Here is a 144,179-nt window from a genome sequence, read left to right on the forward strand (position 1 = left end):
ACAGCCAATTTGAGTTAGAAAAGTCACCAACTATGCCAAATTAATGGGCCGCATTAAAGGCCCAAATCATGGTGAACCATAGATTATGCAATCTTATGGGCCTGACCCATTAAAATATTATAAGAGTAATATTAAGTACCAACTTTTTTTTTTCAGTTATACTTGAACAAAAAATAGGAGGAGACATCGGACTCGGGCGGCAGTGAGCGCATCTTGGCGTCGGTAGGAAGATGTTGTTGGCCACCATCGTGAGGGCGGCTTGAGGTATGCTGTTCATCGGACGAGGAGATCCGAGCTCCTCCTCCATAGCTTCAATGGCAGCCTCAGGTACTGGGTCTAGCTTCCAAATATTAAATTATAAACCTAAACATTAAAATTAATTATGGTCTATATTATATATACACTAAATTCAGATACTAAAATCAGTTATTAATAAAAAATACATATTAAAATATAAATATACATTAAAAATAAATTAAATTATATATATTTGTGATTAATTTTAGTGACTAATTTTAATATATAAATAATATTTTTTGAATTAATTAATATTCATTAACTAAAAATTAGTTACTTATATTTGTTTTATTAAAATGTTTATGTGACAACTATGAATAAAGTGACATGTAAGGCTCGCAATGGGTAAGGTAATGTAGGGTTTGGACTCTACCATAATCTTATTCATAGGTTAAAAACTTTTCTCTCCTATCCTATTTGTGGGTTGAGAATTTTTCAGCCCTAACTCTATCCACATCCTAAATTTCTAAATCATATCCTACTCGACTCTACCCACAGAGAAATAAAATAATTTCAAACAAATATAAAATTCAACCATTTCAAATTTCATACATATTAATAAAATAAAAAATAAAAAACTAAGTTCAAATTAAAATTAAAAATAATAAAATTTTAAAAAATCTAACATAAAATTACAAATAATATAATCATCAACTAATTTTGTGGTTATTTCAAAATTTTATAAAAGAAAGATTATGGGTTCAATACTCACTTTCTTCACTACATACAAAATTTTTACATATATATTATATAATATATTAAAGGTGCAGATAGGATAAGGTAGGGTATACCCTGAACCCATACCCTACCCTATCCGCAGACATATTCGCATTGTATCCTATTCTATATTAAAAATTCTACCCGAATGGATTAGTCTGTATTAAATATCTGCAAATACGGTATATATTGCCAGCCTTAGTGACATGAGACAATTTGCCATCTTAATCATCACTTTTAATAACAGAAATGAGTTTACTTCACAAATATTCACTTAATAGCGTTATTTTTTTTTTGTCATATTTTTAATTTTAAGAAAAAAAAATTTTGAAGGAAGAAAAAGCTCAACATACCAAGGTGGAGCACCTGAAAGTCAAGTAACAAAAATCTCAAAGAACAACACGTCAATCAACAACTCAAAAGTAAAGGAACCTCTAGTCATCTTCAGCACTGCCGTCAACAACTAAAAGGTTCGCCACCACTCCATTCGTCGGAAAGTACAAAGGATCTGTTTATAATTTCCACCACACCTGAGCCTTGATTATTGAAAATTCTGTCATTTCGTTCTAGCCAAATTGCCCAGATAACAGCAAAGAACTCAATCAACCACCGATTTCTCTCATTCTTTCTTTGTGAAGCATCCATCCAACTCTCAAAGTGTTGCTTTAGGTTACCTGGCATAGTCCATGTCCTTTTAAGAGCAAAAAGCCAAGCACACCACACCTGTCAAGTGAGCTCACAACCAATAAGCAGATGAAAAGCAGACTCAACAGACTTATAACATAAAACACACAGATTATCTTGCAAGTCAATAACACCTAATCTGCAAAGCCTTTCTTTAGTGTTTACCCTCTCAACCAATACAAACCAAGTAAATAACTCGACCCTTGACGGGACAAAACCCCTCCAAATAGCACTCGTAAAGCTATAGCTTATTATTTCTTCCGGGAGAACAGCTTCCTGCACCACCTGCACAAAGGAGTTAGTCGAATAAATGCCAGTTTTATCATATTTCTAGACCATTGTGTCCTCTCTCTCATTTGTTAGCCTTACTGCCTGTAAGACTTTATGAAGTTGGTGCAAGAGCTCTAACTCCCAAAACCCGCAGTCCCTATAACAGGTCCTTTAAGGTTTGATATCGAGAAAAGTCTTAGGAACATATCTTTTAAGATACCACTAGGTAGCCAGACATTCTCCCAAAATTGGACTGTTCTACCATTTCCTTCTTCCATGGACAAGCCTCTGATAATCTTCTGACTTATTTGTGGTTCTCGAATTTGACGCTTACAAATATCCTTCCAAAAACCCCCTCTTGTAGGAACAGGCTGGCTACACAGCATCTTATAAGAATTTATGCTATTACAAGAGCACACAACTCATTTTCATAACGAGCAGTCCTCTTTTAAAAATCTCCATCACCACTTAAATAGAAAAAATTTATTATTATCTTTTATAATTATTTTTTTTCAACACTTAAATTTATTTAGGCCAATTTTATTACTTTACTATATATATACATATAATGGTAAGAATTAGTTTAGCTGACCCTATTTTACTTAAGTTAAATTTGATTTAATTTTCTATTACTATTTTCGAACCCAAATAAGTGTTTAATACTAATTCCACCAATATGGATCAAAAGAAATGATTGAAAACATCTTGAAAGTTGTATACTTGTATTAAGCCTTTTTAACTTTCTTTTATAAACTTTCTTAATTAATATAGTTGTTGTTTGAAAGTTGTATACTTGTATTAAGCCTTTTTATGATTTAAAGAAGACTTTTTGAAGAAAATCAATGGTGTAGCCTATAAAATAAGATTTTGTATTAGCTACATATACATTAGTTATATCTTTTCTATTTTATTCATTAATTAAAGGTCTACCAAAAAAGAAAAATTTTTTACTAACAATTTTTAATATTTTTTATTATTATTTGATCAGCATGAATATTAAATTGTTATTTTATTAATTTATGTGTATAAATTTTAAAAAATATGAGTAAAAACTATATTAATTCACGTGTATAAAGTTTTAATAAATATATGTGTAAATTATATATTTTTTGAATATAAATCATCTATAAATGTAAATACAAATTATTGCTGGCCATGTAACATTGTTCTCAAAAAAATATTTTTTCGAAATATGATGAGATTCTTTAATCTAGACAAGCATGCATCGAAATAAGATAAGGATAACTTAATATGGTTTTAGGATGATGTAGATGAGTCTAAACGAAGAGTTAAGCTCTAAATTAAAGTAGTCTTTGAGATTATTAAAAGTGCATTATATTATTAGTTTTTGACCCAATTTTTTGTTAACAGCCTTTATTAATGTACTGTTAATGAAGTATGTCACTTTATAATTTGGACACGTGTAATAATAAGATGAAGATTGCTTAGTGACATAGATGGTATGTTAACGTGAATGATTGTACCATGTATTACAATACTATTTGACCACGTATCATTTTGTGTCATGTGTCACAACATTATTCGTCCACATATCATCTGCTTTGTCATTATTGTAAATGTACTCAATTGGTCCCTGACTTTATATTAAGTGACTCATTTTAATCCATGAAATTAAATGTCGTGTATCAAATTAATTCCTTCACCAAGTTTTTTATTTTTATTTTTTGTAAATTCAAAATTCTCAATATCTTTATACACTAATTAAATTTTATTTCCTCTATCCCAATTCTCATATAAACTAACTTAAACTTTTATTGATTTAGGCATCAGAGCCTTTTGTAAGTAATTTCGAACACGGTCTTGGAGTACGCACGTAAAATCAGTTCAAATATTCTCCAATGTGTTATCTTTGATTTCTTTCGTCTAGTCTATTTATACACAATTAATTTTAAGTATGTCTGGTAATAATGATCATGTTATTCAATAAAAGAATTATATGATTGATTAAAAAAACATATTGTTTAAGTCTAAAAAATATATATTTCATAAGAACCTAAAAAATTAAAAAATGTGTATTTTGATTATGATTTCTTCTTAAAACATACATATTTTTTGACAAAAATAAGAATAATATGTTTAATCAATCATATAATTTTTTTTTAAAATAACATATTTATATATTACAACATTTATTAATATTAAATTATTATAAAAAATTATATAATTAAAATTAAAATCTTAAAAAATATTTTGTATAAACACTTGTATTTAGATAACATGTAAAAAAAATAGAATTATAATTAGTGTATCTAAATATATTGAGAATTTTGAATTTGCAAAAAAAAACTAGTGAATGAATTAATTTAATGTACAACTTTTAATTTCTGGAATTAAAATGAATCACTTAATATAAAATTAATGACCAATTTAGTGCATTTACAATAATAATATAACAAATGACACGTTAACAAATAATATTGTGATATGTGACACAAAATGACAAGTAGCTAAATAGTATTATAACACGTGACACAATCATTCACACCAGCATGTCACGTGTTACTAGACAATTTGTCATTATACTATTACACATATTTAAATTATGAAGTAACACTTATCACAAATAGTCCATGTTAATGTTTCATTAATAAAAAAATGGGTTAAAAACTAACATATTGGACGTTTTTCAATTTCAAAAATATGATTGATGCAATTAAAATATCAGAAACGATTTTAACTTATGACACAATATTAGAAAAGTAGCTTAAATACTTAACTCTAAATAAATTATACATATATAATATAATATTACTCTCTCTCTCATACACATTGACATCACATTGTTAACAAACATTAATTCAAAGGTGGAAATTAATTGTGACACAATCATTAATTCTTAACTTATGACACAATCATTCACGTGAAATTGATAATTAAGAGCGGTTAGATGATTTAATTGATTTGACTAAATTTTCATCTAACAGCTTTCAACTATCAACTTCACATGAAGTCGACTACACCTGAATTTTTACCTAATTTAAATTGATACAAACAAGCTTTTTGGATTTTATATTAGAATAATAAAAAAAACAATAACATAAATAAATTAAGTATTTTATGTTGATTTGAGGAACTACAGTCTTTTTCTTCACCTGAATTCAATCTTGTTACTACATCATTTTTATACTATCATATTGTAATCTTTTTTACTGTTATCATATAGTGGTCATCAAGTTTGTTCTATTTTAGAAAAAGATCAGATATATTAAAAAAAAAGTGTGCTTATTATTATATAATTATTGTGCAGTAAAACGCAAACCCTAGCAGAGCATTATTGTTGACCACTAGCTAGAACACATAAAAAGGGTTCCTAGAATTAAAAAAAAAAAAGAAAGAAAACATTAGAAGGGCTTCATTATTTGTCATCCATTTCTGAAGTAGGAGTAGCATTTCACTTGTTCTTTCTTTCACTTGTTCTTCACTGTAATAGGAACCTGCACACTCCCAAATGCTACATACACAACTTAACCCTTTCGCTTATAAATTTGGATTTTCTAAAATTTAAATTTTACTTTAGAAGATAAAATATGATCTATTATTATTTATTTTAGAAGTGGAACAAAAAAAATATAAAAGACAAAATATTTAATAATAAAAAATCTTACTTTATCTTTTAAAGTAAAAATCTAAAATTTAAAATATCTAAATTCTTAGCTTATTATTTAGCCATTCTACACATTCTTCCCTCTTGAATTGTCCAATGTCATAATAATAATAATCTTGCTTGTCCAAAAGCATAGATGGGATAGAGGGACTTGTCATTCTAAATTTCGGTGAAATTTTTGTTTTTCAATCAAACTAATTCTAAGTCAAAATATTGAAATTGTTAGATAGAAGTACATAAATATTTATATATTTTTAATATGTCAACAAATTAAAATTTATTTGGGACAACAACAATAAAATTCTAAATTTTTTATTTACAAAACTTTTTAATATTAAATCATAAAACTATTTATTTTAAAGTTTAAACTATTAAATAGAGACTAGTGATACTTTAATTTATTTTATCTTTACTTCTTTTTCCGGCTACAAAAAGTAATACGAACAATCCAATCATCTTTTTCAATGTTAAAGAATTGAACCACGAAAAAATCAAGAAAAATTGATTCAATCCTATCATAGTTAAATTAAAAACAGCACTAACTATACCAAAAGATGGCCCAAGTCATGAATGAATGGTAAAAAGGCAATAACCTAAAATACACTAAGCTTCTAAACGAGATTAGAAAGACTTTTTAATTTGGACCAACTTGCAAAAATTGATTCAAATAGACACTAAATTTTTGTGACTCTCGAAATCTTCTTAGATGAGAAAATTCTGGAAATGAAATGGGGTGAAAACCGTTTGTATTGTATTGAGTAAACTCTGATTTATATACAAGAGTTAAGGGCTTGTCTTGCTTAATTAGTCAGCAAGTTAAACTAACTTAATCAACTATGACTAAGACTAACTATTAAGTAATTCGCTAAATCAGTTAAATACATCAGGTGCTAACACCCTCTCTTCAAGTTGGAGCATACAAGTTGTATGTTCTCAACTTGAATATGAGAAAATGAAATTGAATATTGGCAAGTTGGTGTTTTGTAGTATCATGAATGAACTTGATTAACCTTATTTCAACCTTCTCTGATAGATCTCCATCTAACTCAAATAATATTGGGCCATCAGAACCAAGCCTAGAGGAAAATTCAGCAAATGATGAGGAACAAGGGGCTGGGCTAGCAAAGGAAAAAGAGCCCAGAATGAGTAGGAATAGGAGAGCTCCCACTTGGATGGGGGACTATGTGTCTAAGTGAGAGTGTGAACCAGAGAATTATTCCCCTGCTGAGGTGGAGAAGTTAGTTAGAGAGTATGAAAGAGTATATAGTGGAGAGAGTCTTTCTCACATGTTACGTAGAAAAGAATTAAGACGTGAGTCTTGGAGGAGTTTTTCCTTACTCGAAAATGGGCTACACCTGAACATCTGTTACCATTCAATAACAAACTCTCTTCTTCTTCTATTTCTATCCTGTGCATTCTTCTACTGTTTCATTATATGCAATTCAGGTGTAACAAATGGTGCTCTCGTTGAGAGAGGATGGTGAATCCCGATGAACTCCGTCACCAACATGAATTGGCCGCATTACAGAGAAGCCATGTGGAGATCGCTAGTCAAGTTTCCTCCACAAACGATCGCATGGACGGTCTAGAAGGGTCTTTGCGTGAGATCCGTGGGATGCTAAAGGACGCTCTGAAATTAAAGAAGGTAGCGGGTGACTCCGAGGACGAGGAGTTGCAACACTCTTCATTCAGCCGCACCGCTCAACCGATTTTCCAAGGGAGACGAGGAACGAAGGTAGAGCTCGCAAGCTTTGACGGTGAGAAAGTGGAAGAGTGGGTGTTCAAGGCGCGAGAATACTTTGAGTGGTTTGATGTGCCTGTAGATATGAGGATCCGAATGATCTCCTTCCATCTCATTGGAGCAGCTTATTCGTGGTACCGCTGGGGGTCAACAACCACATTTCGTACACTTGGGAGGGTTTTTTGGATGCGCTGCTAGAGCGATTTGGACAGCACCAGTTTTACGATCCCAAAGCCGCTCTTAAAGAACTGAAACAAACCAGCACCGTTGCAGAGTATCAAAGCCAATTCGAAGAGCTCACAAACCAGGTAACCGGGTTAAGCGAAGAATGGTTAATTTTCTTGTTTGTAGCTGGTCTCCAGGATTATTTGAAATGTGAATTGTTGTTAGCCAAACCCACTTCTTATGTTACTACAGTCTCATTAGCAAAACTACATGAGCAAAACATGCTGCTATCTCATTTCACAAACCCCTTGCTAATATCCCAAAACCAAGTCACCCAATCACTCATTCCCTTTCTACTAACAACCTAACCTTCCGCTCAAACCCAGCCCTTCCCCTATGCCTCTGCAATCCTCTCATATCACCCATTCTAATCAGAAAATAACCACGACCAACCCACCTTTTAAGAAACTATCGACAGCAGAAATTAAAGCAAAGCGGGACAAAGGTTTATGCTATTATTGTGAAGACAAATGGGCACCTGGCCATAGGTGTAAAACCTCTTGCTACCTGTTAATTGGAGACGAAGAAATGCAAGAAATACTTAAAGAACCGGAGTCAGCAGTGGTGCAAACACCCGATGAGGCAAATTCGGTGGAGGTAACTACAGTGCAGCCTGAGATCAGTTTTAATGCCATGGTGGGACAATACCAACCCACAACCTTTCGCTTGAAAGGGACATACCAAGGGAATGCTGTGATGGTGCTAATTGATGGGGGAAGTTCTCACAATTTTGTGAAAACAAGCGTGGCCGAGAAGTTGAAGTTCCCAATTAAACGAACTAATCCATTGCAAGTGCTGGTGGGTAATGGAGATGTTATTGGGTGTAAAGCTTCATGCGAAAATCTTCCTCTTGTGATGCAAGGCTATCAATTCAATATCAGTACATTTGTGTTGGATTTACAGGGTGCAGACATTGTTTTAAGGGTGCAGTGACTGATGTGTTTAGGCTTTGTGACCACTCACTATGGGTTATTGACCATGGAGTTTGAAGTTGATGGGCGACAGATTAAGTTGCAAGGGGATCGCTAACTCCAAAACGAGGCCATCAGCAACCGCATGCTGCAGAAAATGATGAGTGCAGCAGCAGTAACGACCCTTTATCATCTCAAGCTAGTAGAACCTGAAAAGGAAGCTCCAACACCTATTGTGGTTGAAGTACAAGAGATCCTTGAGGAGTATGCTCAGGTGTTTGATGAACCAACTCAACTACCTCCTCACCGCACCATTGATCACACAATTAACTTGGCGCCGGGTTCCCAGCCGGTTAGTGTAAGACCTTACCGCTACCCTCACTTTCAAAAGGAAGAGATTGAGCGTTTGGTGACCGAGATGTTAGACTCCGGAGTAATTAGAGAGAGCCAGAGTGCATTCTCTAGCCCAGTTCTATTAGTGAAGAAGAAAGATGGCAGCTGGCGCTTTTGCGTTGACTATCGTGCCCTAAACTCCATAACCATCCGCGACAATTTTCCTATCCCCACTATTGACGAGATATTAGATGAATTGTTCGGAGCAGAGTATTTCTCCAAGATCGACTTACGATCGGGATACCACCAGATCCGGATGAGTGAATCCTCCATTCCCATGACAGCTTTTTGCATGCATCAAGGACACTATGAGTTTGTAGTGATGCCTTTTGGCCTCACCAATGCCCCATCTACATTTCAGGCCGCCATGAACAAAGTCTTTCAACCCTATCTCCGAAAGTTTATTGCTGTTTTTTTCGATGATATCCTCATCTACAGCAAAACCCGTGAGGAGCACCTAGACCACCTTCGACTCACATTGGCCCTTTTGGCTAAACACCAACTATTTGCTAAGCGCTCTAAGTGTCTTTTTGGCCAAAATCAGGTGGATTACTTGGGACATATTGTGTGTGTGGAAGGGGTCAAGGTGGACCCATCTAAGATTGAGGCAATCCAAACATGGCCGAGACCTTCAACGTTGAAATAGCTGAGGGGGTTTTTAGGACTTACGGGATACTACCGTCGATTTGTTGCTATGTATGCCCAAGTTGATCACCCCTTGACTGAGCTTCTCAAAAAGAAGAATTTTCATTGGGGGATAGAAGCGGAGCAAGCCTTTCATCACCTCAAGTCTGCAATGATGCAAACACCTATCTTGGCGCTACCAGATTTTTCGCAACAATTCACGGTAGAGACCAATGCATCTCATCGAGGTATTGGGGCGGTGCTGTCCCAAAAGGGCCACCCAATTGCCTATTTTAGTAAGAAGATAACCATAAAGATGACTCTTGCGTCTGTGTACATCCGAGAACTCTATGCAATCACCCAAGCTGTAGCTAAATGGCGCCACTATCTTTTGGGTAGGAAGTTCATTATTAAAACAGACCATCAAGGGCTGCATGAGCTATTGACCCAGGTGGTGCTAACCCCTGACCAGCAACACTACCTTGCCAAATTATTAGGATACGAGTTCGAGATTGAGTACCGAGCGGGCCGCCTTAACCAGGCAGCGGATGCTCTTTCTAGGCATCCTGTTATACAGTCTCAGGGGGTACTCCAAAGCTTCTCAACGGTCCAATCCTCCCTCTTACAGTCTCTTAAGGAGGCTAATGAAACTTGTGACAAGATGCAGGAACTTCACAAGCAATTCAGGGATGGCAAACTCAGCTCAGATTATACAGAGATAGATTGCGTAATGATGTATCGCGGGAAAGTATGGGTTCCCGATTTCGGGGGGTTGCGAGAGCTACTCTTACAGGAACTTCATGCTTCGGTTCGAGGAGGTCATGGTGGTATCCTTAAGACCTACAAATCCTTAGCGGATCTCTTCTTTTGGCCAGGGATGAGAAATGATGTCCAACGCTTTGTTGAACAATGTACAGATTGTCAACTCACTAAGTATGTAACTGCCAAACCCCAAGGGCTGCTACAGCCTCTTCCGATACCGGAGAGACCGTGGGTAGAAATCTCTCTTGATTTCATTGTTCAGCTTCTCAAATCTGCCGGATTCACTGCGATTTTGGTGGTGGTAGACCGTTTCAGTAAAGTGGGACATTTCTCGGCCCTAAAACCAGGATTTACAGTAAGAGAGGCTGCTCGGGTTTTTATTAATTTAGTGGTTAAACTTCATGGCTTCCCTATGACAATGGTATCCGACTGCGATCCTATTTTCCTTAGTAAATTCTGGAAGAGCTTGTTTGAATTTAGTGGCACTAAACTGCATTATAGCACGGCCTACCATCCTCAGAGTGATGGCCAAACTGAGGGGGTGAACAGGACTTTGGAACAGTACTTTCGTGTTTTCACCCATTCCTACCCACAAAATTGGTCTTGTTATTTGTCCTGGGCAGAGCTATGTTACAATAGTTCCTATCATTCCTCCCTGGAAATGTCACCTCATGAGGCTCTCTATGGGTTTCCGATGCGTACCCTACCTGGTTATCAACCCGGGATGACTACGGTTATTGCTGTGGATGAATTTTTGCGGGTCAGAGAGGCTTTGGATAGAGAGTTGCATTTTTCACTGCAACAAGCTCAGGAGAAGATGAAAAAACAAGCAGAATTGCATCGCCGTGAACGGCAGTTTCAGGTGGGGGATTGGGTCCTTCTTAAGATACACCCTTACCGGCAGCGTTCCCTCACACACAACTCATACAACAAACTGCAGAAGCGTTTTTATGGGCCCTATCAGGTTACTCAGAGAGTGGGAGAAGTGGCATACCGTTTGCGTTTGCCCCCTTCATGTGCCTTACATCCCGTCTTTCATGTTTCTGTGCTAAAGCCATTCCATGGGGAGCCACCCCTCACCATTCCTGCATCTCCCGAGCTACCTCCGTCCTTGCAGCCACGGCCATTGGCAATCTTAGGTCGCCGCTCTATTTCAGCTCCGGAGGGGAATCGAATTCAAGTATTGGTAGATTGGGAAGGAGCCACTAGAGATGAGACAACTTGGGAGTTTCTCGATGACTTGTTGAAGTTGTTCCCTGAAATTGACCTTGAGGACAAGGTCGTGTTGGAGGGAGGGATAGTTGATAGATCTCCATCTAACTCAGACAATATTGGGCCATCAGAACCAAGCCTAGAGGAGAATTCAGCAAATGATGAGGAACAAAGGGCTGGGCTAGCAAGGGAAAAAGAGCCCAGAATGAGTAGGAATAGGAGAGCTCCCACTTGGATGGGGGACTATGTGTCTAAGTGAGAGTGTGAACCAGAGAATTATTCCCCTGCTGAGGTGGAGAAGTTAGTTAGAGAGTGTGAAAGAGTATATAGTGGAGAGAGTCTTTCTCACATGTTACGTAGAAAAGAATTAAGACGTGAGTCTTGGAGGAGTTTTTCCTTACTCGAAAAGGGGCTACACCTGAACATCTGTTACCATTCAATAACAAACTCTCTTCTTCTTCTATTTCTATCCTGTGCATTCTTCTACTGTTTCATTATATGAAAATTCAGGTGTAATATTCTCCCAAATGAAGCTTATCTCCACGTGTTTGGATCTCTCGTAGAATGTTGGGTTAGGGTTTAATTAGTTCAATGGAGTTGCAAGACACTATGGATTTCTTCTTGCTCTTCCACGAGATCAGGGAGTCACCGAAAAAAGCGGCGAGTATCTAGACAACGACTCCAATCTGCATCAGTATAGATGGAGAGATTAAATTTCAAAGCTGATGAGAAGAGAATCCCTTGGCCAGGGATGCTTTCAAGTATCTTAAAACTTGATGAGCGGCATTCAAGTGAGGAGTTCTGGGGTTTGACATGAATTGAGCTAATTTCGTGACAACAAAGGTTATGTTTGTCCTAGAGATAGTGAGGTACATTACATTAACCTCCCAATCAGTCTTCTGCAGGTAGAAGCATCCTTAACAAGATCACCATCTTTAGCTCGGAATTTGATATTGGCATCTATTGGTACAGTGTAGGTTTGCAATATAGAAAATTAGCATCTTAAAGTAAAGACATGGTGTATTTTTAAATTAGCATCTTTAAGTAAAGACATAGTGTGTTTTTGCTGAGTTAGAGAGATGCCCTCTGATGATTTTGCAAGTTCTAGGCCTAAGAATAATTTTAAATCGCCTAAGACTTTGAGTTTGAAGATTGACTGTAATTGCTGTTGCATTTTGTGAACCATTACATTATCTGCTCCTGCAATGAGGATATCATCTACAAACATATATTTAGTTGGGTTTAAACTCCAAAAGTTTGTTTGATATATGTGTTTTTTATATAGGCTCATATTAAAATTAATATTGATAATAGTGGACTAAGCACTCTCAGCAAATTTGTTTAGGACTTTGAAATGAACAAGAGCTACTGCAACTTTGGCCCAACAAAGACATTCATGAAAGGTTTATTGCTGCTGATTTTTTGGAAAAAGAAATTAAAACTAGAGCTTCACCATTTCAGACCCAAGTTAATCTTTGTTAGAGGAGTTCAAATGCTAACAAGTCCAGTAACATGGTTCATTTTTGTAGAAAAGCTTCTTGGTGCTGCTGCTGAAGCTTTATCCGAAAGGAAAAGTCTAGGGGCCGGCAACTTTATTAAATTCTGGCTAGTATGTAACCAGCAAAACAAAAATGAGTAAACTCACACCATCGGATGAAATCTCACACCATTAAAAACATCATTGATGGTTACTTGATGACTACAAATCACAAAAGTTGCTGACCCTTAACACTCCTCTATCCGAAAATGATAAAATAAAAATTAAAGAAAAAGTGATTCACTTTTGATTAAGCATCAAAGAGGAAAAGAAGAAAAAGTGAAATAATTGAGGCAAAGTTAAATCAATAGAGCCATGAATCAAATCAAAGAACTGATCTAATTCAAAAGAAAAAGGTTGCATTGTTACTACTCTTGTGCAGGTCAAATGACTTGATGAAACTACATCTTCTCTACAATCACAATTTAGATAAGAAGAAGAAAATGGAGGTTTCTTTTTCTGATTCACATCCAAGGGTTGAGAATAAAATTTGGGGACAAATTTTAAGATTAAGAGTATTGATTTGGCAAACACATTGAAGGCTTCATGACATTGCGACATTGCTACTATTCCTGTTCATTTTTTCGGTGACTCTGTGTCATTTTACTCTTATATTCTACCCTGATTTTCTGCTTAAATTTCTTGGGAGAAGAAGAAGAACTGAGCTGGTTCAATGCTCAAGGAATTGACTCTTTTCACAAGCTCAAGTTTCAGAGGCATTTTCCATACAAAAGGGAGTAATTAGCCAAGGATTAAGGTAAGGAGAGAGAACCTAAAATTCTGAGTTAACCTAACATCCTCACCACTCAAGTCTGAAGTTTTGGAAGCAGTAATGCACCTACAATAAAGGGAGCATTCTGCCAAGATAGAAGGTAACATTTAAGAGTTCTAAAATTGGGTTATACTTATAGCTTTTAATTAAGTTATTTTATTTCTTCTCCTTTATAGTTCTTTATTGAATATTTTGGTTCTTCATGTTTATCTTTCTTTATTTCATTCAATAAAAAAAAGGCATGAATATGAGAATTTAGAAAAAAGTCATTGAGAAAAAAAAAACAAAGAGAGTTAGCTTGAAAAAAGTCAAAATTATGTCAATCTCTTTTGTAATCTTTTTTTTCCTTTTTTGCACCTGTGAGATTTTCTTTGCTAAGTTGGGTGAGCACTTAATGTTGAGAATCTAAGGAGTGAACCTAGCCAAATCAAGCTTGGTTAAAAGTTTGATTTGTTCTTGATAGGTTAGTAAGAATCCTTGAAAATTGGTGAACGTAGTCTTTGAAAAGATAGTGAAAATTCTACCATAATTGTGATGGAGACTAGATGTAGAGCACATTGCACAAGGTGATTGAAATAGGATACATGGTTGTGTATTTCTTTCTTCTCCACTTTGTTTTTGTTTGTTACGTTATGAGACAAAATTAAATTGTCTCTTGCATAATCCATATTGCAGACACAGCAAAATCTGTTTTACTGTTCAAGTTTAAAGGCAAAAAAGATGGCATAGATTCAACCATTTTCTCTAAACTATTGAAAACCTTCAAGTATAATTTATTAAACCACTGCCTCGAGGCTTGTCTTAAGCCATCAAAAGTAGGGGTGTTCATAAAAAAATTAAAACGTGGTTAACCGGTTAAAAAATCATAATCACATTTTGGTTAACCAGTTTAATAAAACAATTTTAAAAATCATATCCATATTTTTTAGAATTAGTTAACCAAAACCAAATTAAAAAAATCAATTTTCAACCGGTTAACCAAAACCAAAACCAAATTAAATTCCCCCTTCTCTCTCTCCCCTTCTCTATCTTTTTCCTCTTTCTCTCCTCTCCCTTTCCCTCTCCTCTCTCTCTTTTCTTTTATTTCTCTTCTCTCCTCACTTTTCTATCTTCTCTCCCCTTCTCTCTCTCCTTTCCCTCTCTCTCCGCTCTTCCCTTCTCTTTCTCTCCCTCCCTTCCCTCTTTTCTCTCTTCTTCTCTCTCTCCTTTCCCTCTTTCTCTCCTCCTCTCTCTCCCCTATCTCTCTCTTTCCCCTTCTCCCTTTCTTTCTTTCTCTTTTCCCTCTCCCTCCTCACTCTCTCCCCTCCCCTTTTTTTTTTCTCTATCTCTCTCTCCCTTTTCCCTTTTTCTCCACCTCCCCTTTCTTTCTCTCCCTTGTCTCTCTATCGTTTTCTCCCTCTCTCTTTCCTTCCCTCTTTCTCCCTCTCCTTCTCTCCTTCTTTCTCCTTTGCTCTCCCCCTCTCTCTTTCTCTCCCCTCTCTCTTTCTCTCTCCTCTCTCTCTCTCTTTCTCTCCCCTCTGTTTCTTCCTCTCTCTCTCTCTCTCTCCTTGCCCTCTTTCTTTTCCTCTCTTCTCTCTCCTTTCTCTTTTCTTTCCCCTTTTCTCTCTCTTTCTCTCTCTATCACCTCTCCCTCCTCTCTCTCTCCTCTCCCCTCTTTTTCTCTCTCTCCTTTTTTTCTTTTTCTCTCGTTTCTCTCTCGCTTCTCTCTCTTTCCTTTCCTTCTTTTCCCTCTATCCCCTTCCCTCTCTTCCTTCTCTCTTCTTCTCCTCTTTCTTCTCCTACTCTCTCTTTTCTCTTTCTCTCTCAGCCTTCTCTCACTCTCTATCCCTCTCCTCTCTCTTTCCTCCTCTTCTCTCTAAAGCGAGAGGGAGGAAGAGGAGAGAGAGGAGGAGGAGATAGAGAAGGAGAGAAAGAAAAAAAGGAGAGATGAGAAGAGAGAAGAAGAGAAAGAAAGATGGCAAAGAGAGAGAGGAAGAGAGAGGGGAGAGAGAGAGACAAAAAGAGAGAAAGAGAGAGAGAGAGAAAGAGAGGAAGGGAGAGGGAGAGGAGCGGAGAGAGAAAGAGGGAAGGGGAGAGAGAGAGAGAGAGAGCATGAGGAGAGAGAGGGAGAGAAGGATAGAGAGAAAAAATGGGAAGGGAGAAAGGGGGAAGGGGAGAGAGAGAGAGATAGAGAGGAGGGGGAGAGTGAGAAAAGGAAGAGAGAGGAGGAAAGAGAGGAGGGGAAGAGAGAAAAATGGGAGAGAGAGAGAGAGAGAGAGAGTGAGAGAAGAAGACAAAAAGAAGGGAGAGGGAGAAAGAGGAGGAGGGGAGAGAGAGAGAGAGTAGGAAAAAAGGAGAGGAAGGGGAGAGAAAAGGAGAGAGATGGAGAGAAGGAGATAAGAAAAAGTTACTCATATCATTTAAAAAGAAAATTATTTACATTAGAAAAAATTATTTATAAAAAATATTGAAAAAAAAAGAAAAAAAGGAACGAAACAATGGAAGGAATTTCATTATTTACAAATGTTACTCATATCATTTAGAAAGAAAAAAAATAATTTTTAGATTAAAAAAACTCAATTTAAAAAAATGTTAAAATTTTAGATTTTTGTATGTAAAAAAATTAATTTTTGTATAAAAATTATTTTTAGGTGTAAAAACTAATTTTTATATCAAAAAATTAATGTAAAAACCGATTTTTTAATATAAAAACTAAATTTTTTATAATATAAAAACTAAATTTTTTATATCAAAATTGGTTTTATTTTAATAACGATTAAAAATTGATTTTAAAATTTACTAACCGATTTTATCATGTACAACCAATTTGGTTAATTAACCAAGACTATATCTTTAATTAACCAAAAAATTAGTTTGATTTTTGAATTAAACAAACTATGAACACCCCTAAAGAGATCTGATAAGCTTGCAAACAAGTTCTTGTTTTCATTGTGGATGTCCTAAGGGGAGGTCCATGTATACTTCCTCATCTAACTCACCATTAAAAAAAACATTGTTTATGTCTAGCTGCACCAATTTTCATTGCTTAATTGCTGCAACCGATAGTAGAGCTCTCATTGTGGTGACTTTGGCAACTGAGCTAAATGTGTCTTTGAAGTCGATGCCAACTTGTTGTGTGTAGCCTTTCATAACAAGCTTAGCCTTGTACCTTTCTGAGCTACCATTTGCCTTTAACTTTGCCTTATAGACCCATCTACAGCCTATGGCAGTTTTATGAGCAGGTAAAGTAACTATCTCCCAAGTGTAATTAGCTTCTAAAGCATAAAGTTCCTCTTTCGTGACCTGTCTCCATTCAGCATGTCTCACCACTTGATGATAAAATTGAGGTTTAGAAATAGTGTTTGTAAGATTAATAGATGCATGGTAAGTATGGTTCAGCCTTTGGTTGCTAATGTAGTTGGTAATAGAGTATGAAAATTTTGTGGTGTAGATATAGTCATTAAGGTATCTAAGAGGTTGAGATTGTCTAGTTGATCGCGTAAGATGAGGAGGAGTTACTGGTGTATTGGGATTTGGAGCTGTGAGATTGTGATGGTGCTATTTGAGAAGGTGGTGGGGTTATTGGTTCATGTATGCTGGTTGGGAGAACAAAATCAGTAAAAAAATCAATGTTAAGGTGGCTATGAGGACTTTGGGTAAATGGCATGGTTTCTTCATGAAGTATAATATCTTGGCATATGAAAAACTGCTTTGTCTTCAAATTGTAGAGTCTATATCCCTTGTAGCCAATGAGATATCCTACAAAAATTGTGGGATCAGTCCTTAGGTGAAATTTGGGTCTAGATTGAGAGTTTGTGGTAGCATAGGCGAGATAGCCAAAGACTCGCAAGGATTTATAGTTGGGCATCTTTTTGAAAAGGATCTCAAATGTAGATTTCATATTTAGTAGTAGGGAGGGAGTTCAATTGATAAAAAATGTGGCAGTTGTGACACATTCCCCCCAAAGTACTTAGGAACTTGAGATTGAAAGTATAGAACTCTAGCGACATTGAGTAGATGCTAATATTTCCATTCGACCACAACATTTTATTCTGATGTGTAAGGACAAGAAAATTGATGTGTGACTCCTCTTTCTTGTGAAAAGTCTGTAATTGCTAGTTCCTTTGCATTATCTTACCTGAAACACTTTGTCTTGCTACTGAATCGAGTCTCTATTAAGTAATAAATTGTTTCAAATAATCTGCAGCTTCAGATTTATTAGATAGCAAGTATAATAATGTAAAGCGAGTTGCATTATCAACTATGCTAAAAAAAATATTGTTTGCCATTATATGTTGAGATACGATATAGTCCTCATACATCACAGTGAACAAGATCAAAATGGTGCAATGACAGATTATTATTATTGGATTCAAAAGACTTTTTTTTTTTTAAATTTTGCAGCAAGTGGACAAACAGGGCATTTATTGTGGTCTAAATCAGTTAAAGATGAATTGTTTGAGACATTTATTTGAGGAATTAAAGACTTCAAGATTTTAATTAATATGTGGCTTAAACATGCATGCCACAACTGTGAACTAGTGCACAAATTGATGCTGTTTTGCAACTTTATTTGTATTTGATTGGAGGAGGCTTAAGCTTTTAGGACATACAACCCTTCATACAGGTTACCTTTGCCAATCCTCTTCAAAGACTTGTTGTCCTGAATTATAAAATTATGAGAACCAATAGTTATAGTATAATAGATGTGCATGAAAGAAAGGAAGAAACTGACAAGATATTAACATGGAACTCTGAGACATATAGGATTAGGGTAATAGTGGGACTAACTAGGACAATGCCAATGAACTGATCTTGAAACTTATCACCATTGGGAAGAGAAACAGAATAGTTTTGAGAAGTGTGAATAGACTCAAAAATTGACAAATCACAAGCAATGTGAATTGTTGCACCGCTATCTAGAATCCAATCATTTTTGGACATTCTTGATCTTGAAAGTGAGGTATTAAGGACGATACCTGATGGCGTGGCCACATCAGTATCTGTATTTGATGGAATTTTCTGAAGTTGTTGATTATTCAGCAGATTCATCAATTGTTGCATTTGTGATGCACTAAGTGTGATTGTGGACTTCTCTTCCTAAACCTGCTGCACTGTCTTGGAGATGACATTGTGAGTAGCTTGTTTCGCAACTCTCCCTCATACATTGTTTGGAGGAAATCCGTGTAGCTTGTAGCATTTTTCAGTGGTATGGCCAAGAAGACCGCACTAAGAGCACTGAGGCTTGTCTTTCTTCACAAATCCTCTGCCTCTTCCAATTAGTGGTGACAAAGCTGAGTTTCTTGGCAAAAAGGCAACTAGACTTGGATCTGAGAGTGCTCCAATGGATTTGTGCTTTTCCTCTTCAACTATTAAAGACACAACTTTGTTGATAGCAGGCAGAGATTTCATGAGTAGAATTTGCCCTCATATCTGAGCAAAAAAATCATCTAGTCCCATTAGAAAGCAATAATGAACATACTCAACTTGTAATAAATCTTGAAAAGTCCTAGCATCCATTTAATTGCAATAGACAGGGCAGTATGAATTCAGTTCTTCCCAAAGTACTTTGATCTTCGTGAAGTACTACTGTGACACAATCATTGTTTCTTGTCTCAAGTTCATCAATTCTTGCTTGAGTTCGAAATTTCTTGAACCATTCTCATATTGAAATCTTTCTTTAAGATCATTCCACAATTCCTGGTCTGAGTCTGAATCAATGTATGTAAACCAAGGAGGTAACAATCTATTTTGAATGGAATTAAGGATCCATGTGTGCTTACAACATCATTAACACTGTCAACTTTCAAATAGTTCTGGTTCAGTAGTGTCCAGATCAATTGCGGAACCATGCTAGCAATGAATCCAAGTTTGTGCTTGGCATTGAGCTCTTTCTTCATATTATTAATTAAAAAAATATCTTCTAATACCATCTTAGATAAAAAAATATTTAATTTATATATAAGAGTTAATAACTTGTCTTGCTTAGTCAGCAAGCTGAACTAACTTGACCAACTGTAATTAAGATTAACTATTAGGTAACTAACTTGCTACATCGGTTAAATACATCAGCCATAAGGTGCTAACAACCCTGCCCGGGTCAAAGCCATCTGAAATTAATTGTCTCAAGTGAAATTAAAGGTGGTAAGTTGTTATTCTTCGGAAATAGATCCTCTCAATTTTTTTTTATATTTAAAAGAATAAAATGTAATCTCTCACCATTAATTCTATCAGTGGAACCAAAAATAAATACGAGAAAGAACAATGAAGAGTTAGATTAAACAATTGACACCATCTGTTTTTTTTTTCACTGTCAAGTTCTTGGAGTAGACAATGGTGGTTGGTGGTGGCAAAAATGTTACTCTAACACCTTTATGATGTTGCAACAAACTGTTGCCGATTTGAAAGCATTAATGAGGCCTTTATGGTGACACTACTCACTACTCAGTACTCACTTTCTTGTTTGTGTTGGTATTTGTGGGGCTTCAATTTTGAAAGAATTTTTAAGAATTTGTGCACATAAGTTAATTATTGGGACAACTTGCAGATAAATCAAAGTTAATTAATTAATCAGAACCATGTGATCATCATATTATTAATTAATTGAACAACATACTATTTTATGGGATCATACTAATATGTGTTGTTCTAACTCCTAATAAAGTTATCTATAAGAAAAAAATATTTCAATAAATTACATTACAAAAACATTGAAAAGTTTTAAATTTTTATTTTTCGATAAAAATTTTCTACATAAATTGTTTTAATTAACTACTTAATTCACAAGTCGCAAAACTCTATTTTATTTCTACTAGTGCTCAATAATTTTTTCACTCTTTTTCATTAATGATTTATATTACGGCCAACTTGATTAGATTATTGGAAGAATATAATGGTGACTATAAAAGATTTAAGGACGCTCCATATGTAGGTCATGTGATCTATGCACCTTACTTTCATTCTTTGAATATAGTTGATTTTAAACACAATGATACAATCAATTGATCAAAACATTCTTTGAATATAGTTGATTTTAAACACAATGATACAATCAAATGATCAAAGTGTGATGTATGATGAACCAACGCAATAGTCAAGATTAAACAATAATGATGTGCACTACTAATAATGATGTAAGCGAAAACACAATGAGTTTGTTGAATATGTTGTAAGTTTGAGAACCTACAACTATGTGCTTTTGATCCACCTATTGTTGGTCGTTCAAATTTAATAAACCTATTTTTTAGGATTTAAATGACAATCAGTTTGTTCGTTCCAAACTTTGTAGTGTCAGTGAACTGACTATTCGACCAATCTAAATTGGTTGATTACATACTTCTCTAATTCATCCTATAACCTTTACTCCCTACTCCAGCGCAGCTAGCTAGCAGCTCATTCAAAAATTCCACAATTGACATCTTATTTGAATTTCCATTTATATCACAAACCCACCTTATTAAATATCTCACTATAAGGCACAATGGAAAATGAGTTAACTAAGAAACATTAAAGGAAGTGCAAATTGAAAGACATGGTGCTTGTCTGTTATGTTTATTATTCGCTGTCCATGCAACAATTCCAAAAAAAATTTATTTAAATATGTTTTTTTTACAATATTTTCTAATATGGTAAGACTAATTTACAATGAATCTAAATTTTATTTAAGGATTTATCTTCCTGGTTAATGGATTACTATTTGCATAAGGTGAGATTTAAACTTTCCATACTTATTTAAGCGGATTAGTGATGATTAACCACTATACCACCAAAGTTATTTTTTAAATCTCTATTATTTCCTTTATATTCTATAGATTAAATTACACAGTTGGTCCCTACACTTTCAGTGAAATTGTAAATTAGTCCCTAGACTTTAAAAGTTTGTAATTAGGTCCTTAAAGAAAATTAAAATTTGTAATTTAGTCCCCATCGTTCAAAAAGTATTTGATTTTAGAATATTCTCAGCATATTCTCTATTTTAACATAATATTCTCAGTAATATTCTATTAAATCAACACTTTTTAAACAGTAAGGATTAAATTACAAATTTTAATTCTCTTTAGGAACCCAATTACAAACTTTTAAAGTGTAGAGACCAATTTGCAATTTCACTAAAAGTGTAGAGACTAACTGTGTAATTTAACCAATTCTATACATTATACTTAGGGTTTTAAATTAGAGATGCGGTGGTTGTAATGTTGGTTACGAGATGATTTTTTCTTTTAGAAATTTACACAATTTTTTTTAAAAAATATATCATTGAAAACGTTTTTAGAAGAAATATATTGCATTATTGATGACTGGAAATAGTAGTTGCTTTGAAAGAAAAAAAACCCTAAAATGGATAAAATGGATGTTTTTGTTTATTGTTGTTGATGCGGCTGTAATGTCGTTTTAATATGGCCCCAACGTCATTTTAACGCGCCACAATCCTATAAATTTTTAAATTCTTCGCAATTAAAGTGTAAGGCCGTTGCAATAACAACTACAATGGAATGATTGGATGAGCCGCATACATTGATCACTTGGTGTATGTAATTTATTTGGAAGAATAGACAAAAGTATATATAAACTTTTATACTATGGATAAAGTTATGTATATTTTAATATTTTAATGAGTTATAGATACACATTAATATTAAGTTTTGTTATAATTTTTACTCTTTTTATTGTTTGAGTAATTTTTTTTATAATAATGACTATCAAGTGATATTTTATTATGTGACATGCTTGTTTTGATGACACAACAAAAAATAAGAGTTAAATTATTAAATTTGTTAAAATAAAAAAAAAAAAAACAAAAACTTTACAAGTTTTAACGTCTCTTCATGTTCTACCTTTTTTAAAAATTATTTTGAATAATAAAGTCTTAACATAGAATGAATAACAAAAGTAAATTGTATGTTGAAGTCTTTGTATTTGAGTTTGTTGTAGTTTATAGTTTTCATTCTATTCTAAAGACAAACATGATAGGGCGAAAAGGGTAGAAGTCCACAGGCAAAGTAGTAGACAAACAAGAAGAGTTCAGTAGTAGATGTGAGCAAAGATAATGCTTCCTCTCTTTGTTAATTGTTGACTTTAGTTTATGGTTTACGAAAAAATGTTATTCATTAGTGATTGATGTTAATTTAAATTTTGGTTGTTCTATAGTTTGATTGAGGAGTTTTTGATAAACAGATGACAAATTATATTTTTGTGTATCATCATAAGAGACGATTTGAGAGAAACACGAATGAAGTTCTGAAAATATGTTGAAGAGGAGGTTTTCCGATTCCAATGGTGAATGTCAAAACTCTTAATACATTTTTTTATGGTGGGGTTATTTAAAAATTTGGGATATGTTTCTTTCAAAAAATTTTACTAGGCCGAGAATGAAATATCCAATGCATTTAGTTAGGCTTGACGCTAATGTAGTCCGAATGTATGAAGTTGTTGTTGAGAATGGGTTATTATGTTATGTTTATTGGGATTATACTATTGATTTACCTGAAGAGGTTAAAGTGGTAGATGATGTAGATGATGATAAGCCAAATTTTAGAAAAGAAAAAAAAAGAAAAGAAGTTGCTATTTGTAAATTTTTTTTATTCAAATTTAATAAATTCAATAATTTATCACTTATTTTTTACTATGTCATCAAAAGGACCATGTCACATCTACTTAATATATTAAAATTGGGTTTTCCCCCAACTAATGAAGGTGAGGTGTCGATTCCTCGTGATTCCGTTTTTCCTCCAAAATAACTTTCTTATTCTCTATTCTAAATTATTTTATAAAAATATCTTTATTATAATTATATTATAATTAATATTTAATGAATAATACATAATTATACTAATTTAGGAACATATCTTTATTCTAATTATATCAAATCAATATTTAATGCATTATTAAACTACTTATCAATTATCAATTGAAAATACTTTTAATAATAATAAGAATATTTGAATCTAATCATAAAATGATCAAATTTTATGATATTAATAACGTACATTAATTTTAAATATTTTTAATCATTTTAATTATATTAATTTTAAAAATATTGATATAATTCTAATTCTTATTCATTATCCAATAATAATAATAATAATAATAATAATAATAATAATAATAATAAAACTTAAAAAACCCGTATATAAACTATTTTAATTACTCGTGTATTATTATTAAAATTATATTACTTAATATACTAAAACTATATTTTTCTCCCGACTAATAGAAGTGAGGTGTCGATTTCTCATGAATCTATTTTTCCGTCAGAATGAATGCACTATTTTCGCTTCTAAATTTATTTTATAAAAATATCTTTATTATAATTATACTATAATTAGCATTTAAGTAATAATACATAATTATACTAATTTAAAAAATATCTTTATTATATATAGTTATATAAAATCAATATTTAATGTATTATTAAACTACTTATCAATTATCAATCAAAAATATTTTTAATCATTTTAATAATATTGATAATAATAATAATAATATATAATAATAATATAATATGATAATTATATGATAATGGCACCAGTTATTAATAACCAATTTATATTTCTCTAAATAAATTTATTTTAGAAAAATATTTTTATTATAATTATATTACAATATTATAATTAATATTTAATGAATAATGCACAACTATACTAATTTAAGAAAATATCTTTATTATCTATTTATTTTATTATATAAAAATTATATTTTTGCACTTAATAACAGAATTGATGCGACATGCTCTTAAGGTGTTTCCTAATTTATTTCATTTAATTCGTTATAGCAAATCAATTATAATTAATTAATTATATCAATTAATTAATTTGATTAGACATTCAAATCTCATCATTTATTATAATTTATATGAATTTATTAATTATTTGATTTGATTGGAGTAAATATCGAATTATTTAATAGATAATAAATATGATAAAGAAATATATGAATTAATTTAATTAGTTTATTTTTTTCAATACCATCTATTTATACCAGATCAAATATTTTTTACTCATTCGTTTTTTTTTTCTCTCTCTCCCTCCCTCCCTCCCTCCCCTCTCTCTCGTGTTTAGGTACAATTTTTATAATTTATTAAATTTTTGTTTCTTTTATCTTTATTTATACATTTTATTTTTTTATATTTTTTAAAAATTTTTATTTATTTTAATTGCTTATTATTAGGCGCACACTTTTTTTTTAACTTTTGATTAACAAAAAAAATGTCATTTTTATGTTATTTTTAAATAATCTTACAATAATTTTATTTTGTAATATTCTATTTTGTCATGTGTACTTCAATTCATATATATATTGTCTTTTTTTTGTGATTCACAATTAATTTATATATTGTTCGTGTATGTGGTTTATATGTTAATGTTTTTATTGATTCTCTTTATTTTATTTTATTTTATTTGTGTGTCTCTTTGTTGCTCTTTATTTTAGTTATATATATTCATTGATTTTTCTGTATTGATGCTCTTTTTATTTAAAATATTGTGACAATTTAGAGTGTATGTTGTGACCCATGTGATATTCGTTAATTTGGTGTATCTTTTTAAATGGTTTATGTTATAATGTGTTTAAGGAATTGACTTAAAATTATAATATGATATATAAATTTATAATATGATTTAAAGTATGTTAAAATATTAGAACATTATCACATAGATATTTTTTATTGTGCGTTAGATTCAACTATTTAGAATCTTAAAAATTATGCAATTATGTAATTAATTATTTTTTTATATAATTATTGTATTGATCATATTAGTGAGACTATTTTCAATATTAATATTTATAAATATGCTATTATTTATACAATTGATTGAATCATCTTACTTCTTTAAATTTAATTCTATTGAATTAATTATTCAAGGTGCCATCACTATTTTTATTTTGAAATTTTTTTTAATATTATTTAACAATTTTAATAACATAATAACAATTAAAAAAGTAAGACAGTACAAAATTGCAATGACGATAAGATTGACATACCAGTGATAAAATTATGTTGATAATATACACTTGGGTATTACTAACAAGTATGTTAGTAATTACTTAAAATAAATAATAAAATAAGTTATAAGGTATTATTTTATTTAAATTATTAATAATTAAAAAAATAAAATATCAGTAATTATTTTTAAAATAGACATTAAATTTAATTTTAGGGTACTAATTTATTTGAATTGTTAATAAAATTTATAATTTTTAAATTTATATCTACTCAATTTATATATTTTATTTTATTTTACTTTAACAAAAAATTGAGACGTACATTTTTAATTATTTATTTAAAAAGTATAACGAAATGAGTTATATCAATTATAATCAATTATCAATAATTGATATCAATTAATTGATTCTATTAATTTGTAAGCTGAATAACGTATAATAAATGTTGTGAAATTAATTATAATAAATTAATAATTAATAAATAAAAAATTAAAAGGGACTTTTTTTTATTGCTTTTTAATGACTACACGTTTTTATAATCACTTTCTCTTTATCTCTTCCTTTCACATTTATTTTTCTTTTAATTTATTGAACTAAATCAATTATACTAATTATTTGTATTAACTAATTAAGTACTTTTTAATGGGTTATTATAATTGTATCTTTAGACCATATGTTAAAAATATTATAAAAAATATTTTATAAAAATTGTTGAAAAATAAATATTTTTAAAATGTGTCCTTAAAATACAAATTAACTAAATTATTTTTTAATTTAATGTGTTTGATTCATTCAATTGTATTAATTATAACTAATCAATTGTGTAATTTGATTTTGATTAGGATAAATATTTCATCATTTAATATTTTATTTGATTCATTAAATTACATTAATCATAACTTCAAATATTTAATTTAATTAGAGTAAATATCAAATTATTTTAATTTTTTTATTCATTAAACCAAATTAATTATAACTAATTTATTATTTAATTTGATTGAGATAAACATTAAATTATTTAATAAATAATATATAAAGCAATGAAATAAATGAACTCAATTAATTTAATTTATCTTTATTTTATATATCCCTTTTCTCCTTCTCTATTTTGTATTTTATGTAAAATATTTATAATTTATAATTTTTATTTTTTATTTTAATTTTGCTAATATTTTTCTATAATTTTATTTTATATTAATTCTTTTTTATTTATTTTGATTAATAATTCTTATGGGTATTATTATTATTTTATTTAAATATAATTTAAATTTTTTGTAATATTTTTATAAAAGTTGATTAACAGGTTTTTTTTTTAAATATTTTATTGAAATCTTTTTAATAAGATTATATTTTGATTTTTCTCTTTCATCCTTTGTATTAATTAATTATATTAATCTTCTATTACAATACATTTTTTATTTACTCCACACATTATCTTTTTTATCTTCTTTTATTTTTTTAATTTCTATTTTTTACTTTATTTTTAATTATTTATTTTACTTTTACTCCTCATATATAGATTTATTATAACTCATCATAGGTTATTTTTTAATTTAAGTGATTTTTAGGTTATATTTTACCATTGATACTTTTATTTTGTTTAGTGTATTTTTTTAGTCTATATTTAATATAATAATCTGTAAATATCTATTCTATTATATAAAAATTAAATTTCTGCACTTAATTATAAAAATGTCGTGACATGTTTCTGATGGTATTTTTTATTTATTTCTTTTAAATCATTAAATTTAATTTATTATAATAAATTAATTATACCAACTAATTGATTTGGTTAATTATTTAAATATCATACAATTTATTATAATTTCTATCAATCAATTAATTGTAATTGTAATTCAAATTGAATTAAAACATTACCATTAGAAAAAAAACTATTAATATGCGTATGAATGGAGTCGAAATTGAGAAATATATATACATATGAAAAATAAAAAATTATTGCACGATTGTTGAATAAAAAATAATCATATATATAAAATAAAATAATTATAACAAAAAAATAATTAACACATGTGATTTAAACGTTTTTAATAACCGATAAGATAGAGTTTAACAAAATATAGTTCATATATTTTATTTATTTATGTATATGTAAATAATTATATATATATATATATATAATTATTTAACAAAATTAATATATCCATATACATAAATAAAAAAGTTATTATAATTTTTGGAAATTACACATGAACTCTTTTTTTCTCTCAAATAAATTGATTCTAATTATATTACAATTAGCTCATGAATAATGCATGATTATATTAATTTAAGAAAATATTTTCATTATAATTATATCAAATCAATATTTAATGCATTATTAAATTACTTATCAATCATCGATATTTTTAATCATTCTAATTATATCAACTGATATAGTTCTAATTCTCATTTAAGTGCAATAATTTTATTAGGAGATAATTAATGCACACATTAATAGTGACCCATTTAATTTGATAATAATAATAATAATAATAATAATAATAAAGGTCTACACGGTATATGTATTATATTTTAAAAAGGTAAAATATATTTAAAAAAAAATTAGGGTATCAATAATCAATTGTGATTAATATCAATATCAATAATTAATTTTTATAATTATTTTTGTACTACTAAAGGCTACATATAGTATTTTTTTTATAGAATAAAAAAGGTTATGATTCATAACATTTTCGTAAAGTTATATTGTATGGACACAAAATTAATTAGATAACAAATTGAATTTTGATTAATATGTTTTATTTTCTGCTCATATTTTTTTATTAATTATTTTACTTTTTATAATTACAGTAAATATTGAATGTAAAAAAGAAAAAAATATTGAATGTTATCTATTTTATTTATTTAGAGTCATAATTAAATTTGATATAATTATAGCAAGTATCTAGAATTAATAATAACATGATACTATAATTTTAAATTGTATAATATAATAAAAAAATGTAGCAATTTATATATGCTTCCTATATAGCAATAATATTATATATATTTATATCTCCTCTTTTAGCTCTTTCCTAAACATATTGGCATATAATTAATGTCGATAACATATATATTGAGTAACTATCTCTATTGAATTAATCATAAAGGTTAATAAAATATAATGGCATAAATTTCATCTAATTGTAGCAAGTATCTCCATTGAAAATATTTCCTATATATATATATATATATATATATATATATATATATAAGGATTAATAGTGAATTGTTACAATTATTTATCATCTAGAAAATTCGTATCCAAATATAGATCTTCTTTTGTTTATTATTTCTCATACCTAAGGGCTACTAACTACGATTCTATCAACAGTATTGCCTATAGTAGATTGTGTAATGAAAAAGTTTGAAAAATAAAAGCAAGAATTATAAGGTTATGGAAAGTCCCATCCAAATTTGACAAGAATAAGACGAATTACATATAAATGATTCTCATGGATGATAAGGTAAGTTGATTATTTTTTATGATTCTTTCAAGTAATGCTAGGTCCATTTTATAAATATTTTTTTCATATTTTAAGTTTATTTGATAAGTAAACCCTTGCACGAATCAAAGACAGTGCAATTTTATAGATTTATAAGTGCTAATAGCCTTTATATTTAATTTTTTTTATATTGTGATAATAGCTAATATATTTGTTGGTGAATTTAACTATTACTATATTATATTTATGATCACATTCAGTATATATGTTTGATTTATTGAAGAAAGTAGATTATTAAAATCGATTAATAACTATTTTAGAGTTAATCTAATTAACACTAGATTAAAAAAAATCAAACAATGCATAACATATTATTTTTTATTAATTAAATTATTGTAATTCAAATTAATTTTAAAATTATAATTTCAATCTTATCACGTGCATGGCACGGCTAATTAAACTTGTAATATACAAAGTTACCTGGTAGTCATATTGTCAAAAAAGTTACTCAAGCAACAAAAGAAGAAAAATGATAACGAAATTTTATATTAGTGTGTACAGATTGACTCATTAAAAAATTAGAGTATACGTCTGTTCACCATAAAAAAATTATGTATACTTTTATTTATTTTTTCTAAATTTTTAGTACAAATAATTGAGCAATAATGATACATTTATGAACAAAATTTAATTTTTTTTATCAATATTTGTTAATATTTTAAATTCTAATTAAGTATTAAATTCTAAATTTTAAAGTTTAAATTTTCATCTTAATAGTATATAAATAAAGTGTTGGTCAAAAGTGTTAACTAATATTGATAAAAAGTATTAATTAATCCCTAACATTTTTTTGAATAATTTTAATATATGATATCAAAATTTTATATGATCAAAATATCAAGAATTCTATCCGTTTTTAAGTGAAAAATATACTAATTAAAAATATAATCATTCATATATTATTAGGGTTTTTTTTTAAATAAGTAATTTCATAACAAATTAAACTTAACCAATTGAAAAAAAAAAGGATTGATGTTGATAAAAGGTTTTTCGGAAATTTTCATCAAAAGCAAGTAAAGGTAACCATGTTCCATGAGAGAAGGAAAACCACTTGGAGTTTGTTAGATTGACAAGATCTAAGTCCTATATAACAAAAAAAATAGAAAATGATTGAAATAATTAAAACATTAGATTACAATAGAGTGAGATCGACATGAGGGTAATTCTCAATATTATATTTATATATGCCTATACATCCTAGTTGTTTGAGAAGTTTATACACATACATAATGCAAATGCAGTAGTATTTGACATTTTGAAATTAATTAATAATACTATACTTCTGGGATGATGTAATGTTCTATAATTTAATGTGTCTTTGACCAAGTCTAATTAAGAAATGTCACTTGCACTGATGAAATCCACACGTATATATAACTCTACACCGTTAATAATAGGGTAATGCTAGAAACACAACCAAAAAAAACAGTCAAAATTTATCTTATTTAATATTTATTAATTATCGTAATAATTAATAAATATTAAATAAAATAAATTATAATTATTTTTGGCTGATTTTCTTTGATTTGTTGGGTAGAAACTGTTGTTTATACTCACATAAATATTGGAGTGAATAGCTTAAACAATATAATACTACAATTGGATTTAATATATATATATATATATATATATATAGATGTCCGTATGTAGATGTTGTCTATTCATTATTATTAAAATGTTTTGACAAAAAAAGAAATTGTCAAGTATTTTGACGAATAAAATATATGAACACTTCAAAATATATGTAAATTATATTTTTGTTAGTTAATTCGTTTCCCAAAATTTAATCCTTCCTTTTAATATTTAACAAAAAAATCAATAGTATAAAATTTTTTTCATGACACTATTTTTTTTAAATTTAATCTGATAATAAAAAATATATGAATATTTATATTTCTAACATATTATCAAATTAAAATTTTGTTTTAGATTTATTTAAATTTTTATATAATTTTTTATCATTTTATTTAGGTAAATCACACGTATAAATCAAATGGAACTCAAAATTACACAATTCTATAAAAAAAAGTTACAAGGATCTACCAGAAAGATAATTTTATATAATTCGAATGAGTTTCATTCGAATTACTCATTTTAACACTAATTCGAATCAGACCAATTCGAATTACTAGAAATACACACAAATTGAATTGGTCAAATTTATGTAATTCAAAACCGCCTGAGTCGATTTATGCATGCATGTGAAGTCCCTACTAATTCGAAACAAGCTGTTTCGATTTACTTCCTGGGTTTGTTCTTATATAATTCGAATGGGGTTTATTCGAATTACTTTGCATCAGCTATTACAAATTTTTACAGTACTCCTAACAGTTTTTAAGGTATTTTTTAAAATTATTTTGCATGGAATAAAATCTTTTTTTGGTATAATTTAAATAAATTTATTAAAAATTATATTTACTCAAATTTCAAATATAATACCATTTTATATAATTAATAATTTAAAAATTAAAAAATATATTTTATTTTATGGGAAGCAATTAAAAAAGATTAAATTTAAATGCAAATATTCATGTATGTACTCAAATTTTAAATAAAATATTCTATATAATCAATAATAATTTAAAATTTTAAAAGAATTATTTTATTTCATACAAAACTGTTTAAAAAGAAAAAATGAACTAACAAATTATTTAATTATGAGATTTTTTCAAAATATTTATGGGCTATCAAGAATGGACAGAAGAGCATTGTATAGAATTCTAAAATGGCTTAAAATGGCTTAAAATGCCCTATATTCTATGCAAAATAATTTTAAAAAAGTTGCTTAAAAATGTTAGGAATACTATAAAAGTTTGTAATATTCTAATAATTTAGGTAAATACATGATAAAAAATATATTTTTTAATTTTTAAATTATTATTGACTATGTAGAGTATTTCTTTAATGTCCTAAGTCATTAGGACATTACAAATTTTTATAGTATTCCTAACATCTTTTAAGTCATTTTTTAATTATTTTGTATAGAATAAAATATATTTTTGTGGTATAATTTAAAAAAATTTATTAAAAAATATTCATGAGCTATTAAAAATGGGTAAAAGAATATTGTGTGAAATTCGAATTGATAGTTCATTAATATTTTAAAAAAATCTCGTAATTAAATATTTTGTTAGCTTTTTTAATGCATGAAATAAAATATATTTTTTAATTTTTTAATTATTAATTTTTTAATAAAAAAATGGGCAGAATTAAATCATGAGTAATTTGAATCTGAATCTGACCAATTCAAATTACTATGTGCAGCGTGTGTAATTCGAATCACCCTGATTCGAATTACTTACTGTGTGTAATTCGAATCAGGCTGATTCGAATTAGTGGGTGTGTGCATGTGTGTAGTTCGAATCAGTGTGATTCAAATTATATAAAAATAAAGTTCGAATTAGATTGATTCGAACTATATAGAAATATCTCTTAATTGATGTGTGAACCAATTTTTGATTTGGCTTATTCATTTAAATTTTTCCTCCCCTTAGCTTAGTATATATCAGTGATTTGTCCAAATAATTATATCTCTAACAAATTTAACAAATTACAAACATGAACTCGTGAATGGCATGTCGAAAATCTAAAAAGAAATTAAATGGATTTTGCATATTAATAAAGACCATTAGTCCATTACAGATAGATAACAGATGTGTGGCACAGTAATTCTCTCTTGCTTATGATTTATGAAGATGGCTTTAGCGAATTCCTAATATTTTTAAAAGAGTTGCTATTGCAATCTAACTCTACAAACTAATGGATGGTTACTATTTACAATCAATTAAATTATTATAATTGTCTTCATAACAGATTAAAACAGCTTACTAAAGTGCTAAAAGTTCATACAAAGAGTTGGGATTTTCATGGAGGTAATTTTTCTTTTTAATGTTATCATCAGGAGGTATTCAGTAGTGCAATATGAATTCTTTTCTCTCTAATAACAAATCCTCCTGATCTCTTGATCCAACTAGAAACTCCTCATTAAAAGGTTTATTAACAGAGAATTTTAGTTACTTTTCCAAATTCAAATCTAAATCATCTTTTTATAAAAATTTTACGCTCCACTATGTGATGGACGACATATCATGAAATTATTTTTTATAATAATTTAAATCGAAAGAATAAAACACATAAATAATTATATATTAATACATTTTAACGTAAGACTCTCTTTTTTATTTGTATAAATTTTTTGTATAAATATTTTTTTTATTTGAATTTATAAATTCTTTTTTTTTAATTAACAACAATTAAAATCTAAATGTTTAGATGATAGAAACTTTGATATTATTTTATAAGACTACTTCTACAAATTGAAGTTAAAAAAAGAGGCATATTAATAGTAACATGACTAACAAGATATTTAGCAGCAGAGTTTATAACTGCCGCTAAATGATTCTTCGGTTCATTCTTTAGTATGCAGCACTCTTTTACATCCTGATAAAGGTTCATTAGCTAGTGAAACTATATTATAAGATTATCAACAAAGTAATAAAGGGTCAAGTGTGTATTGCATTATTTTCAGGAGGGAAGAAGTTTAGAAGAACTTAGAACAAAAATAAATCAAGTTTCGTTACATTATTATTACTAGTTATAATGGAATTAAGATATCCATGTGAAGTATAATAGTTCCTGAATTGGGATATGATACACAACAAATGAAAAGGCTTAGAAAAAGTACCTGAAAAAAAAAACACTACCTCTTTCCTAATTTTAAATTTAATTAGTTAACGAAATAATTAGGCGGCAATCGATGTATTACAATTAGTCTTTCAACTATTTAGGATATTATCTTTATTGGATTCATAAATATGAAATAATTAAATCCTCATCCCTTAAATTAATCTCACTTAAATTTTAATATGTATATTACCTTATTATTATTTACTTTTCTGTCTTATTCCGACTCTATGGGAACAAACCCTAATTGTAGTCTGAGAATCCAAACTTGATGCTTGCATGCAATAATATATATATATATATATATATATATATATATATATATATATATATATAATAATTAACACTTTATTGATGAACATTTAGCACTAGAAATTAGAATGTTTAACGCGTTAAAATTAAATAAATAAAATGTTAAATTTTTTGCCCCTACTTCTAGTAACATAATTAACCGGTGTCCTAAGAGTAGACACTTGTTAATTAGCAAAGTCTTAGAATAATATCCATGTCTTAAAAGTACCATTTTTTTTCTCTAATTACTTGATATAAATAGAACCAAACTTTATAGTTCCTATCCTCAATTATCAGCTACTAGCCACTCAACACATCATGCTCATATACATTTCATTCAGAAACCACTTTGGAAATATAATAATGAAGAAGAAAATTAATGTATGCTGCCAAGTTGATGAGAGAAAATAGAACAATTCTACTTTATTTATAACACATGCATGATAAAAGATATTATATGCAGAAAATTAATGATCATGATTCATTATTTCTAATGGTGGAATCACTTAGTACCATCAATAACATACATTTTACAAAGTAAAACGCTTATGAATCCAAATATTGAATTATAAGTAAGTAAATGTTGATAATTTGTGAATGAAATATAAACAATTTAATCATTCTCATTTTATAGTAAAGCAAATTTTTATAGATACAAGCTATTATATATGAACTGTTAATTTATTAATGATGATTAAGAAAATCTAAAAATACTATTCAATGGTATAAGAAGAATCTTAACCTAGATATATAGCATGAATGCTTAGAGTATATGTTAATTTCTAGTTTCTAGTTAAAAAGTGTTTGACTCATAAAAAGATGAGAAACAAATAATACATCAAAGATCTTGTACTAATCTCAAAACTAAAACTTGATGATCACACATTTTTATTCACCCGAATATTATTGAAACTAAATCTTTACCTATTAAAGCATATATTAGAAGGGAGAAAAACAAAAGGAAAAGATGGGAGCAAGTATTTTAAAGCTACAACATTTTATGCTTTTAAGACACATGCTATGAATAAACATGCCTTTGGTAGGTATGAGGAATCTAAAATACATTGAATCCTACATTTAGGAATCTGTGTTTTCGTGTCGAAACAAATAGATGTATGCACTCATCAATAACCTAGCAATAATCAAGGTTAGCTTATCTAATGTATAGTATGTAGTACCATATGACAAGCTTAAAAAAAAAAAAAAACTAGTTTTGTAAAGTAAGTGCTGCACAGATTTTGTCTCTTTGAGTAATTAAATACACACATTAATATTGAAGAATTTATTGGACTTCTAACAATGTTTATGTATGCGTTTTGATTTGGTTTTAACATCATATATAATAACCAAATAATAGTACTAAAACATTTCAAAAATTATTGTAACATACATATAACTACTTAGGGCCTCATCACCACTTGGTTGAAATCTTGAATTGAGATTATAGTATGAAGTGTTGCTCCAATTTGAAAAAATTTTTAGATTCGTAATAAGTGATTAATAATTAAGTTTGTTACACGCACGACTTTCACAACAACATACATATTGAATTAATGAATGAGAAACAAAAACCAAGAAATATGATTAGTTTTTTCTTCCCACTTGTTCATGGTGGGAGTTACTTAATTATATGAGAGAGAGATGTTCAACTTCCCTTGGTCAAACGCAATAATGTAAGGCTTCTTTTAATTAATTATTCTCTACAATACCAAACAAACAAGACAAGTGATCAATTTGTCTTGATTACTTAGCTTGAGCAATTTGGTTTCACATGTTGGAGAGAAAAATTACCCACCCAAATATATAAGACACTAATAAACCATGGAATAAACAAAGAAATTACATATTTAATCCAAAAAGATAGATTTGTGTTATTGATTATACTAACTACGATTTATTATTCCACAATTAAGGTTAATGCACAATAACAATCTAGTCTCTAACAACTCCAGCAACCAAACAGAAATGTTTTACAATTGTCCCTAGGAATTTAGAATTATATTAAAACCAAGTCCTTACACAACATCACCTAGCCAATGGAAAATGAGACACTTGGACATACAAAATCAGCACTTGTTCACAACACAACTCGAAGAAAGTCTCATAAAATTAATTAAAAACCAATATATTATACCTTTGATGGAGGTTCAACTTCTCACCTTTTGTGCCCTCTCAAAAATTAAGAAGCTCCTCATCATCAAAAAGATTGTCTTCCACCACTAGAGTTCCCACCGGCCCAACCATCAACGGCCAAATTAGGCATGTTTAGAGGTAGATTGAAGAACGGTAACCCTGAAGAAGGATCTGGAAAAGAGTTATTAACACCGCTACCACTGACACCGCCACCACCACCAGAAGGTTGCCCTTGTTCTATCTGAAGAGTCTCGTCTTCGTCTAGGGGCAACCTTTCATACGCTACATTAGTAAACGACGAGGCAATAACAATAACAGGCCCAGAAGCCACTAAAGGCCCAATAACATTTCCTCCTACCACTTGTCCCTGGCCTCCACCAAGAAACACAGTTAAACTTGTGGCCCCTGGTGGAGCAGGAGGTGGTAGAAAGGATCCTGATAGAGAAAGTATCTCAAATCTTCCATGAAGCGTCACGACTGCTCCGGCAGCTGCTGGTTGTCGGAGCGTGACGTTGGTAACAGTTCCGCTGCCGCTAAGAACACAGATTCCCCGTTGACGCTTTCTTGCATAAGTGGCCACAGAGTCAAACACATCGCAACCACTACTAACTTCAAGGATGTGTGCCCTAAGAGTGTTTGCACTCTCCCTTGTGATGATCACCGGTGGCTTAGGCTTGTTCTTGGAACCCGGAGGTCTCCCTCTTGGCCTACGAGCAACAACATCACCAGGGCCTTGATTTGGCGAAACTAGGTCAAGACCCTCGTGATGGTTGTTGCTCGGGTCTTGGTCTTGGTTATTATCATCATCTTCAAGGTCAGGGCGTTGAAGGTGATGAACAAAGTGTGATGCTGAACCCAAGTCTATGCCGGCCATACACACACAAAAGAGTTTTTCTAAAGAAAGTGTAAAACACAAAAGGGGAACAGCACAAAATTATATAAAAATGAAAAAACTATATAGTAGTAATTAAAATAAGAGAGAAATTACAAGAATAGTAGTATGAACAATATAAATTATGGGGAGTGGGTTTATATTAAAAAGAAAAAGAGAGAGAAGTATTAGGAGTGCCCAATGATTCAAACCTCAGTTTGCGAATAGAAAAACAAAGGGATCAATTGAGTACTGCAGAGGAAATGGAATGAGATGAGGTTGGAAGGGAAAGAGAGAGGCAAAGAAATTAAAGAAACAAAAAAAATAAAGCGTGTGGAACCTGCGGCCATTCTCACAACTAGGAAAAGCATATGGTTCAATAAAATAATCATGGGATTAAACAATATTAATTTCTTTGTAAATCACATTTAATTTATTATTATATATACATTATTTTAAGAAAATATAATATAAAATATTTTATATAATTTTATAATCATACCTATTTTTTTAAATAATTATTTATATCGTTAATATAAAAAGTAATTATTTTTATTAATATAATATTATATAATTAAATATACGTATAAAATTATTTTATGTTATAAATAAATTAAAATTAAAATTTTTTTTTAGGGTGAAGTTAAAATGTTATGTCTCTGAGTCTATGTGATATGTCTTTGGAGAGAGAGAGAGAGAGATTAGACAGGTAGGTTGGATCATTATTTAGGAAACCTAGGTCACCTTTCGATAAAGAGAAAACTAAAATATTATAAACCCTTAGCTAATAAGTAATTGGGGCACATGCTCAACATATACAATATATACTCCTATACTTTACTTTACAAATTAAAAACAAATTAATTAAATAATTTGTGGTCTAATTTTTCTTAATTTTCAATAAACAAAGACCTGCCTGCACTTGTACGAGGCTTCTTGTTGACCCAATGCAAGTAGTTAGTGCCCTCAATTCCTAAAACTATTAAAACATAGTATATATGAATCAGTTAACGAGACAAGTCATCTTATTAAGTTATTATGACTCCTTTCAAGAGCTCTTGGACCCCAAGTAATTAATTGAAGCACTTCTTATTTATTTATATAAATCTTGAAATTTGGGCAACCTATATAAATTAAAATTGATCTATCTTATGTTTTTAGAATACATATTAAAATTATTAAATTAAATTTTTTTATTAAGAATATAAAAAATTTAAATTTTTAATATATTTATTTTATATTTATTAAATAAAGATATTTAAAATTTTTTGCATTAATACAGGTTTAATTTAATAATAAACAAATTTAAACACACTTTATAATTAAAATGAATTTTAATAACTTTATTTAAATTAAATTCACTTGATTTTAATTTTATTATCTTTTGTTTAATGAATTTGTGATTTAAGGTTTATTCTCTGTTAGATAAAAATGTTATTGGATTCATCTAATCCAAACAATTTTCTTATTCAAAAATGTGTTTAGATGAAGAAATTTTAAAAGGGAAAGCAATATTTTGGATAATTACATTTTTTGTTAAAATAATTTGTTTGGATATTTATAAAAGTAATTTTAAAAAATTTTGAGAACAAATATATCTTTTTTTTTTAATTTTAGCATTTAATTATGTATCTGAACTAAATTTTAAAATAATGCAACTACATCGGTTTAATTTAATCACATTATATTTAAAATTTGCAAAAATTCTAACAAATCAGCATCAAACACGCTCTAAATGTTTTGTCGTTTAGTTTGAACTTGCCAGCTGGCAAAAACATGTACATATATTATAAACTAAAAAAGGATAAGGTTATACAATTTATTTAATATCATCATTCTTACGAAATTTAAGTGCACTTGTATCTTCACCCGATTAATTTATTTATGAAATTCAAAAGTTTAATGTCTGTCGTAGGCACAAGACACAATCTGTTCAAAACTTATTCATAGTATATTGGGTAGTTGCCCTACATGACGCTTAATACTTAAAAAAGAGTGAAAAAGAGGAAATATCAATAATATAAGTTGCTGCATGTTTGCATATATATATATATATATATATATATATATATATATATATGGTAAATTCATCATGAAATCTCTCAATAGATCTTAATGTCTATGAGAAATTAGGAATTTGTCATGTATAGTAGAAAGATTATGGTATGTGTATATTAAAATTAATTATTAAAGTTAGTTATTAATATAAATATATATTAAAAATAAAATAAATTATATTTATATTTATATTTATACATAAATATATTGATATTTAATTTTTATATTTAATTTTAATATATAAATAATATTTTTGATAATAAAAATTATTACGTTTATGACTTTTAAATTGAATCTAAAATAGTGGTCGATTCAAGAATATTTTTTATAGAGATATATCAGTTTATAAAAAAACATAATCTGGATCATATTTAAATATTTTGTGTATATTTTACATGGATTTATCTATTTTTTTCTATTTTTTTCTAAAATTATAAATAAAAAACTTAATTAACACGCATTTAAAGTTTGTTATCTACTTCTAATTCTAATACCCGTTAATAGTTAGACTTTTTACTGATTTGAGAACAGTCTCGTATCCTAATTATATAAATCTATGTTCCACAACTATGAACAATAATTCTAACCTCACCTCTAAAATACTAAGGAGAAATTAAATATTATTAAGTGAGATTGTATAAGTTTATTGTGATAGTGAAAAGACTGAATAATTATTTGATTTTATATATATATAGTTTAAATTAGTGACATTTGGAAACACAAAAGGCAACTTAATTTAAGCGTTTTATTACCATTTAATAACATAAATACATAACTTTATATAATATGATAACTATCAACATGTGAGATCTAATGATTAGATTTGTTTCTGTTAATTAATCTCAACACAAACAAATTTTATTAATTACAATATCCGTGATTTAAGTAGTCATAAAATAACCTCAGCTCTTAATATAAAATTACTTGACTTTTCAATAGACACATGCTCATCAATAATCTAGAACTAAATTTCATTTCACTAAATTTTCGGGTAGAATTACTATTCCCATGTACAACACTAACGGTCTAATAAGTGTAGATTTATCATATCCTAATTTAAAAATAAGAGAGAAACTTTGACTTGTATATATTAATATATAATTATATATATTTTCATCGGAGCTAATTGGACTATGTAGAATCCTAGGCAGAAAGAAACTAAATGTTACATCAAGTACTTTTAATTTCCTTGCTGGCTTGAACCAACGAAGATTAACATATGAACAATGAAAAATATTGCTTTTTTAATTCACTTTACCGCTTAATAATAAGTCATAATTATATTTTTTTATATTTTCAAACCCTTCTTTGTCACTTTGCGTTTATTACTTTAATTTAGTCATAGGCTATATAGAGCTATTAACCACTTTAAGAAAAAATAAAATAAAATAAAATGAATTCAATCATTATTAGTTATCCACAAATTGTTCCGTCCACTCTATATGATATAGACTATTTTTTAGGATTATTATGTGTCAAAAAAATTAAAAATCATAAAAAAAATAAATTTTGACACTATTTTAATTATAAAAATATGTTAATAAAAATTTTGTAAAAAATAGTATTTTTAACATATAAGTAATTATAAAAAAAGTTTAAAATTTATTTTGATAAATATTGGCCGTAAAAAAAATTGTTAAAAAAAATTTGAGAATATATTTTTTTTGATACTTATTAACCGTAAAAAATACTATTTATTTTTACATTTATTAACCATAAAAAATTTTCAACAAAAATTTTTAACAAAGAATGAAATGAGATCTTGAAACTAAAGAATAAATTGAGATTTTGAAGATGAAGAATGAGTAGTATGATTCCAAACTGAAAGCAGTGTGATGTCAAAATTGACGGAGCTTAACAAAAAAAAGAATAATGGAATAAGTTGAAAATAAATGAATGTCAAAATTGAGGAGTAATTTTCTACCATCAAATTATTCATCATAAAAATATAGAGAATTTGATATTTATAATATTTGTTAAAAATATATATTAATTTTTATACTTAACTATAGTTGTTAAAAAAAATCATGTTAAATAGTTCTTTTTTTTTGTAGTATAATAGATACCTTGTAAATAAATATATTAATCAATAATAACCATTTCAACACACTGAAAATAGGTATTGTTGAAGGTGCGTGACACGACATTGAAGAACAACCACCATGATTTTTTATTTCCCTCCCATATTATTATTCGCTATATTTTTTTTTTATTGGTTAGTGAAAATCAATTATCCTCTAAATGCTTGATCATTGCTCATAAAGGTTTGGTAATTTGATTTACATGAAGGGTGACCAATTATTGACTAGACCAACTAATTAGCTAAAGATTTCTCGTGGATTATGTCATATGATGTTTTCTTTCGAAACCAAACTAGATTCCTAGGTGTCATGCTCAACCAACTTTATGATTTGTAATATATCTTAACTTTCTTCTTAATTTCTTCCGAAAAGAATAAGTTATCCATAATTCCATATGTATTATTGAGAATATCTAATAGTATATTATTATTCTTGTTATTGTTAATGATTTCAAATTAGTAGCTATCAATCATGGGAGGGTTTTACTTATCAAAATAGTTTCTATGAAATTATATTAATATAGCTACATATGTTAAACATTTTATATGATAGATTTAAAAAAAATAAAAAATAAAAATATTGTTTTTGTACCATGATCGATATATATTGTTTTGAAAATTTTGAAAGTTGGAAGTCTGAGATTACTAAAGACGCAATTAAACAAATTAAAGGTATCATACATCTAAGCCTGATGATGCTGTAATAACTAATAAGCAATATCAAGTATGGGAAATATAAATACAACACCCTGCTATATACATATATAACCTTAGATATTTGCAAAAATCTAGTATATATAGTTCTCATACATTGGCACTACTGCTTCCTTGGGAAATATTCAAGTAATTTCTACTTTGCAAATCCTTTAATTTGGAGTGACTATTCACGTAAAATATTTTTATATAAAAATAATAATTAAATAATTTAATATATTAAATTAAATTATTTAATATAACATATATTATATCTATGTAAAAATATTTTCATGACCTAATTTAGATGTCATCTGCTTAATTATTAGTATTCCTCTAAAAGGTTATATAATTACAAGACGTTTTTTTTTATGGTATCCTCTAATTTGAGAAGTTAAGAACTAATTCGTCTCAATTCAAGAGATCAAGGACTAATTCAACAAGAATTCGAACTTCATTTAAGGATCTGTCGCTAGCCAATAAATTAATACATATACAAAACAAAATTTAAACTTTCGATACTTGTTTAAACATACGGATGAGCTGATCATTCGAGTTGATACTTTAACAACTATAATAATTAGCACTCTCAAAACATCCTAATATTAACTCATAAAGTCTATATTTTTTAAGTTTTAAACTAATAACTGAGATGCTTTCCCGAATGTAAGTACTAAATTATTAAGATATATTTATCTATTGAACTTTAATGTTTTAATGTTTTGTGATAGAAAGTTATCACTAAAAAAAATGGAAAAAGAAAAGATGCTTTCATCATATATATTTAATGCGCTCAAAGGGTAATTATGCTTTGAGTGATATATGTATCAAACTTGAGGAGCTAGTCCATTGAATTTGGGAATCAACCTTTTATTTATTATTGAGCAATAAAATTTTGTGACATTTTATTTATTGATAAAAATAACTTGGTTTTGGTGCCTTTCCTCAACATACTTCATTTTGCACACTGATTTTTTTGAAAACCAACTACTGAAAGGGCTTTTATCTTTCAATCATTTCATAGTGTGACTTATCTCTTGAGAATCATCAAAAGTTGAGGAATCTTGAGAACTTGATACTTGATGCTAAACATAAATTATGCTTAAGCTTCTTTATCTTAAAGGTTGTTTAAAAAAAATTATGTCAAAAATTTGATTTGAAATAAGAAGATGAAATGATTTCATTTGATGATTATGAATTAAACATATACAGTATACACTATGTTCATTAAACTACCAAAAAATATCTATTCATTTAGAAATTGATTATTTTGTTTTGAATATATTTCAACTAAAATTGATTTGATTTCATTTAATTTTAGAATTTTATGAGAAAAGAATAAATAGGTTCTTGACCTTTTGGTCTATAGACATTTAAGTCTTAACATTCTCAAAATCTAGACACATTGATTCTTACTGTTCACTTGAATTTGTTAGACCCAACCCAAAAATTAAACGTGACTCTTTTTGTACCAACCCGGCCAATATGGATACTCACGTGGGAAAGTTTTTAAAATAGGATAAATTAAACCTAAAAATCAATGTGTCTAAATTTTAAAGAGATCAAAGACTTAAATATATTTTTAAATGCTCAAAAACTTAAATATCTTTCAATTTGTCCTTTTTCTCGGATTTTACACTTTTACCCTCTCATTCTCTCTAGTTAATCTCTCTGCTCCTCAATCCTTATTTCCGTGCTTATCAAGTGCAAAATGATTGCATAATCAATAAAATAAAAACAATGACTCTAGTTTCTTTATTGTTTTTTTTTTTGAAAGCTTAGTTTCTTTATTGTTAGACCATCCATCATCCAACCATTTTCACTTTCTTTTTTCCTTTGGTTTGGACCATTTTTGGTTTATTTTATTAAAAAATTTCGACATATTAATCTATAACGAATGCAAATGCGCTTCCAAAAAAAATAGAATAATGTAACATTCTTTAGTAAATGACCTGCTATTAGAAATAAAAAAATATTAACTGATTTTAAGCTTTTATTTTTTATAATCTTATTAAAAAGAACCTAATTAATAAATTATCCTTGTAAATCTAAACAATTGATATAAAGCAGAAAAACAAACAACTAAAGCCATAAATTACAAGGTTAAATTAAACAATAAAACATACAAGGGAAGGCAATGTCAACAAAATTCTAACTGCACTGAATTGAATTGAATCTTTAAGAGTGCAATTAAAGCCATCCCAAAATGATAACTAGCTTTCTCCCCTCACCACCCCAGTGGAAAAATGAAAATATAAAGATCTAAGTTCTAAGGGGTCTCATTCTCATCACTAACATTTATTTTATATATATGCTGGACACAAGATATATGGACTCTCTTTAATTTTTAGGTGAGAAGATCTAAGAAATATATAAATCAATAAAAAATATGAGCATGAGCATGCCGGCTATGACATCAATTACCGGAATCTCGGCTGTAGAACTGGTTGAGGGTCTTGGCTGGTATACGGTGAAGAAGCTCCCGGGGAAAGATCCGAAGCAAGGTCCACGCAAGATCTAGTGACTGGAAGATGTTGCGGGTGTCATAAGCTCCTTGCGTCACAAACTTTCGCTCGAATTTGTCCAAAAATTCCAGATATAGCTGTTAATCAAAAATAAAAATTTTTAATACCACTTCAATGAAGATTTTTTCAGTGTCAAGTGAAAATATCTTGGGATAAAAAGATTACAGACCAAGTCCTCAGATGAAAGTGCTTCTTCTCCAACCACAGCTTTCATTGCCTGAACATCCTTTCCTATGGCATAATTTGCATAGAGCTGAAACACAAATAAATAAACAAAATAAAGACCTATAACATAGTTTATAGACAGATCTTTTTTAGTTTATTTCTTTTTGAAAAAGTAAACAAACAATATCAAACCTGGTTGGATACATCAGAATGATCCTTTCGAGTCATTCCCTCGCCGATGGCACTCTGAAGAGAAGCAAATGTTGCATCAATATAATTAATAGAAAGTGGAAGAAATCACTCATGCATTGAAACTTTTAACAGATAAAGAATCAACGCTACCTTCATCAATCGAGACAGTGACGGAAGGACATTGATTGGTGGATATATCTGCTCAATCCAGAAGAATACAAATGTTTAGTTTGAATCGAATATTAGAATCCTCATAACAACTCAATATTTGTGTAACCTATGTAAAAGATCACCTTAAGTTGATTGGATATAAGAGTAGATCATGGTTCACTTCAGGCATTAGTGCAAGAAAGAATATAGTAAAAGCCTATTTATAAACTAAATATCATGTAATATACATTTCGATGCATTCTATTCTTCATTTCATGAAAATATTCGAAGTAGCAAAGAGCTTCGACATAACGCACCTGCCTGTTATGCAGCTGTCTGTCAATGTATATCTGTCCCTCGGTAATGTATCCTGTAAGATCGGGAGTTGGATGCGTGATATCTGCAAAGAAGTTCGAGAAAGATGATTCGTCATAATTTAGAGTGCATAAATCCAACTGAGCTGATAAAGTTCAATAATATTTTATCACCATCATTTGGCATAGTTAGAATAGGGATCTGAGTAATAGAGCCTTTTCGTCCCTCAATTCTTCCAGCACGTTCGTATATTGTTGCAAGATCTGTGTACATGTAACCGGGATAGCCACGTCGTCCTGGCACTTCTTCTCGGGCAGCAGATACCTATAGGATCCAGAGTGAATGATCCAGCTCTCAATCGAATTGTTTGAGAAATACTCCAATATTTTTATGTTATTTGACTTATTTCTCATGCTTGAAAAATAAGAGAAAAGAAAAGAAGTAAGAAATGTCTCTAGCAAGTAGCAATTACGAAACAATCCTAAATTATTTCCTGTAGACATACAAAGAATCAAGATCATAAGAGAATGACAAAGGCTGCAAACGGGTTTATCATCTCCTTTCTTTACTTTAACTTCCACTTTTAAAATTAGAGTTGAAACATTTTAACATTACCTCACGAAGAGCATCGGCATATGAACTCATATCTGTGAGTATCACAAGAACATGCTTGCCACATTCATAAGCCAGATATTCAGCAGTAGTAAGAGCAATACGAGGGGTGATGATACGCTCGATTGTAGGATCATTGGCCTGTAACAAACAAAAGCAGTTCAAGCAAATCATAAATCAAAATTTGAAAAAATAATCATTGGATATTACCCCTACATATATAATTGCCAAGATATCAGATCTTAAATACATCAAAAAAGCATGGTAACTTTTTTCAGAATTACTGTGAAGGAAATTGAAAAGTAGAAAAATAAAAATTAAAAAATGAGGAACAATAACAGAACACTTGCATAACGGTTTTGAAGATTTACCAGATTCAGGAAAAGGGTCACTCTTTCCATTGAGCCATTCTCTTCAAAGTCACGTTTGAAAAATTGTGCAGTCTCCATGTTAACTCCCATAGCAGCAAACACGATGGCGAAATTGTCGTCTTCTCCGCCCTGTATATATTGATATATGTCAGAAACCACATTCATCATCTTACAATGCAAGTTTAAATAAATAAAGCAAAATCGACCATATGTAAGAAATCAAACAAGCTAAGGTCATATCAACTTAATTTATACCCTCTTCGAAATATAATTTTAAACAGAAATCATAAACCATCTCTCCCATTTGTTGTTAAAAATTAGATTAAATTCATTTTTATATTCAGCTATACCTCAAGAAGATTATCAGATTTCTCCAATCGCTTGACTAAGCCAGCCTGACGACATATCTGTGCAGCAATTTCATTATGGGGGAGACCAGCAGCCGAGAATAGAGGGATCTTTTGACCTCTAGCAATAGAATTCATGACATCAATTGTAGAAATTCCGGTTTGTATCATCTCCTCTGGATAGGTTCTCTCACTAGGATTGATGGAACTTCCTGAAATATTGGGAGAATATTAAGAACATCAGTAATAAACATACAGTTTTAGACCTCCCGAGGAGAAGTTATATACCTGATATGTCCAAGTAAGCCTCTGGTAATATGGGTGGACCATTATCAATGGGTTTTCCCGAGCCATTAAATATGCGGCCAAGCATGTCGAGCGAAACAGGAGTTTTCAATACCTAGGAATGTAACCAAACATGGAAAAGATGAAACTCAACAGCTGAACTGATTCAAAAGAATCAAAATCCAAAAGAATTCCATAATCAATAGTCATAGATAAATTGGTAGAACAGATAAGAAATTAAATGAACATTATCAGAATGCAAAAGGATTGTCAAATAGAATTGCCCCTCTATAACAAGTTTGATAAACAAACACAAATCTGAAGCCATACCTTATGAAGGACAGAACCTCAAAAGATCATAACTCATCCATTATTTCTTATTGAAGTTGGTTTTCCCAATTATCATGCATGTAGTACTCTACTATACAATAGATGTCTCCACATTATTTATCATGTTACCGTTCCAAAAACAAATACATAAAATCAAATATATGAACTAATCAAGTTAACTCAAAAGCAATGCAATCATAATGGAAATATAACCTCCTCCTCCCTAAGCACATGTTATTCTAGTTCGCTTATTTATTCACAATTATAATTTAGAAGATAACATATTTGAAAAACCAATTGATCCCGACCCTATACTAACTACAACCAAAATATAGCTCCCAAACTAACAATGAAGTCAAAACAGCAGAAATTTCATGAAAATTTTACAATGAATTTGCAAACTCAATTTCACATGAACATCAAGCTAAAGTAGAAAATAATAAAAACAAGTTATACCTCTCCAGTAAATTGCACAGTTGTAAACTTATTGTCAATCCCAGAGGTACCTTCGAAGACCTAATCAATGTAGCAAAACAGTGAATAAACTTCATCCCAGTTTTCATGATAGCAGCCCTAAATGACAATAGCATGCATATTGGAGTTAGGCAGTAACCACTCACCTGAACAACAGCTTTCTCACCATCAACTTCTAGAACTTGTCCACGCCGAGAAGTTCCATCCCCTAACCGAATATTAACAATCTCTTGAAATTTTGGTCCCTATTGCAGTTGATCAGTATAAAATTCAGTCACTCCGTGCAGAAAGTGATACATTTCATTGAGAAAAGTTCAAAATTCTAGAATATGCAATAAGCATAGCATCAAAACTAGTCATTACCTTAACTTTATCAAGAATAACCAACGGTCCAGCAACACCAGACACAGTTCTGTATTCTGCAACATCAAAAAACAATCTTATTCTTGCCAATGTGATAAACTGATCAACCCAATAACCATTCAAAAATACTTTTCTTCCCCACAATGACAAGCACAAAAAAGTAATGGTGATTTGCTAATTCATCAACCAATGAAACACATACTCAGAATCATAACATAAAAGTAAAAAATTAAAGGGTAAAAGAGGTGCCATACACTTACCCATTCCAATCTCCAAGGTTCCCTCCTCCTCCATGTCAGGAATGTTTTGAGCCACACCCATCCTTGGAACTTCAAATAATAACCGTTTCATTCAAAAAATAATTAGTGAAATTCAAATACCCACTAAGAATTAAGAGAAAGTAAAATCAACCAAACAGCTTAAAGATTAAAACTTTGCAGTGACCCTTTATTATTTCAGTGTGCAAGTGATCATGGTCTGTGTCGCTGGGTTGGAATAAAAAAATATATCTTTTTCTAATTAAAAAAAAAAGGAGAGGAATTATTAGAATTATTATTATGAAGGGAGTAAGAAACCAACCAGAGAGATCGAAGAAGAGAGAGGGAAGGTGTGTGAGTGTGTTTGATCTGTGAAGAAGAAGAAGAAGAGAGTGTGATGTTGATGGTGTTGTTGGGTCACGGATCTAAGATGGACCAAACAAATTCACGAACCATCATGGAAATAACAATTATTTTGTCACATACATGGAACTATGGAACATACCCAATAATTACTAATTACAATATCAGAATTTTAAATGTTGAAAAATAAATTTAGAATTTTATAAAGAAATAATTTTTTTGCGCTAATAAAATTCATACGTTTAAATAATTTTTTTTAAGTAATACATTTTAAATTTAGTTATTTTGCTAATATAATAATATACGATAAGTTGTTTATGTAAAATTGTTTTATACTACACTATATAAAAAATAAATTAAAAAATTGTTGTCTTTATATTTTCTTTGTACTATCTTTTGATATTATTCTTTTGTTTAATTAATTCCTTGCAAATTAGTTTGGAAGTTTTGCCTTTGATATTCAAGTCATTAAATATTTAAGTAAAGTATTATTTTTGTTATTAATGTTTGAGCCAAATTTTAATTTAATTTTTAATATTTTAAACATTTTATTTTAATTTTAAATATATTTAATATTTTTCTATCGTTAAATTTGACTCGAATAACTAACGAAAAAATTTTACATTAGTAATTATTAATAGGTCAATTTTATCAAACATTATATTGGCTCTTAAATACACTAATTATTCATGCTAAATTTAATTGTGGAATAACACCAATCCATTTAAAATTTTGTGAGATTGAAATATGATATTTAAAATATTAATGACCAAATTTAAATTTAGTCTAACGTTACATATCAAAATAATATTTTACTCTAAATATTTCTATATAATTTTTTTGGCAAGATTTTCATATATTTTTTTAAAAAAAATTATCAAGATATCTCCTCCCTAATAATAGAAAAAGAGGCCAATCTTTCTAAAATAGTTAAATTTGCCTTCCAAAATATGGTCCTCACTAGAAATCAAAAGAAAATATTACATATAGCTATCAGATATATTTATTGTTATTCCTCGTGATAAGATTGTTTTAAGGATGTAATGTGACTATTAAGAAAAGTAGAAAACATTAACAAATGAGAAGTGAAGGTTTCAATCACCTTTGAATTATTTAATGGAATACACACTAAGAAATTATATTTACTGCCGAATCTCAATTTTAAGTAATTTAAAACAAAAAGAAAAAAAAAGTGTTGATATTTGGATAATGTGGGGATAAGGGGGGAGAATCAATAAATGAATCTGATATTCTTTTTGTTCCAATTTCTATATAATTATATAAGGATTTCTATTATTTAAAAGTGAATGATATTGATAGTAGTTAAAACTATAGGCTATGATGATATGCAAAATATTAAATTTCACAAAAGAAAAATAATTGGTTGTATTTAACCATTTATGTTTCACCTAGGGAAAAAAATGCCAAATGGGATCATCATGGTTCTCAAAGGTAACCAATTTCCAACTAAATATTCAGTCAATTTTGTGTTATTATCTATACTTTTAAAAATTAATCAATAAAAATACAAGTTGATAGACAAGGTGGTAGTTACAGTAAAGGATATCATGATTAAAGGATGCATATGATGAAGGGTACTTTGTAAACCATCATAGTACTAAATTGAGGGCAGTATATTTCATGAACTGTGGCAATCTTTCCTCTATTGTTGTGTGGCCAAAAACCTCAATGATTGCAAGCTAAAACTGAGAGAGAACTGTTTTTTTAGGTGTACATGGTGAGTTAGTTGATTATTGGTACATTAGGTGGTTTTTAACCTTTGTTGCACCAATCTTATCCGGTGCTTTAAATGATCATTTTCCAACTTCAATCATGGGGAAGAGATTAGCCTATGTTAGGGGTGGAAGTGAGGCAGGCTACTCGACGGGAGTTCGTGGTTCGATTTATTTTTTGACTTGACTCGGTTCGGTTTATTTTATTAAATAGACTAGGTTTGGATTTTTTGTAAAATCTATTAGTTTGAATTTTTTGGTCGAGTGAACTCTTAAATTAAGTTCAGATTTGCGATAAATTAGTCCTTGACCTGGTTGGAAGATACCGTGGGTAACAAAAAAAAAAAATACAAAACTCGTTTAACCAGCTCGTCAAAATATTTTTTCTGTAAAAATAAATTATTCTTAGTTTAGATTTTTAACTATTCACTTATATTAAACACAAAACAAAACTAAAAAGAATCAATAGTCAATATTAATTAAGATCGTAGTTCTTTTCTTCAAAGAAAAAAGTTTATGAATTGTAAGTATGGTTATTATATGCGCTGAAGACAGATATATAAATAATTTTTTTTTACAAATTATGAATTATAAATTTTACAATTTATGTAATGTCAATTTAATTTTTTTTAAGTTTATTAAATTTTGAGTTCTAATTTACGAAACAGACTTTTTAAATAGGCTCGTGACTCGTGAGCTTATCGGACTTTAAACAGGCCGAGTTTAAACCTGAAAAAAAAACCTATAAGAAGTAACAGGTCTAGACTTGAACCGTCTATTACAATATGAGTCAGATTCGTCAAACACAAAACCCGACTCAACTTGGGCCATTTTCACCCTAGCCTAAGCTGGAGCTACACTGTTTCCCTTGATACCCATTGATTAATTCCTATATATATATATATAGCCAACTCTTAACTAGACTTTTCAAATAGGCTCGTGAGCTTATCGGACTTTAAACAGGCCGAGTTTAAACCTAAAAAAAAAAAACCTATAAAAAGTAACAGGTCTAGACTTGAACCGTCTATTATAACATGAGTCAGACTCGTCAAACACAAAACTCGACTCAACTTGGGCCATTTTCATCCTAACCTAAGGTGGAGCTACACTAATTCTCTTGATACTCATTGATTAATTCCTATATATATATATAGTTAACTCTTAACTAATCAATATTAAACAATTTTTTTAGAATAAATATCATTTTCAGTCTCTGATCATTTGCCTGAAGAATAAAACGTCATCCACAATTCAAAATTTTTTAATTAGTTCCTAACCATCTAAGTAAGTAGTCTAAACGACTCGTGTAAACGACGACTAGATAATGTGATATTGGCTGAAAAATAATTAATTAGTTCCTTGATATCAATCTAGATACAGATGACAAAGAACAAAGGAAGTATTAACACATTACTTCTCTCAAAATCTAAGCATTGAAAGTTGAAATAATGAAACATGTATGTATTCCCTGAAATGTCACTCATTTAATTTCTTTCACAACATGAACTCTCCATCTCCCACCTTCCATTGAATAGACTACAAAGCTCTATATACAGCTGGAAACAAAAAAAAAAAAAAAAAAAAAACTTCCCCAGAAATGGTTACATGCAAATGAACACTGAACAAGGTAAATGGTGCCAAGGCAACTCTTATAGATGGTCATCATATATGTATATATATACCTTTTCTGTTCTTTTGATTTGTGGGAAGGAACCTAAAACATGAGTATTATAATTCTACATGTTACAGTTTCACATTTAAAGAATTGCATGTGCTGCTCTCTTCTCATTGCTACTTGAAGATACCTGGTATTCACACAAGAAAATGAAAAAGACAAGGATAGGATGCAACTTAAATAATCAGGTGGCGCCGGCCTCTGTCGGGGTTGTACAAGGTGCCAGTGTGTTAGAAGGAAGGCTGACGCCGCCGCCTCTAAGAGAAATACAAGGGAACTTGACACAAGTTGCCCTGCTCACAAAAGTTGAGTCTATGAACACAACAATCACAGTGATATCGTCGTGGAAATGGCGACGAACCCCTCGGTCGATTTTCTTAAGGTCTGAATATCTCATTTCTCTTTTCTTTGCTGCTTCTTGCAGGGCAATTTTAACCAGCCTCCTTGCAATTCCCTAAAAAAAAGATCCAATCAGATGCTTGTATTTATTTGAGTTTTGAGATAGTAGATCATTGTAATGAAGATGTTACAATGCATGAGATTGAGAAGGAAAGTTAGTTGAAGTAAGGTTAAAGTTACTAATATGATTGGACTTGCAACATAATAAAGGATTATATGAAGAGAAGCAAATATTACAGTAACATTCAACACTATTCAGGACAAAAAGGATCAGTGAAATTCCACATTGAATTCTTTTAGTCTAAAATAATTTCCAGTCTAGAAGAGTATTTAAATATATAACTTACATTGCGGGGATTATGTTGAACTATATCCACTGCCTCTTGATTACTAAAGTGTTCCCAAAGTCCATCGGATGCGAATATAACAAACTGATCTTGTGGCTGCAACTGGTGCACTGATATAGATGGTTCTGAGCTCAATATAGGCTTCTTTATTGGTTCGCGAAGGCGAAACTTTGCATATAGAGGCTCTCGGTTGAACTCGGCCTTTTTAAGATATACATCGCCAATAGATCGAGAAACCTGCAGGATGAAGATGCATTATAAGTAGTGAAAGTAGAAAATGGAATGAAGAAAAAGCTCCAAGTCAAGCAATGCTGAAGCTCATAACACAAGAATGATAAAGAAATTGGTTTTATCTGAGTAGGTAAATTGGTAAAATAGATGCAGGACTAGAAATAATGTAGTTACTATGTCCAAAAAAACTTGATCTTCACAAAGCTGAAGAGAAGGATCAGATATGACAATCTCAAGGTCCTACTTTTCGGATGTAACTAACTTTTGCTAAATTATTGTCAACCAGGCTTATTGCAGACATGATATATGATAAGGCGCAATGACATCGTAAATCAAAAGAAGTTGCTAGAGCCGAATTGCACAAAGCCGAGGGAATTCGGAACATTTCAGGACTTAGATAGATTCAACTACATAGATCAAACAACGCTATCATATCCTATTCCTTATCTATAGATAATTCATTGAAATCAGAGTTCAACAGTTGTAAACCTCATTTTATGAGTTAGAATCAACTTACTTGGATAAGGCCCTTCACACGCCACACATTATGCTTCAGAACAACAATCTGTGAATCATCAGGGTGCATAGATTTCAGCTCCTGTCTTACAGATTCTATCGATGCATTGTGTTCTGCAGACAACTGGACAGCCAAAACTTCCCCAGTTGCCTTAACTGCTCTTCCCATAACAGCCCGCGAATCACCAACATTCGCCACATAAAGGCTTCCATTGCATATAACACCAACAAGACAGCATGATCCTACAGCTGCAATTTGTGGTTTCATCGACCATTGTGTGGCAACCAGGGATGTAAATCCTTCTTCTGTTGCTTGGAACGATTTGCGAATAACATCCACTGACATTGATTGTTGCTCTGCACTAAACCCTGAAATGAAAGCCATTCCACTAAACATCTCTAAGAAACAACAATAATTTGCTTTAACAAGGAAACATTTTTTTTTTCTTGGTGTTCAAGTCACTTACTCTTAAGATGGTGAACTAGATGGTCATTGATAAACCGCGACGTCTCTGGCCCTCCATGGCCATCATAGACACCAACAAAGGTGCCAAAAGGGCCAGACTCATTTGTGCTTAAACATCCTGATCTGATATAGCTCTGATCCTCCAGCAAGTTGTTGGCTTGGACAACAGCCATCGAAAACTCGCCGTGCAAATGCTGCCCGGAGTCTTTGTACCACAATAGTCCATCCTGTTTTCCTCCAGCATCCGAACCACCATGTCCATACCTATCCGAACCTGGCCGAAAGCAGGCCCTCAAAAAGTTCATCAACTCTGATAACATCCCTCATCTCACCACACAACCTTCAGGAATTTCCACATCTACCAACCATCCAAGAACAACTTCACCCCCAAAACAATTTTTCAGTCACAGTTGATTTTAGTCCTTCACTACACATCAGTCACCACAACAATAATGAAGATGATAAATTAATTCACTACAAACTTTAACAGAATGAACAAATTATGAAAGATTAAGTCAAATTATAAGTTCAACACAACCCAACACCCCCAAAACTCTTAATCTTTTGTTGCTTTTTCAATCACAAACAGTATAACAGCTCAATAGGGACAAGTAAAAATTGAACTCTTTTTGGTCAAAACAAACTTTTGGTCAGCCCTTTGGAAATGTAACCTAACATTTACATTGGAAGATGAAATCCCAACAACACTAATCTCTATAAAAGCCAAAAATGACAACAAAGATAGCCTATTAGTTTCATAGAAAAAAAACAACCTAGTAACTCAATAAAAGGACAAAGTAAAAGTCAGGAGAAAGATCTCACCCTCAAAAATTAAACCTTTGATTATCTAGAAGCTTAAGCTTATACTGAATTATGCCCCAATTGAAGAATATAGATATGGATGATCTGGGGAAAAAAATAATAAAACAGGTGAAGGGTCTAGAGAGTGTGTATGTATTATTGTGAAAGCATTTAGATCTCTGGATCCATCAAATCAAGCATGAAAGAAAGAAAGAAAGAAAGAAAGAAGAAGAAAGAACACAAGTGGGTTTGATCTTCCTTTTTTTTTTTCCTTTTCCTTTCAACTCTCTACCTTCTCATATGTAGCAGGCTACTGTGTATGAACTATGCATATGATGATGATGGAGAAAAAATTGAAAATTGTTGAAGATAGAAGAAGATGTGCATGGAATTGAAGAATTATAAAATTAAAAATGACAATAAAGTTTATTATTTTGGCTCCTTTTAAACATTTCTTGTTAGCTGAGCAGACAAGCCCCATAAAAGCCCAACAATGAAGAAGCTACAAGACAGCAAAGCTATGGGCTCCATACCTCTATCCTAGAGAGAGAAACTGCTTTTTGGAGAGAGAAAGTTCAGACATAACACCAGATATTAACTAGTACAGCAGCAGCATCTGTTTAAGAATAATATTCCTTTTTTAACTTTTTTTAATACATTAAAAAATTAATGTATATAGATTTATTTTGTGTATGAGCATATTAATTTTTCAATGTATTAAAAAGTCAAAGTAATAATTATTTTAAAAGGAAAAAGAATAAATCTTAATAAAATTTATATTTTATTAGATAATGACACAAACCAAGTAATAAAAGATTGATTAAGAAGATACATGTCGTAATTTATAAATCCAAATTCTTAAGTTTGTGTTTTAAAAAAACAAAAAGAAAAAGAAAGTTTTTTGTTAAAAGGTTATAATTTTATAAGAATTTTGTCAAATTAAATAAAATAATTATGATATATGTATATAAAAAATTAGTTATATATATAATATGATTGATTTAATAAACTTTTATATTATTATTATACTATTTTTGCAAATCAAATTAGTAAACAAAATTACTATATCTATCTATTAATGGTGCATTTTTAATATAAAATCAGCACATTAAAAAATTAATAATATACTAATTTATCAAAATGACAATTATTTGTGAGAGGAGATATTATCATATTATAATCAATGATGAGTCAACATCTATTAAATCAATAATATTATATTAACAAATATTGAAAAAGAGAAAAGTCAATGCCATTTGCATATCTTTAATCTTTTGTCAAGAGAGAGAGAGAGAGAAAGTAAATTGGAGCAATGATAAGTTGTTTGGTTAGTGATCATGGGGAAATTCAATGAAATGGGGTGTGAGATGATGACACGTGGAAATTGTGGTGTTTTTTACAGCTTGTGTGAAGTTAACTGGCTTATCAACAGTGTATGATACACGTGTCCCCTTATCAATCGGATCGTGTCAGAGTTATGTGTGACCAGGACATCTTAGAAAACTCAAGGAGTTTCCAACACCAAATCTAACAACTAAGAAGAGAAGAAAATCTTCTGTCAAACAAAAAAATAATCATTAAAAAAAGTTCCTTCAAATTCCACATAAATGAAACTCTATTTGTTAATTTCACTCGTTTTATTTCGGATTTTTCAGCACTCATAATTATACAAATATTTTTCATTATTTATTAATTATATATTGAATTATCGAAAGGCATAATATAATTGATACTGCTGTTATAAATTTGATGTCATAACTCGCCACTTTACGCTATAATTCGGCGTTATACCTTACGTCCTGGAATAAAAATGTCCAACCAGACATTATCACTTATTAAAACCTAATAACTACTCTTCAATTCAGATAATCAACGGTAATGTAAACGACCTTTTATACTCAACTTATAAAGGTATGATATCTTATCCTTAACGGACACACTAAATTTACAGTACTAACTTAAACATTAGAATCTCTTTTGCAGGTATATTTCCTTTTTGCTCATACTCTCCGTGAAGTGACATCCTTCTCGACTAGAAGCTTGGACTATTATCTCAACTTATAACTCGGCATTAAAGACTAAAGCTCGACATCAACTCCCTGTAACCGAAGTTACGTTCAGGTTGTTCATATAAGAACAATAATAATAATAATAATAATGTAATAAAATTAATAAATGAATCTTTCAGTTGAATATCACAACATGATTATTTTTTGAATAAATTATCTTTGCTAATTATGTGAATGAAAGTTGCTATTTGAATTCTTAATTTTATACTAATAGGTTAAGTTACTAATCAATGTTCCTTTTCTCTTATCAAAACACATGGTTATCAATATTTGAAATTGAATTAATTTTGATACTTTAATTTAACAATTATATTGATTGATTATAATACAATAGCTTGTTATTACTCATCATGATTTTAATTTTAATCACATATTATCAAATAATTGTACACCACTAATGTATACATTTTAGATTTTCTATAAACATTTAATTTACCTTATAAGGGAAAGCATTGACACAGGTTATAGATGCAATTATTATACCTCTATTGAAATATTTTGTTGTGTAAGGGGAAATACAATTCCAAAACCAGAGAATATTTGAGCATAAACTAGCCTTCTCATTTCTCAAGCTACAATATAATTAAGATTATTAAACACCTAATTAATGTGGGTTGCAATCATCATCATAAAGAGAGTAGAAAAGAATTATGTCAATGACCGAATTATGCACTGATAAAGAGTCATAAACGCCAAAAATAGAACCCTCTCCAATGCAATGTCCACTTTAATTTCGGTTGAATTTTGGGTCCATGATCAAAAGTGATCATTCACGTGCATTTATTTGTGGAAACCTGAAAATAAATAGTAATTAAAAACTATGAATTTTTCTTAATTACGGTTCCCATACCACACCCTATCAAACAAAGTTCAAACAATGAGGAAATTGCATTGTACATCAAAATATTATAACCAAGGTTTAGATTTTAGCGGGTTATCACATTCCCAGTTTGAATTGTGAATGTGTAATAATAGTTGGAGTGCCTTATGTGATTGAAACTTACTAATTTCATTTATTTTTTAAATTTAGGGGTTAAAATTAGCGATTGGTGTAACCGTTACTTGAATTTCATTAATTATAGTATTTAAACTTAAAAATTTGTTCAATTATTATTAGTTAGTTTTTTACCCTCTGTGTATAGTAGCTAAAGTTTGTTATATTTTAACTATAATCAGTTACTTAGATTAACTCTAATATAATTTAACCATAGTTAGATGTATTGTATATTAATCCATTTTGCTGTATTGAATATTTTTGAAATCAATCATTTTAACTTAGTACTGAAATTCTGTTTTTTTCAAATTTTCGTCTCTCTTCTTTTTATTTCTATTCTTTATTTTTGTTCCTTTGCACGCTCTCACCAATTCTTTTTTTCACATGGTGCGGTGAGTGTAGAGGTGACGAAATTTGCGTGCTCTTTACAGTGCGAAGAGATTCGAGTTTCAGTTCTGATTTTTGTGTTTGAGTAGGCATATGTCAATGGCTGCTCCACGGGATGAATTGATTAATCAAACGATCGGTGAAAATGAAATAAATCGAGACTTCTCACCGACAGACATAGAGAAATTTGCGCGGATGATGACACAATTCTCAGCATATCAGACACAGTTCACACGAACAGCAACAAATCCTGGTCAGAACCCATCAAACCCTTTCTTCCTGCATCATGCTGAAATTTTAGGTATATCTCTGGCTACTACACCTTTAACCACTCAGAACTATTACACTTGGGCTAGATTTGTGCTGATTTCTCTAAGAACAAAAAATAGAGTCAGAGTCTCACAAGGCAATTCTCTTTAACTATCTCCACACACATAAAACCAAGGACTTATGAGCAGGTTATTCTTTAAGATTGTTGGAAACAAGCCACTACTATTGAGTTGAAGGCTCTTGAGAAGAATAAGACATGGGCTCTTACTTCTCTCCCTCACAGAAAGAAAGCGATTGGGTGCAAGTGAATTTTCAAAATCAAGTATAACTCGGATGGTTCTATTGAGAGACATAAAGCTCGTTTGGTGGTGAAGGATTTCAATCAAACTACCAACTTTGATTATTTTGATACATTTAGTCCTGTCATCAAAATGACTACTTTACACATTCTCTTAGCCATTGCCGCAAAACAAAACTAGTTCTTTCACCAATTAAATATTAATATAGCTTTCTTATATGGTAATCTTGTTGAAGACGTTTATATAAAAGCTCCCCCTGGGTTAAAGGTAACTTCTAATATAGTATACAAGCTTTAAAAGAGTCTATATGGATTGAAACAGGCCAGTAGACAATGGAATAGCAAGCTCTTCTCCACACTCACTCAATCCGGTTATCATCAGTCACCACATGATCATTCTCTGTTCACCAAGTCTTCTAATGGCAATTTTACAGCCATTCTTATCTATGTGGACGACTTAGTTCTTTCTGGCAATGATTTTATTGAGATTGAGCAAGTTAAACAGCTACTTGATAATCATTTTAGCATTAAAGATCTTGAAAAATTGAAATTCTTCCTTGGGATGGAAGTGACCAAAAGCGCCACTGAAATTTCTTTGTATCAGCGTAAGTACACACTCGATTTACTTGAAGAGTTTGGTCTCTTAGATGCCAAAACAGCCTCTACTCCTATTGATTATTCGAAGTCACTTTCCAAACTCTCAAGTACTACACTATCCGATCTCACTCCCTATTGAAGGTTGATTGGTCGATTGATTTATTTGACCAACACAAGACATGACATTTGATTCGCCGTCAGCAAATTAAACTAGTACCTTGATTGTACCACAGATGTACATTTCACAATAGGACTTCATATGTTTCGCTACTTGAAGGGGTCTCCAGCTACTGGTCTTTTATTTAATTGCTCGAGTGATTTGAAATTGCATGGTTATTCTGATTTTGCGATTGGTTTTTGGATATTGTTTCTTCCTCGCCTCTTCTCTTATCAGTTGGAAAAGTAAGAAGTAGACAATGGTTGTTCGCTCCTCAGCCGAGGCTGAATATCGAGCTTTAGCCATCACAACTTATGAAGGTGTTTGGCTTCGATACATTTTTGGTGATTTTGATCTCAAATCTTAACTTTTTTTTACTCTCTTCTACGACAATCAATTTACCCTCCACATCACAGCAAATTCGGTGTTCCATGAATGGATAAAACACATTGAAATTGATTGTCATACGGTTCGGGATCAAACTCACAATGGAACTTTAAAGCTGCTCTCTATTTTCTCCTCACACCAAGTGACTGACGTGTTCACCAAAGCTTTAGTCCCTGCTTCATTCATTACATTCTATTCCAAGTTTGAGAGAGGGTGTCACTATTACTTGAATTTTATTAATTGTAGTATTCAAATTTAAAAATTTGTTAAATAACTATTAGTTAGTTTTTTATCCTTCGTTAGATAATTGACTATTTTCAATAAACTATTTTCACTTATTAAATTTAGAAATGGTAACATTAGCTGAATCTACGGCTAATTATCCCGTTTCTATTCACTCGGAGAAGGGTCTTGGATTGGATAGGGAACAAGATGGAATCGAGTTTAGGTAATATATATCCGTCTTGGTATATATATAATTTTAATATATAATATATGTAATATATATAAAATAGTTAATAATATTGTATTATATTTAAATTTGTACTTTAATCTATATGATGTATGTAATGATAGTTATATAAATTTTAAAATTTTATTTTATTTGTTAAATTTTAATAATTATAAATATGGATAAGGCAAGGCAGGTACTCGCAGAAGCAAGTTAAAATTCAACTTTTTATTACTCGTAAATAGAAGCATGACGAATTCTATATGAATATTGTAAAGTGAAACGGAGTCGAATAGAACAAAAATCTGCCTTTACTCATCCTACTAAAATTCCTAATTGAGTCGCTCATCATATTTTTCTTTGCACACATTTATGTACTGGAGTTCAAAGAACAACATAACATATTAACATTCACATTTTTCTTTATCATTACACTAAACTATAATTTTCTTTCCCTTCACGCAGATCACTAAATGGCAATTCCAAAAAACGGCAAAACTTTCTCTTTAATTAATTCTATGTTCATTTCTGTGATGATGGATAGGCGAAAAGGTGGATATAAAGGCAGAAAAAAAAAAGAGAGAGAGAGAAGAAATTTTACCTAACATATATAAATTGATGTGTATAAATCTTTGAGAGAATAAATAGCTAATTTAGTCTAAAATTAGATTAAAAAAAAATGTATGAGAGTGACAAGCCCATCTTATTCCTTGATAAAGAAAGAACCATGGTTACCACTTATCACCAGGGATCACAACAGATAGGAGAAAAAAAAGAATGAAGCTAAGAGTGGTTACGTACTTGGCATTATACATTGGCAATTTGGCATTGGTTAATTAAGTTCATCCAAGCTTTTTAAAACAATACATTTTTCTTTTGAAGTAAAATGTGATGCCGATGTAAAAGTGTTGTTTTGATTGCTTTGAAGCAACACCAAATTTAGTTAGAAGATTAATTTGGCATGGTAGCAATACAGTAAAATAAGCTTCAAACAATGTTTTTTTCTGCCATGTAATTTTTTTAATTGTTTTAATTTTATAATTGTAATTAAAAAATTAAACTACTTAAATAATCTTTTGAAAATGAAATTAACATTTTTTTGTATAGAATAGCAGCAAATAATATATTATGTCATAGTCAACACCGGCGGGGAATGATGGATGATCGACAATGTGGATAATGCACTTTAACTTAGATAGTAATGTCTCGAATGAGTGCAATGAATTTAGTCTAGATTGTGTTACTATTTTGTATGAAAATGGCCCACCTACATATACACTTTATAGTACTAAATACTAATTATTAATGCTCATCATACTGCCTCTTTATAAGACCATTTAATATCAATTATAATTTATAAACACAGTTCTATTTTTTACTTTTTTGAATATGCTACTGGAATATTTACAGTTAAATATAGTAATAATTAATTCTGAGCTTGTCGAGTTGAGAGTAACGTGAGAAATAACAAAAAATTAATCACTATATTTAACGGTGAATATTCCAATAATAAACTCAAAAAATAAAAATAAAACTAACTAATTTGTAGGCAGCTCGATGATGAATGAGACAGCTTACCCAAAAGTGAAAATCAAAGTCTCCACACTAAGTTAAGAGATGATAAATCTCTTCTGATCAATCTCTCTCTCTCTCACACCCACACGCAATATATATTGAAATTTTTGGTGAATACTTCTTATGGAGCTAAGTTATATCATTAGACATAACATTACAAGCTCAACTAGCTAAGCTATTTGAGAGATTTTCATATTTTGATGTTTGATTCTTATAGAATATTCAAGAAGAAAAATGCTCGTGGAGAAATCATAAGTGTCATCAACACTAAAATGTGCACCAATGGTTATAGGCTGAAATACTAATCTTGTATTTTGGAGATACTCTTCAATACAACTCGCCTCTCGCCCGATGCATGCAGCAATCCATTGCCCAATAACAGATTCTTAAATGGAGTTTAGATTCGCGATGAATTAGTTATTGACATATCAGGCCGAAGGATACTGTGAACAAAAAAAATAGTCATTTTCCCTTAGTAGTGGAAGACACTTGGTTGCACTTGCATCAAACAGGTAACCTGATTGAGGCAGTTCGAGTGTGGTTTATTAAAATATGTTATGATAGTTAATCAACATAATTAGTTAGATAATGTAATTAGTTAATCACAGTTAGTTTCAGTTAGTTACATCGGCTAGAGTCTATATAAAGATGATTATGTACTGAAATGAACCTGAATATACAATTTCTCATTCATTTCTCAAATCTCTAATATAGTTTAATTGAATTGGTATTTTATCATCTCATCATCATCTAATGGATGGTATTCAACTCTTCTAGTTGGTATCCTCAACTTATAATTTTCAACGCTATTTGATCTTTCATTAATGAGATCTTCAAACCAGGGGAATTAATCCTCTTCTATGAATTTTGGGTTGGTCATATTTTAAGTGGCTATTTCAATTATTGAATCTGCAGCTTTCAGAACTCACAAGAATATGTTATCGATACGTCATAACTCACTCTCTAACAAATTGACTTCAGAATAGAATCAATAGATCATTAAATTTTCAAATCTCAGATGTGCTGTGCAGATAGCAGATAGCAAAATGATAGACAAAAGCAACAATTCATATTGAACATTATACATTGAACATGAATTAAGTTTGCCAAAATAAGATTCAACTCCTAACAAACACTAAAATTATAATGGCCAAAACTGACAAAGATAACAGAAGCAGCTTCGTGCCAGATGTCAGCGATGAAATGGACGAAACCAGTTGTAGAAATGTTCATCACACAGTTGAAGTCAAACCAAATGACTTAACAATTGTGGAGACTCTTTCTGCGAAAGTTCTGGAGGTTATCTTTTTACCTGGCACATGAAATGGGTTTGACACTGCATCTACATAAGCAGCATGGAACCTCCTGAAAAACTGCACAGAACAAACCACCAGAAGTTGCCATGAAGAAATGACATTAAACAGTATAATTCTTCATAGAAGGGTCATACTCATATCCAGAGTGATATCAAAGAAGGAAAGAAGTGGTTAAATCCAAGAATTCATGTTTCTTATAAACCTTTCTCCTTATCATGATAAGAAAGGACACTTATATCTTTTCTGTAAAAGAATTTGTCTAAATGTTATTATCTTATCAAATATGTCCATGAATCCAGCACAATATCCTCATGTGTAAACAATAAAAACACATGAATCAAGCTTTCTTAATTTTTTTCATCAAAAAGAAATAACTAGAACGAAAAAAAAATGACAAAGACAAGATATGTTATACAAAAAGAATAACATAAAACAAAGCAAGAAAATGACACGCACACCATTAGCGAAAGAGCTTAGGAATCACTGTGTTCTTAACAAGGAAAACCCCTATGATATGGAGCGTATTACAGGTATGCAAATGCAATCAACCAAAAAATATGCTATTAGCATGCTAGTCTCTCACCCTAAGACATGGATTGGCGTATACATGATATGTACCAGTGTTGCTCACAAAACTCAACCTAATTTTCCCGTATAGTAAGTTAACAGGGTCCTGACTATGGAGCATTTCAGTTAAAAACTGATAGAGAACAGATACCAGAACTAGAAAATATAACTATGCCATTATTGATTCATGATAGATAGGAGCCCACGGGTCAGATTCATTTATTCTAGAACTAACTCCCATAAGTTACTAAATGAGGGAAATAGGGAGTAGTGATGAGCTGATGGACAGAAGGAATGAAGAGTGCGATTCTGTTTAGAGGGCAGATATCATATGTAACGGGGAAGGAGCTTGGGAATTGCGACTAGGCCCTTGGGAGAGATTGAGATGCTGGCATGCTGTAGTGCTCAGACCTCTGTTACATCTATTTCAGATCTTGTCATACACCTACCAGCTCCAGAAGTGACTATACAGTATACACAATCTCTTACTTGAACCTCTAGCACCTAGATACCAGGGTTTAATCAGTTCAGTATGGATATTTCTTGTTAGCTTTGAAGAGGTGGTAGGGAAGATGAAACCTGTAATATAGTAAATAATAAAAAGAAAAAGACAGAGAAGCACTTCAAGTGGCTAAAATCTCCATTGCCAAACCTCACCAAATCCTTCCTCAGCACTTCTCTCTCCCTGCCCTCCCTTTCTATTGTGCTTGATTCCCTCCAATTCATATCAAAACATGATCTCTCTTCAAATTTCTATTGTGCTTGCCTGGGTTACTAATCCAATCATGAGATAAGGATTACTACGCTGTCTAATTCTCATAGCATCAACCATTTTAACTGTGATATGCTAAACAATGATCAAAATTCTACATACAATAGCAAAAAGGGCAACAGACACTGCCCAATGTAAACATTGTGTCACCCTTCACTGCTTATGTGTAAAAGGCAGAAGCGTTTTCATTTGTGCACTAGATGGGTGCCCCACTATATTTCATAAAAATTAATTTGCATTAAGCAGTTAAATTATATGCCAAAATATTGCCAAGAGATATCCAATAATCACCCCCTATAATACTAGAAAATTAGCCATAGATCTTGGGATCAAGGTATATCTTAACATCATTGCTTAAAGAATTACTCACAAATTAAATACTTGGTTCTAAAAAGACAAGAAATTGTAACCATCAATGCTGTCATACTCACATTTCTAACATCTGCATCTTTAACATCCAGATCTGTCGTAACCAAGATAAACTTCACCTTTGTATTAGTCAGATATCCATACCTGCAAAACATCACGAAACCAACGTGTAAGATTCATGAAATTTATATGTTGGAACTAAAGAAAATCAAACAGAACACACCTAACAATCTACAAATGCACTCACACTTTGAAATTTTCAATAGGATAAAGCAAGCCCAGAAACGTCTCATTCAGCAAAGGTCCAGATTTCTTGGGATTATTCACTGCCAAGTAAACATGTTCAATGAGAGATTCAGAGATACAGCAACATCAAACAGATAAATATATAAAATCTATCCGATATTAAACTTTCACTATTGGAGAGTCCAAAAAGCTCAAGCATTTGGATCAAAGGCAAACTCTATACAGGAAACAAAAGAAAATCCCAAATCTAGAAGAACACCTCAGCTAAGAAAGCAAAATTTGAAATTTTATCCAAGCAGAAGGGTCCCAAAATAATAGAAACCATTTGCATCCAAGTTTAAAACTTGCAACTGCAGATAAACAAAAAGAAGTCCCAAATCCTTAAAAAAAAGGACAAAGAAACCGAAAATCCAGAGTTTGAACTCCAGCTAAAAATAAGGAAAGAGAAGAGAAATTTGATCGGAATTTAAGGGTTCGAAAAAGAGCATGATGGGGAAAATAAACGCACCTCGTTCATCAACAACGTCGAGGGAGCAATGGACAATGTGGTGCAGCTTGAGAGCATCATCTGCTTCCGTGAAACTCTGTATGTATAGCGGATTGTTCTGGTGACCGACGACGGCGACGCAGACGATCATTTTCTCCGGCGAAATGCCGATGCCACTGACGGTGTCTTCCTTATGCGTGCATCACCTTACTACCATAGTTTATACGCCTAAAAATCTAGCTCAGCTGTGTTGTTTTTATTTTTGCCTTTTTTATTTTTATTTTTTTGGTCTTTTAACTGGCATAGTTTCCATATTTGTTTAATCATGTATAATAACTGAAAACAAATTCTTTATTATTATTATTATTATTATTATTATTATTATTATTATATAGTGTTTAAAATATTAGTTTTAATTGCTCAAAACTATTTATTTGATTGGTTACAAAGAAATTAGAGTAAATACCCAATTCGGTCATTGTCCATTTTTATGAAGGACAAAGCGATCTCTGTCTAAAAAAAAGGACATTTTGACTCTTAACCTTTTTATTTTGAGACAATATAATTTCTCTGTTAAAAAATTATTTAAATAATAATAAAATTGGTTTTGTGGGGGTTTTATTTGTATTATGTGGAGGATTTTAAACCTTCATAAAATTATTTTCAATAATATACCTAATTACTACCACTGTATTCTTTATCCTCATTATTATGACTTCTACTTCTATTATTTTTATTGATTTATCATCATCATTATCTCTTCTACCGTCATCATCGCTAATACCAATATTATCAACATTAAAGTTCTCTTTTTCATTTTTATTCAATGTTATTTTTTTCTTTTAAAAAGTATTTGTACTAACATTACTATTTTTTTTGTGACATCATTTTCATTGATAGTTTTTCTTTACTTAACCACCATTAGTGAAGAAATTTTTGAAAATAAATTTATTAATAGTTTGTGAAGGTTTAAAACCCCCACAAAATACAAATAAAACTCCCACAAAACTAATTTTTATTATTATTTAAATAATTTTTTTTAACAGAAGGATCATATTGTCCCAAAATAAAAAGGTTGAGGGTCGAAGTGTCCCTTTTTTTTGGACAGGGATCGCTTTGTCTTGCATGAAAATGGACAAAAACCGAGTTGGGTGTTTACTCCAAAGAATTACTTGGTTGGTTACAAAGAATGAATTTTGATTAAAAAGAAAATTACCTATAATTTAAAGAAAGCTTTAAGCACTTGGCATTTTCTAATATAAAAATGTGTAAACAATGATTAAGTTAAAACCCAAATAAAAATTTTTAAAATTACCTATATTATTTTCTCAGCAGTTGGAAGTATTTTATAATTTTTTTATTAAATTTCTCTAAAATAAAGAAGTGGATAAAGTGATAAAATGGGATCTTAATTTCTCTTGAATTAAAATAGCAAAATTCACATGTTATAGAAATTATAAAGTCAATAGTGATTAATCTTTTATTTTATTATTTTACAATTTTTCTCGCCTTAGAGTATTTTTTTTTTCAATTTTTAATATTTAATCATGTGACTTCATATTTTATCTAATTGCTATGGTTAAATTATTTTCCTTAGCACTCCAAAAAATTCTCTTTCCTGGCATGCTTTAGTCAAAATTTCACAATAAGTCAATAACACAACTGAGTGAAACTCAAAATTCCGAAAGAGATGTTGATTGGCACAACCCATTTGGAAGGCCTTATAAAATCTGATAAAACTTTTACTGTAGAGACGTTAGGGTGTAAGATTTCACCTTACCTATATTCTGATCAAAGAAAAAGGCCTGAGCTATAATAGTCACACAAAATCAGAATCTTGGCTAGTGTTAGCCATTGATACAATGTAAATGTTCATATTTCTTGTCCAAAATTTTCATCAAACATTAGCTCTTTCCTATATTAGAACCTCTAAATTGTCAGTGTGATGCTTCTCTTCTTGGCACCGGTTTGGAAGCCTCTGCCATAACATTATTAACCTGAAATGGATAACTTAAAGCTTCTAAACCATAACACTGCAGTTTTCTAAATAAAGAAAAAATGCACCAAATACATTGACGTCTAAATAAGCCTTAGCTGCTTTCCAACGAAGGAACATCTAATCTAAGGGATTAAAGAAGGGCATTCATTTTGGCTTAACATAAAAGTCGGTTCTTTGTTGCTTCCATTTAAGGAAAAAAAACACATAAACTTGCGGCTCTATTTAATTCTTACTGTAACACTTAATTGCTTTGAATACTTCAATTACAATCATTTTAAGAGTATAATACTGTCATACAGATAAGATTAGTCAAAGTCCCAGAACAAGAGAAGATCAAGAAGATAGTAGTCTAACAAGTGAAGATAGACATAGATTAGGAAAGAATATATTTAGACCAAATAAGGACTCGGATTTGACAAGCTTGTCTGTATGAGAGGAGGCAAGGATCATCTGATCCACTCAAGCAACGGCGATTGGTAATTGGCAAAGGCAAATCCAAAATTTTACCACAAGGGGAGCCAAAAAGAACTTGCATAAGAGATGGACTTCCAAAAGTAAAACTTACTAAGACCAATAATGTTAGGGAGACAAAAAAAAAAGCCAAAAAAGTCCAAATTTGTCTTATTTAATATTTATTAATTGTTGACAATTAATAAATGCTAAAGAAGTCAAGTTTGGACCATTTTTTTTCTCCCTAGCATTACTATACTAAGAAATAGAACCATAATTTACTTTACAGAGAGATCAGCATTTAAATATATGAAGGGGTTTATATAAACACAGATACAAAATTATAAACTTGGGAAGATCGCTCCAGCCATTCATTCACTCACAGTTACCGGCCGATACCAAATCTAGTTCTCTCAGGCTATGCTGCTATAGAAACCGAGTTTCAGAATTTAAAACAAAGGGAACATGGTGAGTAAAGCTATTCATCCATTGATCTTTCCAACTACTTCATACTAAGACTGCCAAAATCCCTCAATTCTACTGATCACATTGTAACATTCCTATGCAAATTCGGACCAACCTTTTGAAAGATAGTAGCCAGGAGCTGATGAGGAGCAATAATCAATCAACAAAGAAAGCAGCACATCAAAAACTATGAAGTGAACATAGATAAGTAGCTTGAAGATCACCAAGTTGAAACTTGGAAACAAATAACCTATCCTCATAAAAAATCTCTAGTCATGTCCACAAAATTTCAAACTAATAAGAACAAAATATTGTAGCATCTATAATTCAAGCATTCCAATCTAGCATTATTGAAAACTATCCAACTCTCCTCAAAATTACTACTGTAATACAGAAAGATACGCATTCGAAGCTGGTAAGTTGAAAAACTACTTCTTACAGGGCTTTATTGATAATATTTCACATGTTATTCCGTTCCCAAGTTCAGCAATCATGAACCACAAATCCAACAAGACAAAAGTCATAAATATCAAGATGTAATTGCCCCCCTTTTTTTTAATCAAAAATGAAAATTTTCATATTGCAATGAATTCCATGGAAATTGGAGTTAAAACCCCAGTAAAACCCTTAGTCCTCATGCAATTCTAAAAAATCAACAAAATCCAGCTATAAAAATCACATAGCAGCACAAAACCAAAATCCCTAATTCAAATACTCTTGATGATGTTCCTACTCCGCAAGAACCTCGCGATTGGCGGCGTCAGCATAACGGTGATCGGAACCCTAACCGGGAACAACGCCTTGTTGCATAGCAGAGCGAGCGTGAAGGCACCGCCGGCAGAGGCAGCGAGCTGCGCAGTCCTACTCTTGGGCTTCTCTTCGTCGTCAGCACCGTTGACCATAACAGGGTCAACGGAAGAAGAGGAATTAAGGTTAGGGTTATCAGAATTAGGGTCTTCTTTATCGGAAACAGCACCCATATGAAACTTTTCGAGCACGGACTCGACGTCAACGTTGTTCCTTATTGCAACGTAGAGGCCACTGATGGAAGCGGCGGAGACGCTGCAGTGAACGCCCAATGCTACTTTGCCGTATTTTTTGAAGAGCTCGCGGAACCTACCACCCGCCATTACTGTACTTTTTTTACGGTTTTGGGTTTCGATCAGGTACGAGGAGGGAGGGAAAAAAACGAATTCGTTATGAAACAGTTATGTTGTGTTGTCTGTGATTGAGTTGGGTGATGATTCCTTCTTTCGTTCTTCCAAAGAACTGTTAGGAAGATCTGTGTAGGGTTTTGCTGTGCAGGGATGACAAGAAGAAAGGGGTTTTGCATTGTTTTTTTGGGCATCGGAAATTGGGCTTATGGTTGGTTTGGGCTTCAAAGGAGGCCTGACTAAACTTAACAAGAATTAACGATTGGTCGAGTGGCAGCTCACTCGTCCGTCTAAGAAAGTGGCGAGGGTTCAAATCCCGTCTTATGCATATAATAATCTATTGGCCAGCGGCAGACCCTTAAATAAAATTCAAATTCGCGACGGATTAATTCTTGACCTGTCGAGACGAAGGATACCGTGGACAACAAAAAAAAATTGAACAAAAATTCTCGTATCCGCGCAAATTAGTCTTTGGGCTACTGAATTGAAAAATATCGTGGGCATCCCAAAAATGAACAGCGTGTTTTATCCTAAACATAAAAGAACAGCGTTCAAAGTATTGAAACGTACTTTTATCCTCTTCAACGTGTTTCACAAACACACCCCTAGTAGTTAATTTGCTAAGCTACTTAAGTAAGTATCAAAAATTCAAATACTGCCTTGTGCATGCAATAATCATATAATAATTATTGTCTACTGTCAAACCTTTAAATAAAACTATGATATGGGATGGATTAATCCCTAATCTGTCAAACTGAAAAATACCGTAGGAGGCTCAACAAAAATAACAAGAATTAAGAACTCAAATCATACTTAATTATACATTTGACAAAAAAAAAAAATTATAACTTATGTTTACTTGTTTTTTTTAATTTTGTATAGTATTTTTCAATCCATAAATCAAGCTGTAAAGATTTTTATTTAAAAGTTTGCTGGATACACAACACAACAAAATTTGAGCCTCTGAACTAATAATTCAACTAACCTAAGTTGGTTTGATCTTTTCTATTTAATTTGACCAAGTCTGGGTTTGAGTTAGTAGTACAAGAAATTTACGTGGTCCACTACATAGGTCTGTTTCAAATTTGGAACCAAGAAATTTCCTCAGTGACCAATTGATCTTTACACTAATATTCTACGCTTAAAGTTGGTCCACGACTCAACCAAGAAATTTCCTCAATGATCAAGAAAATAAGAAACTACTACATACACTGTCCCTTAAAAGTTTCTTTGTTGAAATATATATATATATATAAGGCACCCAATTGATCATTGCACATGCACAAAAAATGGTTATTCCAATTGGTATAAGAAAAAATTGGTTCAAATATTTTCAGTATGAAGAAGGAAAAGACACACCAAGTGACATTAGAAACATTCTTCTAATAATCTTCACACTGGTGGCAGCAGTTACATTCCAAGCTGGGATTAATCCTCCAGGTGGTGTTTGGCAAGATGGTGAGAAAGCAGGAAGAGCAATCTATGCTTCTCAGAAGAAAGCTTATTATGTTTTTCTCATCTTCAACACTCTTGCTTTCTCAAATTCAATCTTGGTAATTCTGTCACTTACACATAAGTTCCCTTTCAATTTTGAGATTTGGGTTGCAACTATTTCTATGGCTGTCACTTATGGTTCCTCTGTTTTTGCTGTCACACCTGGGAATTCTGTTAGATTTCGTTATGTTCTAATTACTGCTGCTGGTCCATTTGTTTTGAGAATTTCGGCTTCTATTTTTGGCTTATTGTTAAGGAAATATGTTCCTCATCACAATGAATTAAGCTTAGGTCATGGTTGATCTTTGTTATGTTAGATTTTATGGGATGTTAGATTAATTTTAGATTATAGAATTTGTGGCATGTTGGTTAGTTCTAGAAAGAAAACCAAACCATGAAAGTCATGTGTGGTTGGCGATTCTTGTTAGAAGAATTAGTTCATACAATTGCTTCAATGAAGATTTTGTAGTTGACTTGAAGTGCTGGTGACATGGTCTTTGTTACTGGCCTAAATCAATTTAAAGTTATCATATTTTATATTCATTGATTATTTCTAAAATAAATATATAATATTAGATATAATAAGTATATAACTTCAAAGGTTATATTCATGAAATTATAGATGTTAAGTTAAATAAAATAATTTTAAATTATTTTTTTCTAACATTGCTGATATTTCATAATCTCAATTATATCTAATTGGTTTATCTTATACCAATTGTCAATAAAAAAATGTTAAAAATGTAGCTGGAATATCTTTTAATACTGTAAATGGAACAGCAATGTACCAGTCACATGTGAAACTGAAAACTGAAAATTATCCAATATCCCATACTAAACATTATTGGAAAACTAATAAAATAAAAAAATCACATAATAAGTTGACTGGGCTTAGTCTTCTTTGATAGGATCCATATTTGTTTTGGGTCCAGAAACGTCAAGCCTGTTGTTCTAAATGGTGTCATTCACCAAAATTTTTTAAATAAGTTGACATTCTTTTTCTTGCATTTAAGCTAATATTCCTGAAAAAAAAAGGCTAATATTAGAAAATTTCTAAAGTTTTTTCACCAAAAATGTTAGTTGTGAACATTCTCCTGTATTTATTTTGATAATAAATATTTATTTTGTATATTTTAATAAAAATTTAATTTTAATATATTAATAATATATATAATTTTATACGATTATTTAATCAGATTCAATTTATACATTCAAAAGACTTTTTAAGCAATAAGTTTAAAAATTAGTATTTTTATCAATATAATAAAATATAATTGTTATTTGTATAATTAAATTCTTTTAATAATACTCTCCTTCCTTCTCATAACAATTATTTTTTTTTACATTTTAAATTTAGTGATAACTTAGAGTTTGCATTTATGAGAAGGATGAAGTATAAAATACCTAAAAGATTTATCTAAACTTATTTTATTAGTTTTCGACGGTATTCTTCAATTCGGTAGGTCAATAACTAATCCGCTGCGATACTGAACTTTATTTAAGGACTGCATATACAAGATGGGATTCAAACACGCAACACTTATTTAAGTGGACTAGTTAACTAACCGCTAGACTAACTCAACTTAATTAGATTTATCTAACTTATAGCAAACTCATTTCCAAAGCAATCGTGTACGGTTCAATTCATAGGGTGCCCCTTTATGGCTTTATATGTAGCACTTTCATTTGGTCAATTAAATATGGCTACGCTAATGTTTGGTTAATGAATAACAATCGGAAAGGTTCATATTGCGGTGGTTTCAACCACCATCATCATAGCCAAAGAACTTTAGCAAACATTTGCTATCATAATTAATAGCTACTATAGCAATGTTATTGTCCAACGATTGCAAAACCAAGCTTTGCATTGAGCCATGAAAAAAGAAAGAGAAAGAAATTAAAACCAAACGTGACTTAATATAATTCAAGGGAAGTCGTTTCCACCAGTTAAATTCTATATCTTCCATCTCATTGAAACTAGAGTTTATATGATTTAATTATTGTTTTTTGTCACTCCTAACATGTGAAAGTTAAGCAACCATTTTCCTACAATTCTTTTTCCATCACGCAAATCCATCAATTGCCGAAAACAATGGTAGAGAAATGTTATAGGCATTAGGCAAACCCTTTAAGAAATATATGTTATTAGAAATAATAAATAAATTAGTAGGATTTGAATTTTTATTTTTGTAATTTTCTTTAAAAAAATGATTAACTTGAAATATTCTATTTTAATTTTAAACTATTAATATAAATATAATAAATAAATAATTAAAAATTGCTTAATTAATAAAGTACTTAAAAAATTTAAAGAATGAAACATTTTTATATATAAAAAATAATCATTTAAGCTCAATTTTTCTCATGAATTTGGCTAACAAATTTTGTTTTATTAAAAATACTTAGTGAGAATATTTAATTGAAAATCAATGATGACAAGGATTTAGAATTTGATAATAAGTATGTAATGAGCTAGGGATGAAAATGGTAGTAAAATGATAGTATTTTCTCCTTTTAATTTATTACCCGTTCGTTGTAGCTATTTTAGTATTTTAATTATAGAGGGAGTATAAGAATTAATGGAGTATTTGTATAATATATTTAATGGAGTATATGGATGTTCGATTCAATAGGATATCATATGTTTATTATTTTTGATATTCGAATAGTTATTTTAGATGATATGGGTATATTGTATTTAAGAAATTAGTAGTATTTTATCATGGATGTTATTTTTTAACTCATATTAAATTAAATAAATAGCCCATTATACACATTGTATAAATATTTCATTCCCTCCCTAACAAAATTCTTATAGATATTATATATCTTCCCGTATTTCGATAACTTTTCTGTGTTTAATAATCAGTCACCACTCACCAATGGTGGTGGTGTTATTGGAATAGCTTATAGATCCAGCAAGAGAATATATATATATATATATATATATATGGAAAGAAGCTAATATAAGTGAGAACACTTATATTTAGAATAATATTTTTTTAATACGAGAGTTAAATATAAAATATTTTAGACTCGAACAAAATAAATAGAAGGCAAGCAAGACTAGTTTTCATCAGATCATTAGTTTCAAAGCAAAAAAGCTTGTAAGTAAATTAAAACATATATAGTGTCGGTTCCTCATTCAATCATTCACTTTTAGTTGAATTAAATTAAAATAGAAATGCAAAGCTCCCAAACGTAGCGTCGGCATTGAAAATTATTAGAAGAGGCTGAGCTGTAAATAGAATAGGAAGTGAGTTCGGCTAACTCGTAAATCAACTCCAATTCAATTTATTAACAACTTACAAATTATATATATTTATTATTTATTATAAAAAATTTGCATTAATATATATTATTTATTTTATATTTTTAGTTTATGCTAATATGTCTATATTTATTTTATTTAAATATGATCATGCATTTAAGTTTATATGAATTTATGGTAAATTTAACTTAAACTTTACAATTCTATATGATTGTAAACGAGTCAAATTGTAAATCGAATTCAATTTTCATAAAATAAATTTAACTTTGACTAGGATTTACTCAATTCGCCTTGCTTTCATCTCAAGTTTTATGTTATTAGTAGCATGAAAATGTATAAAAATTATGGAGTTGTTAAAATTAAAACTTAAATACTATTGAATATGATTGATAATAAGTACAGCAATTTAAGTTTTCTTTTTCTTTACCTTTAAAATAAATTTTTATTTAATTATTCTTTTAATTCTATAATTTTACTAAATTTATAATTAAATCTTTGTATTTTTTAATTAGGTTCTTACATTACTGTTTTTAATTAGTTTTGAAATAATTAAGTTTTTTCATATTAAAAATATTAAAATTAATAAAATATTTTTCCTAAAAAATATATTATCAAAGATTTAGTTAAATTCTTGATTTAAAATAGTTTTAATTTATAAAAAAATATTCTGTTAATTTTAATATTTTTATATTAACAAAAATTTAATTATAAAATTAAAAATAATATAAAGACTAATTTAAAAAAATATATAATAATTTAATTATAAATTTAATAAAAATATAAAAACCAATAAATAATTAATTTTTTTTATAAATACATTCTGTAGATATTTTTATTCAATATCCACAAAAAGATCTTTTATATGGGTCATGAATTTTAAATCTAATAAATAGATTGGTGTCAAGCATTCTAAATAACAAAGAAGAAGAAGAAGAAAAAAGGGAAACCGACCAAACAGTGAAGCTTTGTGGTTGTGCCGGCAGTCCAAATAACACTTTGCAACTTTGGTTTCTTTCTCTCTCCACCACCAACCATAAATTCTGGTTCTCTATTATTGCACATGTTCTTTCCTTCTCTTCTCATCAATCAACACTTACACACAAACAACTGTCAATTACCACAATCTGTCTTCCCTAGCCAATAAATTAGTTTAATTAATTAAAATAAAAAAACACAAACAAACAAATAAATACATCAAATTAAAATGGTACCTCTTAATGTACTGTGCACATCATTCTTTTGTCCCCTTTCGGCCAAACTGGCTTATGTACCCACCAAAATAAATATTTACTACAAAATTAAGCACGTTACAATTTATTTTTTTTTTGGATAATATTATTATGATACGTTATATTGTTTTTAGTTCATCATGTACTATAATAACCTAATGGTATATAAGGTTATTTCAATCATGGTAGTTTTTTTAAATTTTTTGGGTAAAATATATTTTTTATTTTTAAGTTTGTCAAAAATTTTAAAAATATTTTTAAGTTTTATTTCGTTTTAATTTTGTCCTTAAAACTTTCAATTTGTATCAAATATATTTCTAACAATTAAATTTTCAGAAAGTTTAAGATCAATCCAATAATAATACATGACAATTAAATATATTTCTGATATATAAATTTTCAATTTTACCATGTGAAATTATTGCTAAATTAATATTAAAATTTTTAAAAAATTAACCGTCAGGGTATTTTTGATGCAATTCAAAAAGTTTTAGAACAAAATTAAAACAAAATATAATTTAAAAATATTTTTAAAATTTTTAACAAATTTCAAGGATAAAAAAATATGTTTTATTCTTATTTTTTTTATTAATTATATCCCAAGTAGTAGTTACGTTGGTGTATGTTTCTAAATTTCTTTCCTTTTATTTACATTACAATAACAAAAACAATGCAATTGCAAATTGTCTTTAAAAATTCCAATAGTGGATAAGAAGATACAACGAATTAAATTATTATTATACTCAGACTTTTCTAGCCAGACTGTAAAGAAGAGACAACAATTATCTGTACATTGCCAAGAATGCTTCATACAAGAAATTCAGAGATGCAAAAAGAGTTAAAAAATATACTATTAAATTTGGTAAAAGATAAAAAAGAAGAAAGAATTGGATAGAGAATGTGAGAAGTAAACAAATTAGCAAAGTGGTCCACAACTAAATTATAATTAATTTTTGCCAATATGTAATTGCATTGTCACACTACTACATCTTCAACTACAACTAATCAATATACTACATACTACACAAGCATTGAGAAAATGCATGAAAATAAAATTAAAATATCAAACAGCTAATTGTTGTTGTTGTTGCTGCTGTTGATTTTGATGGGAAGATTCATCATCATTGAAGCACAAATGGGTTTTTAGAGATTTTCCTAAACTTAGGGAAGAAGAATTTTCAAAATCCAGCTGAGGTTGCATCATAAGCATTTCTTTTTGGAGATGGCCACAATATGCTTGGAATGTGCCAGGTGTCACATTTAAATGGAACCCTAAACCAAATAAGAAGTCAACCTCAAGAAAGTTCATCTCTATTGTGGTGATTCCTCCAACTTTTGCATAGTAAGCATTGTTGTAGTACCTGTTGATTTCAAATCACATGGTGAGCAATTGTTGAATAAAAAAAATGATCTTTGTAAAGTAATTATCTTCAAAAAGTTAATAAATAAATAGTTGGTAATTATAGTAAAAAAAAAGTGATCAATTTTAAAAAGTAGAAAAGAAAATAAAGTTGAGAAAGATATATAATAAATAAACGAGATCCACATCATAATTGTATATTTATAAAAAAAAATGTCAGATAATATTTTAATTGTAGAAATATCATATTTAATTTGTTGTTCAATAGAATGTGATTTTTTTTATATTTTATTTTTAAGTTAAGATATTAGCATGCCAACCATTTATGATATAATTTGTCCCTTTTAAGTTGGATGTCTCTATGCTAATTCAACTCCAAAATTATATATATATGTTTATATTTAATTTGAGAATTTGATAAATCATTGTACACAAAAGGTAGATGCTAGGGTGCATGCAATAAAATGGTGGGGTCACATGGGTGGGTTGTCTCTGTCTAATGGTAATCCAGCCTGGACATATGGTATTATTCACAAGAAACATTATATTCTTTAAACAAGTGAGGTCTTTATCAAATTTACAAGTTTGTGTTATATAATTATGATATAAAATAAAAAAATTCAATAAGTTTTGATTAATAGGGTAACAAATGCAAGATCTATCTATGCCTTTTCAGAGTAAAAAGAATGATGTGTAAAATTTCATGGATAAACTCTTACTGTATATATATAATTTTATTATTAATTATTATTTCTACCTTAATGCCAAAACAAATCTTTAGAGTTGAAATAATTCAAAATCTAACATTGAGAAACAAGGATTTTCAAAACACATGCTTTCATATGATTAGGTGTATCTAATAACTAACACCATCAAATTAAATCTTAAAAAGAAAAAAAATTAAAGAAAGTGCTAAACTTGATCATCCAATAATTCATGATTAACATTAATAATTAAGATACTTACATGTCATCCATGAATTTAGCAGCTACCATAACACTGGTAATTAGTAACCTATGAACATTGAAGGAGTTGATTGGCAAAGAGGGTTGTCTCTGAGTGAATCGATCAAGATAAACATATGCAACAATGTAGCAAGAAGGACTACAATTTGCATACTTGAAAATCCTCTCAAGATAGCTCTGAATTGATATGGTTGGTCTTGTTAATCCATGGAAGACAGAGATCTTCTGATGCAAGAGTTGTTGCTGGTTATGATCATTGGATTCAGCTACCCTTTTGAGCAGAGAAGAGAGGAAAGCTACCACCTTTGGCATCACACTTGGATTCTCAAGCTCTGCCATGGATGCTGATAGGCCAATTCTCAGTTAGGTACAGGAATGCTTGGAATTTTGATGTCTGGTAGTGTGGTTATATATATATATATATACACATAAAAGTTTTATGTAAAGTAAAACTAGTGATATATAAGGTTGTTAATGGTTGGTACTTTTCTTGGCCAAAATGCCCCTTTGTAATTTAAATTAGGACAGTGCTATTGGGACAACAAAAACATGTCCAACAAATTATTATTAAAATACTTAATTGAAAATTACTCGTGTGAACATGTTTTTATATGATTTAATATGTTTGACTAAAATATTTAATATTGTTACGGCTCTAGATCGTACGTAAATAGTTCATTTAAAGACATATAGGTTCAAATAAAAAATGCATCCATCCGATTTTAAGGCGACGGCTGACTGGTAACTCTCATTCTTAATCCTTTTTAAATATTATGAATAGTTCTAGATTAGATAAGATATAATACATGTTCATATCAATCAACTTGGGTTGGTCGAGTGGTCAGCTTACTCGTCCGCTTAAGCAAGTGTCCCGCCTTGTGCATGCAGCAACTCATTGGTCAGCGACAGACCCTTAAATAAAGCTCAGGTTCGCGACGAATTAGTCCTTAACCTGTCGGGTTGGAGGATACCATTTTGGGTAAACCAAAAAAATAATAATACATGTTCATATCTCAATTATCATTTTTATATGAAAATATCTTCTATAAACAATGATCAAATTATAATACATGCTTTAATTATTCTTTCTGTGAATTTTATTTTTGTTTCTACTTAGAAATTATAAAGTATGTCAAAAATGATCATTTTTTAAATTAAAATTACAAATTTTATACACGAATTACTAACTAAAAATTATTTAGCACAGATCAACCTTCATTAGTTATGTAAATAATACTTTTGTTTAAATTAAGACATGCAAGTTGGCATTTGTTGTGGCTTATGTCCTTTTCGGCTTAAAAAGTTTTTGGTTATTGAGTTGGGCAATGATTTTCCTTTTAATTTCAAAACTTGACTTGCAAAAGAGGGAAGGAGGGGAGGGGGTGTAGGTTGTGTTTATTGTGAATTTTGATGTCTCTTTCTTGCAAAATAAAACTAAATTGTGGTTTTCCGGTGATTAATTTTTTGACAATGGAGATGGTATTCCATACCATCATGTGATTACATGTGAGAAATTTGAGAATGTAATGTAAAGGGTCCCACTTTTTAGGGGGACCTTAGCATGTGTTTTGATTCTAGTACAAGTGGGTAACATAACATGGATTTGCTATGTTGTTGGTCCATAGCAAATAGTATATATATGCTACTTTTATTTTGTTCCTACTTCTTTGCACACCCCTAAACGAAAGAACAAATTAGGATAATAAAGCTATTCCTTTGGGTTTTCAAACATTGCTTCATGTGATCCTAATCAATTTTCTAGCTTCAATAATAAAGTTGCTCACTATTCTTTTAAGGCTTATCAAGGGATCTAACCTTTGATTAGATTAAGAGTTTTGGCATCTAATTAAAGGATAAGAAGTAAGAGTTCATTACTTTGCTTACTTGTAGCTAGGTATTAACTTGTGAGTAATTGTGAAGTACACTCACAATTACTTACATCTTGCAATTAATATTGAGAATTCAAGGTTGCTTTTTATTTTTTATTTTTTTAATTTTATTCAAGGTTGCCTCATATAAATTTTATTATTTTTACAGTTCTTTTATAAAATCTTAAAAAATAAACAATAAAAACGCAAACTACATACGCTCAAATATATTTATTTTCTATTTAAAATATATTGGATATCGAAAATGTTTGATAATCAAAGAAAATTAATAAAAAATAACCATAATTGATCTCATTTAATGAATGTTAAATAAGACAATTTTGACTATTTTTTTTGTCTCCCTGACATTACCAATCCAACTTCAAACAATGGCTAATTTATTTATTGAGATAAAAGGTTTTGAACACAATTTTTTCTTACATATCACTATTAACTATCCAAATGTATTAGGTCTTATGATTATTTGTAACATTCTCTAGGGACACACAAAATGAGTTGAATTAATCATCAATGTGAAACATTAAATTGACGACCGAGTCTCAAATTTGGTACCTGAAATCAAATAGTAGATTACAAGGAAGCAAGTGGTTATGATAAAAAGTACAGCTAGAATGAGATGGAATTTGCTTGCAAATGATACATAACCCAGTTGGAATAATTGGCTGTAATTGGAAATAGAACATGGAGCATTTTACTTTTTTGCATGTACTTTGTGTGTATCTAACGTGCTACGTACATCAAGAAAACTAGCAAAAGATATTTTTGACCCACATCCTCATATTATACATACATATAAATATATAATATATAAATAATGATTGGGAGACTTAATTTATTTTTTAATATTAAAAAAAAACATAATGTGAAATTTAATCTTAAAAAAAATTAAAGAATAATTAAAAATGAGTTAAAATTTTTATCTAATTTGATAGACAAGTATTTCTTTCACTTGCCAAAGGTAATCAACCCTGGCAAAAAAAATTATTAATTGTTTCTCATGCTATGAAAATAAAAAGAAATAAATAAATAATTCTTTTAGTACCAACATGAAGACAAAGCTAGTCTTTGAGTAACAGCTATCCATATCTACTTTTTTGTAAACAAAATCCATCAAATAATTATTTATATAAGAATATAAGAATATAAGACACAAGATCTTCTACATAGGCATGTTAAATTTAGTAAACTCTTAATTAAAAAGGGTGAAGTGTTATTAGTTGATTTGACGAGTCACTAATCTGAAGTCTGAACGAACAGCTAGATTAAGTTGTAGGAGGTGCTGGAAAAGCAACCAATGTCACATTTGTGTGAATGGAATAAAGACCAAGATTCTGTAACCATTAACTTGCGATGCAAAGTGAAGCCATATTGAAGCAAAACATTTAAATGCTTATAAATTATAATTGATTGAACATTTGAAATGCAATTATTCTTTAAATTATAACTTGCAAATTCTAAATGATTTAAATAGTATGTACGAAATTCTAATCAAACTTCATTTACCGCTAATGAACTAGAAAAAAAAAAACCTTACCTCTAAGGATAAAGTATTATTTTAACTTTCAGGTTTTGATTAAATTCTAATTTATTTTGTTGAGGTAATATTTAAATTGGTCTCTGAAATTGTATTCATGTTTTATTTTATTTATTTGATCCTTAATTTTATATTTATTTTATATTCATGACTCATATTAGTCCATAACTTTGTTTCTATTATAGAATTATTAGTAACATGTTGAGATTGATTGATGATTATTACGTTAAACTCTCTAATGACTACGTGACAATTAAAATTTTTTTATATCAATTTGCTTATTATAAAGTTCTTAAAATCTTTACGTAAAATTTAGAATTTTAAAGGTTTTACAAGGAGTAAATTGAGATAAAAAATTTTAATTGTCACATCATATAGCTATTAAAGAATTTAGTGTGATAATTATTAATTTATCTCAGCATGTTATTAACTATTCTATGGTAAAAATAAAAACAAGGACTAATATAAATTAGAAATGCTAAATAATTCAAAGGCCAAGTTGAGTAAATAAAAATTTTGAAAGCACAAGTATAACTTTAGAAGGTGAACATGAATATTAACTCATTGGTATGGTACTTGACATTTTAATACATCTTATTTTTATTTCAATGTTTATTTCGTTTTATTTTATCTTTTTATCAAAATTAAATTTTTTTTCTAAAAATATTATTTTTCATTATTATTATTATTATATTTTTATTTCTATTATTTTACTCACACTTTTATTTTCAAATCACTAAAACTATTATACTATGATTTTTGTCATTATTTAAAAGAAAATTACAAAGGAGGAAATGATATTTTTGAAAGAAAAATTTTAATTTTAACCAGAAAAATAAATAAAAATAAATAAGACGTTTGTAATAAAGAAAGATGGTAAGTTTTACACATTAAAAATAAAATTAGAATTTTATCTAAATATGAAAGATAAGACGGCACATTATCCTGCTTTTAATGAGCTAATACCAACAACCAGATATATAATAACATAATCCAAGCCCTTTCATAATTATGTATAATCATAATTTATACAAAGTTTGGTACTCAATCCAAGTATTGAATTGGAAGTACCAAGTACCAAGTGCAATGTAAGGTTAAGGTTAAGGCAGAACACGTTATTATTGAATTACAAAGGCAGAACTAGACCATAGCAAACACACAGAATCTCATGTCTCACATGAGAGATTTGTGTACTCATATTTAAGTGAAGGGAGAATTGAGGGCATATTTTTGTGAGGAATAAAGTATTATTTTTAATGATTAAATCGTCTTATTTAATTGTCTAATATTTTAAAATTGACTCAATATAATCCTGCTGTTAAGAATTTGTTAACAGAATTAATAATGAAACTTAAATAGGAACTTAAATAGGACAAAACTTAAAGAGGACAAAAACGTTTAGGAACAAAAACAATACATAGAAATGAATTTTAATTTTATTCTCTAATAATATCAATTTTTTACAGTACATAATTATTTTATTATTTTTTTATCACATCTAGTGAATTACACTTAATTACATTACTTTCATTATAAATAAATTAATTTTTTTATAATTTTATTCTTAAAAATTTTTACTCATCATAAAATATTTATAGAATAACTAATAAAATTAAAAACATTAATATTTGTAGAATGACTGGTAAAAAATAAATTTACTAGTCATTTTATAAATATTTTATGATAACTAAAAATCTTTAAGAGTAAAATTATAAAAAATATTATTTAAAATAAAAATAATGTGATTAAGTGTAGTTTATTTAGATGTGATTAAAAAATAATTAAATAACTATGTACTATAAAAAATTGATATTATTAAAGGATAAAATTTAAATTTATTTTTATGTATCGTTTTTGTCTCCAACGTTTTCGTCCTATTTAAGTTTCCAACATTTTAAAATCGTACAGGACCATATTGAGTCAATTTTAAAACGTTAGAGACTTAAATAGAATAGTTTAAATATTAGAAATAATTTTAAGACTTATTTCAAATATTGGGACAAAAACTATATTTTCCTTTTCTAAGATCACCGGAATGAGAAAAGTGCTTTGCGTTTTTCCTGCCTCTCACCTCTTTAAATTCTCTGAATGGCTTCAGTTGGAAATTTTTATTATCTATGATATAGATTATAGACATTGCTTTTATTGAACATAATAATAATAATAATAATAATAATAATAGGTAAATATTTCAATGATGATGTTTTTACAATATCACATTGTGAATCATTAGATGGTTCAATCAAATATATTCCTTCAAAGCTTTCTTCTTTTGCAGAAGAACTTAATTGGGTCTCAGCTGAATTACGATTTCTCCTAAGCATCTCAATACTTGTGGCGATTCTCTTCATGACTTTCTCCCATGGAGGGCCTTATCAACACGCTCAGATTCTTCTTCTTCTTTATCCATGTGGCGCTTGTTGAGCCTCTATTTTAATTTTTAGCAATACCACTGAGCAGAAAAGCGTAGATGAGAAATATACCGGTGGCTGATGCATGCAGGATTTCTCATTATATTACTTTCATGGATCATGCATGTCATACATTAAGCAGTCGGTTAAATGGAAAAGACACCAACATGAAATTTTAACCTCAAGAATAATTACTCGGATTTACCAGTTTTAGCTTGCCGTCTCTGATGAGCAAAAAACTTGAGTCACTGAAACAATAGAAAGCAGACCACTCTAAATGAAAGAGGGAAAGGATTTGGATGTGAATTTCCCAATGAAAACTAGGAGATTAATGACATGCTATCTTACTCCGAGTCTCTGCATTTCAAGAGATCTTTGCAATGCTTTTCTTTTGGTTAGGAGATTTTTCGCTACCTTTTCTCAAGGCCTTTTATTGAGTTTGTCAACTGAAACCAAGATTCCAGCATTTTCGCAGTGTATATGACCCGACTGATTAGTCTCTGCTTTGTGATGACCTTTACAACTTCTCTGTGCTTCCAGTGCTGCTGTAGGCCTTCCAATACGCCATCAAAGAGACAGATGCAGATGGAATTTCGTTACCACTCATCTTTATCTTTCGGAAACATTGTCTCTCCTCATCACTCATGTTTTCTACGTCTGCAGGAGTCCATGCAGCATCTAACTTTGCTAGTGCCTCTGTCCATCTCTCTATTTTCTTGCTAATCTGCAGAATCAATAAGTTTATTATAGTAGTTCCAGTAGACAAATGCAAAAGGAAACAAAGTTAACAAAATGAGTCTCACAATCAAAGCTTTGCGCTGTTGCTCTTTCAATTGCCTCTCCAATCTATATATTTCTGTTTCCAGTTGAATATTTAAATCTGCATTGCCATTTTTTACATCCTCAAGCTTCGTTTGGATTTCCTCAAATTCTGCTAAACTTCCACTTGTACTTGTTTCTTGTTGTGCATAATCACTAGATGAAACGGCTTCATTTGCTCTCATCCGTGCAACTTCTTCAACAAGTTGGCAACTTTTAAGTTCCAATTCTCTCTCTTCCACCAAAGATGCAACATTGCTAGGAAGGAAATCGTTTCCCCTGTAGAGAATTATGTAATACTTTTTAAGCAGCAACATAACTCCCCCGGTTAGAAGCTGCATTGCAGATATCAAAGTTATACACATTTGTTTCTGATACAAAACAATTAATATACAAGATGTAAAAGGATAGTCCAGTGCCCCTTCCACCACTATCAAATACTAGGCATATATAAAGCTAATCATGAAATTATTGTTTTTTTTTAAGTTGGTGCAAGGGATGATTTTAGCTAAATTGAATTATTACATCCCTTACCATTATATTGAGCAAGTTTACAAGAGAGAACAACCAAAGTGATCAATTTTCCCCCAAAAGCAAGTCAGTATAGTCAATAAATAAGATCAAACTCAATGAAGCACAGATAGCCTTAATGCATAACATCAATGACACAAGCTCAACATATACCTATTTAGTCTATGATGTCTTGAAACTTGCATATATTGAACAATAGATTGTCCATCAAACTTGACTTTAGTTCATTGGCCATCGATTCATTGTCAGTATTTGGAACTCCAAACTTGATAGCAATTTTTGCAATAAGACTCTTTTCTCCCACAACTTTAGGATAGCAGCAGCTAAGCCTTGAAGTCTTCTGTTCCTTCCTTCATAGTTCATATTAAACACATAAAATGATTTAATTGACTTTATGCATAAAGGGATAACCATGAAAGTATTTTTGAATATAGCTTTATTTTCGTTCTGAGAGCTAATATTGGTTGACAGCCAACTTATTATGATTTTCATATACATGTAGTGATTTGATTCATCAATCTTCAAGCAATTACTTCTTATTACAGAGACTGCTTTTCTATGTATGATTAGTTAATATAATAGCATCAACTACTAATGTATTTAGGTGGTCTATCAAAATTGACATCAATGAGGTGGCTTGATTAAGAACCTAAGTCATATGATAGAACAAAGCTCCTCACACTGTTGAATAATTTTCATGCACAGCAAAATAAATCATTGACCACAAACCACCAACATCCAGGAGCATACCAAGGACAAAATGGACTGGCAAAGGCTTAGCAAGCTTCCTGAAGAATGTTAACTCATAATCAGTAATTTTTGCACTTGAATAAGGTGGACACAGCCTAAATGGAGGCTTAAATCCAGGAACCACTTCTGGAAATAGATCAGCATCTATTGGAAGTGGCTTGGGATACCACCAATCAACAAACCGAGGTCCTAAGCCATCCAATAATCTATCAGTCTCCCTCTCATACAATGATCCACTGCAATGCACTTCTTGAATGCAAGTTGATGTGGAAGCATTATTGTTACCATTCTGGCTTGGCATGTCACTAGTATTGTTGGATTTAAATGACTCCACCATGTTCGTTTCATAAGGACTTATAGTTTGTCCATGAATATAGTGAGGATAAACCTTTGGAGAACTTGTAGAAGTCAACTGATAATTGCATCCTCGGTATACAACATGAGTATCCTTCCTACTCCAGACAACCAAACCACCAGTCTTCATCTATCCACACAGAGCAAACACTAATGTAGCCATCAGATAACATGGATGCACAACAATGACAACATGAACCATACACAATACATAATGGAAATAATTATCCAAAAGTCAAACAAGACTCAATCATAGTAGAAGATTCATACAATTACTACACATATAAGAGATATTTCCTGCTTTCATATGGCAATGCTATAGCACATTCCCTTGAAATATCAAAAGTCAGTCATTACTTGTAGGTCAAACTTGCTGACATCAATTTCCGTTCTTGAACATCTATAAGTATACTAGGAAAATCCTTGGTTTAACTCTTCAACTCCCAAATTGGAAATTCTACTAAACTAAACAATTGCCTAACCAAGAAAAGAAAAAAACTTCAGAAGCAGGGAGCTTAGCCAAGATTACCCATCTTTTCCATCATTATCAGTCAATCAAAGCAAAACATGTTAACACAATGTTTCTAACATCCAGCAATATGATCATTGCAATCAATTTGTCCATTGATCGGCTCCCATAATAAATAACAGCTGGCTAGCATCCACGCTATCCATCAAACCACAGGAGGACAAGGCTGGTATTGTTGGGTGAAGGGATCAACACGTCTAGTCTCTACAGTGTTCTACATAGAAAGACTCCCATATGAGAAACTACCCTGTCAATCTGAACCTTATGTTTATTTTATTATTAAATCAAACGCTTAATAGACAAGGTATAGCAGTGTTTCAATAAAGTGCAATGGAACATGTGAAAACTTTCCAAAATATGTTTCTACTTACTAAAATAAGAAAGAAGAGAGAAATTTATCTTAAGTTCGCGTGATGGAGTTTCACTACTACTTTAGAAAAAAAACAAGGGAGAAATTTATCATTGTTTGCCCCTAAGGAGAAGCATCTTCAGAAACCGCGTCTATCAATCTTTCACCAAGATTGGGAACAGATCATTTGATTGGGGAAACTGCATTTGTTAGCAGATGGAACAAGCGGTGCAAAGAGACATGGAAGAAGCGGTGCAAGCTCACAAGAACTCAAGTAAAACGGTAAAACACCATTCCTTGCTTTATTCTTCTTCTGAGTTTTTATCTTGTTGCCTGTCAACACCATGATCAAGGTTTTCAGTAGCGGTTACAGCTTGTGATTACTTTTTTCTTGGTATACACTCAGGGAAGGCGTTCAAGTGTTCTAGAAACATTGGTGCATTATGTTCTGTTTCTTGCTACTTTGGAACTGTTGTGGAATAATAATATGCTTTACTCTTTACTGGTTTAGTATTGCAAATACTATATGTATTAATTCCGAAATGTAGGTCACAACAATTTTTGATACTATATGTATTAATTCGAACCTCCGTTTATTTTTTTTCTTCTTTGTTTAGACAAGCACAGACGCTGAAAATGTTGATCCTCTTACAACAAACATCTCATCTGAGAAAGGATTTCTACATTTTCTATGGCCAGGGATGAAAGGAATGGATCCTAATCTCAGTGGCAGTCTCTTGTTTGGGGCGGGTGTTGGCATCTTCTTGGTAGCCGGTTTGATGATTTTGGTGGTGGTGTATGGTGCATGGCTATACACACATAAGAGGGGACTGACAGTGAGGGAAGTAGTGATCAGTCCAAATGACATAACACATACTCTGGACAATATATGATGACTCATACAGCTTTGTTTTGTGTGTAAAGTGTGAACCTAACAACTTATTCTGTCTTGCTATAAGTTAGTCATGTGTGATACTTGATAAGATAATGGTTTATGGATGGACGTGTTTAATTATTCAATGTTCGTCTTTGTTCACTATTCATTTATTTGGTACTCTCTTCATAGTTCATAGTAGTATCCATTCGTATTCCCTTACCATGGTATTTTCCTATTTCTCCATAAATTGCAATTGGAGAATTCAATCTTCACAAACCAGGGATGCAAAGTTATGATGTACTTATTGTTATTTATTATCTAGACTCAAAATATCAGTGAATGACAGCGTGTTTTGCATAGGATGCTTGAGACTTTCATTACGCAAAATTGGGTTGTGGATTTTCGTTCTCTTCTTCTTCCTTTTCGATTGAGGCAGAATTTTCTATGATTTGGGGAACGAAGGATCGTGAAGAAACGAGAAAAAGCGCAACCACATCTGCACGACTTCATGATGAACTTGGCAACCAAACTCAAAGGTGATTGCTTTCTTAACAAAAATAGCGACCCATTTTCCACTTTTGCCTTTTTCTTTTTTTTTTTTCCCACTAAATCTTCAAAATGATCCCTCAGATTGAGTCCCAGCACCAATTTCACCCTGAGTTTCCAATTGCACCATTTTGGTCTTCGAGATTGAACTCCCGGACTCCATAAATAATTTACGTCAGACTCATTGGATTCATTATAAAAGACGATACAGCATTATGTTCTGTTTCTTGTTACTTTAGAACTGTTGTGGAATAGTATGGTTTACTCTTTACTGGTTTCTACCACACTATATTACGATTAAAGTGTCATTCTAATTAAGCCTTTCCATTTTTCTTGTTCGCAAAACTATATCACTTAGTCTTAAAATTCAGCACCTCAGATACTAAGTCTCCGGTGTACATTTCTTGCTACTTGCATCAAATAATTGAAAGTCGAGATATCACATCTGAGAAAACTTAGCAACTTCGTATCACACCACACGGATATCTATGCTTCTATTCTTCAAAAGGGGTAAATATTTCTATCTCATCAACTGAAATCAGAGGATAAAATTATACGCTCTATGACAAAGTTTGGTACACAATCCAACTTATAAGAAGTTACCAACAGCAAAACATCATAGTACTGCACCGAGGTCAAAGCAGTACAACTTCAAATTAAGAAGACAAGTGTAGAAACAGCAAACACAGCCACATATGCGACATTTATTTTACATTGGAGGTATAGCATGCTTTCTCAGTAAGTGCAAATCTCTCACTTGGTAACAGATATAGTGCATAACTGAGAAGGATGAAGATCATGAGAACTCTCGGGCTCAACTGAGCCAGACAACTTCTGCTCTTGCATTTGGTTGCTGCTTTTCCAGGAGCATACAGCATACCACCCTATGAAAAAATTTCCTAGTATTGTAAGGTACAGTACACTGATCAGATTATCCGATTCGGCAATCATGAGGATGCTCCAAGAGAAGAACATAACAGAGTGCATGCGGGTGAATTTTGCACGAAGAAGAAGAACTGAAGCAACAGCCGAAACAAGCACCATGTAGCTGAACAATTCAAGCATGGGAATAAGTATGGATCCGAAGCCATATTTTTTTAGTGGTTCCTGTGCAAGGAACATGAAGGCCGTCAAATGCTTTCTGAATAGTGGCAGGTGACATAGCAGGACAGATATATGAAGAGCCATAATAGTCGAAATTGCAAATGATGCCACTCGCATTGTAATTTCCTTATTCTTGTGTCGCGGAAATAAAAGGCGCGAAAACACGGTTTCCTTGCTTGCATTTATAGTTTCTTTGTTGATACCCAATAAATAAAAAATTTCTAAGTTGTTGTTGATTTCCTTTTTCACTTGGTTCAGAGAAGGTGAAAAATCTGGGTTCTTGCTGCAAAGATTACTACTTGCAGTGTGCTGTAATAAAGACTTGTAGACTAATCCATAGCCGCCTTCACACTTGAGAATAAAAGAAAGTTAGGAGGAGAATCCAGAAAGACATTAAAACCAAACAAGTTTCACGATCCTGCCGAAGGCCTATATATTGTTAGCATGTTGCCATGTAGATACATACTTGCTCTTATAAGGACTGTTAGCATAAATATTTTTATGTCATATCTAACTCGGGTTATTAGCAAATATGCATTTTGCTTCTAGTAAGAATCAGCCACATAACATGTTTGGTTTTTTTTTTTTTTAATTTTATTTATGATTTTATCTTACAAGCTCAGCTTACTACAACTGCATCTAAATGCTACTCTAATATAAAATAGACAAGGCCTTCACCATATTCTGCTAAAAGAAATTATCTAAGGCTATTTGTGGAGCTAAAAGAGTCCTCTACTTACCTTTTTTTAACACTTGTATTATGTAAGATCAGGACAAGTGAGTTATCAAAGATTTCATCTGTGCTGTTATTATCATACTTTTCAGAACATGCTATCCTAGATTCCTAGTTGTTTTGTTTCCAAACTTCATTTACACATTTATGATTAGGTTTATTCACATGAAGATGAAGATGGTTAGAATGGTAGCAATCGTAGCATTCAATTTGAGTGAGAGAGGATATCATAATCACCGTACATAAGTTACTAAAAAGCAAAAACTGACCAAGAAAAAGACACTAAAGCCTGGTTTTGTTTCATCATTTATGTTATTATTGATTAATCTTCTCTAGAAGATCCTCCTCCCATCAAGTTAGTTCCTCTATTAGCCTTTTCTTCTATTTTTTTTTTAAATTTATTATTTCCTTTTGCGTTCTCTCATGAATTTTAAGTGCAATGGAGTTTTTTTTAATTAAAAAATTTTACATTTTTCTCATATTTTAATTTGTTGATTTTATTTTTATTCTTTTTTTCCCTTAAAAAATAAGTTTGTGGCATTTGTTGTGGAGGGGATTACCGAATCATTTTTGTGAAAAATAAATAGAATTATTTCAACAAGAGAAGGAGAGTTCTAACTTCTAATGGCGTTGGAATGGTCAAGGAGATCATCTTTCTAAATGTGGTCAAATCCAAAGTCTATGCCCCTCGACAAGGATTCTGACTAAACCGCACAAGAAGAAGATGACTAGCTAGGATGAGGAAGGTGAAAAGGTTAAATCATGATCAATTAACATAGATTTTATATTAATTTTCAAACTTTTTGTTCTTGGTTTGTTTTCTGAATGACCGAATTTGGCTTTGGCAGTTGTTGGTCAGAACCTCGCATTGTTTAGTTCAATTAAATCAAGCTAAAAGTTAGTCTTATATCAAAGAAAACATTTATGGTCGTCTTCTTCCTTTTTTTTAATTTCTTTTTTGTTTAAGTTTGAATTAAATAAATATTAGAGAAATTCATATGGGTAGTGCTAGGGAGCCAATGGCTTAAGTGTACAATGTGTACAATGGGCTAAATTTTTGGTCCATGAATAAAATGAACATCACCATACTAGCTAGAATAACCATCCGATACCAAGGATAACCATCCGGATACCAAGGATAATAAACATCTCAATAAAAAATTAAACTGATTTTGGGGTTCACCAAGGATCAAACTCTTGACCTTTCGAATTTAGAACTCTAATACCATATCTAAAACCACTCATCCCAAAAGCGTAACCTGACAGGACAATATAACACTAATGATCATATCTCTAATACTTCTTAAACCTCCATTGTACACATTGTACGCTTAGACCATTGGCTCCCTAGACTTTTTCAATTCATATATATTCGATACCTGTATAGGGGTGTTCATATATCGGATCGTATCCACAAATCCGCGATAAATATCAGCATCCGATCCGAAAATTGCGGATACGATCCACATTTTTTACGGATCGGATCGTGGATATCTATTCTGCATCTGCATATCCGATCCGCGGATCCGCACAATAATAATTAAAAAAAAGTAAATATACATATATTTGGTATTATATTTACTTGTTTGCATGTTTTAGTTAGTAGTTATTATTCATATATTATTTTATTTTATTTTTGTTATTTAGGAAAAGTTTGATTAAAAATATTTTAGGAATAAATAGGTTTAAAAGTGTGAAAGAAACATTTTTATTGAATTTCTTTTATATAGAAATATGATTAAAAAGAGAAGGTTCAATTATGCGGATATACCCGATATCCGATCCGATCCGGATTTGATACTAAAAAACGCGGATATCATATCTGATCCGATCCGATGAAAATTGTGCGGATCGAATTGAATTTTCGGCCATATCCAATCCGATCCACGTACAACCCTATACCTGTCACCAAATAAAAATATATATTCGCTACCTTAATATTTTAAATTTTAGATTAAGAAAAGGTGGTTAATCTACTTTGTGAATTCTCACTTAATTTATTAATTTAAAGCTCTTACAGTTTTTGAACTCTTAATAATAGCTTTATCCAATAAGTGATATTAAAACTAATAATTTTGTTTCCCGTTTTTGGATTCATGTAGCTAGGTTTAGGACTCGCTTGGACCTTTCTTTACTGAAAGCTCTTCAATGGTTAGAAGAGTCAACCCGGAAATAAATAGAGCTATGCTTGGAAGAGACACTTCAATGCTCGAATCGGCAAGTGTATTTTGAATTTATCTGAAATGAAGTAAATCAATCATACCTGCAGGAGTGGTAAATCGACGTTTCTATAATATTTGGATATAATTTTAGAGGAGTGCTACACATACAAGTTATTTTTGTTTACAAGTCTTACAAGTTGGACCTAACACGCGTGTTATTGAATTATCTTTGCGTGTTTCATCTTGGTTTTCTTTTTTACGAAAAAGAACAAGAAGAGACACAGAGGAAGAAGAAGAAGAAGAGGAAGAGGAAGCACAGAGAAAGAAGAAGAAGAAGAAGAAAAAAAGCACAAAAAAAAACGTGAAAACGGCGTGAATATAAATGACTTGTATGATTTGTATGGAAAAACGTTCTTTCTTTGCCTTCGATTTCCTTCTGTTTTTTTCGATTTTCATGGTTTCTGAAATCAAGCTTTGAAATTGTTTGAAGATGATGGAACTTCAGAAATACACCCGAAGGATTACAAAAATATACCCAAACGATTACAGAAATATATCCAAAGGATTACAAAAATACACCCAAACAGTTATAGAAATAAACCAAACGATTACAGAAATACACCCAAAGGATTACAAAAATACACCCAAAGAATTTAAGAAATACACCCAATATAGAGGGAGACAGTATATTTCTTCTTGAAATCTTTTAATGTTTTGCTGGTTAAGGATGAGGCACATGACAGAGACAATCTAGAAAAAAAATCTAGAAGAACAGTAAAACAGTATCTTGAATAATGTTTCTTCGTTTTTTCTGGTAATTTTGATGAAGGAGAAAGAGAAAACAAAAAGAGGAGAATAAATTTCAATAAAAAAAGAGAGAGGAAGAGGTGGTGTTGATGACGATGATAACGAGAAAGAAAAATTACGAAAAAGAAGAAAAAGAGACACGGAGGAGGAAGAAGAAGAAGAAGAGGAAGCACGGGGAGAAAGAAGAAGAAGAAAAAGAGGCACAAAAAAAACGTGAAACGGCGTGAATATAAATGACTTATATGACTTGTATTGAAAATCACTTGTATGTGGAGAATTACTCATAATTTTATAGATGTTGATTAATGCATGGGAGCTTATTGAATTCCTAAATTTCTTTGGGCATAAAATATTAAGACAAGTAATAACATAATTTCTTTTTGTCAGGTAAGGAACGATAAGTCTGTTTCTAATCCTGGAAATATGAATTTGGCAAGCACCTCAATAGAGAAAGGCCAGAGCTGGAAAACATTTCTTGATTATGCATGTTCGAGGATGAGTAATATAACACATAAGGAGCAAGCAATTTAGTTTCCAACTTAGAGGAACATCACACACTCAGCTAAGTTTTGAGGAAGCATTTCCTCTGTTCCTTCCAGATATCTTAATCATCTTCATGTTCATCATCTGTGTTTCCACAAAACGTTTGGTTCTTGTGACTGGCTTGGTATCTGCGGCAGCATATTATTTCATAAAGGTTGCAATTGTAGTCCCCGGGGTTGATGTAGACTGCAGAACGTTCAAGTTGCCCCTCATATGGTTTTTTACCTCAATTGTAATATCTTATATACAATCTTCCTAGCTGTGGCATGTTTGTGCCATTATTGGAATTTCAATAGTGAAGTTAAATTGAATTAAGCGAAATACTTTGGACGAAACAGTTGAATTTCACTATTTACATAAGTACAAGAGGGTACGTTTAGCTTTCTTTAAAAACCAAAACTTTATCAAACAGGACCATAGTTTAAAATATGATATCAGCTCTAGTTTGGTGCCTGAACATATCTGCATTATATTTATTTCTTAAGAATAAATGAATAGAAGTCACTGTTCCAAGTAGGTTCTTCATTTTTTCCTTCTGCCCATTTTCCTCTTTGGTGCCGAAGGATTGAGGTGCCGAATTTGACGAAGAGGATAACCAAAATCCAGATCCAGCTTCATTGAATTCTATTGGGTACCATTCTTTGTAGTTCTTAGTTCTGAGCACCGAGATTGATGATTTGTACAGCCATTCAAAAGTGATCAAGTTAGTCAGTTCAGAACTCAATCAACAAAACACGAAACGGACTTGTAATTGAAACTGTCATACCCTTTTTATATCAGACGTGGCTTCCTAGGCCAACGATGAATTCAAAGAAATGAAGTTTCCATGTAAAAGTAAAACTATGGGCATGACATGAAATGAAATTTGATGGGAGGGGGATCTCTGATTGAAGCACCGCACAAAATGGAGAAGAAATTAAACTGAACCAACCATCTCAGAAATTTAAGTGGTGATGATGACTTCATCATCTAGGTTTCGCTTTACTCTCCTATTCATTAATTATATATGGCTATTTTCAGTTTTTACACAATTTTGAGCTGAACACAGCAAATATGCAATGTTGCATCTGCAAACGGCTAAAAATCAAAATGCAACTTCGGGTTGAAAATAATTCTTGCTACTATATATTCTACTATTGCATATCATAATGGATTAGCATAAATAGATTATTAGAAGTTTTAATTTAACGGTATTGTTTTGGCAAAACTGCAAAAATTTGTTGAACAGCCTTCAGTACTTGGCAACTGCAGCTGTCTACTGGTCAATCACATGAACAGTCTTCTTTCAATGAAACAGAGAAGATACAGAACACTGATTTGAAGGAATACAAAAAATATATCCTTGTAAGTTGTAAATCTTAACTCATTATTTGTCATTTGTAGTTTGAACCGCAATATATAAATAACAACTATGTAATGTACCATGCAGTATGCTATGCTTTTCTTGTGCTGCTAGATATTTTAGAGAAACTAAAGCAAATGACAAGTACTCGTGAGGGCACTAATGTGGTGAGTTAGTTATTTTTGTCGTCTCTAATTTGGATTTTCCACCATATTCATGTTAATAATTCTTGTACTTTTTTTGTTCTACAGAAAAGGGGGCATCATATATATTTGATTCATGTTATATGCTGCAAAGTGCAAAAAAGAAAGAAGGTTCTAGCATATATGATTGTTTTCTTCTAGTTCTTGAGGTTGCACAATGCACTAGTCATGAAACTATATTGATTTGGATTTCATGCTTTTGATCAGAATATAACTGAAGGTCATCTTCCTACTTAAACCAATCCCTCATCAAACCAACTCTAGCAACCCATTTGAACTCCTCAGTCCTAACTCTAAAAGAAGCATTTCCAATGTTCCTTAAGTTCATATTATGTTACTCTGTAGCAACCCAATCCAAGCAACTACCGAATGGGAAGAAGTACCAACTACAATATACATTTGGGAAGAACACCACCACCAAAGACATCAGGCCTACTTACAAACACAAGACTATAAAAGCAACACTCTCCCAGAAGAGGACTCATTTATTTGAGTTTTTCTTTCATATATGGCCTCTTTCTTACATGGTTTATAGTGAATTAGAGAAATACTCAATAATAATAATAATAATAATAAATCTCTTACTCATCACTAACGTACAGCACTATTTCTATTATATATTATATTATATAATATATTTTGTAAAAACAAATAAAAATAAATATTAGCAGATAATATAATTTATATGTTGCTTTTTTATTCATCAATTTTCTTATTGTACCACGGTTACATGTACCAGAATAAATATCTAATATTTTTTATTAATAATAAAATAGTTTACTCACATTTATGTAGAATTGTAGAATACGTACGTAACCCATAATTGATAATGAAACAAGTGTAAAGAATGGAGTGAAGACAAAGGATATATATTTCTCTACTTCTAAATTACGAACACAAGACTAGAGCAGCAACGTATTCACTTATAACGAGAAATTTGTTTTATGCATATTAAAGCCTATATATATATATAAGTTTAGTAGGTCCGTAGTTGGAGATTATGTATGTCTAATGCGTTATATGTCACGAACGTGACATATAATGCTTAGAAACTCATGAGTAGCATGTAATGGCTTGCAGATCAAGCGAGGCCTCCGGTTTTATGTGTTGTTGGATTTGGTTATTGTTGTGTGTAATGAAGGAGCTAAGTGCATGAGAGGCTCCGAAGAAGAGAGCGAGTATGGCGAGGAATAGCAAACTGATTGAATGATCAATTCCGACGTGCATAAGAACGGCCCATGAGATGAAGATTGCGCCGTGGGTGTGACTGAATCTTTCTCCAAACAGAATCGTTAAAGCCGCTCCCGAAACAAACACCATAAAACTCAGCAGTTCAACCACCGAGCCCCCTATCGTTATTGTTTCCTGCCGACCCATCAGCAGCCAGGCCCAAACACTTATCATTAACAGCATCACAAAACACGGAACTTCTTTTGAGTAGCTTTCAACCTCTTCATCATTTTCTTCACACACCACGACGGGCACTTTGTGCTTGTGTGGATTCTGATAAATGGGGCAGCAAACTATTTTATTTTCATCTGAACCTAACTGTTGTTCAATTATGTCTTCCAAGCATATCCTGGTCCAGTTAGAATTTACACGTGTTGAACGGTCCGGTTCCCATAGGGCAGAATCAGAATTTGAACGTTTCAGGTGCTGCAACTGTTTAGGCCCAAATCAATTATAATAAGAAGATTGGTTGTATACACATACAAGTACGTAAATATATAATAATCCAACTATAATAAATAGAAAATCTGTGTTGGCTCGCGTACCGGTGTAAACACATAAGAAATCGTTCTGGACGCAAGAATGATTCTTTTTCTGAGCACGAGTATAATTGTTGCTCCAAAGGTTGGACGACGTGAATAAAGTTCCACATGACACGGCGGGTATCTGTCAGGTCTTTGATCAGAAACACGGTCTTCACTAATAGTTGGATCTGGAATTTGTTGGGCCATCATGCAACAAATTAAACTAAAATGAAGAATGCACACGATGGTCTATCTGTGCATATCATCAAAATATATATAGTAATCGAGTATAAGATAAGCCGTGAACACAAGAGGCAGCATAGATGATATCGAAGATTCCGGGGTCCTGATCAAACCTGTTTCAAAATTTATTCCTTAATTGGGGTCCCACTTCACGTTCATTCTATTTACGATTAACGCGTTGTCCTGCACTGAAATTTGGAGGAAACTTCCGGAAAAATTCTCTGTCGCTCATTCTCTCATCTCTTTTTCCTTTTCCCTCACAGCTACATGATTGATGATTATTTGCAATGTGGTGGTGCACACTGCACATGGACAAGTTCTCTTCCAAGACTTACGTGCATTTTTTTTGCAAAAATAAATAATGTTTGTCCTTAGTAATATAGAAATATGTATAGTATACCCAGAAAAATAATGCCACACTTTTTTATTGTTAGTTTAATCTTTAATTTTATAATATTTTTTACATATTGTCAAAGTTTTATAACTCAGTCACTATAAAGTATAAACATAATTATTATAAAATTTAGCCTAAAAAAATAATTTAACTATCATTTTCCCATTTTAAAATGTTTGAACTATATAAAAGATACACTTGCACTACAAGATACACGGAGGGTGGCGGCAAAAAATTACCTCTGCGGAAGAAGAATCCCAACGTGTGCCACAACATTAGCGATACTAGAAGTTATGCAAGCAAACAGGATAGCAATGTTGTCATTAGCGGTGTCTTGTACTATGAGAAATTAGTAGATATCATTGAGTTAAATTACAGTGATCAATTTACGATAATTTTGTTTAAGTGTATTTGGACAGGCACCCCGTCGAACAGAGACACACAACAAAACGTTTTGGACCACATTTGTGTCAACTTTGCCACTCCGATTCACACCGGTAATCAAGAAGACGAGAAGGCATACATCTTAACATCTGAGGCGCGTCTTGTGTTCTACGTGGATTATGAGATTGACAACAGAGGAAGTATAGTAATCCATGTGAAGTCAAGAGATTTGTTTGATATAGGTAAAGATTATGAACATTATGAGATCGACCTTCACCCCAGCTTTGTGTGACTAGCTTGCTTGAATTCAATGTCAAAAGCCTACCGTTGACAAGAGATGACAATTTAAAAGAATCCACTAATAACGGCTTTAAAGATTGTGATAAGGCCACTAATTCATAAATAGAATTCTCCATCATGCATGTAGCTCAATAGATAGGAGATTTTGCATATATATTAATATCATGCATGAACAATAAGCTATTAGCTCAAGTGAACCATTGCATCGATGCACCTTTTCCTTCCTCAAAATTTTTATTGTAATTTTCATGCATTATTATTTCTTTAATGAAAAACGAATGATTAATCATTTCTGCAATATTGAATTGATTTCCTGTGGAATGTATTTTAGTCATATCATTAAACAATAGATTGAATTGATCGATATATTTTAGTAATTTACTAAAGAAGTAAATAACAAATCAGTACCCGAAAGATTCTGGCGCTGACAAAATGGTACCTGACTTTTGTTATTGACAAAATAATCCCTAAAATATTTTAAAATTTGACAAGCATATCCCCGAACTCGCCGGAGCAAATCTCCGACAAGCACAATGCTGACATGGCCAACGTATTTTGGTGACCTGGTAAACCATCCCCCAAACCCTAATCCCTCTTTCCCCAAAGCAGACTCCCCCTCCATCTCCGTTCCCATTGCAGCCCTCCCCTTACCCAACGCAGCCCCCTCCCTCTTCCTCCTCATCGCAGCCCCCCCCTTTCCTCTCCTTCCCCATCACATCCCCCCTTCTCCAATGTACATTCCCCCCTCCTTCTCCCACCCCATCAGAGCCACCTTCCCAACGCACATTACTCCCTCCCTCCCTCAACACCACCACTCGCAGCAATAACCACCTCAACATCAACAGCAACATCAAGCAACAACAACAACAGCAATCCCAACGCACACTTTTTTCTCTCTCTCCATTGCAGCAACAACCTCAACAGCAACAGCAACCTCAACGGCAAGAGCACCATCAAATACCACTGCCACCACCATCGGAGCCACAACAAAGCCTGTAATAGTCGCATCCCCTCAGCCCCTCATCCTTTCTCTCTATGTTTATATATGCAGGTTACGTGTTTGTATAAATATCTGTGTGTGTGAATGGATATTGTTATTGTTATGGTTATGGTCCTCCGAGAAGAGAAGAAAGGAAGGAGGAAAAAGAGAGAAGGAAGATCAAGCAAGGTTAGGTTATGAATGTGCAGGTTCTTCTGTTAGTTCTATTTGAAATTCTGATGGTGTTGTTTCTGTTGTTATTGCTGCTTCTACTGCTGCAATTGAGGAGGGAGAGGAAAGGAGAGAGTGTGCGTTGGAGAGGGAGCTGCGATGGAGAGCGAGAGGGAGAGGGGAGCGTGCATTGGGGAGGGAGGGGGAGTGGGGGCTGCGATGGGGAGGGAGAGGGAAGGGGAGTATGTGTTGGGGAAGGAGGGATGAGGGTTTGGGAGATGGTTTGCCAGGTCACCAAAATACGGTGGTCATGTCAGCATTGTGCTTGTCGGAGATTTGCTCCGGTGAGCTCGGAGACACGCTTGTCAAATTTTAAAATCTTTTAGAGACTATTTTGTCAATAGCAAAAGTCAGGTACCATTTTGTCAGCGCCAAAATCTTTTGGGTACCGATTTAATATTTACCTCTTTACTAAATTTCTTTATGTTATCATGCATATCAATTTTAGTCTAAATCAGACCAAGAATCTGAATTTAGAATAGTAGATTATTGCTTACATAAGTGGAGTATTTAATTTAGAATGTGGTTTTTCACAATGCTATGATTCTTTATTCAAGTCTTCTTGCAACCACATTTTTCTTCTATCTTTGTACATTCTTTTTATGTCTATGGCCTATAAAAAAAATTGGAGAGCCAAGATTTCTTTTTAGTTTGCACTTCTCGCACAACACGCTCTGATATCAATTGTAATTTTTGTGACCGTGTAAAGGTGCATCATGTTAAGAAGAGGTCTTAGTATATATTTTGCTTGAAGTTTGTGGTAGATCATGTAGCTGATATCACTGGCTTAGGCCTTAGGATCAATAACCTAGTTTTATGTGGATTTTGAAATTATTCTTCTAATCTTGAATCTTATCTTTCTTTCTTTTTCTGTCTTTTTAAATACTCTTTGGCTGTTTTATTTAGTGTTAGACATTTTAGTTTTTACCATTTCTTTATAAAAAGTGTTATAAAAGTATGGAAGAGTATATATAAAGCCTATGTGATGCATCGGATTGAGGGTAACTAAGCAAGAATCACATGGCTTATGCTTGCGGTTTCATTTCATTAGTTGTTTGATCGATATGTATGAGGGAAAAGAACAAAACAATCTTCGCTTAAATAAACAATTTTATTTTGAAAAATTGTTTACTTATTGATTTCCATTACCTTTGTCACTGGCTTTCTCCATTTAGTATATCTTATGCTAATAAATATTAAAAGAATAAGATTATAAATGAATAAGATTTATATAAAAATTACGATTTATATAAACATTAAAGGAATAACACAATGTATTCAATTTTAGACTTTTAGGACAAATTAATAATATTAATTTCCAACAAAACATCTAGCAGAAAAGCTCTACATCCATGTAATTTTTTCATCCAAGATATTCAAGTAACTTTCTCCACACGCGCGTTCTCCTACTCCTTCAATCGTTTGTTATACACGCGCCTCATATAATGTATATAATGTAAACCTTCTGCTGCGTGATAAACCTTTCTCAACGTAAACCTTTCTCAACGTAAACCTTAGCTTATTCTCTTCTCGCGTTTTCGTTCTTCTTCTTCTTCTTCTCTGTTTGCGTTCTTCTTCTTCAACCTAATAAAATTCGTTATTCTCCTCTATTCGCGTTTTTCTTCTCTGCATTATTGATCTGCATTGAATTCAACTTAATAAGCTCTGTCGCTCTTCTTCTTCTTCGTTTTCTTTTTTGATCTACACTTCTGAATCAAAACAATAAATGATTCAACTTCAAATCAGTTGAATGAGAACAATTTGGTTTATTCTTCTGAAACGAATCATGCTGATGAGGTTTGGATTGTTCAATTTTGAATCAAATTGAATGGAATGCGATTGTTAATTTTATTTAAATTGAATTCAATGGACGTAGATGTTTTTTACTCTGAATTGAATTGAATTGAATTGATAATATCTAAATTGTAGACAGAGTTGTTTCGAATTTGGTTTTACATAATGGATTATGTTTCGTTCACTGTGAGTAACTGTTCGGTTCGATAAGTACTATAGAGTTGTTTCACCATGAGCATATGTTCGATTTGGTATGCAGAAAGGATTCTGTAAAAAAAATTAGAGAAATATATCCTGTTTTGTTCACTGAGCACTATATAATTGTTTAACTGTAATAAAGCTTTCAGTTCACCAAGCAGACCAACTGTGTTGTGGATGAAAAATTTGCCCCAAACGTGGGGATGATTTTCAAGACACTAGAAGAAGCTGGAAAGTTCTACAAACATTATTCCAAACTTGCCGGTTTTTCTATGAAAATAAGGAACACGACTCGAGACGGAGACAAGATTAGAAATTAACTAATCGTATGCATTAGAGAGGGGAGGTGGAAATCCAAGATATCTCCAACTTTGAAGACAAACACTTCAACTGTGTTAAATTGTCCGGCCAGGATTTACGTACACATAATGAAGGACGTTGGTCTTTGGACAATTTCTAAAGTTATTTTGAATCACTCACATCCTTGCTGTCCAGACTGGGCAGAGATTCTCAAACAACACAGGGAGCTTAACATGTTCGTGTGTCGCACCATCGAAACCAATGAGGAAGCCGGAATCAGACCGAGCAAAACTTACCAATCATTTGTGGCAGCAGTTGGCAGCCACCGTAAACTAAGTTTTATAGAAAAAGACGTGAGAAATTACATTACAAGAAAAGTACGGAATATTTTCGAACAAGACGATGCCAAAAAATTTGGGAAGTACCTACTAAGAATGAAAGAGAAGAACCAAAATTTCTTCTTTGAGCTCAACCTCGAAGGTGATCATTGCATTAAACATGCATTATGGCCGACGCAAGAAGCAGGGCTGCGTGTGAGTATTTCGGAGACGTGGTTTCATTCGACACTACCTACAACACAAACAGATATTGCGTTTAGTCACATATAGTTTTATGTTCGGTGAATGTATAAATTTCGGTTCACCACGGTTTGGGTGCGTCTATTTATGCAGGTACAGTCTGGTTTTAGGTTCTTTTGTGGGCGTGAATCACCACGGTCAGTCGACACTTCTCGAATGCGCGCTGATAAAAAATGAGGACATCTAATCATTCAAATGGCTATTCGAGTGTTGGCTCCATTGCATGGGAGGGAAGGCACCAAAAGAAATTCTTACCGACCAATGCGCATCGATTCAAAGGGCAATTGAGGTGTGCATGCCGATAACAATTCACCGGTGATGCATCTGGCACCAAAAGGAATTTTTATATTTTAATGATGTAATTTCTTTATGTATATATTTTAATTTAGTTATTTGACATTGTATAAACTTTTTTTTTAATTTCAAATTATTTGACATTGTATGAATCTTATATTTGTATTTTAATTTAGTTATAAATTTTAAGTTTTTATCTTAATTTATATATGAATGTGTAAAAATTAAAATGTTATTTAATTTTTATAAGGGTAGATAGGGACGGAGTGGATACCCGTGGGGCGGGTTAGGATAGAATAGCCTACTACCCGTGAGTAAAAGTGGGGCAGATAGTAGTGGAGTGCAAAGAAGGCGAAACAGGATCAGGTAGGACAAAAATCTGCCCCTATCCACCCTACTACCATCCCTATTCTGCAAGTCAACGGTTTTTCTCAACTAATAATACATAACAAGTAAATATTTTTCTAAAAAAAAAAATCTCATTAAGTAATTAAGTAATTTCACTCGTTTTTTTTTAAAAAAAAAAAAAGCCTCTTATTATGACTATGAACGATGATACGATGTGTGTAGTTACACTAAAAATTATATTAAAATTAGAAATGATGCTACGTGTATACTAAAATCAACTACTAAAGTCAGTCACTAGTATAAAATACATGTTGAAATATAAATATACATTAAAAATAAATTAAATCACACATATATTTATACACAAATATATTGGTGATTGATTTTAGTATATAAATAGCATTTCTCTAAAATAAGTTGTAAAAACAGTAGTAATTACTTACTTTTTGTTTTATGATGCTATACATTTCGGTTTTTAGTTATTTTAAATTTCTGTCATATAAGATATATATTTTTTTAAGGCTGACATAGAAAATATTTGAGAAAAAATTTTTAAAAAATATTTTGATTCTATATATTTATATGAATTTTTTTGTTTTATTTTTATATTTGATTTATATTAGTTTGTTCACCTATTTATAGAATCCTAGCTCGGCTCATATTTGGGATTTTTAAAATAAATAAAATAAACATAATATTACCAATACATTCAAACGTGGGAGTATTCATATTTTTATCCCACATTAGACATTTTATTTGCATTGTAAACAAAATTATTTATTTAATTTTTTTATTTGTATTTTGTTTATAGATAAAATAAATAATATAATTTTATTATTTATTTTGTTTACGGTATAAATGAGACAGAGATAAAATTCTCTATAAAAAAAGTAGTGGTTTCTCAAATTATAATTTTTGTTAATAAAAGAATAAATTTTTATAGAGAAATCCCTCTAAATTATATTACACAGCCCTCCCTTTTCGAAAAAAAAAAAGCTTTCTTTTTAAATTATAAATAGTAATAAATATTATTTTAGTCCCTAATAAGATTTAAGGTCAAAATTAAAATTGTTCATAACCTTTTTTTTATTCGAAATCATCCCCAATATTTTATTTGATATTAAAATCGTTTTTTTTTATACAAATTTATCCTTTATAAGATTTAATAATTAAAAAAAAAACATCGTCCTTCTTCTAGCGCCTCTCATCTCCTTCTACCTTATCATCTTCCTCCTCCTACCTCATTATCACAGTAATCACTCTCCCTCACTACAAGAAATGCGCTGAGTACTGTCGGATTTAGTGTCGCGCATTACCGTCAGTTTTATTGATTGATATAGGATTCACTATTTCCTGTCCTTCTCACAGAAACCAGTCCCTTCATCGTATCCCTTCTGTCAGCCGCGACTCTCACCGTCCCCCCTTTGTTTGTTGTCTACCACTGTCGCCGCACCGCCATCGTCGCTGTCCAGCACCGCCATTGCATCTCTCTGTCGTCATCCCCATTTAGGTTCCATGGTTCTTTTTTAAAACTTGTTTAAATTATAATTTATGATTTGGTTATCAAATGCTAATTTAGTACTTAGGATGAAGTGGAGTTAATTTAGAATTTAGAGTAAAGTTAATTTAGGGTTTAGGATTAAGTTAATTTGAAATATAGGCTTATTTAGAATTTAGGATGAAGTGAAGTTAATTTAGGATTTAAAGTTAACTTAATTTTTTAATTAAATATTTATTATTTAAGATTTTTTAATCCAAGTCTTACTAGGAAAAATAATAAAAAAGTTCTTGGAGCAATTGTTAAAGATTTAAACTCTCTAATTCAATTGAATAAATTATTGTGTTTGACATTGTAATATTATATGTATAATATTAAATATAGCGTATGAATTCAAGTATTAAAATGAGTTAATATATTCTACTGGAATTGCTGTGGATTTAATTGTGTTTTGACTGATTCTATGTGGATTGAGGTTGTTGGTTGAATTTGTGGGAACCATAAAAGTGGATATATATTCAATTTTAGGAAAGATTATGTCAATTTTTTTTTTTGAAATAATCTAAATGTTGAATTGAATGATTTGTGTAGTATATATGCCATTCAGTTTTAATCATAGTTGTCAGAACTGAACTGGTGATCGAACCAGTCAGGTAACTGGATCATTGGGTCATTGATTCAACCGGTGGGTCACTGGTTGAATCGGTTAACCCGGTCCTATGTAAATAAAAAATAAAATATAGTAAAAAATTAGAATTAAAAATTTAAAATACATATTTTTACTAATATTTTAAAAATATCTAGCTATTCTAAACAATATGGAACAGAAACAATAAGTATTTTGTTAATTTTACTCTATCATAAATATTTTTATTTTGTTTTTATATTAAAATAAGTATTATTTTCTAATTTTAATAATTTATTAATTAGTTTATATCTATTATATTATTATATACTACAAGTATTTATTGAAAAATAATATTAATAGATATTATATAATTATGAACAAAATAATAAGTGAGTTTATAAGGGTTAATACTCAAATTCGTCCCTGAAAGATCACGCGATCTTCATTTTGGTCCCCGAATAATTTTTTTAATCAAATTAGTCACTGAAAGATAAAATGTAAGTCAAATTAGTCCTTCCGTCAGTTGGATGATGACGTGTCATGTGACACGTGGCAGGTTAGTGACACATGGCATGCCACGTGTCACTTGACATGTAAAAAAGTTTTTTATAGTCAAAATAATCCTTGAAAGTCCAGACGTAAGTCATTTTCATCCCTCAAATTTTAAAAATTAGTCAAACTAGTCCTTATATAATTTTTTTTACAATATTAAATTTACAATATTTTTTGATACTACTAATTTTAATATTATTTTTTAAACCTTAATAAACAAAATTCTCTTTACATAAAATAATAAAAATAATTAAATTTTTATAAAGTTATTTTATCATTTGTATTTTAAAATTTTACATTTTCATATTGTAATTTTTATGTGAATTTTTTTTATTTAAATGAGTTTATCAAATTATTGTTGATTATATATTTAAGAATTTAATATTTTAAATTTTACTAAATAATATAGTAATTATTTTAAATTTTAAATCTTTTAAATTTTTTAAAATTATAATTTTTATTATTGTTTAATTTATATAGTCAAATTCAATAATTGAAAAACTGATTTATGGAATCACTTTTTGAATCTTAATATTCTAATATAATTTTTTAAATATTTTATTTAAAACAAAAGAAATTTTATTTTAATACGAAGCATACCTATTTATATAATGTACTAGTGCGGAATAGCCTGTGTTATGCATAGGTATAATGTTTTCTATTTCATTTTATCTCATTGATTTGTGAAATTAAAAGAAAAATTATATAATCTATCTCAAACATATGAAATAGTGGTATTAACTTTGTTTAGGTTAACATACATAAATTTTGATTTTGAGCATATAACTTTGTTTAAGTTAATAAATACATACATTTCAATTTTGAGTATATATATATATATATATATATATATATATATATATTCCAGCAAAATGTGATAATGTAAGAAAAATATTTTAGAATAGAAAAGAATAAGAGAGATTTTGAGAAGAATTAAAGGAGATAGATAATTTTATTGAAAAAATTTTTAAGAAGAAAAGATACCATTACTAATGTTTTGTTTGTCAATTACATTTCTATTAAAATTAGTAGTATCAAAAAGTATTTCAAATTTAATATTATGAAGAAAAAATAAAAAAAATTATATAAGGACTAGTTTGACTAATTTTTAAAATTTGAGGGATGAAAATAACTTACGTCTGGACTTTCAAGGACTATTTTGAATATAAAAAACTTTTTTACATGTCAAGTGACACGTGGCATGCCACGCGTGCCACGTCATCATGCCACGTATCACTTAACGTGACACGTCATTATCCAACTGACGGAAGGACTAATTTGACTTACATTTTATCTTTGAGGGACTAATTTGATTAAAAAAATCATTCGAGGACGAAAATGAAAATCGCGTAATCTTTCAGGGACGAATTTGAGTATTAACCCGAGTTTATAATTACTGTTAAATAAAAATATAATTAATTTAAAAATGAGTGAGCTTATAATTAAAATTAAATAAAAGTAAATTATTTACCGAAAGATATTAATATGTATTTTAATTTGTATTTATATTATTAATAGACAAGGTAGCCTGGTGGACATAGCTACCTTTTATTTCCTGGAGGGATGGGTTCGAGCCCCAACTTCTTTGTTTTGGAAAAATTTTAAATTGTTCCGGTGCTACCGGTTCTTTGCAGATTTGACCGGTTCGAACCGGTTTTTAACCTTATGCGCTCCAATAATCGGACCGGACCGGTATAGAATCTAGTTCATCGGTTTTTCGGTCGAACCGACCGGTCTGGTCCGGTTCTGCTAACAGTGGTTTTAATAATATATTCTCTTTGCAAACATGACGACAGGAAGTAGAGATAAACCGAGTGGGTCTCATAGTCATGGTAAAGGGAGGGTTTTCATCGAATCCCCAGGACTACTCAGTCATCGCCCTCTACTCCGACTACCTCGTTGACCCCTATGACGTCGTTACAGACAGGTCTATCAGACCAGCAGTTCATCATAGTCCCAAACCTGAATTACGTGCCTCCTCCTTTTGCTACACCCCCTAAACATCTAGCGACAGAGCCCGCGGTGGATGATTCCTCTAATGCGTCCCAGCAGGATGCCCCTCCACTGCCGCCCGTCATCTGGCTCCAAATTTGGCCTGATAGCATGCAGGCCTGAGTACATACTATTTTAATGTCTTTTATCCATAATCTATTTTGAATTTGTTAAGATTTATGTGTTTCTATATGTTTGTTAATCTTAAATTTTTTTTATTGATAGGTTTTCTCCAAACAACAATGCCTGCATACAGGAGATCACCGAGGTCATTAAGTCTATATACCACCAAGCGTGACTGACCTACACTAAGATCCTTACTGAGACCAGAGAGCGATGGATTATGAGGCCACACTGGCGGAGACCTTTAAGTATACCCATATTTTGAAGGCCAACAAGAAGAGATTTGCTGACGAGCGGTCTGCGACCCATTATGTGAGTTTCAATTAATTCTAAGTTTGAAATTTATTTGGTTTAATTTAAAGTCAATTAAGTGTTATCCTAATCACAACGTGTGTGACACAGGAGGATTACACAGAGAAATTGGAGAACGCTACCTAGCAATCTCAACTGACTAGTGGAAACGACAAAGCCGGCTCCGAGACCTCAGTGGTAGATCCTGATAGGGTTTGGTTCGAGACCGCCTGTGAACCCCACAAGAATCGCCGCTTCGGGTTGAGGTCGTTCTTCGCCAGTGGCCTCCGCTCTTCCGTATTGGCAGCTTCCACTGCCTCTGCCACTAGTCCTGCCGATCCCCAAAAAGTTGTCAACTTGAGGGAGGAGATGCAGAAGCTGATAGATGAGCTTCACCAACAAGTTGAGCAGTTTAAGCAGAGGTACAACGACCTTCTTGCACGCGTGGAAGGAGTCGTTGCCATTAGCTCAGACCTGACAGAGAAGCTGGAGCGGATGGATTGTTTGCAAGAGCAGATGGAAGCGTACAACCAGCAGATGCACGCTGGAGGCAGCGGCGCTGCTGGTACCAGCAGCAACATGGCTGGTGGGGGACCGACATTAGTAACTATTCCGCCGCCTCAGCAGGGTCCAGATGACGACGACGATTATAGGGATCTGTAGGGTTTAGGAATTTAGTTTTTTTTTTATGTCTACTTCATTGTATTCTACTTCTGTGATATTTTATTATATTTAGACTATTTATTTTTAATAAAATAATTTGTTAATTTTTGGTAATTTTGTTAAAAAGAGTTTTAATTTGACTACTAATTGTGACTTAACTGTACCACAAAAAAACCTACCGTAGGATTTACCGGCGGACAAATTCGAATGTAATTTCGCGCCAAAAAACACATGATATAGCACCAAAGTTACTGTCAGAATAATCTGACGATAATTAGCATCTCAGTCTCGACAAATTCACTGAAAAAACCAACGAAAAATCCGTTGGTAATTAGCATCGAACAAAATAATCTGTCGATAAACAGTTTTCAGTACCGTTTATACCGTCAAATCTAGGACAACGGTGAATCTGACGGTAAATTAATTACCGGTGAATTTATTTGATGAATCTGATGGTAAATCAGACGGTACTCAGCGCATTTTTTTATAGTGCCTTACCCAGTCACAACGCCTCATCTCTCAGACTTAGGAACTCTCCTCCATCAGTGAGCAGCCTGACATCCTTCTTCCTCTCACACCCGTGCCTCCACTAGCGACAATCTGCTTGCCTACCTCCAGCAATCCAACGACGCCTTCACCTCTACCTGTGTCGCTTCTTTTCTTCTACTTGCGTCATTAATCCGGCTTCACTCCTGACGACAAAGTAGCCTCTAGTAGTCCAGCAGCAGTCCACCAATAGCATCTCTATCTCTGCCATCGTCGACCAATAAATTACTAACTTGTATTTAACTATTCTTGGTAATTAGATTTATAGATTAATGATTTTTGTAATTAGAGATGGATTTGAGAATTTTTTATTTTTGTAATTGAATCTGAGTTTTGTTAATTATGTTTAGGAATTTCTGATTGTAGTTGGAGCTGAATTTTATTAATTATATTTAATGATTTTTGGTTTTTGTTTCTAAAGTATTGGAAGGGACAAAAATAAGGAAAGAAGAAGAATAATAATAATTTAGTTTTTGTTTCTAAAGTATTGGAAGGGAAAAAAGTGGGGGAATAAGGGAGAAGTGTGAAACGTTAGGAATAGTATTTTTTTGAACAAGGGAAGAGGACGGCGAACAAAGAGGATGATAGTTTATAAGGTCATAATTTAGTGTAGGCCCTTTAAAAAAAAAGCCAAAATACTTTTGTATTGTGTTGAGAAAATATTGTAACCCAACTTATTTGAAAAGTAAATATAAATCCTATTGTCTTTCCAATGTATTTATCTATTCAAAGAATTACTTTCACTTTTGTAGCTCACCAGCAGTAATGTTTTCTATTCTTCTTTATCTTTTTATTTTTTTTTATCTTTTACTCTTTGAGACTTGACTCTTGTTTTCTTTATTTAGAAATTATAAAAAGATTCTAATTTAACAAGTGATTCTTCACTTTTTTTTCTTAATAAAAAAATCTTATTTTTTCTTTTTTTCTCATTTTCTATTTTCTTTGTATTTCTGTTTTATAAAAAAAATTAATAAAATAATATAATTTAAATAAACTCATAAAATTACAAAAAAATACATTAAATTTATATTTAAATTTAATTAAAAATTATCCTGTAATATTATTTACGTAAAAAAAATATGTTATTATTGTTATATGCATATTTTTTAGTTTTTTATTTAGTTTTAAATTTTTAGCGGTTATCTTTTTAATATGTATTTTCACATCTATTCTTTTAAATATTTATTACATATAATTTAAAGAGAATATTAATATTATGATTAGTAATTAATTAATTAAAATTAAGATTCAATTGTTTAAAAAGATTAAATTTTGAGTTAATTTTATATATATATATATATATAGAAATATTATTTTTAAATAACAAGTATGAAAATTAATTATTTTTATTTGTACAACAAATTTAACGTCTAATTAAATATAAAAATATACACATTAAATTTTTTTAAATTTTAGATAATAAATATTAAAGTTAATTATTAATAAAAAAATTAAACTCTTTTACATAAAAATAATAATTAAAAAATTATTATTTGATTTTTTTATTTATGAAGATCCTGGTCTTTTTAGTTGATAAAGACTTTTGTCTTTTACGACTTTTTAATTTATAAGAATAGTTTGATTTTATAAATTCTTTTTGTCATAATAAACAAAATTAAAATAATTTCAAAATATTTATATCCTCATAAGACAATAGGAAAAAAAAAACTAGTTAATACATTAAACTTATATTCAGTTTTATTTGCACTTCTACGTAGTTCTTCGTGTATAAACAATTAAACATAGAAACATTCGGTCACTCTTGAGTCTTGATATATTCTTTTGTTCACAAAGTTAATGACGACAATATTTTGATTATTGTACACCATCGTTCCCCTATTCAGAAAACTGAATATTGAAAAGTCAACAATTAAAGGTCCTATATATCAAAAAAGCCTTTCCCTTTGGATCCTACCGTGGTCCCATTAAATGGGTGAGACGCGCTGCTTAGCACTCTATAACCAAGGACGAACCTTAAGCCTTAAGGTGACCTGGAAGTTTGAACTGCGTATGCGATATTTTCAATTAGGTATTTTTTATTGTGCCTAATATTTACTCACATGATTTAAAATTAAAAAGATAAATCCTATCTTATTTTATCTCTATTTTTAAATAAATTAGATAAAATTTTATACGCACAAAAAAATTTCCTTTCAATTAATGGGACTGGGTGTAGTCTGTAGTCGTCTATCTTTGAATAATAAAGAACTAATTAATACATTAAACGCGTACGTGGCATCAGGTGGAAAAGAAAGGCGCCGGACAAACTCACATGATGCCCCTGCATGTAGTCATCTATCTTTGAATAATGCATTATCCTGCCAATGAGAACATCAATTTTTGTCGCCGCAATCAAGGGGAGGAGGGCCCATTAGTTAGAATTTAGGAAAAAGATGGATCGGAACGGAATTTCAGAAAACAAAAATAAATCGAGGACACGAATATTGATTGTATATTCCATTGAGCGTGCGTGATATACTTTTTTCTTTTTTCTTTTAAGTAAAATTAAAAGTTAAAAATGGTTAAATAACAATTTAATTAATTATCTATTAATTTTTAATTAATAATTTTATATAAAGATAATTATATGTGATTTTTATTTTTAAATTTTCTTCTTCACAATAGCCAGGAAAAATAAATTAAATGTTCAATTTTATTAAATTTTCACTTAGATTAATTATTTTATTCAAAAACTTAATTACTTATTTATTAAAGTGTATGATTGGAAAAATAGTAATCTAATATCATGTTGGTTTGAGAAACGGAAACTTATTTTTGAAAAAAAAAAAACTAGTAGATGATTTAAATATAATAAGAAGTGACAGAATATATAATTTTACATTCAATTTGAATCCAAAGAAAATTTAGTGTCATTTTCTTACGACCGTGGTTTCTAGAGAATAATTACTCGAGTTAGGAACACCTAAAATTTGAAGTTGATAATAAAAAAATTAACGTTTTTCGTGAATGTTCATTAATCTATATTTGATCAACGTGGCATACAGCATAATTTAATTGTGGTGCAATTACTAACAATTAGTGCAAATAGATTAAATCTTTGAGCAATAAAGTAATTGTTCACCTACAAAAGAATTTTACTACTACGTACCTCTAAAACCCACCTAAGGAGAACAAAATGGTGCGTTAAATGCTTGAAGGGTCTTTTTCAAATTAAGGTAAACTCTTGGTTAAATTCACAAATATTTTTTTAGAAAAAAATCTTTTAAAATGATAATATTAATAAAATAGTAAAATAATGTTTTAATTACCTTTAAATATATAATATATTAGTTATTTGTGAGCGTTATTATCTTAATCTAAAAATGATTATTAGTATTTTTTTTTCTAAAGCGAGAATATAATTTTTTTAAGATGCTTGTAAAACATTCCCTAGTAGGGTTTCCACAAGAACGCCAGCTCACATTGAACTAAACCCCAGTCTTCCTCTTCGGTACCTCTCTCCTTCCCTTTGATTCCCTTCTCTTTCCAGAAAAGTTTGAATATTCTTACTTTCATCATTTACTCTATCTGCACGCACAGAGTTGAGATTTTCTCCTCCTCTATTCTCTCTGGTATCTTTATCCAGGTACCATGAACGTGAACTCGGAACCAAAGAAGGAGCTACCTTCGGTTGGTTTCATCTCAAGAAACGATACTGTAAGTAATACGATAAGCCCTAAATCCCTACACATACATACACATTTATATACCATATCATTGTCCTTTATTGATCAAGCTAAGGTTTTGAGTGCGAACATAAAAACTGTGATTTGATTTCAGGAAATTTATCAGCTGCCAATGCATGATGGTGCGACTTCTTCGTCGAGCTCGACAAACTCCAGAAATGAGGTAAAGCTGAGATCATAAATCAGAATCATTATCATTTTATTTGTTTCTTGCAATCTGAGATTATGGATGGGAAGAATCTGAGAAGATCAGATTCACTTAAATAAAGCGCTTTCTTTTTCTTTTTACCCTCTCCAAAATCAAAACTCATCACTAACACGCAAATACGCAATTTGCAAATCGCAGATGTGCCGTAACAAGAAAAACATAGAGAAGGCTGCTCTCTTTTCCAGCAGCTACACAAACATGGTAGCACGCGCTTCCGGGGTTAGTAATCATTCTTTTTCACCGGCCACCGTGTCTACTTTTACCCCTTTTTTAATTTTTATTTTTTGGTAAGGTACTAAGATCCCTCTATTCTAACGTATTTATTAGTATTTATTTGTGAGTTTTGCTAGGAACCAATTAGGAGTTCAGCGAAATGAAATCAATTAATTAAAAACAGGTTTCTTACACACACAAAAATTCCTATTATTTTAATTTTTAAAATTTTAAAATTAAAAATAAAAAAAGATTGGCTTAAGTTGATTTATATTATAGTTGATTCTCTTCTTTACTTGTTCGTTAGGTTAATTATTTATTTCCTTCTTGTTTTAATTTTTGCGTTTCAGATTTAATTTCAGTAGTAGTTTTCTATTGTTAAAAGTAGATTCTTTGTGCAAAGATAATTGATGGAAGAAAAGTGAACTCGATCCCTAATTACTATTTTTGTTGGTAGTTTTCCATCCCTAATTATTAATTCTGATCACCAATTTAATTAACCAATTTCTTTACCTTTTTACAATTGTACATGTATTAAGCAACTTAGCAACTGCTGTGTTAGCTGATTCGTATGGAACTGTGGTTTCTCATGTATATTCCTATTTATATGTTTTTCTGAACTCTTAAGTCCCACATTTGATGTATAGGCCTTTTTTTTTAACTTCTAAATTTAATATTAAAATGTCAAATTTTTTTAACTAATTATTTAGATATACATGTTTTTACTACAATAATAACTGTTTTGTTATTTCATTTTTAATTATTAGTATTATAGTGATATTTAAGTAATTAATTTTAACGAGTGACATTTTATTGGTAATTAATTTTGAAAAGAAAATGACATATTTATGAGAAGAAAAAATCTAAGAATTCAACTACAACATAGCCAACTCAAATCAATTTTTTATACTTTTAGTTTTAAAATTCAAAAACTTAGGACAGTGAGAGTTTTTTTCTTTTTTTTTTGACAATTTTGTTACATAACCAACAAGGATTCTATCAATTTCTGTCAACTATTATTTATGATTGTGTTTAATGAAAGTGTCTTTATAAATATATCTAATAAAAATATTTTTTTTATGATGGTGTCTAATGAAAGTATTTTTATAGATGTATCTTTTAGATGTATCAATGCTAAATTATAATTAAAATATAACAATTAATTATTATTAGTAATAAATTGACAGATAAAATATTAGTACGTTATATTTTTTCTTTTTTTATTTATATAACAAAACTCCTAGTTTTTAAATTAGTTGGCTACCCTCCTATTGGTTCCTGCACCATAATGTTTTAAATTTGTTTTGTCAGGAAAACAACAGAAAGAACAAGAACATTCTTCCCGTTTCTTACAGGGATTCGAAGTATTTCCAACCAGCACGTCCAAAGATAGCTAATATTTCTCCTCGAGGTCGAAGTTATCTTTTGTTGGGGCTTTTGGTGTTCTCTGTTACTCAAGTAGCTGCACTGAACAACAACTCCCCATTTGGAAACTTATCATCACACTCGGTGCTAAACTTTTGGGAAGCATTTTGGATGTTGTTTCCCGCGATGATATTTTTCATCATATTCATCTTCTGTGCGATAGCAATTTTGGTCCTCGTTTCGACAAAGGGATCAGAAGAGCGATTTGCTTATTCGACACTTTTGTCATTTTTGGCAATCCTTTGTTGCATTACAATCTTCAGCCAATCCTCTGACTCTGTTGTGCAGTGTGCCTCTTTCAAGTTTCTTCTCCCACTGTTTGTTATATTTGAGGCTCTTGCACTTTTCCTGACCTGTTTGGTGTTGTTGATGTCCATTATTTATCTTGCCTGCCTATGCAAACAAAGACAGAAAATGAAGGAGTGATCTACTGATGATGATGGTTCCTATACATTTTTATATATTTAATGGTGGAAACTCAGGTGTAGTCGACTTTACGTGATATCTGAGAGGTGTTAAATGATTTGACTAATTTGACTAAATTTTCATCTAACGGTTCTCAGATATTAACTTCACGTGAAGTCGATTTCACCTGAGTTTTTACCATATTTAATATGTATTTTTAAAGTCTAAATGTACATACTTTGAATTTAAGCCTGAAAGTTGCTGGCAAATTTGTTTGGATTATATACTTTATTTTAATGTTTAGTATTTCGGAGGTAGTTTTTACTTTTTAGCTTTTTATATGAATTAATTTTGAATTGTACAATTTTTTTATTTGAATTTTGAAGTTCGTATTTTAAGTTTTAGATATATAATTTATTTACTGATTATTGATAGAAGTAGAGTTAATTCTTTAGAAGAATCTAAAAAGAAAATTAAACTATTTATTTTCCTTCCTTTATTTGCCATCGGCATCATATGTAGCATTATTGACAATAAAATAATTAATTTAATTAATTTGATGTCAATCACAAAATAATACAAAAAAATATAGGTAGACAATGAAAATATTAAACAATATGAACAATAAATATATCGAATATTTAATTCATTAGGAGTGCGGATGATTATTCTAATATTAAGATTTATGAGATAATTTAAAAGTGGAGTGCTTTTTTATTTTATTAAATCAATTCTAAAAATCATTATTCACATTATTTAAAAAAATTATTATCTAGCTAGCAAAACCTAACAAGTAACAATACGCAAAAGGCAATTACTTTAGCAAGATTACCACGATATATATCATGTATTGTTGAAAATTAAGTTTGTTCTTTATGCTTTTAAGTTTTAACACAATAAATAGTTACAGTTTTAACCAATTTAACTCATAGTTAAACTAGATTTGAACAAAAATAAGATTTCCGAATATCCATTCAATGGATTATAAAATTACACAAATATTATCAACTTTTATATTTTTTAATAATTAAAATATGAGATAAATTAATTACTTTAAATAAAATATACAAAAAATGTTTTATATATTAATTATATACACAATTATATTTATTATACAATAATATACTACAGAAAATAATTTACGTTCTTACTTCCATATAAAAACAAAGTAATTAAATATTTAATTTAAACATCTTAGTAACTGACGCTTGACAAAAATTCCTTAAAACTGATGAATTATACAATATAATATTTTATGGTTCTTGCTGCCAAAAACTATTTGTATATTTCTAATGGTTAAATTTAATAAAATAAAAAATAATTAGTATGTATATTGTCTATTTGTCTTCTTATAATATGTCTTTAGCTAAATTCATATTGTAATAATACTCGCACCCTAATTTTTTAAAAATTGTATACTCTATATGCATTTAATAATTTATACATATACAGTTGCTTTTATTAAAAAAATATTAAATTTAGTACTTTTAATATTATAAAAAAAACCTAAACTATCGTATTTTCAGTAGTTTTATTTACTAATATTTTATACTACATTAAAGAAATTTCAACAAAAACTTTAATCTCTAATAAATTTTAATTATATTATTATTTTTAAATTTTTTATTTTATTAGACAATTCAGTCGTATATTAAAATTTTAGGAAAGTTTGTTTTTGTTGTTATTTTATAAAAATATAAAAATCTCTAATAATATTTTAAAGATTTCGTAGTATCATCAGTTCTTCCGATCCCTATAAAAAAATTGATATATGAATTAATTTTTCAGAAAATAAAAATTGTAAAATAATATCTTAATTAAAAGTTGTTAAATACTAAAATTTCTAACAGCATCAAGAATATTTTTTCTTTAAAAAGAAAAGAAGACACCTGTAGGAAAAAGTTTTGCTTAAAAAAGCAAAGGCAACGCGTTAATCAAGGCATCAAGGATACGTATGTTCAGCATTCAGATACTATAAGTTGTGACCTTGGTTCTTTTTGGGACATAATTTAATAATAATAAAAAATAATGTTATATGATTAATAAAACTATTTTTATATTAATTTTAAATAATAATATACGATGAATGTTAAAGAATCATCAGAATGTATTAATTTTTGTCATTAATTTACTAATAATGTTTAAAGTATAGAATAAAATATTATATTATTGGATTATTTGGCTAAATTAAAGGATTTAATTTGTTTAAGTGAACTTTTAGAAAGAATTTTTTTTAGTTTGTTTAAATATTATAAAAATAAAAATAATTTTATATTTAAATATTTTATGAAAAATTTTTTTATTTATCAAAATATATTTAAATATAATAATATAAAAATATTTTTTTATTTATGATGTTAAATTTAAAAATTTTTTTTTTTTAAAAATGTAAATTGTGAATTTTTGTTAAAAAGATCTTTTTTAAAAAGATAATAAAAAAGTATTCAATTTTTACCAAATACACTAAAAATAAAAAATATATTTTTTAGTAAAATTTTTTATCAACTTAATAACATTTAAATAATAAGCACTAAAAAAATTAGACTAAAAAATTGAGTTAATAATTAAGTAATAACCCAAAATAATAAATTCTCAGAAATTATTTTTAATATGAAAATAGAAATAGTGTTTTGATTGAATATTGATATTTGTAGTGTATTACATTATTGTAGAAATTATTCAACACGTCCCTACGTGCTGATCAAGATGTTACTACGTGTTCAACACGTCCTGTGTGTTGACTAGGATATTGCCACGTGTTCAACACGTCCCATATGTATTGCAACATACCCCTCATGTGTTGACTTCCCACTTACAAAATCTACCCACCTTTAATTATACAAAATAATCTAATTTTTAACAAAAATACTAATATTTTTTAATAAAAAAAAATCAACCATAAATTCATGATCTTTTATTATTTTTCATAATATAAAAATAAATATCTATTATATATTTTAAAGACATATATTAAGATTACAAAATAAATTTTTTTATTAAAAATATAAAAATTCAAAATTTTAATATATTTAATTTATATTCATTAAATAAAAATATTTAAAATTTGTCACTAATAATAAAGTTATTATATACTCTTATAATAGCATAATACTAAACCCTTCAAAATAAAATATTAATTCAAAATCTGGACTAATTCTGAAAAAATTAATATTAACCCCTAATATTTCTAAAATGATCATGTGAACAAAATAATGGGTTAGTGTGCCCTCCCTACTTTTGCAGGGTCACTTGCATGATATAATAATTACTAATTAGTCTACTTTTCCAAATTTTCACCTAAAGTAAAGTGCAAGGCAACGCGGCTCTGTCTTTGAATTAGTGTGATGGTGGGACCCGAAGGAAGACTTAAGGCAAACGGATTTGCATTTGTTTGGTTTTTCTGATTACAGACTTCCATTAATCTCCAAGGTATTGTTGACGTACCACATTTTGGAAACGCTTGCTTTTGTATACTCGCATCTAATTTCATTTCATGGCTCAACAAGTTCCAGATCCAAGTCCCTATTGTTTAATTCGTTTTATGGAAGATGACCATATTAACCCCCGCGGAAAAAGGATCCGAGATGACCAACAGGATAAGGTAACCAAGACTGTTTGGTTGGAACAACACTATACTTCAAGGGATTTTCACTTTGCTATTGAGGTGCGTAAATTAAGAACAAAATTTGCCTCTAATTGTAGTTGTATGTCTAGTCCTTCATAAGGGATTTATAAAACTCCTCTTGTAAACTATTCTTTATCTGTTTGAGCCTCAGAAACGGTACCTGCCCCGTTCAATCTCTGATTCGGCGCTGTGGGAACAGAAAAGGAGGAGGCGGGATTATATGAACAGCGCTGGAAGTGAGGTTGGTGTGCCAAATCTGTAACTCAATCTGTCAATTTACCACTTGTTGTCATATTCAATTTATCCCAGTGCAATGGTGATGAATCTCATGTTGCTATTCAGATTGGGTTGGAGAAGGAGGTGGAATCGGACCGCAAAATGATCTTGCCAATAATACGATGCAGCCACACTAATCTGAATCAACACAAGCACAAGAACAAGAACAAGAAAACCAAGCAAATAAAGCCCATGGTGGTGTGTGAAGAAAATGATGAAGAGGTTGAAAGCTACCCAAAAAAAGTTCCGTGTTTCGTAATGCTGTTAATGATATGTGTTTGGGGCTGGCTGCTGACGTGTCGGCGGGAAACAATAACGATAGGGGGCTCGGTGGTTGAACTACTGAGTTTTATGGTGTTTGCTTCGGGTGCGGCTTTAACGATTCTGTTTGGAGAAAGATTCAGTCACACCCACGGCGCTATCTTTATCTCATGGGCCGTTCTAATGCACGTCGGAGTTGATCATTCAATCAGTTTGCTATTCCTCGCCATACTCGCTCTCTTCTTCGGAGCCTCTCATGCACTTAGCTCCTTCTTTACACACAACAATAACCAAATCCAACAACACATCCTTACTTCAATCAAAATAGTAAAGCCGGGGGGGCTCTCTTGATCTGCATACCATGCTATGCACCTGACTTCTCAGAAAAAAGTTTCTCTAGTTCAAAAATCCATGTAGTAAAATTGTGTACGTTTGCTGTGTTATTACCTAAATCAGTTTTCCAAGGAATTTTTACTATCCCATAATGCTAGTTATCAAATCAGTTTTCAAATTTATTTTGATTACAAATCTATCCTAATATAATAAAAAAGTAGTGACTGGTTTGATAACAAAGATGTGGTATTTGGGTTATAATTTTCTAGTCTTTGTATTTTTTGTAATTTAAATTTGTAATGTTGTGACTTGTGATCGTGTTGATTGTGCTACTTTAATCCATATGGCTGGCCTTAAAAAGGTTTCTTTGAGATTAAATTTGTTATTAATTACATATATTAATTCGGTTTTTTTTTTTTTTTTGAGCTTGGGGGAGGAGCCGAGGAGGGTTGGGGGGAGGGGATTCTCTTCAGAACATTGTTATATATTGTACATCCAGCTGTCGACAGTGTTAAATAAGAAAAAGTTAAGGGGTGAGCAACTTTTATATTTTTTTGCCGGCACTTAACTATTAAAATAAAAGTGAGTGATCTCTCACTATTAGTTGTAATTTTACACCATTAAAAATACTATTGATGGCCAATTGATGGTTATAAAACACCAAAATTACTGGCCTCTAACATCCCTCGTTAAATATTTCAAGATAATACTAGGTAAACAATAATTTTTTTAAATAACATGAACAACAAAAATTCAATTTATTAGATGTGCAAATATTTAATCCATTGTTCACAAAAATTATTATCTACCTATTTTTTTCATATTTCAAATAGTTACACAAAGCAACAGTTAAGAACTTGAGATATTGTAAATTGATTTATTAATGTCTTAAAATGCTACGTTTCATTAATCGCAAAAGCAAATATACTACCAAAAACAAAAGGTATAATTATTCCGTTAATATTTATAATTTTATTAAATTTATAATTAAATTTTTATATTTATTTTTTTTTAATTAAATTTTTATACTATTTTTGATTTTGTAATTAGATTATTTTTATATAAAAAATATTAAAATTAATAAAATATTTTTTAAAAAATATGTAATAAAAAATTTAATTAAATTATAATTGTCTTTAATTTATAAATAAAAATTATATTAATTTTAATATTTTTTATACTAACAATAACTTAATTATAAAATAAAAAATAATATAAAAATCTAATTAAAAATATATAAAAATTTAATTTAAATTTAATAAAATTATAGATATCAACAAAATAATTAAATTAAAACAAAAGTCACAACTAAAACTATCACCCCGATGCACCTACCACAACTCTTATTGTGTCTACAATTCTTCGACTGCAACTCCAAATCAAGTACTCTATCATCTAAAAGAGTCTACGAGACTGATGAACTAACCAAAAGAGATGAACACTAGGAGAGAAATAAAAACAGAAATAAAAGAATTAAAGCCAAAAAAAATTCTTGAGGAATCAGTATTATTTATTCAATTCGTATGAAAGTTTGTATACGACAGAACAAATTTGATGAAGGGTACACTAAGTGATCATATATATATATATATAGCTAGCTGGGTCACAAGCTATAACCAATTACAATTCTGTTATAACAGCTTTCAAACAAAATCTAGTTAGTTAATACACTAGTCAAGTAACTTCCTTTGTATCCTCTACCACCCTAACTTTCTCATGAACAACATGGGCATGACTTTGGATTGATCTTGATTTTTCTTTTAAACCCCCAAACAAAGGCTTCCGTGGCTTCCTCATTAAAGGATGCAATATAATCGTCCTGTCATGCAAAGTATTTGTAATCAAGTGTCACACTTGATTAACAAACAAGTGTGAGGTTATTAATGTTACAAGTGCAAAGAGTGGATGAAGTTAGTTTTACATTAAAAAAAAAAACAAAGATATAAAAATAAACCTTTTCTTCCTTGATCCCGCACTTCCAACAGATCCCCTAGTAGCACTCCAACCTTCATCCCGCAATTAGACGTAGATTAATGTTCTTTGCTAATTAATGTTCATGGGATAGTAGGGTTCATGAAATGCAACATACACATACTGATAGGCCAGGTTAGAATCAAAGCAAACTATATAATTCACCCTCATGGGATAAAACAATATCATTTTTATATTATGTAATAATAGTTGTAATAATATTTTTTTATATTATTATGAGTATTATTATATAATATAAAATATTTTAACTCGTTATAAAAATATTTAATTAAAAAAATTTTACATATTTCATAATTAATAATAAAATATTAAAATTAAATGAAGTATCTTTAATAATAACAAACATGTTTTATATTATTATTTTATATTATAAAAAATTAATAAATAATTAATTTTGTTAAAATATTAATTAAGAATAGATGAAGTTAATTCTGAACAACTAATTAAAAAATAAGTTTATTGTAAAAAAAATAACTCTCCATTATATAAAGATAATTTATATAAAAAAATTATGACAATTGAACTATAACTCGTTAGCTTATATGGTAGGTAGTTCTTTAAATTTTTTCATAAATAATATATAAGATATAGTGTTATTTGTAAAGGTGGTTAAAGAAAAACATTACGTATATTATACGTATAACACGTCATGTATGTTCTTCACAAAATTTTCCAAGAACATTACTACTTCGAAAACACTTTTCTGAACGGATAGAAAAAGATCACATTTCTTATAACCTTTCTTAAGATAATTCATCTGGGCTCTAAGAGAGAAAGCAAAGTAATTCCATTTTCTTTCCATGTTCTATTTTTCCCTTCCCAGATGATTAAAACTACCAATGAAAGAGGCTTTAACAGTTCCGCAGGCGGATGCTAATTAATTCCAGGTGACATTTTTTACTAAAAAGAAAGTAATAGGTCCCAGTTTCATAGGATGTGAACTGAAAGACTTCGACCGAGAGAGATTTAAAAATGTAAAAAGCGGAGACCTCATGTATATATCCTTAGATGGAGTCATATATTTCTGAATAATTAATCCAGCAAATTCAAGATTAGTGGAATATATATAGGTGACCATTAGTAAAAAGGTAGAGCCGAGTGAGAGAGGAAAAAGAAAAGGTAGTTTCCTATCAGCTATAAAACTTTTTTTTTTGTAGTCTTAAGAACATTTTGTTAGAATAATTGTTAGAAAATTCGGATCATGGAAAGGAAGACCTAATGTATATATCCTCGGATGGAATCTTATAAAGGTTAACGTTGCACCGATGATTAAGGGATGTGGTAGTTAGAATATTTAATTATTGAATATTTACGATTATCTTACGTGTACACCAAATCAATTATTAAAATAGTCAAAAGTATAAAATACATGTTAAAATATAAATATATGTTGAAAAAAATTAAATCACATATATAATTATATATAAATATATTGATGAATAATTTTAGTGTACCAATAACATGTTTTAAATATTTAATCTAGAAAATTAAAGATTAGTGGAATAGGTTATCATTGTATTAGTAGAAAGGTAGAGCGCACGCAACTTAGCACGAGTCCACGAGCTGAGAGGAAAAAGAAAAGGCAGTTTCCTATTAGGTGTCTTAGCAACTTTTTTGTTTGAATAATTATGAAAAAATTCGGACGTGAGATTATATAAGAACGTACATTTTATTAGGTCACAGGAACATTCAGATATACTTGGTTATTGTGATTTGTGGCTGCAAAAACACATTATTGGATAAAAATGGAAGATGACAACACCACGCTTGCAACGCCCGCTAGTGACAGCGTAAGAACTAGTAGTCCTTGTCTCCCAATTTGATTATTCACGTTGATTATTCACGTTGATCATGTTGTCATTAAAGTTAGAGAAATTTTTAGTGTTTGCAGAGTAAACAAAAGAATTTAGTCCTTCTAAGTAATTTATGTTACATACACTAAAATAATTTTATTATAAATCTCATCAGTATTATTGTTCAATTAATAAATTAATGCAAGAGTTATAATTTGTACCAAAAATAACTAAGAAATTTTCTTAAAGAGATAGCAGTTATAAATTACTGTGATAACTTGTAGTCATCACTTCATAGCGATGGCAAATTGCAAATATTAAGGTAAGATATATTGTCAAAATTAATTTAATACTATGTAGATATATTTTTCATTTGTGTGTTTATGTGCGTTTCATCTAGTGAAATATTTCTGTTGTTGTTTTGTCTTTGTGTGTGGTTTTGTTTTTAACAAACATAATATATAAAGTAGAGCGTTTCACGAATAATAATAATAGAAATATTAAGATGCCAACATTTTTTTATTCAAATATTTTGTTTCTATATTATTAAAATTTAAGATTTAAAATTAATATTTAATATTTAAAATATTAACTAAATATTAATAAAAAAATAAATTTTATTGATTATTTATAATTGGCTAATTGCTCTAATATATAATAAAGTAGAGCAACTATTATCTCTAGCTAAAAACGGAATGTTTAATTTCATACAAATTAAGAAAATAACTTATGATTGAAAAATATTATTTGTACACTAAAATCAATCATTAAAATTAGTTATTTTCAATATGTATTTATATTTTAATATGTATTTTATACTGATGAGTGATTTTAGTGACTTAATTTAGTGTATACGTAGCATAACACTGTATGATTTAAATCATGAATATTAGTAGTACAGTTACTTGCTTGCATTGGATAGAATTTGTAAAGAACAATTTTAAGTTTGAGAAATATTTCTAAAGTAATACGAATATGAATTAATTCATAATGTGTTTTAAGTATAGATGATGGCAAAGTAGCTAACACAGTTGCAATAATGTCCTCCGTTTCTTGTCAGCCGAGCACTGAAAACAACGGTACCCTTCCTCTCCGCCTGCAAGGTTTTGAGGCGGGTAACAGTAATGAAAGTGCAATATTGGGACTATGTTATGCTTTCATTTTTTATCAGCTGTACAACACTTCTCCATCAACATCTGCAACAGATGCACCATCATCATCGATAAGTATTGGGGAAGCAGTTGGTAAATACAACAGAACTATGGCATGGATGGCTGGGTTCTTTGTTTGTTGTGGTTTAATTCTGTACCTGATTCGGAGACACCAAGCAGAATTACGATTTCTTCAGGTTGTTCTTTTGATAGTTCTGGCAATCATATATCTCAGTGAATTGGGAAGTATATTTTCGGGGATTCTTGTTGAAGTCGGCTCTTCAGCGTGGCCTCTCTTCTTGTTTGCTATGTCTGTATCTCTTGTCATTTCCTTCGTTTGTTCTTCAGTCGGATTATTTTATGTTCGATGCACTCAACGCCACCCAAGAGATGGAGTGCTGAATCAAGGAGTAGAATTGCAACCACACCAAAACAATGCAGTAGCCGCCATGGGACCGCCTCGCCGAAACGAGGGAGTATTGAAATTAGTCTCCGATGCTATCAATTTTATAAGTACGACATTTGGCGGATCAGCTTCATGAATTATGCTTGCTTTATTAAGAAAATATTTGTACCATTTTTGTATACATCTTCTTTAAACACTCGGGACATTAAAGATAATTGGATGTATACAAAGATAAAACGTATAAATATTTTTCTTCTTATTAATAAAGTAAGTATAATTTATTAAAGATAAATCGTTTTTCTTGCCTTGATCCGCAATTTATGATTGGAGTGCCATCATGTACTAATACCATCTTTCTGGTTTACAATAAGGACCGTTTTATTTTCCTGTCTTGTTTAATTAATTTGTAATATTTCAGTCATTCGGTGTATGCATGCATGCGTGTGAATGTCCTTGATGAAGAGATTCTCATCTTTCTTTTCTGGTAAGAGTTCCACCATGTTCCATTTTGAATTTCGATTCAGTATTAACATTGTATCTTCTCTTTGTTGCTGTTAATCCTTTCTAGCAGTGGTGGAGCTTAGTTCAGACAAGGGGTGGCCATGGCCCCCCAAACTTTTATAAAAAAAATTAGTAATATTTTTTCAAAAGATAAAAAAATAGTTCAATTGGCTTACATACTTTACTATGATTTAAAGTACCCAATAAGTTCAATAAACAACACTCTCTCTACCTTTAAGTTCAAATATAAAAAATTACATATTTTTTATTTATTTAATTTAATATTATTTTATATTTTACTATTTATTTAATTTAATTTTTTATATGATAAAAAATAATAGAATATTCAATAAGTATTAATATTATTGTATTTGTATAAATTGATAAAAAATTCAATAAATATAATAAATTTTAATATTTGCCCTTCTAACTTCTTATTTACATATTCTATAGGATATATATTCCAATTTTTATATAAAATAATAATAAAAAATCAAAAAATTGATGCATTTTTTAAGAGGAAGGTTAATATTTAAGGAGAACATATAACTTTTACAATATCAACACCTGTAACTCGTTCTTCTACTTTAATGAATCACGAAGAAAGTGAGATACAACATTCAAAAGTTCAAAAAGTTACATCGGATGAGTTTGACCTTAATTTTTTGGAACGAGACTCTGACAAACGGCTTTAAAATTTGGCAATATCATCCAAATCAGAGAAATGAGATTAGACGAGCTTATTTTAAATGGGTCCATATCAAAAGTTTTTTGACAATTATTTTCTATCTGTCCCTTCAAAATTTTGTTTCAAGTTCCGCCACTGCTTTCTAGGTCTTTACCGGCCCATGACCTATTAAATTTTCGCATTCATGTGAACTAAACTCATGTGCAGTCGACTTCATGTAAAGTTGATAGTTTAGAGACATTAGATAAAAATTTAGTTTTTACTGAACTAATATTATGAATGTATATATAATACGAGTTATGCTACATGTACACTAAAATCAACCACCAAAGTCAGCTATCAATATAAAATATATACTAGAATGCAAATACACATTAAAAATAAATCAAACAATACGTATATTTATATACAATATATTGATGATTGATTTTAGTAGCTAATTTTAGTGTACAAATAACATTTTTAATATAATATATATACTAAAATCATTCACTAATATAAAATATATATTAAAATATAAAATAGATTTAATTATTTTGTTAGGCATTACAATTTTATTAAAATTTAATTAAATTTTTATATATTTTTGTAATTAGATTCTTACATAAATTGTTCCTAATGTAAAAAACGTTAAAGTTAACTGAATATTTTTGTACAAATTAAAGATATCTAAAAAGAACATAATTAGATCTTTAATTATATATTCATATTTTTTTTTAAAAAATATATATCTTGTTAATCTTAATATTTTTAACATAAAAATAATCTAATTACAAAATCAAAAATAATGTATAAATTCAATTAAAATATATATATATATAAATTTAATTATAAATTTAATAAAATTATAAAAATTGATAAAATAATTAAATTTATAAAATATATATTAAAATTAAATTAAACAACATATATATTTATATACAAATATATAATCACTAATTTTAATAATTAATTTTAGTGTATCAATAATATAGAAGAAACTCTTATGAAAATTAATAGAATTGTTTTCATCCGAAGATATAAGTTTGACCATTGAAGTATTTAATATTGCAGGTTAAAAAATTGATTTTTTGAAAGAAACGATTCATTTGATTCAAATTAAATCTACCAACCAATTTTTCTTTCATATATTACAATGGAATTGCCATTTAAAGATAAATCAATTTTTCAGTTGAACTGCAACATAATAGATATCAATCTTTAAGGTTGCATCTTCATATGATAATTCTAACAATCTTCCTACAAGTAGTCACCTTAAATTAATTATTTCAACAATTAGCACTTAGGTTAAACACATTTTTCAACTATAAAACTTGCGTTTTTATTAATTTGTAATATAAAATTTGAGAAATGTTTGAGAACTAGTAAAGTTTATTATTTTTAACGAATAATATTTAAAAGTATGGGTTAAAAATATATTATTTAATTATTAATTAAACTAAAAAAATTAATAATAACTAAAAATACTAACAAAAATAATAAATTTTGTTAGATTCTTAAATTTTTCTCATAAAAATTACTTTGTTATTACTAGTCTCTTGAAGTTATTGTTTATTGTCCTTATATTATATAATGTATTTTTCTTCTATTTATAAATATAGTTTAATTTTCATGTATTAAGAGTGTAAAAGTTATATAAACATTCAATTGTTTATTGTTATAATTAAAAAAAACTAATTTTAAACTCATTATTTAAAAAATATTTAAATATATAAATTTAATTGAATACATATATAAAATTTATTATATTGTTAATATATCAAAATTAAACTTATAAATAATTTTAATTTTTTTGTCAACATAAATATTATCAATGCAAGCTTATTAGCTTAATAATCAATAATTCCCTTTTTACCCAACAAAAGAATAAAAAAAAAATAAAAAAAAATAAAACTTAGGAGCATGCTTGTTATTTAAACCTGTTGCTTCACCGAAATTTCGTCAAAATTTCAAGGCAAACGGTGAAGCCTAGGAAAGTCGTACTATTAGGTCATTAGCTAGGCTAAGAGAATTTCTAATGGTTTTAATTTTATTTTATTTTAAATTTCACACAATAAAATTTAATGTAAAATTTGTTATTTTAATATTTAATTTTATTTTAATTTAACAACATTACATAGCAGATTACAATATTCATTAAATAAATTTAATGGATATATTAACATTTGATTAGACTTTTTTTTAAATGATACAATATCTTTTTATTGATTAATACTAATATTATTTTAAAAATTATATCTAATATAAATTTTAATTTTAAATTAATTTAATTACTGCAAATATTAAAATTGATAAAAAAAATCCCATTAAAATTGATCTATCAAAATACAAATATAAAATCCCAAAGAACAATTGAATTAGTACTCGCTTAACCCTTCATCTCTTAAATCTCAAGTCCAAAAAGAAAATCTCATCTCTTCTCTTCTCTCTACAATAAAAACCCTTATCTCTTCTTTAATACCCAAAAACCCTTATCACGTTCTGCTATATATATATATATATATATATATATATATATAATATCAATCCAGGACTGGAACTTCTTGTTTCGGAGGGTAAATCTATCAAATTTGATCAACCATTAACGAGTAATCTTAATGTGGGTGGATTTAGTCAGGGGAATGCAGAAATAGTACTTCAAAATCCGTTACGTGTCCAAGGTCTTTTGTTCTTTTTGGCATCAATGATTTTGGCACAAATCTTCTTGGTTCTTAAAAAGAAACAATTTGAGAAGGTGCAATTGTCCGAGATGAATTTCTAATTTACAGGTCTGCGAATTTATGAACATATTAAACCTAAGCCGGTAAAAGAACTAAATTTATATATATATATAACTGTGTACTATATCATACATCATTCGACATATCTTCAAATTAAATCCCAATTTCATTATAGAAATTCTATGGAAATTTTTAAGCAAATTGAAGATATATTGGTGGGTGAAAATACTGGCATATGCATCAAAATCGTGTCATAAGTTAGAGATAGTTCCTTTTAAAATCTATTATATATTAAAAAATTTTGATATGGAAATAAAATGAGTGATATACTTTAACATGGTAATTTTTGGTGTTTTTTAAAATTGTGGGAGTACACAAATCGGACCCTCCGATTTGTGTTTAAAAAGTTAAAAATATTCAGAGTACACAAATCGGAGGATCCGATTTGTGTTAAAAAATTTGAAAAAATTCAGAGTACACAAATCGGATCATACGAGTTGTTTGATTTTAAAATTTTGCTTAACAAATCGCATGGTCCGACTTGTGGGTAGGCAAATATGAATTTTGGAAGCTAGAAAACGGACCCTCCGAGTTGTTTGTTGTTATCAATTTTTTTATGAAAGGAAGAACTCGCATGGTCCGAGTTCTATTCACTAACACCACATGGCTGTAAAGCACCTGGATTCCTCACATCTGAGTCTAACACCACTTTTTTCTCCATATTCAAATTAAAAAGTGAAAATTATTTAATGTGACTTTTTATTTTTTATTATAATTAAAATTATTTTTTTAAATTAAAAAATTTTATCATTTTCTCTATTAATTTCACAATTAAAATGTGACACGTATCATTTTTTCATTGCAATTAAAATCAAATTTCTTTTTTAAAATTAAAAAATTCTTCCATCCTTTTTAGTTCCTACTAATTTTACAACTAAAATATGTTACATGTCATTTCTTGATTGCAATTGAAATTAAATCTTTTCTTCTAAAATTAAAGAGTTCTCCCCTTCTTCCTCTCTCTTTATCTATCCCTCTCATTTTTTTGACTACTTTATATCTTTTATATATCATTATCAATGATTAATTACAAATTTAACAATCAAAATATGCAACATAACCTTTTTTAATTGTATTAAAATTAAATGTAAAATATTGAAATTAAAATATAGCTATATTTTATATTATATTGTCTAATTTAAGAACAAAATGTGTCACATGTCACTTTTATTAAACTCTAGAAAAAATATTTTCTTCCAAAACTAATAAATTTCTTTCCTAAATTCTCTCATTTATCTCTCTCTTTTTTTTTCTATTTCTCTCTACCCTTCTCACTCTATAAATAATTTATTATATATTTATATATTATTATCTAATTTAATAACAAATGTGTCATATGACATTCTCTTATTAAAACTGAGAGAAAATATTTTCTTTCAAAATTAATAAATCCACTTCTTAAATTCTCTTATCTATCTCTCTCTTTTTCTATTTCTCTCTATCCTTCCCACTCTATATATAATTTATAATTTATATTTTATATTAGTAATTTGAGAAATCAAAATGTGTCACCTGATATTTTTTATTATAATTAAAATATAATTTTTTCTTTTAAAATTAATAAACTCCCTCTTTCATTCTTTATTTTTATCTTTCTCTCTCTTTTTTCTCATTCTTTATTTTTTTTATCTTTATTTCTACAAAAAATAAAATTAACAAAATAATATAATAAAAATAAAAAATATTATTATTATATACATATATTTTTTAGATTTTTTATTTAATTTTAAATTTTTTTTACTTATCTTTTTAATCTATATATTTTCATTTATTTTCTTTCAAATATTTATTAAATATAATTTGAAAAGAATACTAATATTTTAGTTAAAAGTTAAAATCAAGATTCAATTTTTAAAAACAATTAATTTTGAGTTAATTTTATAACTATCAATATAATTTTTTATATACTAATATATAATTATATTTTTATATACATAAATAAAAAATATTATTTTTAAATAGAAAACGTAAAAATTAATTATTTTTATTTGTGCAATAGAATTAACACCTAATTAAAAATATAAAATTTAAATCGTTTCAAATTTTAGATAACGAATATTAATATTAATTATTAGTAATAAATTAAACTCTTTCACATGAAAATAATAACTAAGAATCTTATTATTTAATTTTTTATTCACAAAGATTCTGTTCTTCTTAGCCCACAAGAACTTTTGTTCTCTATAATCTTTTTATAAAAATAGTTTAATTCTATAAATTTTTTGTACCATAATCTATAATTTCAGAACAAAATTAACATAATTTTAAAAAATTTATATTTTTATAATATAATTACAAATAAAAATACTCATAATAATAATAAAATAACTCTCTAATCACAATACTGCTATAATTTTTAGTCTAATAATAAGTGCTTGATCAAATAAGCAAGACACAGTGATTTATGGATGAACAGCCAAATGAATAAGTCTTATACTAGAGTTTGGTTTAGTAAAATTTTTTAAAAATTATTTGTATTTTTTAAAATAAAAATATTTTATTTTATGTTTAGTAAATTAAAAATTTTATGTGTTTGTATCTGTAGTTTTAAAAATTAGGGATATTTTTAGAAGCACTTAAAAAAAGTTTTTATTTTTTAAGATTAACTTGTACTTATTAAAATAAAAAAGTCTAATATAATCTCATTTATTGATTAATATCCAAATTTAATTCTTACATTACTATTTATTACAGTATTTTTAAATTTTAAAGATTATTTTATTTGTACTTATTGAAACTCATTTTTAATTTAATTTACCAAATATAAATATTATAATTTTTAAAAAGCCTTTTTTTTTAAAACTGAATTTTATAAGCTATTTTTTAAAAAGTAAAATCTATAGCCACTTGGCCAATTTGAATAAGTTCATAAGTAATTTTTTTAACTTTTAACTTATGAAAAGTTATAACATTAATGTTTGGTATAATTTTTAAAATTAAATTATAACTTTTTAGAAAGTTATTTAAGTGCTTATGGAGAAGTTAAAAAAGACTTCTTTTATAATAATTTTTTTATTACTTTTTGTTACGGTGGGTAACCGGAGATTAGTCCAATGGATGGCGTTCGGCGGCCCAAGTGAGTGATGGAGGAGGACTCCAGGTAGGTCCGCAACTTGGGAGACTCCGTCCGACTTGTGCTCGCGTGTGAATGGGGGGTGGTACCTGCAAAGACACTCCGATGCCTAAGTTAGCAAGGGTGTAAGCAGGTCTTAGAGAGTATTGGACTTAGGAATACCTGAGGTGTGTCAGTGTACTTATAGTGGTGAGCCAATAACCACCGTTGGAGTAGTGCCGTATCTTTAGGATAATAACCGTCCCCTTATCTTAGGGAGGTTAAGATATGGCTTTATGAAGTGGTTAGAGAGATTTCAGGGGCGGTTACCCATTTGAATGAGTATTTATCTGCCAGCTAATCTCACAACCGACTTCTTCGTACCAAGTCGGGGTTGACACCGACCTCTAGAATGGAGGTGGGTGCTTTGCTAGGCTTAATCTATTGGATCAGGCCTTTCGATTGGACCTGGGCCCTTAACATTGGGCCGGGGTATGAACAGTGCCCCTACTTGAGCCCAAATTTTCTTTAAAGTTTGGGTTCAAGTATTCAACTCGGGTTCGTAGTCGACTTGTTTGAAAGAATACGGATGGTGAGAACCGACGTGATTTTCGCGACTTTTGGTTTCTGACAGTTACGTCAATTCAAGCGTCGTGTCCGTTGAGGGATCATTTAGGGATTGAGGGCTTCGGTAATGGTGCAGTCGCATTAATGACTGCCTCGTTTTTACCATTATGCCCCTTAGCCTATTTATAAATACTTTCCCTCTCTTTCCATTTTCCGTTTCTGCAATCTTTCAAACTTCTCCTTATCCTGTTTGTGTTGCATTCTTGTGTTTGAAGACTTCAGTTCTCCCCAACCTTCATTTTCGGCTAAAGGTTAGTTCTGTTTTTCCCATGTCATTTTTGTTTGCATGTTTTGTTTGGCGAGTAGATAGGTTGACCCGTAGATTCTAGTTTCGAATCTTTCTTCTTTAGTGGCCTTGTTTTTTGATTTTCTTTTTTCCTTTTTCCCTTTTGTAGGTTTTCTGCCACTTTTCTTTACATAAAAAATGGCTTCTGTAGACATTCTTTCTCAGTGGTTGACGATACGGTCCTTGGGGAGGAACCGTTGGTCGACGCTGAGTTCGTCACCCACCTTCGTACTCACCATAGGCTCTGTACTTCGGACGAGGACGAGCCCAAATATGAATTGATAATCCCGGGTCCTGAAGACCGGGTCTGCTTTGGGAGAGTTGATGAGGCGACCCCTCACTTTTTCTTTATGTATGAATGCATGATCACCCGTTTGGGTGTTTTTCTTCCTTTCTCGGATTTTGAGATATCCGTTCTGCACCACTGTAAGGTTGCCCCTACTCAACTCCATCCCAATTCCTGGGGTTTCTTGAAGATCTACCAGTTTATAAGCCACGCTCTGGACTTCCCGACTTCCTTGAGAATCTTCTTTTATCTTTTCCATATGACTAAGCCCTTTAGTGGGCTAAATAATAAGCAACAATGGGTATCCTTCCGAGCCATTCAAGGTCGGAGGATTTTCACCCTTTTTGATGAATCCTTCCACGACTTCAAAAACTTCTTCTTCAAGGTTCAAGCCGTAGAGGGTCACCACCCCTTTTTTCTGGACGAGCATTCCTCCCCTCGCTTTCCCCTTTATTGGCTGCCGGCCACCCCTTGTGAAAAGATTGGTCTAGATGACCTAGACGAGGTGGAGGCGGCCATTGTGGGGTTTTTCCGAGAAGCGTGGGGAGGTCCCCATATTTGGATACCAGAAAAATTCTTCAGGGAACACCGACTTTCGTTCAATCTCAATAGGTAGTGCATGCATTCTTTATTTCCGAGTTGTTTTCGCCGACTTATATTATACCGACTTGTAACTTGGTTGTTTCTTTTGTAGATATGGCAAAAAAGAACGCTCAGGAGGCCTACCAAAGGGTCCGAGAGGCCAAGGCGAAGTCCCGGGCTAGGTCCGGGGCGATCACCTCTCCTCCTCCTCCACCTCCTCCTCCTAAGAACACTGGCACTCCTTCTCAACCCATTGTAATTTCTTCCTCGAGTTTGCCCCGACCACCCCCTTCAGCCCAAATTCTCTCCGAGCCCGAGAAGAAGAAGCGTAAGACCTTAGAGTCTGGCTCTTCTTCCTTCGATGGTGGGGTTAAGGCGGATGCTATGGCATTCGTCCGAAAGAACATCTATCCTTTTATTAGTATGGATGATGTTTCTGTTCGAAACCACCTCACTACCATGGCTGAGGAGAGTTTTAGGGCGGCGGGTGTTTGCGGGAAACTTTTGGATATTTTTGAGAAAGCTCCCCTCAGCTCTTTGGGGGCATCCTCGAGGGTTGAGGAGTTAGAGGGGAGGATTCTTATTTATGAAAAGCATGAGAAGGAGTTGAAGGAGGAGAGGGATAAATTGAGGAAGGAGAGGGATCACCTGAAGGAGGAGGAGGGTAAGCTGCGGGCCCAATGCACTTTGGAGGCGAATCTGAGAAAAACGGCGCAAGAAAGCTACCACAGCTTATTTGAAGATATTGTGGCCGTGAGGAAGGATTTGCTGAATTCTCGGAACGCCTACGCCGAGTTGGAGGACTCTATCGCCGATGGTGCCGAGGAGTCTTGGAGAATTTTCTTGGAACAAGTCAGAGTTATTGCTCCCGACTTGGACCTTTCTCCACTACATCCTGACAAAGTAGTTATTGATGGCGCCATTGTTGATCCTCCTGTTCCCGAGGTCATTTCCGAATCAGACCTGAAGACTCGGGGACAGAGGATTATTGAGTCTCCTCCTCGTCCCCAAGATGCTCCGAGTTCTTCAATCCTCACTCCGACTTCCTCTTTAGCTCCTCCTCCCGGTCCTGGTGGTGTTCCTCCTGGTGATTCCTCTACTCCGTCCAAGAAATGACTTTTTTATTTTTGTGGCTATATGGGGGCCCGGCCTGTGGGTCGCCCTTTTTTTTAAACTTCTATTTATTTGCTGGTGGTGTTTGAACAATTTGCTTGTTGGCCTTTTGGGGCCGTAAACAAAGTATTCTGTTTGTTGCCCTTTTTTGGGATAAGGGTTTAAACAAAATAAATTCCCTTTTTTGGATAAGGGTTTTCTAATCAAAGTAGGTGCCCTTTTTTTGGATAAGGGTTTAAGTTACTTTGCGCGTGCACATGCTTTTCTATTTTGAAATATGTTTGATCTTTTTCGAAAAACCTTCTGCTAGCCGCCTGCATTATTTTCTCGAGCCTTTTTCGTGGAAAGGCTTGTATGCAAGCTTTAAACTTTTCAGGTTGTCATATCTCTTTTGTTATCCCTTATACTCGACTTTGCTTTAGTGAGTTTTTATGACTTAGGTTATTTTTGCGATGCGTTTTTCTTCTACTCGGTGTTATACTCCGATCTGTGGATCAAAGTTTTCCAAGTTTTCCTACTCGGGATCTCTTTCCGACTTATGAGTCGGGTTGGTTCCCGAGTTTTTACGACCGACTTGTATAACCTCTTTACACCGACTTGTACCTCGTCGTTTTATCCTGACGACCATCTAGGTCGGTTCATGGGATTTTCACGCTTTGTCGAGCTTAAGTCGGCGCGTTTCGTAGAAAGACTTAGAAAAATAAAGGAGGATATTGAGAGATATTATGAATGAAAAAAGATCTTTATTAATCGGGAAGGTACCTTTTTGCTACTAAGGGTCTTGACAGTATATTTCCCTTAGCCTCTACTATGATGCCTCGTTAAAAACCCCTCTCCAGAAAAAACCCTTTTTTGGGAAAAAATCATGAAGCTGGGAAAAGAGTACATCAGGGAGTAGAGTTCGCTTCTAGCTGTAGTACCTTTTCATATTACAAGCATGCCACGACCTTGGTAACTCAGTGCCATCCAGGTCGGTTACTTTATAATAACCTTTCCCTAACACTTCTTTGATTTTGTATGGCCCTTTCCAATTGGCGGCGAGCTTTCCTTCCCCTGATTTGTTGACCCCAATGTCGTTTCTAATTAGGACCAGGTCATCTACGGCGAATGTTCTTCGAATGACTTTCTTGTTGTATCTGGTAGTCATCCTTTGCTTTAATGCCGCTTCTCTTATCTGGGCGTTCTCTCGGACTTCGGGAAGCAAGTCGAGCTCCTCTTTGTGCCCCTGTACATTTCCGACCTCATCATGGAGAATTACCCTTGGGCTTTGCTCACTGATTTCTATAGGAATCATGGCTTCTACGCCGTAGACTAGTCGGAAGGGTGTTTCTCCTGTGGCGGATTGGGGGGTCGTCCTATAAGCCCATAGCACTTGGGGCTCGTCAGCCCAAGCTCCCTTTGCTTCCTGTAATCTCTTCTTCAGTCCTGCCAGTATGACTTTGTTAGCTGCCTCGGCTTGCCCATTAGCTTGTGGGTGTTCTACCGAGGTGAACTGGTGTTTGATTTTCATACTGGCTACCAAACTTCTGAAGGAGGCGTCGGTGAACTGAGTCCCATTATCTGTGGTGATGGAATAAGGTATTCCATACCTTGTGATAATGTTTTTGTAGAGGAACCTGCGACTTCTTTGAGCGGTGATAGTAGCTAGTGGTTCTGCTTCTATCCACTTTGTGAAGTAATCTATTCCCACGATCAGGTATTTGACTTGCCCTGGTGCTTGGGGAAAACCTAACAGATCCATTCCCCATTTTGCAAAAGGCCAGGGGGAAGTTATACTGATGAGCTCTTCTGGTGGAGCCACGTGGAAATTTGCATGCATCTGACATGGCTGGCATTTTTTCACAAAGCCTGTTGCATCTTTCTGCAAGGTCGGCCAATAGAATCCTGCTCGGATCACTTTTCTGGCCAATGACCTCGCTCCGAGATGGTTTCCGTAGATCCCACTATGTACTTCCTCCAACACCTCGGTGGTTCTTGAGGTCGGTACGCACTTTAGTAATGGCGTTGATATCCCTCTTCTGTAAAGGACATTTCTCACCAAAGTATAATGTTGTGCTTCCCTTCGGATCTTTTTAGCCTCTTTCTCCTCTTTGGGGAGGATGTCGAATTTTAGGTATTCGACTAAGGGATTCATCCATCCGAGGTTTAGGCCGACTACCTCAAGAACCTCTCGTTCATCTTCTGCTTTTGATACCGAGGGCTCTTGTAGGGTCTCTTGAATCAGGCTTCTGTTGTTCCCTCCGGGTTTGGTACTTGCTAACTTGGAGAGGGCGTCAGCTCTGCTATTTAGATCCCGAGTTATGTGTTTGATCTCGGTTTCCGCAAAGTGCCCAAGGTGTTCCAAGGTTTTTTCCAAGTATTTCTTCATATTGGGGTCCTTTGCCTGATATTCCCCACTTATTTGGGAAGTCACCACTTGTGAGTCGCTATAGATTGTCACCTTTGTGGCGCCAACTTCTTCTGCTAGCTTTAATCCTGCAATCAAGGCTTCATATTCTGCCTGATTGTTTGAGGCCGGAAATTCAAATTTTAAGGAGACCTCTATCTGGGTCCCTTTTCCATCTACCAATATTATGCCTGCGCCGCTCCCTGTTTTGTTGGAGGACCCGTCTACATAGAGTTCCCATGTAGTTGGTTTTTCCTCTTGTTCACCTGCGTATTCTGCGATGAAGTCGGCGAGGCACTGGGCTTTAATTGCAGTCCGAGCTTCGTATCTCAAATCGAACTCGGAGAGCTCTATCGCCCATTGAACCATTCTCCCTGCAACATCCGTCTTTTGAAGGATTTGCTTCATGGGCTGGTTCGTACGGACTCTTATCGTGTGAGCCTGGAAGTAAGGTCTTAGCCTTCTTGAGGCTATTACTAAGGAGTAAGCAAACTTCTCTAGTTTGTGGTACCTTAGTTCAGGACCTTGTAGAACCTTGCTGGTAAAATAGACCGGGTGTTGCCCCCTCGTCTTCTCTGATCAGGGCTGATGACAGCCCTGTTTGCGACGGATAAGTATAGGACGAGGTCTTTTCCCGGTATTGGTCGAGTCAAGATAGGAGGTTGGCTTAAGAAATTTTTGAACTCTTGGAACGCCTCCTCACATTCCGGAGTCCATTCAAACTGGCATCCCTTCCTTAACAGGGAATAGTGGAAGGGATTTTAGTGCCGATCCTGCCATAAATCTGGAGAGGGCTGCAAGTCGGCCATTGAGCTGTTGGACCTCTCTTAAACAAGTCGGGCTCTTCATTTCTAGGATGGCTCTGCACTTGTCGGGATTGGCCTCAATCCCTCTTTGTGTTAGCATGAAGCCTAGAAATTTCCCTGCTTCTACTGCGAAGGCGCATTTTGCGGGATTTAATCTCATCCCATGCAACCTTATAGTGTCGAAGACTTGTGAGAGGTCGGTTAAGGGGTCGACTTCTTGCTTGGTTTTTACTAACATGTCGTCGACATATACCTCCATTAGGCTCCCTAAATGGGAGGAAAACATTTTGTTCATCAGCCTTTGGTACGTGGCTCCTGCATTCTTTAGTCCGAATGGCATGACCACGTAGCAATAGTTGGCTTTTGGTGTGATGAACGATGTTTTCTCTTGGTCGGGTTCATGCATCGGGATTTGGTTATATCCCGAGTAGGCGTCCATGAATGATAGGTATTGGTACCCTGAGCTGGAGTCCACCAGGGTATCAATACTTGGTAAGGGATAAGGGTCCTTAGGACAGGCCTTATTCAGGTCGGTATAGTCGACGCACATCCTCCATTTACCATTTTGTTTTTTGACTACACTACATTGGCTAGCCATGTTGGGTATTTGACCTCTCTGATAAAGCCGGCTTCCAGGAGCGCCTGTACTTGCTCTTCTACTATGGAGGCCCTCTCTGGGCCGAGCTTGCGTCTTCTTTGCTGTACAGGTCGGGACCCTGGGTAAACCGAGAGCCTATGAGACATGAGCTCGGGATCAATCCCGGCATGTCGGAAGCCTTCCAGGCGAAGAGGTCGGAATTAGCTTTTAGGAGTTCACCCAACCTTTGTTTCAGGGTTTCCCCTAGGTTGGCTCCTATGTAAGTCGTTTTGCCTTCCTCTTTACCGATTTGTATCTCCTCGGTTTTTCCACCCGGCTGGGGTCGTAGCTCTTCTCTTGTCCTTGTCCACCTAACTCTATGGTATGGACTTCTTTGCCCTTTCCTCTCAGATTCAGGCTTTCGTTGTAGCACTTCCTTGCCAATTTTTGGTCTCCCCTCACCGTTGCTATTCCTCCTGGAGTCGGAATTTCATGCAGAGGTGAGGGGTTGACACTACTGCTCCAAGTCGATTAAGGGTAGTTCTGCCAATTAAGGCATTGTAGGCTGACCCTTCATCGATGACTATAAAGTCTATACTCAGAGTCCTTGATTTTTCCCCTTTTCCGAAGGTGGTGAAGGGGTAAAAATCCCAGTGGCTTTATTGGCGTATCCCCTAACCCATATAGAGTGTCGGGGTAAGCTCTCATTCTTTTTCATCTAACCCTAGCTTGTCGAAGGCGGGCTTGAAAAGGATGTCCGCCAAGCTCCCTTGGTCTACTAGGGTTCTGTGGAGATGGGCGTTGGCTAGGATCATAGTTATCACCACGGGGTCATCATGCCCGGGGATTATTCCTTGCCCATCTTCTTTGTAAATGAGATAGTGGGGAAGTCGGGGTTTCTTCCTCGACTTGGTAGACTCTTTTGAGATGTCTTTTGCGAGAAGATTTGGTGACTCCACCTCCCGCAAATCCTCCTGAGATCATGTGGATGTGCCTCTCAGGGTCTGTGGTGGCGGATCTCTTCTGTCCATGTCATCTCGCTTTCTCTTTCCATGGTGTCCGACCTCTCCATGAGATATCTATCAAGCCGACCTTCTCTAGCCAGCTTTTCTATCACATTTTTGAGGTCGTAACAGTCGTTGGTGGAGTGACCATATATCTTATGGTACTCGCAATATTCGCTGCGACTTCCCCCTTTTTTATTTTTAATGGGTCTTGGGGGTGGCAGCCTTTCAGTGTTGCAGATCTCTCTGTATACATCCACTATAGAAGTCTTTAGAGGAGTATAAGAGTGATACTTTCTGGGCCTTTCGAGACCGGATTCTTCCTTCTTCCTGACTTTCCTTTCCCTCTCTCTAGAGGAGGAAGCAGGTCCAGGTCGTGAACTCAGGTCTCTTAATTTGGCATTCTCTTCCATGTTGATGTACTTTTCGGCCCTTTCTTGTACATCACTTAGAGAAACGGGGTGCCTTTTAGATATGGACTGTGAGAAGGGGCCTTCTCTAAGTCCGTTGACTAACCCCATTATTACTGCCTCTGTGGGCAGGTCTTGGATCTCTAAACATGCCTTATTGAACCTTTCCATGTAGGCTCGTAGAGACTCTCCGACCTCCTGTTTTACTCCCAGGAGGCTCGGTGCATGTTTTACTTTATCCTTCTGAATTGAGAACCTCATCAAGAATTTCCTGGAGAGGTCTTCAAAACTAGTAATGGATCTCGGGGGGAGGCTATCGAACCACTTCATCGCTGCTTTCGATAAAGTGGTCGGAAAGCCTTGCATCTCGTAGCGTCGGAGGCATCAGCTAGATACATCCGGCTTTTGAAGTTGCTAAGATGATGCTTTGGATCCGTAGTTCCATCATAGAGGTCCATATCAGGGCTTTTGAAGTTCGTTGGAACTTTTGCCCTCATTATGTCCTCGCTGAAAGGATCTTCTCCGCCTGGGAGTTGATCTTCTCCTTCGTCGCGGGAGTTCTTGAGAGAGGATTCTAGCTGCAAGAGTTTTCTTTCTAACTCTTTTCGCCGTTCCATCTCTTCCTTAAGGTACCTTTCGGTTTCCTTTTGCCTCTTCCGCTCTTGTTCCAATTGCTCCAGGCGGCTATGGACTAGTCCCATCAATTCAGTTACGTGGGATGGTCCACCCTTTTCTGATTCACGACCATCTGAGGAGTTTACCTTTGGATTCTTCATTCCAGAGGTACCCTCTCTGTGTTGGTCGTTATCTTGATGTTGGGCTGTGTCTTCATTGTCATTGCCCATGCCTAGATTCTCTTGCTCAGAATCTGTTTCGACATGGCCTTCTTCATGGGATCTTTCTGCCATCGAGGGATGATCTCTCGGGTCCCCGGCAACGGCGCCAATGTTACGGTGGGTAACCGGAGATTAGTCCAATGGATGGCGTTCGGCGGCCCAAGTGAGTGATGGAGGACTCCAGGTAGGTCCGCAACTTGGGAGACTCCGTCCGACTTGTGCTCGCGTGTGAATGGGGGGTGGTACCTGCAAAGACACTCCGATGCCTAAGTTAGCAAGGGTGTAAGCAGGTCTTAGAGAGTATTGGACTTAGGAATACCTGAGGTGTGTCAGTGTACTTATAGTGGTGAGCCAATAACCACCGTTGGAGTAGTGCCGTATCTTTAGGATAATAACCGTCCCCTTATCTTAGGGAGGTTAAGATATGGCTTTATGAAGTGGTTAGAGAGATTTCAGGGGCGGTTACCCATTTGAATGAGTATTTATCTGCCAGCTAATCTCACAACCGACTTCTTCGTACCAAGTCGGGGTTGACACCGACCTCTAGAATGGAGGTGGGTGCTTTGCTAGGCTTAATCTATTGGATCAGGCCTTTCGATTGGACCTGGGCCCTTAACATTGAGCCGGGGTATGAACACTTTTCTTTTAAAATAAATATTTTTAAAATTAAAAAATTAAACAAAAAATAAATTATTTATAAATTATTTTTAATATAAAATTTATTATTTAAATTTAAAAAAAAACTTAATTAAGCTATTTACTAAAATGAATGAATATCTTAATTTATTTACCTACTATAACTGGGATTATAAAGCAACTCAATAAAAAATCAGTTAGTGATGATAATAATAATAATGAACTTTGTGACACTAGTTAATTAGTTAATTATACTAAATTAAAGTTTAATGTCTTAAATATAAATGTAATTATTATTTTTTTAACCAAGAAATTGGTCAAAATTAAATAACAAAGTGTATTATTTATCTATTAATATCTTTTATTATAAAATCAATATATTTTTTAAATTAACACTTAAATAGTCTTATTTGCTTGAACAACAATTGTTTAGTCATAAAAGTACTTTAAGATATTATTAAAGATATAATTATTTATTTTTATCCATTTAAATTTTTAGAGAGATAGTAACATAACATATGCCATAAATAGATGGCATCTCTGGTACCTATCATTATGTTGGTTAGGGTAATTATACAAATATTAAAATTAAAGTGATAATTTTTTTATAATAAAAAAAGTGATAATTATTTTTTTACATTTCGGTAAGATTTTTAATTTTTTTAATTAAAAACATTGTTAAATAAAATGAAATATGAGATTATACAAATTTGATCACTTAATTTAATGAATGATTAGGACTAAACTTTAAAATAAAACTCCTCATGTGACTCAATTATTTTTCCCACTCCTTTTTCCGCATGCTCCTCCCACTACGCGCCAATCAAAGGCTCAACAACCGTGATTCTTGTATAATGGGTCAGGTTTTCTTTTTTTAATACAATGCTTTTCTTAGCAATTAAGATATAAATTGCGGGCAGATAATTTATTTATCCGTTTAAATAAGTATAAAATGTTTAAATAGGTTAATAATTTATTGATTAATGATAAATTTTTAAATAAAAGATTCGATCTATAATAATTTAGTCTTTAATTAGTCGAATTAAATAATAATAATAATAATAATAATAATAATAATAATAATAATAATAGCCTATTTCTTATGGCATAGTACTTCATTTAGCAGTTCTAATCAATCTAATTTCATGGACACTCAAATTAAACACTGATTTGGTACAAGAGAATCTCATGCTATCATGATAACATAAAAGTTGTGAACTTGCCACTTAACAAAACTTAGAATTCAAGAAGTTTACCAAAAACCAAAAAGTTATTTAAAAAGATAAATATCAGCTATTGGAAGAAGATCAATTAAAATTGTCTCTAAACTCAAGTCTTCAACCTCAGCAGGATGGCTATTTCTTAAAGAAAATGCACAACTCCAAATAATAATCGCTGTCATGCTGTTGATATTTGTGACGCTATCATGGGAAATAGATTTTTTTTAATTTTTTTAATATTTGAGAAAATGAAATGTGATATCTCATCTTTAACTTTTTAAGTGAAATAAAAAATAAATATGAGAGAGAGAATAATAAAGGATTAGATTTAATATTAAATACCATCCAATTTTTTTTCACTTGAGAGAATTCACTCTCCGTTATCATGATATGTATATGGAAAGGTTTCTGGTGGCTAAAATTGTGATAGCTAAAGGTAATTTTTTGTTGACTAACAAATACTTTGTTGATATGTGATATTGGGTAATGCAAGAGAAGTATTAGGGTGAAAGACAAAAAAATAAATGCATGTTCAAAAATTGTTTTTTGAATTCACGTTTATTTAAAAATAATACAAAAACTATTTGAAATTATATTTAAATTAAGGTTTAATCATTTTTTTAGTTCCTATAATTTTACAAAATTTTTAATTAGGTCCTGTACTTTTTTTTTAATTGAGTTTTTGTACCAAAATTTTTTTTAATTGGATTTCTATATTTTTTTTTATTTGGGTCCCTACACTAATTTTTTTTAGTTCGATCTCTATAAAATTAAGTCAATTACTGTTAA

The 144,179-nt window shown here is 30.9% G+C and overlaps 11 protein-coding genes across 16 annotated transcripts; 4 read left to right on the plus strand and 7 right to left on the minus strand.

Annotated features, from left to right (window-relative positions):
• Positions 1-35,475: 35,475 nt before the first annotated feature.
• Positions 35,476-37,474, minus strand: LOC130976044 (AT-hook motif nuclear-localized protein 23-like). The gene is made up of 2 exons (XM_057900783.1): positions 37,389-37,474; positions 35,476-37,199 (listed from the first exon to the last, which is right to left on the minus strand). The coding sequence occupies exon 2, from the start codon at positions 37,177-37,179 to the stop codon at positions 36,370-36,372; it is 810 nt and encodes a 269-aa protein (XP_057756766.1). The 5' UTR covers positions 37,180-37,199; positions 37,389-37,474; the 3' UTR covers positions 35,476-36,369.
• Positions 37,475-44,147: 6,673 nt separating this feature from the next.
• Positions 44,148-48,894, minus strand: LOC130976018 (V-type proton ATPase subunit B2). Its single transcript, XM_057900752.1, has 15 exons — positions 48,716-48,894; positions 48,397-48,465; positions 48,137-48,192; positions 47,920-48,018; positions 47,756-47,815; positions 46,973-47,084; positions 46,688-46,896; positions 46,338-46,466; positions 45,970-46,107; positions 45,528-45,678; positions 45,357-45,439; positions 45,040-45,087; positions 44,890-44,943; positions 44,702-44,785; positions 44,148-44,609 (listed from the first exon to the last, which is right to left on the minus strand). The coding sequence occupies exons 2-15, from the start codon at positions 48,455-48,457 to the stop codon at positions 44,424-44,426; spliced, it is 1,470 nt and encodes a 489-aa protein (XP_057756735.1). The 5' UTR covers positions 48,458-48,465; positions 48,716-48,894; the 3' UTR covers positions 44,148-44,423.
• Positions 48,895-51,895: 3,001 nt separating this feature from the next.
• On the minus strand, positions 51,896-55,623 carry LOC130976315 (probable protein phosphatase 2C 60). 6 transcript variants are annotated; one of them, XM_057901149.1, is made up of 6 exons: positions 55,458-55,544; positions 54,946-55,029; positions 54,125-54,550; positions 53,659-54,026; positions 52,911-53,147; positions 51,897-52,618 (listed from the first exon to the last, which is right to left on the minus strand). In XM_057901149.1, exons 3-6 carry the CDS (start codon positions 54,441-54,443, stop codon positions 52,349-52,351), a joined length of 1,194 nt encoding a protein of 397 aa, XP_057757132.1. In that variant the 5' UTR covers positions 54,444-54,550; positions 54,946-55,029; positions 55,458-55,544; the 3' UTR covers positions 51,897-52,348. The 6 variants fall into 6 exon arrangements, with proteins under 6 accessions (XP_057757135.1, XP_057757133.1, XP_057757132.1 ...); XM_057901148.1 differs by lacking the exon at positions 55,458-55,544 and adding an exon at positions 55,217-55,409; XM_057901152.1 differs by lacking the exon at positions 54,946-55,029 and having other exon boundaries at positions 51,896-52,618; positions 54,125-54,545; positions 55,458-55,475.
• Positions 55,624-63,085: 7,462 nt separating this feature from the next.
• Positions 63,086-66,141, minus strand: LOC130973563 (uncharacterized). Its single transcript, XM_057898153.1, has 4 exons — positions 65,888-66,141; positions 65,381-65,459; positions 65,196-65,277; positions 63,086-63,482 (listed from the first exon to the last, which is right to left on the minus strand). The coding sequence occupies exons 1-4, from the start codon at positions 66,015-66,017 to the stop codon at positions 63,342-63,344; spliced, it is 432 nt and encodes a 143-aa protein (XP_057754136.1). The 5' UTR covers positions 66,018-66,141; the 3' UTR covers positions 63,086-63,341.
• A 2,407-nt stretch (positions 66,142-68,548) lies between these two features.
• LOC130973684 (uncharacterized) lies at positions 68,549-70,131 on the minus strand. Its single transcript, XM_057898313.1, has one exon. It carries the CDS (start codon positions 69,908-69,910, stop codon positions 69,488-69,490), a length of 423 nt encoding a protein of 140 aa, XP_057754296.1. The 5' UTR covers positions 69,911-70,131; the 3' UTR covers positions 68,549-69,487.
• A 1,013-nt stretch (positions 70,132-71,144) lies between these two features.
• Positions 71,145-71,971, plus strand: LOC130973759 (uncharacterized). The gene has a single exon (XM_057898412.1). It carries the CDS (start codon positions 71,224-71,226, stop codon positions 71,728-71,730), a length of 507 nt encoding a protein of 168 aa, XP_057754395.1. The 5' UTR covers positions 71,145-71,223; the 3' UTR covers positions 71,731-71,971.
• A 4,875-nt stretch (positions 71,972-76,846) lies between these two features.
• LOC130976812 (cyclin-U4-1) lies at positions 76,847-78,643 on the minus strand. Its single transcript, XM_057901735.1, has 2 exons — positions 78,255-78,643; positions 76,847-77,289 (listed from the first exon to the last, which is right to left on the minus strand). Exons 1-2 carry the CDS (start codon positions 78,590-78,592, stop codon positions 76,992-76,994), a joined length of 636 nt encoding a protein of 211 aa, XP_057757718.1. The 5' UTR covers positions 78,593-78,643; the 3' UTR covers positions 76,847-76,991.
• Positions 78,644-96,589: 17,946 nt separating this feature from the next.
• LOC130976494 (uncharacterized) lies at positions 96,590-97,810 on the minus strand. Its single transcript, XM_057901367.1, has 2 exons — positions 97,512-97,810; positions 96,590-97,398 (listed from the first exon to the last, which is right to left on the minus strand). The coding sequence occupies exons 1-2, from the start codon at positions 97,698-97,700 to the stop codon at positions 96,790-96,792; spliced, it is 798 nt and encodes a 265-aa protein (XP_057757350.1). The 5' UTR covers positions 97,701-97,810; the 3' UTR covers positions 96,590-96,789.
• Positions 97,811-112,977: 15,167 nt separating this feature from the next.
• LOC130976547 (uncharacterized) lies at positions 112,978-116,071 on the plus strand. Its single transcript, XM_057901433.1, has 6 exons — positions 112,978-113,002; positions 113,221-113,277; positions 113,413-113,483; positions 113,607-113,675; positions 113,859-113,939; positions 115,245-116,071. Exons 3-6 carry the CDS (start codon positions 113,418-113,420, stop codon positions 115,782-115,784), a joined length of 756 nt encoding a protein of 251 aa, XP_057757416.1. The 5' UTR covers positions 112,978-113,002; positions 113,221-113,277; positions 113,413-113,417; the 3' UTR covers positions 115,785-116,071.
• Positions 116,072-119,159: 3,088 nt separating this feature from the next.
• Positions 119,160-120,629, plus strand: LOC130973390 (uncharacterized). The gene is made up of 3 exons (XM_057897887.1): positions 119,160-119,427; positions 119,540-119,629; positions 119,731-120,629. The coding sequence occupies exons 1-3, from the start codon at positions 119,257-119,259 to the stop codon at positions 120,274-120,276; spliced, it is 807 nt and encodes a 268-aa protein (XP_057753870.1). The 5' UTR covers positions 119,160-119,256; the 3' UTR covers positions 120,277-120,629.
• Positions 120,630-123,948: 3,319 nt separating this feature from the next.
• Positions 123,949-126,125, plus strand: LOC130976742 (uncharacterized). Its single transcript, XM_057901669.1, has 2 exons — positions 123,949-124,040; positions 125,104-126,125. Exons 1-2 carry the CDS (start codon positions 123,996-123,998, stop codon positions 125,734-125,736), a joined length of 678 nt encoding a protein of 225 aa, XP_057757652.1. The 5' UTR covers positions 123,949-123,995; the 3' UTR covers positions 125,737-126,125.
• Positions 126,126-144,179: the final 18,054 nt, after the last annotated feature.

The sequence above is a fragment of the Arachis stenosperma genome, chromosome 4 (genome assembly GCF_014773155.1).
Source record: "Arachis stenosperma cultivar V10309 chromosome 4, arast.V10309.gnm1.PFL2, whole genome shotgun sequence".
In the NCBI taxonomy this organism is placed as follows: domain Eukaryota; kingdom Viridiplantae; phylum Streptophyta; class Magnoliopsida; order Fabales; family Fabaceae; genus Arachis; species Arachis stenosperma.

Excerpts from the sequence above, each read along its gene's own strand:
- LOC130976742 (XM_057901669.1), top strand. The coding sequence starts at position 123,996 with ATGGAAGATGACAACACCACGCTTGCAACGCCCGCTAGTGACAGC. Across the intron at positions 124,041-125,103 it reads CAACGCCCGCTAGTGACAGC|CCGAGCACTGAAAACAACGG; the intron begins GTAAGAACTAGT and ends GTTTCTTGTCAG.
- LOC130976547 (XM_057901433.1), top strand. The coding sequence starts at position 113,418 with ATGAACGTGAACTCGGAACCAAAGAAGGAGCTACCTTCGGTTGGTTTC. Across the intron at positions 113,676-113,858 it reads CGACAAACTCCAGAAATGAG|ATGTGCCGTAACAAGAAAAA; the intron begins GTAAAGCTGAGA and ends TGCAAATCGCAG. Across the intron at positions 113,940-115,244 it reads TGGTAGCACGCGCTTCCGGG|GAAAACAACAGAAAGAACAA; the intron begins GTTAGTAATCAT and ends TTGTTTTGTCAG.
- LOC130976044 (XM_057900783.1), bottom strand. The coding sequence starts at position 37,179 with ATGGCCGGCATAGACTTGGGTTCAGCATCACACTTTGTTCATCACCTT.
- LOC130973563 (XM_057898153.1), bottom strand. The coding sequence starts at position 66,017 with ATGATCGTCTGCGTCGCCGTCGTCGGTCACCAGAACAATCCGCTATAC. Across the intron at positions 65,278-65,380 it reads CCTATTGAAAATTTCAAAGT|GTATGGATATCTGACTAATA; the intron begins GTGAGTGCATTT and ends GATGTTTTGCAG. Across the intron at positions 63,483-65,195 it reads AAGATGCAGATGTTAGAAAT|TTTTTCAGGAGGTTCCATGC; the intron begins GTGAGTATGACA and ends TGTTCTGTGCAG.
- LOC130973390 (XM_057897887.1), top strand. The coding sequence starts at position 119,257 with ATGGCTCAACAAGTTCCAGATCCAAGTCCCTATTGTTTAATTCGTTTT. Across the intron at positions 119,428-119,539 it reads ATTTTCACTTTGCTATTGAG|AAACGGTACCTGCCCCGTTC; the intron begins GTGCGTAAATTA and ends TTTGAGCCTCAG. Across the intron at positions 119,630-119,730 it reads TGAACAGCGCTGGAAGTGAG|ATTGGGTTGGAGAAGGAGGT; the intron begins GTTGGTGTGCCA and ends GTTGCTATTCAG.
- LOC130976018 (XM_057900752.1), bottom strand. The coding sequence starts at position 48,457 with ATGGGTGTGGCTCAAAACATTCCTGACATGGAGGAGGAGGGAACCTTG. Across the intron at positions 46,467-46,687 it reads AATCTGATAATCTTCTTGAG|GGCGGAGAAGACGACAATTT; the intron begins GTATAGCTGAAT and ends CAATATATACAG. Across the intron at positions 46,108-46,337 it reads TGACCCTTTTCCTGAATCTG|GCCAATGATCCTACAATCGA; the intron begins GTAAATCTTCAA and ends TGTTTGTTACAG.
- LOC130976812 (XM_057901735.1), bottom strand. The coding sequence starts at position 78,592 with ATGGCAGAGCTTGAGAATCCAAGTGTGATGCCAAAGGTGGTAGCTTTC. Across the intron at positions 77,290-78,254 it reads GCTAAATTCATGGATGACAT|GTACTACAACAATGCTTACT; the intron begins GTAAGTATCTTA and ends TGAAATCAACAG.
- LOC130973684 (XM_057898313.1), bottom strand. The coding sequence starts at position 69,910 with ATGGCGGGTGGTAGGTTCCGCGAGCTCTTCAAAAAATACGGCAAAGTA.
- LOC130976494 (XM_057901367.1), bottom strand. The coding sequence starts at position 97,700 with ATGATGGCCCAACAAATTCCAGATCCAACTATTAGTGAAGACCGTGTT. Across the intron at positions 97,399-97,511 it reads TTTCTTATGTGTTTACACCG|TTGCAGCACCTGAAACGTTC; the intron begins GTACGCGAGCCA and ends GGGCCTAAACAG.
- LOC130976315 (XM_057901152.1), bottom strand. The coding sequence starts at position 54,443 with ATGTTATCAGAGTTGATGAACTTTTTGAGGGCCTGCTTTCGGCCAGGT. Across the intron at positions 54,027-54,124 it reads TCTAGTTCACCATCTTAAGA|GGTTTAGTGCAGAGCAACAA; the intron begins GTAAGTGACTTG and ends CTTTCATTTCAG. Across the intron at positions 53,148-53,658 it reads GTGTGAAGGGCCTTATCCAA|GTTTCTCGATCTATTGGCGA; the intron begins GTAAGTTGATTC and ends TTCATCCTGCAG.
- LOC130973759 (XM_057898412.1), top strand. The coding sequence starts at position 71,224 with ATGGTTATTCCAATTGGTATAAGAAAAAATTGGTTCAAATATTTTCAG.